General features: G+C 49.1%; 4 protein-coding genes across 9 annotated transcripts in view; 3 read left to right on the forward strand and 1 right to left on the reverse strand.

Moving 5' to 3' along the window:
* Positions 1-4,695: 4,695 nt before the first annotated feature.
* Positions 4,696-47,738, forward strand: EIF4ENIF1 (eukaryotic translation initiation factor 4E nuclear import factor 1). Of its 2 annotated transcripts, XM_041003479.1 has the most exons (19): positions 4,696-4,833; positions 5,845-5,967; positions 19,838-19,911; positions 21,162-21,289; positions 22,678-22,964; positions 23,259-23,460; positions 27,636-27,811; positions 35,872-36,007; positions 36,168-36,347; positions 36,956-37,188; positions 41,036-41,107; positions 41,543-41,726; positions 42,438-42,517; positions 42,823-42,962; positions 43,437-43,521; positions 44,880-45,012; positions 45,981-46,325; positions 46,548-46,712; positions 47,003-47,738. In XM_041003479.1, the coding sequence occupies exons 2-19, from the start codon at positions 5,872-5,874 to the stop codon at positions 47,242-47,244; spliced, it is 2,958 nt and encodes a 985-aa protein (XP_040859413.1). In that variant the 5' UTR covers positions 4,696-4,833; positions 5,845-5,871; the 3' UTR covers positions 47,245-47,738. The 2 variants fall into 2 exon arrangements, with proteins under 2 accessions (XP_040859413.1, XP_040859414.1); XM_041003480.1 differs by lacking the exon at positions 41,036-41,107.
* A 3,809-nt stretch (positions 47,739-51,547) lies between these two features.
* Positions 51,548-70,521, reverse strand: DRG1 (developmentally regulated GTP binding protein 1). The gene is made up of 9 exons (XM_041003754.1): positions 70,403-70,521; positions 68,707-68,830; positions 67,941-68,116; positions 65,188-65,257; positions 59,568-59,737; positions 57,809-57,939; positions 56,346-56,513; positions 55,975-56,097; positions 51,548-51,863 (listed from the first exon to the last, which is right to left on the reverse strand). Exons 1-9 carry the CDS (start codon positions 70,442-70,444, stop codon positions 51,764-51,766), a joined length of 1,104 nt encoding a protein of 367 aa, XP_040859688.1. The 5' UTR covers positions 70,445-70,521; the 3' UTR covers positions 51,548-51,763.
* Positions 70,522-90,293: 19,772 nt separating this feature from the next.
* Positions 90,294-109,588, forward strand: PATZ1 (POZ/BTB and AT hook containing zinc finger 1). Of its 5 annotated transcripts, none has more exons than XM_041003656.1 (5): positions 90,294-92,306; positions 93,831-93,894; positions 99,771-99,942; positions 106,353-106,490; positions 108,018-109,588. In XM_041003656.1, the coding sequence occupies exons 1-5, from the start codon at positions 91,036-91,038 to the stop codon at positions 108,434-108,436; spliced, it is 2,064 nt and encodes a 687-aa protein (XP_040859590.1). In that variant the 5' UTR covers positions 90,294-91,035; the 3' UTR covers positions 108,437-109,588. The 5 variants fall into 5 exon arrangements, with proteins under 5 accessions (XP_040859590.1, XP_040859594.1, XP_040859591.1 ...); XM_041003660.1 differs by having other exon boundaries at positions 90,593-92,306; positions 106,418-106,490; positions 108,018-108,144; XM_041003657.1 differs by lacking the exon at positions 106,353-106,490 and having other exon boundaries at positions 90,593-92,306.
* Positions 109,589-136,732: 27,144 nt separating this feature from the next.
* The window catches only part of PIK3IP1 (phosphoinositide-3-kinase interacting protein 1), an 11,393-nt gene continuing 7,213 nt past the window's right edge, over positions 136,733-140,912 (forward strand). Inside the window, exons 1-5 of the mRNA XM_041003860.1 lie at positions 136,733-136,941; positions 137,947-138,066; positions 138,175-138,297; positions 139,162-139,356; positions 139,465-139,543. Coding sequence (XP_040859794.1) covers positions 136,854-136,941; positions 137,947-138,066; positions 138,175-138,297; positions 139,162-139,356; positions 139,465-139,543 — 605 coding nt within the window. The 5' untranslated portion in view covers positions 136,733-136,853. The remainder of the gene's footprint in view (positions 136,942-137,946; positions 138,067-138,174; positions 138,298-139,161; positions 139,357-139,464; positions 139,544-140,912) is intronic.

Here is a 140,912-nt window from a genome sequence, read left to right on the forward strand (position 1 = left end):
CAGCCTTGGCAATCCCACGGCCCGTCCTGCAGCTACTCAGCTTCCTCCTGTTCCCCTTTCACAAAGGCAGCTTGGTGGGGAGCGTTACTTCCGAGTTAAGTCTCCTGTGGACAAGCATGAGGGATGAGGTTCCTGTCGCGAGGCGGACGCAGACGGAAGTCCTCCCCTGAGCCTCTCTTGGTGCCCAATGGTTCCGAGTGCGCGCAGGGGCGCACTCACGCGTGGACCTGGGAGGCATCCTTGCAGCCCTACCTAGAATTAGAATCCTGTTTTTTTTTTTTTTTCATTGACTTGGGTCCATGTGAAAATCCTTTAGGGAAAACATTTTTTAAAAAACAGCGTGTTAAGTGACTCAGGAAACACAGGTCATCTGTATTTTTATTCCATTTCATAGTTTGTTTTTTTAAGCATTAAGCACATTAGCCAAGTTTAATAAGAAATGCACCTGGTAGACTAGGCAAGCATCCCAGAAATGAGAGCTACTCATGAATTTATATTTTTAAAAGATTTGTTTTTATTGCAAAGTCAGATATATAGAGAGGAAAGATAGAAAAGATCTTCCATCCACTGGTTCACTCCTCAAGTGACAGCACCGGCAGGTGCTGTGCCAATCCAAAGCCAGGAGCCAGGAACTCTTTCAGGTCTTCCCCGTGGGTGCAGCGTTCCAAAGCTTTGGGCCATCCTCAACTGCTTTCCCAAGCCACAAGCAGGGAGCTGGAAGGGAAGTGGAGCTGCTGGGAACTGGTGCCGATAAGGGATCCTGGTATGGTCAAGGCAAGGATTTTAACCACAAGGCCACCGCACTGGGCTCTTGTTTTTTTTTTGTTGTTGTTTTGTTTTTTTCAAAGTTCTACTTTAGTAGACACAGGAACTAACTTCAGAGACCACTCTTAAAAAAAAATTTTGAGGGCCCGGCGCAGTGGCGCAAGTGGTTAAGGTCCTCGCCTTGCACGCCCGGGATCCCATATGGGCGCTGGTTCTAGTCCCAGCAGCCCCACTTCCCTTCCAGCTCCCTGCCTGTGGCCTGGGAAAGCAGTCGAGGACAGCCCAAAGCTTTGGGACCCTGCACCCGCGTGGGAGACCCGGAAGAGGCTCCTGGCTTAGGACCGGCATAGTATCGGCCTGTTGCGCTCACTTGGGGAGTGGAACATCGGACGGAAGATCTTCCTCTCTGTCTCTCCTCTCTGTATATCTGCCTTTCCAATAAAAAAAATAATAAAAATAAAAAAAAAATTGAGCCCGGGCCCGACGCAGTGGCCTAGTGGCTAAAATCCTCCCCTTGAACACGCAGGGGTCCCATATGGGCGCAGGTTCTAATCCCAGCAGCTCCACTTCCCATCCAGCTCCCTGTTTGTGGCCTGGGAAAGCAATCAGGGACCACCCAAAGCCTTGGGATCCTGCACCCACACGGCAGACCTGGAAGAAACTTCTGACTCCTGGCTTCAGGTCAGCTCAGTTCTGACTATTGCGACTGCTTGGGCAATGAATCAGCAAATGGAAGATGTTTCCCTCTCTCCTCCTCTCTGTATATCTGACTTTGTAATAAAAATTTATTTGAGCCCTGGCTCCTGGAGATCTTCCTCTTGTAAGGCAGTGTCAGATTTTTCATCCACTTGTTTACTCCTCAAATGGCAGCAGTGGCTGCACCTCAGCCCTTCCAAAGCCAGGCACCAGGAGTTTCTTCTGAGTCTTCCAGATGGGTGCCAAGAGCCCAACGAGCTGGGTCATCCTCTGTTGCTTTCCCAGTCTACAGGCAAGGAGCTGGATTGGAAATGGACAAACTGGGACTTGAACTGGTGCCCCTGACATGTTGACATTGCAATCCAAGGCTTAGCCTACTATAACCTAGCTCGGAGGCATCACTTTTATCTGAAGCCGTGGGACTAAACTATTTTAAAATAATGTGTCAAGTCCTAACAACAATGACATATTTACTTGATGCAAATTTTGCTGTATTTTAAATATTTTTTGAAGGTTTTTTTTTTAATTTTTGAGAGATTTACAGAGAGAAGAGGAAGAGAGAGATCTTCCATCCGCTGGTTCACCCCCCAGATGGCCACAACCGCTGGAGCTGAGCTGATCCGGAGCCAGGAGCCTGTTCTGGGTGTCCCATGCAGGTGCAGGGTCCCAAGGACCTAGGTCATCCTCTGCTTCTTTCCCAGGCCATAAGCAGGGAGCCGCATCAGGAGTGGAGCAGTTGGGAAATGCACCAGCATGCATTTAAGATCTGAAGCTTGCAGGTGGAGAATGAGACACTTCTACGCTAAATCAGCTCTTACAAATAATTTCATGAAGAATTAGGGAAAAAAATGTTCTCTTTTATTCTCACCAACACCCAAGGCCATTTCCTATACTGATAACTGAAAGGTTATTAGTTGCCAAAGAGGGCATTTGTAATTACAAATGATCATTCCTGCCAGAAATACCAAAAACCCTCAATGAAATGAGGATTTATAAGCTTCCCGCCTTTGCCTGGCACAGGTGAACCATTTATGGCTGCCCTTCCTTAGTAAATCACTACCTTTATTGCTAAGTGATTATCCCCTGGTCTTTTTAAAGAAGGCTAAACCGAGACTTGGAGAAGGTAAGAAGTGGGCTGGGGCCAGGTTCTTCACCCGACAAAGAAGAGCTTAGAACAAGAGCAGATCCTAATTAGGATATATTGGAAAATTCAGGAAATCTATTCCAGGCCACCATCACCAGGAGCTGAGCACTGATTTCATGGATGGCTGAAGCAGGTATTAAAAAAAAAAAAAGCTCACCAATTCTTCATATAGAATAAAACGTTGTCTGAAAGTCTCCTTTTCCCTTAAGGACTCTAAGAAAAATAGCTTGTGACACGGTCAGATTTCAAGGCTAGATTAGAAAATGCCAAGGCAGCAACTCTCCAGCACTCTCCATTTTTCTTCTCTGGACGCTCGTCCTGGGTCCTGGTCCCTCTAGCCGCCAGTTTATAAAGAAGCTCATGTGACAGAGACCTCATTTGCCACTCGCAGCGCCCCCCCCCCATTAACCACCAAACCATCGCCTCCACACCCCTAGGGGGCTTCAGAGCTGCCCCAGTGGATGCCCACTGCACCAGAAACCAACTGCGTGTGCAGGAACCCTTTTACAAGTGTGGGAGTAAAATGAAAGGTTACAGCCACTGAGTGTGGGGAAGGGAGGAGTGGTTAACTGCACAGCCAGAAAGACAGCCAGTGCTTGGAGTGGCAAGTATGCTACAGTTGCCTCTGTGAGCCTCACAAAAAGTCTCTTCCTGTTCCCCTTCAATTTTAGTGTCCTTACTGCCCCATCAAACACCTTATCCTACTTAAACCTGGCAACCTCCCTGCGAGTGGCTCATGCTTTTTCTCCAAACCCAGGCTTAGGATATAATTCGATTGTTTAATTTTCCGCAGTTGGTAAGAGATAGGGCAAAGCTGCGGGTGCGAGACTCTGCAGGGTCTCTCCCACCTGCCTCTGGCCTTGCAATTTAGTTGCTGAGAAACACCAGGGGTGGGAAGGGGGATGCTGAGTGTCTGGTGAAAAGTGTTCAAAAGTCAGCCCCTTAAAAAAAAAAAAAACATAGGCTCCGCTGCTGCCCTTTCACAAGACAGCTGTCACTCCGTGCTTCCCTCCTCCCGCGATGTTGCATCAAGCAGTCCCATGGGACTCAAGACTCGGGCCTGCAGTTCAAGGGAGCAAGGACGGCTGACCCCGCATCTGTGCTAGTGTCCAGCCCCAGGCTGCACACACGTGTAAACGCTGCGCAACACACACACACACACACATACACACACACACTTTCTTTCCACATTTCCGCCAACTATACTTGTACTTCCTGCTTCTCATGGCAGGAAGTTAGAAAAAAAATTGAGATATATAAGAGGGAAAGACCAATTCGCTCAAGTCCCCAGTCACTTTCATCAAAGGGGTGACAACTGAGTCACGCAGCACCCTGCCTTTCTTGCTTTCATCACCTTTGCGCCAAAGTGCAACCAAGTCACAGCTTTAGCCCTCGATCACGAATGAGTGTCATGAGCCCGGCTTGAAAACCGCCAAGGTCTCTCCTGAAGCAGATTTCCCACGGCCGAAGCGTGCTCCCCGACAAAGGCAGCTCCCCACCATCCCCACCACCACCAACCCGGACGCGACCCTCACAAGCTTAAGCGGTGGCCAAGCTCGCAGGTCGCCTCGGGGCCTGCGCACCCTCGGGGCCAGCGGGCCCACGGAAAGCGGTGCGGCGCGCGTCTCCCCGCGTGCGCCCGCTCCGCACCCGCGCGTGGGAACACGGCCATCCTTCTCCCCCGCCCCCGGGGGCTGCCCACAGCGGGCGCCTGAGCACCCCGGGCAGGGGGCAAGGCCTTCGGCCGTGTCGGTTCGCAGCCTCCTACCAGCAGCCTCCCGCCTCCCCGCAGCCGAGGGAGCGCGTGGGGGCCGAGAGGGGGCAGCGCGTGGCGCCGCGTCTCTTTTCCGCCCGGCACCGCGGCAGCCACCTCACATCCGGGCGCGCGGCGGCGAAGGCGGCGCCGCCGAAGGCCGAAGTGCGTGGAGGGAGTTATTAAGGGGGAGAGAGTGGAGAGAGGGGTGGAGGGTGGCGGCGGGAGGGCCGGAGAGGAGGGGCGGAGGGCCGGGCCGCGGTTACGGCGGCTGACGAGAGACAGCCCGAGCTGGTAGTGGCGGGGCGGGGGTGGGGAGGGAAGGTAAAGGAAAGGAGGCTGGCGAGAGCGAAGGCCGCGGAGGAGCAGCAGCCGCCGCAGCAGCGCTTTGGGCCGGTGCGGCCAGCGGGGCGGGGAGCGACGGCGGCGGCGGCGGCCAAAGCGTTAAGGGCCGCCGAACGGCGGGAGGCACAGAGTAAGGAGAGGGGTTTGTTGGGTGAGGAGGGCCGGGGTCAGGGAGTGGGCGCTGGGCCCCACCGACACGGAGGGAGAGAAGGGATGCGGGTGCGCTGCTCCCGGGGTCGCGTGTGAAGCGCGGGCGCCGGGGAGCGCGCGGTGGGGCGGGCAGGGGCGCGCGAGGCCCCGCGGGGCGGCCGGCTGGAGGGCTGGCCCTGAATCGGCAAGCTGGGCCGGGGCGGACGGCGGCGGGCCTGCGCCCTCTCCAGCTCCGATACGCCCAGGGCCGGGGGGATGGATTTGGCCTCCCCGTTGACTCTGGCCCGCCACCCCTCTGTGAGTCCCGTTTCCACCCTTCCTCCGAGAGAGGCCGCTGGGAGGTGAGGGAGGAAAGAAGGGGTGTATGGGGTGGGGGGAGAGTCGAGGCCCCCCCTGGGGAAAGCCGAGTTTGGAAACTGAAGCTGGTGCGCCCCCTTTTTCTTGCCACTGACGCCCCTTGACATGGCCACAGGTGCGGGCGGCCCTGGGCGGGCAAAGAGGCGCTCGGGGGGGCCCCTTCTTCAGTTCCTGATTAACAACGGGCAGCTGGCCCCGTCCATCGGCCAGTGACAGGCCTTTTAACACAACCCGACTTCCCAGTTCCCCAAGTCTCCCTACCTGCCCCCACTTCGGGAAACTTCCCCCAGCGCTCTCTGAACCGTCCCGATGGGTGGCAGCGGCTAAATAACTGGTTTCTCTTTGTATGAAAGCTGCTTCAAGATTGTACCCCAAGTTGGGTACTTACCTTCTTTCTCCTATGGAAGCTTAGAGTAATTTGCTCCTAAGCAACCAAGCACCGGCCGTTCCGTTTCTGAATTGGTTCTGGTTTATAGCATAATGTATATACATTTGGGGGGGCAGTGAGTTTGTTTCTTACAACTGTTTTCAATGGGGCTTTTTTTTTTTTTCTAACATTTGAGTTTCTGAGCAAGCCAGAGCTTCTGAAACGTTACTGTTGTTGATGATAATGTTATCTTGATGTATCTTTCAGGTGCGAAGAATTCTAGACATAAGAGCCATGGATAGGAGAAACGTGGCTGAAACAGAGAATGGCGATGCTTTCCTTGACCTGAAGAAGCTGCGGGCCTCCAAATCCCCCCATCGCTATACAAAAGTAAGCTTTGTTACTAACCAGATAGTGTTTCTTTGTAGGTTCGGAATTGGTAACATTGTGTGGAATTGGTAACATTGTATAGTTGCGATGGGCTGTGTAGAACCACCCTAAGTAAAGCTTGCGCTGAATTTCTTTTTTTTCTGGAACCTGGAATTGGCCACTGGAGTAGCTTTGGGGTGAAGGGAATATTGGGTCAGATTCCATATGAATTTTTGGATCGGGGTGAGGACAGGTTCCACCCATAGTTGTGAAATTGACCTGTCATTGACTTGCATTCATTCGGATTCTTGGTTACTTCTTATTAAAATGGGATATGTACTGTCTTAACTTTCTGCAGGTTTTATGCTTATAAAAAATTAGGCTTCAGAATCTTGTCTGGAAGGTTCTTGACGGGACTTAGCTGTAAATTCATGTCTTGGTTTCTGGAATGTTGTAGGCTGGAGTACCTTAGCGAGAAGATGATGTAATGGGTTCTTATTGGGCTCTCCTTCATATGGGCTCAATATTCATACGGCCCTACTGTCCCTGGCTTCTCAGAATACTGACTGTAAAACCATACCTAGTTTGCTTTCTGGTACCACAGCGCTTACCTACCTGATAAAATACCAGTATTCATACACATTTTTCAAATTAATATGTATTTAAAATAGAAACAACCTCTGAGAAGGAGAATGGGTCTCCAAGTGCACCAAAGGCCACCAGGTAACTGCTGTCTTAGCGGTGGCTGTGTCGGCTTGTGGCAAGTGTTGGCAGGTGACTTCTGCATGGAGAAAAGGTTTATCCAGTAGAGGGAAACTGGTTTGAACTGCTTAGGAGCAGACGTGGGTTCCATCTCCCAGCAATTTTTGATAGGAAGTTCTGACTTAGTCCGCTTGGAGCGTGCAGCAGAAAGAGCCTTGGAATGTGTCACGCTCATGTGCAGTGGCAGTGTTGTTTGTATTTGTATCATGTTGCTTCATTCACATTCAGGATGGTGTTACTGGTCTCTCTCAGGACCTGACTTAGCTTTGCGGTAAGGATTCGGTAGCTCAGTGTCGTGCATTTTCAGCAGTCCAACCTCAAAATTCTGTGGCACCTAGGTTGAAGAATTGGATATGAAAAACATGTTTTTTAGGTTGACAGTAGTTGGTGCATTTTTACTCTTTTTTTCCCCCCAACATCACATTTAGCTGGAAATAGGTTTACTTTCTAATCTGCTTGAAAGGACTTAGTAACTAGAAATTCTAAGATAGCACGTTGTAGGCAGGTGCATCCTAGCACATGTATAACTGGGGGTGGAGGGGTGCACAAAGAACTCAGCCTGTCTCCCATTGGAAGAGTATCAGACCATCCTGGGTTCTGGGCACGACCAGACAAGTTTGACAACTGAGATGATGTTTGAGCCATATCCTGTACCCCTGGGTACAGTTTTGAGATCAAGTGATGGAAATGGAGTTTAGTTCTGTTTCTGCCACTTTAGATTCACTGTCTAGAAGGCTGCAGGAGTTGAGGGAACCTGTCTTCCTGAGCAATACTTCCTAGGTGTTGTGTTCCAAAGAAACTTGTAAATATAAGACATCTGCGATGTCAAAACAAAACAGCACACATGGGTTGGCTGCATGAGCAGGCCTCTAAACCTTGGGTCCTTCTTGGCGTGCACTTGCCATGCGGTGGAAGGCCAATGCTCCAGATGCAGAAGGTTCTTCTCCAGTGAAGATGAGCGCAGGGATTTGGTCAGGTGCCTGTCCAGGTGTGCGCCAGGATTCCCCTGTGTATTAGAACACCCTTTCGTTTAACTGTTTCAAACATCAGTCTGTTGCAGAGGGCTTGGTGAAGTGTGACTTCCAAGTAGTAGTGGGTCAGGGTGGGCCTGAAGCATTGGCTTCTTACGCAGCTCCCAGGTGGGGTCGTTGACCCTGGTCCGCTGACCATACTTGAATAGCAGGGATGAACAGTGCTGGCACTGCACAGTAACACAGATGCCTGGTTATTCTCGGGTGCATGGTGTGTGGTGTGGTGCTTCCAGGAATCTGAGGGACTTGAGTTGGTTATGTTGGGGGCTTTCAGGGTTACTCTGAAACCTCAGGAATGATTAACTTGGATGATTATAAATGGGCTTACCATATACACCTGTTGTGCTGGTCTCCTTATGCCCTTAAGTCAGATCCGTTTGGCAAGCTCGGTGCCTGAGACTGAAAACTGTATGTTTCTGTCGGTTTTCAGTGTGTGTGTTTAAAGTGGTGGAGTTGTGTTGGAGGTTGTGAAGTGAGATCCTATCTAGAAGTCATAGCTGAAAAAGAGATTTAGATAGCGGCTCTCCAAATGTCCCTGAGCTGGCATTCATATTATCTAATAACTAACTCCTTTTCCCAGTGATACTGAATCAAAAACACAGGGCAAGGCCTAGACTGTGTTCTGATCCCATGGTACTTTAAGTGATCAAGTTAACCTTAGATTGTGAAATATGCTCATGTGTGCTCTCGCTTTTCTACACATGTATTTTTCCACCAACTCTTATGAAACACCATCACCTACCAGTTGGATTTGTAACGGAGGCAGACAACACTGACAGCATCCAGCTTAGTACTGACCCACGAGTGCTGAGCGTGTGTGTCAAGTACGCCCACTGGAAAGTGGGTGTTAGATTATCTGGGTTGGACTTCACCTGGGTGTTCTATTGCCTCGACTCGTAAATTGAGACCGTTTTTGTCAGTGTTAGTAGAGCAATAATGATTTTGAGGGACCCCACCCTGGTTCGTTCCTGACAGGCCTGTAGGCCGTGGCAGTGGGTACAGCTCTGTATGTGTCTTTGCTTGAAAACCATTTTAAAAATGCGAAAGTAGTGTGAAGTGTAAAGGTCTGAGCAATCGTTGCCTTCGTAAAGAGAATCCATAAGGAGACAACAGAGTCCAGCCGCCAAGAAGGAAGTCACTCGTCAGCATCCTAAGTTGAACTCCGGAAACAGATGTCCATTTTTCCTACACAAAGATCTTGTTTGTTAACATTGTATGTATGTTTCATAAAAAGAGTTGAGGACTAACCACTGACAGGTGGCATTCCAGGGACACATTTAGCTGCAAACTTCTGAAGCTACTATAAAAAAGAAAGACGCCGGTTTATTTTGGGGGAAGGCAGTTATGACATGGAAAATTATTACACAGTCCTAGTGTGTGAGTTGTCCAGAAAAACCTAGCTAACTGGAAGTTCTTGGAGCTGGTGTGCAAGACCTTAGAGGCAATCTTCTGACTACTTGTTCGTGCCTGTTCCGGTTGTCAGTCCTCTTGGGAAGTTAAAATGTGGGTCTCTGTTGGGCCTGGTGCAGTAGCTTAGTAGGCTACTCCTCCACCTTCAAGCACCGGGATCCCATGTGGGTATCAGTTGTCCTGGCTGCTCTGCTTCCCATCCATCTCCCTGCTGGGAGAGCAGTGGAGGATGGTCCAAAGTCATGGGACCCTGCACCCACGTGGGAGACCCACGAGAAGCTGCTGGCTTCGGATCTACTCAATTCTGGCCATTGCAGCCACTTAGGGAGTGAACCAGTGGATGGAAGATCTATTTCTCATTCTCTCTTTAAATTTTCTTTTCCAATAAAAGTAATTAAAAAAAAAAAAAAAACAGGTCCTTTAAATGCCCTCCCTTTGCTCATGATGGGAGCTCTTCACTAGTAAGGATCCAGTTGCTACACAATTGGACTTTTAACATAGAAAGAAGCTTGTACAGTGGCCCTTTAATTCAGATGTAAGGAGCTACCCACCCAGGAAGGTGGCAGTTTGTCTCAGGGGTCTCAGGGATCCCAGGGAACAGGGCAGACTCAGCACTAGGTGGCCAAGTGACAGAGGGGTGATGCCCTCCTGTCCTTTAGAGTACAAGCTCTACAAAGGACAGGATGCAGGCTGCAGAATGCCACTCTGCCACTTACCTGTGTGACCATGGACCCTGCATCTCCCAGTGTCATCCTTCCCTCCTGGAAGGTGAGGGTGGCATCGCAGCTGCCTCACAGCGTTTTTGTAGGGAATACATGAGATAATAGGTGTCAAGTGCTTAGAACAGTGCCTGGCACATCCTGACAGCTAAGAACTGCTTCTGGCTGGATAAAGATGGAGTTACTAAAAGATAAACCTGCTTTACATGCCTACCTCAGGTCAGGCTCATCATTCTGCATGTGTCAGAGTGAAAGCAGAAAGCTTGCTGAGGACTTAGTGCCACCGTCCTAAAAACGGTTGACCTGTTTGAGGTTTCTCGCTAGTACTCCGTCGCTTGCTTACTTGCTGGTTTACACTGCTTTTATCACTTATATAAACACATATAAAAGCTTAAGTTATTTTTAAATTTTATTTTGTTAGTTTAATATTTATTTAATTTGAAAACGCAGATTTACAGAAAGAGACAGATCTTCCAACTATTGGTTCACTGTGCAAACAATTGCAATGCCCAGAGCTCAGCCAGTCTGGAGCCAGGAGCTGCTTCCAGGTCTCCCATGTAGGTGCCGGGGCTCAAGGACTTGAGCCATCCTTCGCTGCTTTCTCAAGTCATCAGCAACAAGCTGGGTCAAAGGTGGAGCAGGTGGGACACAAGCTGGCACCAATATTAAAGGGTAGTGCACTGCTGGAAGCTTAGTCTACTATGCCATGGCACTGGCTCCTTAAAGATTGATTTCTATTTTTTAGCATTTACCTATTTTCCTTGAAAGAGTTACAGAGATGACCAGAGACAAAGAGATCTTCCTTCAAGGGGTTCACTCTACAAATAGTTGTAAACGGTCAGAGCTGGGCCATTCCAAAGATGGGACCCAGGAGCTGCTTCTGGGTCTCCCACATAGCTTTAAGGGCCCAAGGCCCTGGGCTGTCCACTATTGCTTTCTCAGGTTAACAGGGTGCTGGATTGGAAGGGGAGCAGCCAGGACTCTAGCCAGTGCCTGGATGAGATGGCTGGAGGTAGACTGGTCTTAAACCAGGAGCCTGTAGCATCTTCCAGGTCTCCCAAGTCAGTGTAGGGGCCCAAGGGTGTGGGTCATCTTTCACTGTTTTCCCAGGTACATTAGCAGGGAGATGTATTGAAGTGGAATGGCCATGACTAGAATCGGTGCCCATTTGGGATGCTGGTATCACAGGAGTGGATTTACCCTGCACCACAGTACCCAGCTCCTTTCTTCCTTTTTTTTTTTTTTCTTTGAAAGGTAGAGTTACAGGGAGAGAAGGAAAGACAGAGAAAGATGTTTTATCTGCCTGCTGCTTTGGGCTTACATTCACACTCTGGCTTTCTGCTTTAGTGCTGTGTCCACCAGTTGGGTATGTCAGTAATTCCCGGATGGGAGGCTTGACACATTTCCTTTAATGAAGACTGCTACAATTAAGAAAGTGTGTTTGTACTTCATGGGTGTGTGCAGCCCTTGGGCAGTTAGCAGCTGCTTCTTGCCTGGTCAGGTTTTAGTAACCTGTGCTCAAAGCGAGGACTTACATTAACTTTCCTGTTGTCCGGATAGATGGTCACTTCAGTCAATTCCTCTTTGCTCTTATGAGACCAATGAGTAATCTCACACTCTGTCCAGAGACACTCAAGAGGAAGACCCGTCCAGTTAGTGTAGACATTGTCCAATTGTTTTAGCCAAAGTTGAAAGTTGTGTTTGAAAATAATCCCAGCAGGTTTTCCATTCCAGGAATAATGGCTCTTAAGGGCTCTTGACGAGACGACAGGTTCAAGAACACTTCTCTTGAGAGACTGAAAGGGCCGTGGGGGCAGGCACAAGTCCTGTATTGCTGGTTCCTGAGCCTGGCACACAGGAAGTACTCTGGATAGTCTTAAAGAAGTTCCTGGCTTCTCTCCTCCCCATGTAAGTGGGAAGTCCTCTTGGGGTGAGATACCATCTGTGCATCTTAGGACGTTGCTGAAATGTGACAGTTTTAGCTCTCCAAACCTGGTGTAGACAATCTTTATTTTTCTCTGAATATCTAGGTGGGCTTTAGGCAGCATTTTGAACAACAGGCTCAGTTTAAAGCATTAATTCTTAGTCTCTGTGCCGGCCCACTGAAGAGCTTTTGAAGGTATGAAATTGGACCAGTATATACTTTTGAACATAGATTATTTGGATGGATGGGAGAGGGAATTACCTTACGTTCCTGGAGCTTGTTTACGAAACCTTGCTCTCACATACCCTAAATATAATTCTGCATAGATGTTTATAGTACCAGGACCTTTTATAACCCAAGATATTTTTTTTAATACTTATTTTTATTTGAAAGGCAGAATTTATAGAGGGAAGAGAAAACAGGAATTGTCCACTTTTGCTTTACTCCCCAAGTGGCCACAGTGGCCAGAGCTGGGCCAATCCAAAGCTGGGTGGCAGGAGCTTCTTTGGGTCTCCCATGTGGGTGCAGGGGCCCGATGAACTAGATCACCTTCCATTGATTACCCAGGCCATAAGCAGGGAGCTGAAACAGGAGTGGAGCAGCTGGAACATGAGCTGACTCCCATATAGGATGGCAGTGCGGCAGGTGGAAATTTAGCCTACTATGCCAAGGTACCAGCTACCAAGAATTTATTTTTTTTCATTAAGTTGCTTGGATGGTAGTGGTTTTGTTTAACCGGTTTCAGCCTATTAGTGGAGAAAAAAAAAAATGGGCTCTTGCTGCTGTGTAGACAGGTGAGCTGTAGGTAAACCATTGCACCTGGGAGAGGTACGCCTTGGTACCGGTGCTGCTGCTGGCATGCTTAATGCCAGCGTGCATCCAGCTTGCTACTCCACCTTTGCTCTCACGGGCCTGCTGTATTTTTACAGTTGTTCCCTTGAGCATTTATTCATGTTGAGAATGTGGCACAGACATAAAGTCAGCAGAGAAAACTGCAGTACTGTGGCAGGAATAGTTACAGGGTTTGTATCCAACCCAGCTATTTTGTGGTGTATTGAGAATAAAGTAGTCAGTGTTTGTCAGTCTGTAATGAGAACAACAAATCAGTAAAAAGATCAATAGAGCTTTAACATCAATTTCTGGTGGCTGAGAATCTGTTTGCTTTTTTAGATTTTTTTAAGGTTTCTTTCTTTCTTTTTTTGAAAGGCAGATTTACAGACAGAAGGAAAGATAAAGATCTTCCATCTGCTGGTTCCCTCCTCAAGTGGGCTGCCATGGCTGGAGCTGAGCTTAGCCAGTCTGAAGCCAGGAAGGGTCTCCCATGCAAGTACACAGTCCCAAGGCTTTGGGCTGTCCTCCACTGACTTCCCAGGCTACAAGTAGGGAGCTGGATGGGAAGTGGAGCTGCCAGGATACAAACCAGCACCCATATAGGATCCCGGAGCATGCAAGGCAAGGATTTAACTACTAAGTCATCATGCTAGAATCTTTGGGGTTTGTTTGTTTGTTTTAAAGATTGATTTATTCTCATTTGAGAGGCAGATTTTTACATAGGAAGAAGGAGAGAAAGAGAAGGTCTTCCGTCCTCTGGTTCACTCCCCAGTGGTCCCAGTGGCCAGAACTGAGCTTATACAAAGCTAGGAGCCAGAAACTTCCTCCAGGCCTCCCACATGGCCTCCCATGATCCCTCCTCCACTGCCTTCTCAGGGCACAAGCAGAGAGCTGGATCAGAAGTGGAGCCCACATGAGATGCTGGCAGGCAGAAGGTTACTGCCTGTGCTGGCCCCCAGATAAAAGTTTTTGAGGTGTAATTTATATAAAGAGAGTTTACATAAAAGTGTATCATTCAGTTGTTTCCCATAAACATTCCCGTCACCCAGAACAAGCACCCTACTCCTGTAACAGTTGCTCCTCCAGCACAGTGTGCCGTCTGTCTTGGGATTTAGCTCTTCTGAACTTCAGTGAGTCCTAGGATGTGTTGTCTTTTGTGTCTGGATTCTTTCATGTGGCAGTGTTTTCAAGGTTCACACTTGTAAGTTGGACATCTCTGTACTTCACTCCTTTTTAATTGCCGAATGTTACGTTTTATGGCTGTGCCCCATCGTGTTTATCCATTCCTTACTTGCTGGACATCCAGATCGCTTTCATCAAAAGTGGAATAGCCAGAAGGCTTCTGTGAATAATAATAAAGGGATTTCTGTACATGTTTGTAGGGAGCATGTTTTCAGGGTATTTTGGTCTTTACTGAAGAATAAAATGGTGGGGTTGTGTGGAAACTAAGTAGCTTTGCAAAGATTTGTTTGAAAGGAAGTTAGGGGCCCGGTGTGATAGCATAGTGGTTTAAGTCCTCACCATGCAAGCACTGTGATCCCATATGGGCGCCAGTTCTAATCCCAGCAGCTCCGCTTCACATCTAACTCCCTGCTTGTGGCCTGGGAAAACAGTCAAAGATGGCCCAAAGTATTGGAACCCTGCACCTGCGTGGGAGACCCAGAAGAGCTCCTAGCTTTGGATTGGCTCAGCTCCAGCTGTTGCAGCCGCTTGGGAAGTGAATCATCGGATGGAAGATCTTCCTCTCTATCCTCCTCTCTGTATATCTGCCTTTCCAATAAAAAATAAAATATATATATAAAAGGGAAGTTAGACCAGAACTCCGTTTTCTAGGTTATCACAAGTGGGTGCAGTGGCCGGGGCTGGCCCACTCCGAAGCCAGAACTCCATCAGGTCTTTGGGCTGCTTTCCCAGGTGCGCAGTAGGGGCTGAATTGGGAGTGCAGCATTCAGGACTTGAACCGGTGCCCGTAGAGGACGCTGGCATCCTTCAGCTGCTGCAGCACAGTGCTGGCCCAGTGGATGAACTGAGACATTTCCACTCTCCCAGAGCAGCAGTGTCTGAGAACTCGCGTTTCTCCATACTCTTATCAGCATCTGTTATTTTACTTTTTTAAGAAACATGGCTACAATTCCAGTGGATGTGAAATGGCATCTCACTGTCATATGCTTGTTGGCCATTGTGAATCTTTTTTAGAAAATGTATTGGACTCTTGCCTTTCTGTTTAGTAGTCTCTATATCATCTGCATACTAGATCCTCATCAGATACACGATTTGTGAAGGTCTGTATTGTGGCATAGCTCATAAAGCTGCTGCCTGCAGTAGCAACATCCCAGATGGGTATTACGGTTATTACGGCCTGGCTGCTCCACTTTATATCCAGTTCGCTGCTGATGATCTGAGCAAAACAATGGAAGATGGCCTAGGTACTTGGGCCTCTGCCACCCACATAAGAGACCTGGATGAAGTTCCTGATGCCCGACTTGAGCCTGGCCCATCCCTGGCCGTCGTGGCTGTCTTGGGGGTGAGCCAGCAGAGGAATGGTCTCTGTATCCCCTCCCCTGTCTTTTTCCTTTTCCATGTGTTTCCTGCTCTCCTTTAAGTAAAACTAAATATTGGGGAGGGGGTGTGCAAATACTAAATTTCAAAAAAAAGTGAAAAGAGATCAAATACCTAAATATGAGAGCCACAACTGTGAATCTCTTAGAAGGCAACATAGGTGATGTAAGACTGGATTAAACAGTGACACTTCAGCTGCGATGAGCAAAGCACAGGCAACTCAGGAGAAAAAGGAAACAGCTTCATCAAATGTTGCTGCTTCAGAGGATACTATTACAGAAGAAAATAGCTTTTCATCCTCTGTAATTTTAGTTCTGCCTGCTGCACATGGTGAGAGACCCATTCTAGCACAAATCACATTAAAATATTTGTGTCTCTATCAAAATGGGTAAAATTGGGCCTTTCTTGGTGTTTCATGGCTTGGTCCAAGTGTTCACGTTTTTCTTCGTTGACTCCTAAGTTAATAGATGGAAATCATCAAAGTTTCAGCAAGTAGGTCTTGTGATCCTTTGCAGTTCAAAGTCTCAAAATCCTATTTTTTAAGAACCTTCTATGTAAAACTATATGTAGTTGTGAAAGATGCTGCTTTTGAATTAACAGTATACAGTACTAGGATTCTTGATTAGTGTTTGGATTTAGAGATGAGGAGTAAAATGCATCTGTAATAATCCTCAAGTTGCCCTCCAACGCAGAAAATTGCTTTGCACTTGGTTTTCCTGTAGCGTTACGTGTGTTTCCTATATTACAAGATTGTTCCTGTTTGTACAGGAAAATCTTTAAGCAGTCCTAAAGCATGTCTTTATTGTAATAATCTCAACATCAGCATAACTACTGGTAGGCCCTGCATCCACACGCTTCTCACCCATCCAGCTCTGATACTACGCTTCTCTGAACTCTGGTCTTCCCCCCCCCCCCTCCCGAAAGATTTATTTTTATTGGAAAGTCAGAGAGGAAGATCTTCCATCCAATGGTTCAGTCCCCAAGTGACCACAATGGCTGGAGCTTAGCTAATCTAAAGCCAGGAGCCAGGCACTTCTTCCAGGTCCCCCATACAGGTGAAGGGTTCCAAAGCTTTGGGCTGCACTCACATGGGAGACCAGGCGGAAGCTCCTGAGTCCCAGATTCAGATCAGCTCAGTTCCAGCCATTGTGTCCACTTGCGGAGTGAACCAGCGAAAGATCTTTGCCTCTGTCTCTCCTCTCTGTAAATGACTTTCCAATAAAAGTAAACAAAATCTTAAATAAACAAGATGTCTCTGGCCCTAGAGCATCTTGATATTTTAAGGAAAACATTCAGAGGGCCCAGTGCGGTGGCCTAGCGGCTAGAGTCCTTGCCTTGAACATGCCGGTATCCCATTAGGTCATCGGTTGTAAACCCAGCGGCACCACTTCCCATCCAGCTCCCTGCTTGTGGCTTGGGAAAGCAGTCGAGGAGGACAGCCCAAAGCCTTGGGACCCTGCACCCGCATGGGAGACCCGGAAGAGCTCCTGGCTCCTGGCTTCAGATCAGCTCAGCTCTGGCCATTGTGGTCACTTGGGTAGTGAATCATCAAATGAAAGATCTTCCTGTCCATCTCTCCTCCTCTCTGCATATCTGACTTTGCAATAAAAAGAAATCTTAAAAGAAAAACAAAACATTCAGAGGCAGCACTATAGTGTAGTAAGCTAAGCCTGTGCCTGTGGCATTTGCATTCTAAATGGGAGGGAGCCAGTTCAAATCCAGCTCCCTGCTAGGCTAGGAAGGCAGCAGGTGGTTCAAGGCTGTGGGAGACCTGCAGGAAGCTGCAGGCTCCTGATTCAGCTTCAGACCGACTCGGCTCTGGCTGTGGTGAGCATTTAGGCAGTGAGCCAGCAGATAGGAGATTGTCCCCCTACCTTAACCCTCTATCTCCTTCTGTCTCTCTCCTTCTGCTTCTGTAACCCTGCACTTCACAATAAAAAAAGGATATTAAAATTTGGAATTTTCAAGTATATGAGCACAATGAATTTGATATGCTTATGCACAGGAACTCATAGAGCCTGGAGAACAGATCAGTCCTTGCCCCAAGTTAGTGAAGCTGTGCACATCCTCCTGTTGTGAGGCGTGGCAGTGAGCGTGGCAGAAGTCTCCCCACCATTGCATGTGCTTTGCTTTGTTGTAAGTCACTTGCAGCCTTTTACTGCTATTGAAAATTGGGGACTGTTAGGATGGCAGTAGCAATGGTGTGTGTGAGCCATGTGGGTCTACCTTGTGTGCCTGCTGAGATGCTTAGGCTTCTGGATTTAGCTGAAAGGGCTCACAAGCAAACCCACTGCTCTGGCTTTGGTTTCTCTTACCATTCCCCACTTAGAAGAACCAGAATTTTTTGGAAAATAGCCAAGGTTCCCACTGGCAAAACCTGTGAGTCCATACCAACATAAATAGGTAAATGAGTGGAGCAGAAAGGACTGGGTGTTACAGTATGGTGCCACGTGCTGGCTGATAAATACAGAGTTGGGTTAGAAAGGGAAGAATGGCTTGGGAAGAATCATTGATAACGGTTAGTATTGTGCCTCTGTTTGGGCCACCATTAGAGTCTCTAGTTTGAGTCGTAATTACTGCATGCTTCAGATCCAGCTTTCTGCTTCTGTACGTGGGAATCCAGGGATGATGGCCCAAGAACTTGGGTTTCTGTCCCCATGTGGGAGATCCAGCTGGAATTCCTGGCTTTGGCCTAACTCAGCTCTGGCAAAGCAGCAGATGAAAGATACATACCTTTGTGTCTGCTTTTTCTTGTCGCTCTGCCTTTCAGATCTTTAAAGTTTCAGGGAAAAATTTTGGTGAGGGCCAGGGTATTTAAATGATTCAGAATGTCCTCAAGAGTGGGCATTTTGCCTAGATGTTTAATATGGGAGTACCAAGTTCACATTCTGGTTCTGGCTCCTGATGGTGGCTTCCTGCTAATGCAGACCCTGCGAGGCAGTGGTGGTGGCTCAAGTGATGGGCTCCTGACACACAAGAGTTTGAGTTCCATCTCCCAGCTGGCCTAGTACCAGCTATCATAGGCATTTAGGGAGTAAACCAGGAATGGAAGTGCTCGCTTACACTTGTAAGCTCATCCCCACCTCCAAATAAATAAAGGCTTAAGTAAATGATATCACCCTTCAGATTGCATAGTAAGTGCAAGTGGGAAAGCAGAAGCTGGCAGATAGGAAACAGACATTGAAAGAGCTTGACCAAGTGGTAAACATTGCTGATGGGGACAGATGGGCATCTTGGGCCTCTAGAGTGATGGTCTGGGAACGAGGTATTGTCTCCTGGGTTTGTGTTCCGCTCCCGCCAGGGTTAGCCTGAGTCTAATCATGGGGACACATCAGACATGCCGAAAATGGATAGCTGTCCCTTTTAAAAAGACTGTATTCTTTAACAGTGCCAATTTTCTAAATTGAAGTTGTAGAAATTATTGCAAAGGATAATAAAAGAGCTAGAACAGCTAAATATCTGATTCTAGCCTGAGTTGGAAGGTGGAAAAAATAAAGGACATTTCTGGGTCAGTAATCAGAGGTGAGAAGGGTGGGGTAAAGTATTAGTGATAGTTGTAGTGAAACTCGCAGTCCTCCTCAGCAGTTGTCTGCAGAAGGAAATCTGTTTGCCAAGGCATCCGTTGTGTGTTATGCTGGCAAGCACAGGGTTCCAGCCCAGGACAGGAAAATGGTCACTGGAGTAATTTTCTGTAGGGCCAGCGTTTCATGAAAGCAGACAAGAGATTGCAAAACAATATCCTCATTCTTGGGAAATATGTACTGATATATTTAGGTTGAAAAAGCATGGCATATGCAATTCTCAAGTGATTTAAAGGAAATTATATACATACAGAAAATGGGGGGAGGTGTTACACAAATCCAGGCATTAATATAGAATTGAGAACTTCACATTAAGAAAACCCATGGAGCTGGTCTTGTGACATAGCAGGTAAAGCCACTGCCAGCCACGTGTTTTGCAGTCCCTGTGTGAGCTGCTCCCCTTCTAGTCCAGCTCTGTGCTAATGGCCTGGGAAGCTCAACATAGGATGGCCAAGTGTTTGGATCCTACCCAAGTGGGAGACCTGGATGAAGCTCCTGGCTTTGGCCTGGCTTACTTATGGCCATTGTGGCCTTCTGAGGAATGAACCAGTAGATGGAAGATCTCTCTCTTTTTCCCTCTGTGTATCTCTGAATTTCAAATCTTTTATTATCATTTTATGATACATTTCCATAGACCCTGGAATTTTCCTTCCCCCCTTCCCAAGTTCTCCCTCCCATTGAGTTCCTTATATTATTACTATAGTATAATTCTTCATAAACAGTCATATATCCATCATTGTGGGACAGTGGCGAAGAGCTTAGCAAATCTTTAAAACAAAAATGAAAAGAAAAACTAACCCCCTTGCAAACTGGTGTTTGATTCATGTGAAAGGTTAGCTGGAGATTAGAACTAAGGCTGAAGTGTCATGCTTTGGTGAGCATTTGATTTTGTGGAATATGACCATGTTACTAGAGTTAGCAATGTTTTAGCAATAAACTAATCACTATTAAGTTGCTTAATCTCCTGATAGTCAAGAAATAAAGATTGCAAGACATGCTTAAGCTGGGAATTCAGAACAGCAGGCTTGTGACCTGGGAAATGGGATTCAAATATCACGTTTGGTTTCTCTTTAGGAGGAGCTCTTGGATATCAAAGAAAGGCCCCATTCCAAGCAGCGGCCTTCGTGCCTCTCGGAAAAATACGACAGGTATGAGCATCATTCTGGTCGTTGACTTCTTACGCCAACCGTAGCAAATTGCGGATTGCACTATTTTGAGGGTTTGGGTAGAATTGTGAGTCGGGAGGGTTTTCAGGAAGTCATAACACGGGTTTCACTTTACTTGTAAACTAAAACTAGAAGAAAAGTCTCAATCAGGGTCCTTTCGTCAGAAAGCAGAATAAAGACTTGACCCCAGGAATCCTTTCCAGGTCTTTTCTGTGCCTTTACTGAATTGTAGGTCTCTTCAAGAGACAGAAAACTTTGGTTTGGAAAATCCGCAGCAAAAAATGATCTGAAAACCTTCTGCAATAATAACCCTGTATTGTGTTTCCTGTGGTTACCTTAGTAGTTTCCTAAATATCAAGGTAGATATTTTATATTGGCCTGTATTTTTCACAATTAAAGCATCCTGCTGTGTTTAATGTGTTTGGAGAAGAAGGTGGACTTTTGTTAAATCCGGATGCCTTTACTCTCAAGTCTCGAGTCATCCTCATAACCATCCTAGCAGATGGGTGACACCCCCTTGGCCGGGGAATTCGGAGTCTGAAAAAGGTGACTTATTCTAGAAAGGTCCAGGTACTGCAGTACCTGCTCTGTGCTTAGTCCTGCACCGGGGTGCTGGCAGAGACTCTGCCTTCATGGAGGGACCCATTCAGTTACTGCATTACAGGCTGAGAAGGGCACAGCCCAGTATGCGATCTGAGGTTTGGGAAGTCCTTTCCGCAGGAGGTGCAGCTCAGCACCTCATTCAGAATGCCCACAGTGACAGTGAGGGGCAGGGCTGCAGTCTGGCCCCAGGTTATTAGGGCCTCAGAGCTCCTGCCCCACACCCCGTGCTGCTTGCCACCCCTTCTGAGAGGAAATGAGGTAGACTGCACACACTGTAGGTTCTTGAGCTGTCTACCCTGCATTCGTCTTCTGCAGGCTGGGGTCATTGGTCTTTGTGGAAGACAGGCAGTTACTGCAGTTCGTATGTCCTCTGAAGGCCTCAGTTATGTATGACAGTTGGTTTTCAAGTGCTTACCAGTGTTACGTGATTATCAGAAAAATAGTATTGAATTAATAAGTCTTTATTAAGTTTAATAAGTTCTCATCTTGAGATAACCTTCATGAAAGCAACCACAAACTTACATGGAAAAGAGCTTTCTATAATTGACTATTTCAAGAGGGTTAGAAGTTAGATTACCTGTGTGGTTTATGGGGGCAGGCGCTAACTCTTGGTACCTTTTGACCTGCAGTGATGGTGTCTGGGACCCAGAGAAGTGGCATGCCTCTCTCTACCCAGCTTCAGGGCGAAGCTCACCTGTGGAAAATCCGAAGAAAGAGCTGGATGCAGAGCGGCCATCCCTGGTGCGCAGGATAGTAGGTGAGCACAGCGCACGGCGGGTGCTGGCTTGGGAGGCGTACTTTCGGCTGTGGGCATCCTTCTAAGGTGTGGGAGCTTTAACCCTTGGGGAGAAATGCTGTTATCAGGAAGCTGATTTGCCATTTGGGTTTTTCATAAGTTAGCAGACAAAGCCATGGTGTCCCTATTAGCAGTAGCATATAGACTGTAGCACAGGTTCATATCCTGGCTGCTCTACTTCACTTCCAGGTCCCTGCTTATGGCCTGAGAAAGCAATAGAGGATGGCCCAAAGCCTTGGGACTCTGCACCCGCTCTGTACTCTATACTCTCTGTACATCTGACTTTCCAACAAAAATAAAACTTTTAAAAAGTTTTATAATTTTAGTTTTTACTTTTGTATCTGTGAGATATTTTGAATTTTTGTGTATTGTATCATTTGGTGGAGGCAGAGAACATTTTTTTTTTAAGATTGATTTATTTCAGAAGACACCAAAAGGGAGCAGGAGAGATAGAACTTCCATCTGCTGGTTCACTCCCCAAATGGCCATAAGGGTTGTGCAGGCCAAAGCCAGTAGTTGTGTAAGTGTATTGTAGTGGCCCAGGCACTGGAGTCACCCTAGGTGCATTAGTGGAGCTGAATTGGAAGCAGAGCAGCCACCCTGGTGTGGGCTGCCTGCCGACTTCTCAAGCAGTCTCTCAACCCACTGTGACCCAACACTAGGGCCCTGATGTCTTTTGACTTTCTTTTCTTTTTCTTCTTTTCTATTTTTTATTGAAAGTCAGATTTACAGAGAGAAGAAGAAATAGAAAGATCTTCCATCTGCTGATTCATTCTCTAAGTAACTGCAGCAGCTGGGACTGAGCTGATCCAAAGCTACGAGCTGGGAGCATCTTCTGGATCTCCCACGCTGGTGCAGAGTCCCATTTAGGTCATCCTCTGCTGCTTTCCCAGGCCACAAGCAGGGAGCTGGAAGGGAAGTGGAGCAGCCGGAATACAACCAGTGCCCATATGGAATCCTGGCACATGCAAGGGGAGGACTCTAGCCACGAGGCTATCATTGCCAGGCTTGCCTTTTGACTTTCTGAGGTTTTTTTTTTTTTTTCCTAATACTGACAGTTATCTCTGTTCATTAGTTGACCAAACACTTGCTAGTAGTCACGTAAGTAAAGATTTAGACAAAATACATTAGGAACTCATCATGGCGAGTAGTCTGTCACACTGACAGTGTATATTACTGCAAAGAGAGAAAGCAGGAGTAAGTCTTGTGAACCTGAGTCTGTTGAGAAGCCTAGCTTCCATGATGGCTCTTCCGACCCTTCCCCTCCTCCCGCCACCTGTGGACTGAGAACCCACAGGAACAAACACCCTTGTTTCCTTTGTGCTTAACTTTGCCCCACTGCTTTCCAGATCCACGGGAGCGCGTAAAGGAAGATGACCTAGACGTTGTCCTCAGCCCGCAGAGACGAAGCTTTGGCGGCGGCTGCCACGTGACGGCTGCTGTCAGCTCCCGGCGTTCAGGGAGTCCCCTGGAGAAAGACAGCGATGGACTTCGCCTGCTCGGGGGCCGCAGGATCGGCAGCGGCAGGATCATCTCGGCTCGGACCTTTGAGAAAGATCACCGCCTCAGTGATAAGGACCTCCGGGACCTGAGAGACCGCGACCGCGAGAGGGACTACAAGGACAAGCGCTTCCGGGTTTGTCCGCTAGACCCAGTGGGTGCCTCGCATGTTGGGGGACTTGATACTCGCTGCCTTTGTACTGTGGGACTGTGGGACCTGGATAGACACAGCCCGCTCCTAAACCAGACGGGAGTGGAGAGAGCTGGGGGGCGGGGAGTGACCCATGGTGACAGGCCTCACGTCTCCAGCCTAGTACTTTCATTTCCCTATTGAGCGTCCACTTAATAGTTTGTTAAGACTGACTGAAGTGGAAATGCTTTGACCATAACTCTACTTTTTTTTTTTTTTAATCTTTGTATACTTTTCCAGAGAGAGTTTGGGGATAGTAAGCGTGTGTTTGGCGAGCGTAGAAGAAATGACTCTTACACTGAAGAAGAACCGGAGTGGTTTTCAGCCGGACCCACCAGTCAGTCGGAAACCATTGAACTTACTGGATTTGATGATAAGATCCTAGAAGAAGATCACAAGGGGAGAAAAAGGACCAGGCGAAGGACGGCCTCCGTGAAGGAAGGTCAGCGCCAGCGCGGGGAGGGAAGTTGAGTGTTGTGCTGAAACGGCCTGTGACCAGCACGTAAGGATGGACACAGCTTGTTAGGAAGTGGCAGGTTTGTGAGTGTCACAGCCTGATTTTGAAACTGGTTTCTATATGAGAATTCACTGAGTGCAGGCTGTACTTGGTCGGGCTGACTAGTTACTAACCAGAAATGCCTCACAGTACCCTGTGAGCACCACGCACCAGAAAAGAATGAAAGGTCTCCCAAAGTCAGAAACACGGCATGAAATAATGGGGAGAGGGGAGTTGGACTGCGCATGTGCTAGGCACAGCGTGCTTTACCTGTATATTTAGTTTGTCTAGTACCGCTGTGCCAGTGTGTATAGTGCTAGGCCCATTCCGGACAAGGACAAGCGGAAGCCCACGTTTGAGGCTTGTATATCTTGTCTGCGATCCATGAGGGAAGTTGAGTAGTGAACTTGGAAATTCAGCATGATGCTTCTGGAGCTTCAAAGCCCACCTCCTTCCCCATAGGGATAGACCTTCCTAGCTCTCTGTGATATGCCTTCTCCCAAATTTAGCTTCCTCAGGGCTGAACATCTCACTTGCTAAGCTGAAGGAGCCAGAACTACATGTATGCGTGCCTGCTGCAGGTGCGGGGTGTGACCTGGGTGGCGAGTGCAGGGCCTCGATAGAGAATCAGGTTTGAGTACTGGGGCTGCTGCTGAGATAAAGGATGCGCTGGTAGAATTGGAATGAATTGGTGGGCTTCTTGCTGTGTAAGGTAAAAACAGTCTGCCTGGGAGGACTTGCAGGGTTATTACCTGAGCGGCACAGAGACACAGAGCTCCTGCCTGCTAGCTTACTTTCTCAAATGCCTGTGACGGCTAGGCTGAGAGACAGAGCTGGAACGCAGAAACTCCCTGTGGTTAGGGCAGCATCACTGCCGCCCGCTGCCCAGGATCTGCAGCAGCAGGACGCTGGAGGAGAAGCCAGGTGTCCCCATGGGACCTTTATCTCTAGTGGACACTTACCCCAAGTTCTCATTCATTTCAGCCTTTGTGTGAACTGTAAAATCCCTCAGGCAGAGACCAGGCACTAGAAGGGAAAAACTGTGTTAATACCGAAGTGAATAGTCAGTCCTATGACATTAGGAATGACACTGAAGCTGAATTAGGCTAGTGAGACAGACTGGAAGGGGCTCCTCCTCCCAGACAGGGCTGAGGACCTGAGGAGAGGGGCTGGCATGAGACCCTCCCACATAGAGGCCACGTCAAAGCCTCTAGTCCAGGGACCTGGCTCACCCTGCTGGTTAATGGCAGAAGGTCTCTAGGCTGTCTGAGCTAGTGTATAAAATAAACCAGCACTCTGTAGATTGCTCTTGGCTAAAAAGAGTGCAAGGAGGTGAATAAGCCCAAGTGTTGCTCCCAGGGAAGGGTGATGCATGCCCTTTGTGTCTGTGTCCAGCCTTCCATCGGGCTGCTGGGGCAGACCCTGGGGTCCCTGTTGTCACTGGGAGCAGTGACGAACAAGGCAGGCCTGGTTCCTGTTGCAGGGCTGGTGCTGCACCTTCCCAGAGCCCAGGGCTAGGTTGTAGGGAAGAGTTGGAACAGTCAGAATGTGCAGAAATGGTTAAAACCCCCAGGGATGGGGAAAGATAGGCTGGGTTTCATCCGCTTGAAAGAAAGTGTGTGCTCATTCTAAAGTGCTGTCAGCCATCCGTCCCTGGGTCCCTGACTTTTGGGTTTGTCGCAATAAGTGGGCTCTGCCTGTGTACATTGTCACTCAATAGTGCCACACTCAGAGGTCAGGCCCAGTCTGCTTTCCAGAGAACTTGATGCTGGCATGACAGTACGTGTGGAACACCCTTCTTGCTGTTTTCGAAAAGCACTCATCTGTGGAGATATCCAGTCTGAACACAAAAATAACTAAGAAGCTCCTGGTGTGGATGTCTAAGCAAAGTCATCCTAAAATTGGACATCAGAACTACAGCACGGTGTCTACTACTTGTCCCAAAGTGGACAGGCAGGTCCCAGTAAATCAACATGAGTCAGGGAGAAGCACTCCTATCCTGGAAAATTGCTTGACGTTGATTAGGCGTTACAGTGGTTACTTTCCTGGGGCTGTTGCTTTGTCCACAAAGCCCTGAAGCAGGCATTTCCATTTAAGTCTTAGTCTTGAAGAAGCAGCGTTTGCCACTGGTGGCTGGCAAAACAAATGTGTACTGATGGACCCACTGGAGAGACCTCCTGCCTCATCTGTGTGCCCCTGGTTGCTGTGAACACTCCACAGGCTCAGGGTCCTGAGGCAGCAGGTGGCCCCACGGGGGAGCATGGGCCATCCTGGAGTTTACTTTCCTCCACTTGCTAGTGTGGAGCATCTGGGGAAGCCAGCTGCCCTACCAGTCAGCTGTTTCATTGCTGTCGAGATTTCTGGGTTATTGGAGTAAAAGCAGAGTTTACATTTAGTCTCTCTTGATCTAGAATGTCAGGCCTGCGTAATTGTTGGAGACTTTTCGGAAGGGCTGGGTCCAGCCTTCAGCACTTCGTTTTTTTCTTCTAGGAAGACTTGAGTGTCAACCACGAACTTGGCAACTACCAGCAGGTCTCTGATGGGTGCTTTTGCCAGAGGGGCTTTGGGAGTTCTGTTTGTCAGACAAAACATTAAATGACTAGTGTTTCTTTTTCTTTTTATTAAAAGCTCTTCAACTGAAAATTTTTGGTTTTTACCTTAAGGATTTTGCCTTTTTGCTTACTCTCTGGCTAAACTAAAATATTAGATGATTTAAATGTCAGTATCTGATGGATTGACTTAACCCTTACTTTTGTTATTGTTTTTGGTTTTTTTTAAAAGATTTATTTTTTATTGCAAAGTCAGATACATAGAGAGGAGGAGAGACAGAAATATCTTACATCCACTGGTTCACTCCCCAAGTGGCCACAACGGCCAGAACTGTGCTGATCCAAAACCAGGAGATTGTTCCAGCTCTCCCATGCAGATGCAGGGTCCTAAGGCCATTCTCCACTGCTTTTCCAGGCCATAAGGAGGGAGTTGAATGGGAAGTGGAGTAGCCAGGATACAAACTGGTGACCATATGGGATCCCAGCAGATGCAAAGTGAAGATTTAGCCAGTAGGCTATCACACCAGGCTCATCCCTTACTTTGAGAACAGAAAAAATCTGAACATGATTGATTCTAAGTGCAGCCAGTACTGTACTGTAGCAAGTTACCATCCCTTGGACAGCCTAGTCTCACCAGAGTTGCTGTTGTAGAATGTGCTGGGTACTCGGGGATAATGCATGGGTTAGGCAGAAACGCTGCTTGGTAGCACAAGGATGGGTAGACAGGAAGCAGCCTTCTCAGTAGGTGACATGAACTTGACCCTCAGGCATGAGCTACAGCCAACCCATAGTCAGATGACAATGGCTCTCCTGCCAGTTTTCACATTTGTAGAAACTTCAGGCTGTTGACCTGTACATTAAAGTGATGGGACGGGTTTGTCGGCAGAGGCGTGTTCCTTCAGTTCTGTCTGCACAGGCTATTTGTGGGGAGAATGTTTGGGGCTCGTGTCTAACCTAGCAAGGAAGACGCCCATTTCCCATGTTGGAGTGCCTGCGTTCAGTTCTCTGATTGCTCTTAATTCTGATTTCTTGCTGATGGCAGACCCTTAGAAGCAGTAGGCGATGGCTCAAGTGATTGCAGTTCCTGCCACCCACATGGGAGACGTAGGTTGAGTTCTGGCTGCTGGATCTGGTGTAGCCCAGCCCAGGCCTGGCTGTTGTGGGCACTGGGAAAATAAAACAGCAGCTGGGAACCACTCACACTCTCCCAGTTCGTAAACTGATTAATGAAATCACTCAGTTGATGTGATTTTAGAAATAAAGTATTCCCATTAGAAGAAGACCCCACTACATTCTAGAAAACTTGGAAGTACTTTAGGAAGGGGACCCTAAGCCTTCCCCATTGTGTTTGCAAACTGGCTTGTTGGCTTGTTACTAAGGCTTTTTGTCCTGCCCTGCCTCCCATAGAAGGGAGGCAGAGAGATGGTGTTGCGCTGGCCAGTGCACTACCTGCACAAGAAGTCAGCTTGTAATGGTCTCAGTGACTCTTCTGCATGTGTGTTGAAGGCCAAAGCCACAGAGAGACCAGACTGGTTCCCCTGATGAAACTGTTTGTGCTGGTTTTGCTTTCAGGCCTAGTCGAGTGCAATGGAGGCGTGGCCGAAGAGGATGAGGTGGAGGTCATCCTTGCACAGGAGCCTGCTGCTGATCAGGAAGTGCCAAGGGAAGCTGTCTTGCCTGAGCAGTCTCCAGGAGAATTTGACTTTAATGAGTTCTTTAACCTTGATAAGGTGCCATGCTTGGCTTCGGTGAGTGTAGCAGCACACTTATTACATGCGGATAGAGCAACTGTAGGGTTCAATCTGATCTGAGTGTTTAAGATCTTTTGCTAGATGCTTTGGGGGTTTTGGCTTTAAATATGTGAATTTTGATTAGCTTTATTTCCATATCGTCAATGGAAATGACCAAAAGAGAATTCTATATCAGTTAGCCCTTTCTAAGCTGGCACCATTGAACCAAGAAATGTCTTGGAGAAGTAGAAAAGGAGCTCTTACTCCTGACCACAGCCGGGAGTTGGACACTTACTCTGGGTCTCACATGTGAATTCAGTGACTCGGTTACTTTAGCCATTATCTGCTGCCCCCCACGGTGCGCATCAACAGGAGGCTGGGATCAGGAGCAGAGCTGGGAGTTGAGCCCAGGGATTCTGATATGGATACGGGCGTCATAAGCACTAGGCACACAGTCCCCATTTTTTTGTTTTTTTGTTTTTAAAGGTTTGTTTTCATTGGAAAGGTAGACTTACCTAGAAGAGGAGAGATAAAGATCTTCCATCTACTGATTTGCTCCCCAAGTTGCCACAGTGGCTGGTGCTGAGCCAGTCAGGAGCCAGGAGCTTCTTTCTGTTCTCCCACGTGGGTGCAGGGTCCCAAGGCTTTGGACCATCCTCGCCTGCTTTCCCAGGCCACAAGCAGGGAGCTGGAAGGGAAGCGGAGCAGCCAGGACACGAACCACCCCCTATATGGGATGCTAGAGCATGCAAGGCGAGGATTTAGCCACTAAGCCATGGTGCCAGGCCTACCCCATTTTCTTTTTTAAACTCTGCTGAATTCATAAGTAGGGTGGGGGGTGTGTGTGTGTATTTATTTTCATTTTACCTAAAATGTAGAAACAGATCTTGCATCTGCCGATTTAGTCGCCACATCCCCATAACAAGGAGGGGTGGGCTGGGTAATAACTCAGTCCGTCTTACACTAGGCTAGGCTGTCCAGGAACCACAGCACATGAGCCATCAACGACACCTCCCAGGCAGCAAGCACACTAGCAGAAAGCTGAAGCACAGTGGAGGAGCTGGGACTCAAACCAAGCGCTCTGGTAGGGGATGGTAGGGTCTTAACTGCTGTGCTATATGCATCACCCCTTGGTTTGTAGTGAAGCATTTGTTGTAAGAAGGTGCTGTGATATGCTGGCTTACATTTCCTGGAACAGGCTCTCTGGTTAGGTGGTACCTTTTGGGATATGATGGTTCCAGAAACCCTTAGTGAAAAGGATCTTGGAGACTGAAGAGTGTTGGCATTGAACTCTTGAGGTCTAATCTTTCTGGAGTTTTAGAAACAATAGGTTGGGTCAGGCATCGTATAACAGGTGTAGTTACCACTTGCAACAGCTACATCATATCTGAGCACTGGTTCTAGTCCTGGCTGCTGTGCTTCAGTCCAGCTCCTTTGTAATGGTCTGGAAAGATCAGTAGAAGAATGGTCCAAATTGTTGGGGCTTGCCTCCCGAGTAAGAAGCTCAGCAGAAGCTTCTGGTTTTGGCTTGTTAATTGTGGCCACCTGGGAGTGAACAGTTGCTTCATTATTTATGAATTATAACATTGAGTTTTGTGGAGTTTTTAAGATTTTTTTATTGGAAAGTCAGAATTACAGAGAGAAGGAGAGACAAAGGTTTTTTTTTTGTTTGTTTGTTTGTTTTAAAGACTACTTTTATTATTAAAGTCGGAAATACAGAGAGGAGAGACAGAGAGGAAGATCTTCTGTCCAATGATTCACTCCCCAAACGGCCACAACGGCAGGAGCTGAGCCAATCCAGAGCCAGAAGCCAGGAGCTCTTCCAGGTCTCCCACATGGGTGCAGGATCCCAAGGCTTTGGGCCGTCCTTGACTGCCTTCTCAGGCCACAAGCAGAGAGCTGGATGGGAAACAGAGGCTGCCGGGACTAGAACCTGCACCCATATGGGATCCCGGGCGTGCAAGGTGAGGACTTCAACCACTGTGCTATTGTGCTGGGCCCGAGACAGAAAGGTTTTGCATTTGCTTGTTCACTCCCCAAGTGCCAGCAATGGATGAGTATGAATCCAGGAGCCAGGAGCTCCCTCCATGTCTCCCACATGGGTGCAGGGTCCTCGAATGTTTTCCCAGGCCACAAACAGGGAGTTGGAAAGGAAGTGGAGCAGCTGGGATACAAACCAGGACCCATATAGGATCTCAGCGAATGCAAAGCAAGGACTTTAGCCACTAGGCTACCATGCCGGGCCCTACATTACTGAGCTTTTGAAGAAAAGATGTAACTGTGGTTTATGCATAGAGTATGTTTTTTCTGTGGTTGCTGAAAGTGCATAGAAAAAGATACATGTACTGATAAAGATTTATTTGAAGGTCAGGAGTTAGAGATGGAACAGAGGTCTTGCATCCACTGGTTCACTTTCCGGCTGGCTGCAATGACCAGGGCTGACCCAGGCAAAGCCAGGAGGTATTCCAGGTCTCCCATGTGGGAAGCAGTACCCCAAGCACTTGGGACACAAACCGGTGCCAGTATAGGATGCTGGCATAGGCAGCAGCTTTACCTGCTGTGTCACAGTACTAGGTCCTAAGATAAGATATTAAGAGCCATTTGGCCAAAAAACAGAACAAACAGATGGCTCTGTTTACAGCAGCAAATATTTGTTTGACCTTTTAGAATCAATGGCTCGTGGAATTTAACTTAAATTCTGTCCCTAATTGTAACTGCTCGCTGTTTCATTCAGTAGCACTCAGACAGGACTAGGCTCCCGAGCATAGGCAGCATGAGCTCGTCCCCTTGCCATCTGCCGACTCCTCGTCGACCCAGAACAGGCACAGAAGGTGAGCGAGAAGTTCTGGAGTTAAGACTTTTATTTCAGTGTAAAGTATAAATGGCCCAAGAATACCAGCTTGTTACAAATGTTTCTGAGCATTCACTCCCGCCTGGTGTACTCTCAGTCGGCACTTGTCCCTACAGCGCTGGCTGCATGGGAATGTGTGCAGTGTAGCTTCCAGCCAGCCACAGCAGCTGTTGGCTTATACTTATGGCTGAAATTCTAGCAGTTAGTTAAGTAGAAGTCTGCTGTCTGCCAGCCAGTAGTCTGTGGTTCACTGTGACCATACGGTCATATTCAGATGTGATTTTAATTTAGATAATGAAAACTGACTGGTCTGAAGCCTATATGATAGCTCAGTTGGCTAATTCTCCTCCTCCAAGCACCAGCATCCCATATAGGTGCCAGTTGAGGTGCTGGCTGCTCTACTTTCCATTCAGCTCCCTGCTTGTGGCCTGGAAAAGCAATGCACGATAGCCCAAAGCTTGGGCACCTGAACCAACATGGGAGACTCCTGTGGCTCCTGGCTTTGGATTACCCCAGCTCCAGCCATTGTGGCCATTTGGGGGGTGAAGCAGCAGACAGAAGATCTTTCTGTCTCTTTGTAAATCTGCCTCCCAAATAAAAATAAATCATTAAAAAAAAGAAAAGAGGGCCTGTGTGGTAGCCTAGCAGCTAAAGAGCTTACCTTACATGTGCCAGGATCCCATATGGACACAGGTTCTGATCCTGGCAGCCCCTTTCAATCCAATATCCTACTTGTGGCCTGGAAAAGCAATTGAGGATGGCTGAAAGCCTTGGGACCCTGTACTTGAGTGGGAGACCTAGAGAAGAGGCTCCTGGCTCCTGGTTTCAGATCAGTGCAGCTCTGGTTGTTGCAGCCGCTTGGGGTGTGAATCATTGGACAGAAGATCTTCCTGGCTGTCTCATCCTATCTGTGTATCTGACTTTCCAATAAAAAAATATCTTTAAAAACTGGGGCCTGGCGCTTGAACACGGCAGGATCCCATATGGGCGCCAGTTCTAATCCCAGCAGCCCTGCTTCTTGTCCAGCTCCCTGCTTGTGGCCTGGGAAAGCAGTCGAGGACAGCCCAAAGCCTTGGGATCTTGCACCCTCTTGGGAGACCCGGAAGAGGCTCCTGGCTCCCGGCTTCAGATCGGCACAGCTCCAGCCGTTGCGGTCACTTGGGGAGTGAATCATCAGACAGAAGATCTTCCTCTCTGTCTCTCCTCCTCTCTGTATATCCGCCTTTCCAATAAAAATAAATCTTTAAAACGAAAAAATGGATACTCTCAAATTCTTGATTTCTTGAGGCACAATGATTTACTTTTATTTGAAGTATTTTTTTTCTTTTAAGATTTTTATTTTTATTGGAAAGGCAGATTTACAGAGAGGAAAGACGAATTCTTCCATCCACTGGTTCACTCCCCAAGTGACCACAACGACCAGAGCTGAGCCAATCTGAAGCCAGGAACTTCTTCCAGGTCTTCCAGGAGGGTGTAGGGTGTAGGGTGTAAGGTTTTGGGCCATCCTCTACTATTCTGCCAGCCCACTGGCAGGAGCTGGATGGGAAGTGGACAGACAGGACACAAACTAGCACCCATATAGGATCCTGGCACTTGGCAAGGTGATGACTAGCTACTAGGCTACCACACTGGGCCCTGAGAATATTTCCTTTCAACATGAGAGAAGCTAAGCATCTTTTCACACATTATTCTCTTGAATTTCTGTTTTTAAGATTTATTTAGCGAAATGGCAAAGTTACGAGAGACAGAGAACATCTTTCACCCCCGAGATGACTTTGGGCCTTTTGGGTGGAGGGGCCGCACTTGGGCCATCTCTGCTTTCCCAAGTCCTTAGCAAGGAGCTGGGTCGGAAGTGGAGCAGCCACGGCTGCCCTTGAGCCAGCACCCATGTGGGGTGCCAGTGCTGCCGGCAGCAGCTTTACCTGTTTCACCAAAACACTGATTGCCACACTGATTTATTTTGACAAGTATGTAATGATTGGTTGGTTAGTTTTGGCGTTCTTTTAGAAGACATGGAAATCTTGGACGAAGTTTTTACAAGTAACTCAAAATTTGGAAACCAGGAAGACATGCTGATAACAACAAAAATGTAGACAAGCTGAAAACTTCAAAATGATTATCTTCTGTCTGCTAGCAGCAGCCAAGGTGGGGTGGGCCGTGTGGAAGCCTGGAACTCTGGGCTCTCCCTGTGGGTGGCAGGTCCCGGAGTGCGCTGGCAGGAAGCTGAATCAGCAAAGTCGCTAGGGCAACCCGGAGGCACACGGGAGCAGCCAGGACACAGCCTAGCACTCCAGTGTGGGTTTCTCGCACAGTGGCTGAACTCGCTGTACCACAGGAGCCCACCCTCCCTGCTCCGCCCGATCCCGACTTGCCTGCTAGTGTGAATGCTGGGGCAGCAGGGGATGGCTCAGGCAGTGAGGTCACTGACATCCGTGTAGCACGACCCCGATGGAGTTCTCATTTCCTGGCTCTGGCCTGGCTGAGCTCTTGCAGTTGTGGGCAGTTGAGAGAGCGAGCCAGCAAGAGGAAGATTCTCTGTCAGGGTTTAAAACAAAAAGATTTTTTTTTTATATTGCAAGCAAAGCCACCATATCTGATGTTTGTACAATTTCTTTTCAACATTTGAATATGTTGAATATAGCATTTCCATTTGTAGTGCCTGCTTATCAGTAAGATTTTTTTAAGATTTATTTTTATTGCAAAGTTAGATATTCAGAGAGGAGGAGACAGAGAGGAAGATCTTTTATCTGATGGTTCACTCCCCAAGTGTCCCCAACGGCCAGAGCTGTGCTGATCTGAAGCCAGGTTTTTCTGGGTACCCCACATAGTTCAGGGTCCCAAGGCTTTGGGCTGTCCTCGACTGCTTTCCCAGGCCACAGGCAGGGGCTGGATGGGAAGCGGGGCCACTGAGATTAGAACTGGCGCCCATATGGGATCCTGGCACGTGCAAGGTAAGGATTTAGCCGCTGGGCCACCACGCCGGGCCCTGTATATTTTTTTGTAAGGTTTCCATTTACACTGAAAGTATCACTTTTAATGCTTTCACTTTAATTAATGCAAAATTGGTATACTTGGAATTCAGCATTACTTAACATGTAAGAATCTATAGGTGGAGTTTATTGAAATTAGTTCCTCTGAAGATGGAAATTCCAGAAATAATAATCAGATTAGGTTCTTTGCTTAAAATTCCTGAAAGATGAGTATTTTGTGACTTAATCTGAGTATGGCTTACAAATTTTCTTCCAGATAATAATAAAAATGTAAATCTAATTTTCTTCTGTTAAACTTAGAAAACTGTGTGTTTCAGACTTCCAGGTAAATTCACCAGTTCTGTCTGTACAATGGTACTAGTTTTTAGAAAGCATTCTGGGGCCTGGCACACTAGCCTAGTGGTTGGAAGTCCTCACATTACATGCACCAGGATCCCATATGGGCACTGGTTCATTTCCCAGGTGCTCTATTTCCTGCCCACCTCCCTGCTTATGGCCTGGGAGGGCAGGGAACGGCACAAAACCTTGGGACCCTGCACCTGTGTAGGAGACCCGGAAGAAGCTCCTGGCTCCTGGCTTTGGATAGGCTCAACTCCGGCCATTGCAGTCACTTGGGGAGTGAACCAGTGGACAGAGGATCTTCTCTCTGTATCTCCTTTCTCTGCATATCTGCCTCTCCAATAAAAATAAATTTAAAAATCTTAAACAAAAATTCTATGTTCATCAGGGATATAGGAAGGCAACTATGTGCCTTGATTTTAAGGCTGCACCTCATCTTTTAGAATGGATGTTAGCTGTCATCTTTCAACTAGACTGCATAAGTATCCATTTAGGTTTTAAATGGATTTATGATAGAGTAGAATTGAAAATTGATATTTTCAAAATGGATTAGCTCTAGTTTTCAAGAATGAGTGTTGCCCAGCAGATTGGTGCAGCTGGCAGGCTGCCGTACTCTGGCTTCCTGTATGAGCTCCAGCCCCAGCTTCTCCACTTCTGGTTCAGCTTCCTGCTGATGGGCTTGAGAAGGTAGGGAGAGGTACCGGGGGCTTGGGCCCTAGCATGAGGAGGGCCCGGTCGGAGTTCCTGGCTCCTGGCTGTGGCCTGACCCACCCCTAGCTAGGGCAGCCAGTGCAGGGAGTGAACCAGCCTGACCATCTCTCCTCCTCTGTTGTTCTGCCTTCCAGCATAATGAATTTTCTTTTTAGAGGACTGTTAATAGAATGAATTTTTAAAAATGTTTTAAAAATAATGTTGAAATTATTTCTGGTCATAGTATATCATTTAATTGTTATTTTTACTAAACAAACTAATGAGGTTGACTGTAAAAGAAGGAAAAAAATACTTGAAAAGTACATATTAAGCTTAGATAAACTAGAAATCAGTTAAAATATCCTTTTACATGTTAACTTTTTTTCCCCATGGGGATTTTATTGGCAGGTGAGAAAGCAGAGTGACATTTTCCTTTAACTTGGAGTTAGGATCTTTATGAAATCTCTATTTTCTTTTGGCTTCTGAAATGGTCAGTACTGAACTTCATGATGTTCAGTACAAACCTTGAGACTGCCAGATTTGCAGAAGGCTTTTTGTTCATCAATTCCCTGTTCTTAATGTTTTTTGAAGGCCTCACCTCTGCTTGACTATGGAAAACTTTGCTCTGGTGTGAGTTTACAGTTTGAGATTGGTTTATTTTACTTACTTTTATTGGAAAGGTAGATTTACAAAGAGGAAAAGAGAGAAGGTTAGGTTCTTCCGTCTGCTGGTCCAACTCCACGAGCGACCACAACAGCTGAGTTGACCCAAAGCCAGGAGCCTCCTATGGGTCTCCCACGCAGATGCAGGATCCCAAGGCTCTGGGCTGTCCTGTGCTGCCCTCCCAGGAAACAAGCAGGGAGCTGGATGATAAGTGGAGCAGCCAGGACATGAAGCAGCCCCCATATGAGATCCCAGCACATTCAAGGCAAGTCCTTGCCACTGGGAAAACAGTCCCCTTAAAACCTGTGTTGAGACATTGTTAATGTGGCAAAGGATAGAAAACAAAGTCCCCCGGAGGAGCATCGGCTGTCTAGTGTGTGCCCAGAAGGTATCAAGTTGGGTATGCCACAGTTTGTATTAATTGCAAATAGAAGAAAAGAAAACTTACAGGTGTGTTCGTGTCCGCCTTGAAGATGTTCAGAGCGAGTGACTGCTCCTTAAAATGTGAACCACCTTGTCCTTTTCCACCTTGGTTTTCTCTGTAGATGATAGAAGATGTTTTGGGAGAAGGCTCCGTCTCTGCCAGTCGGTTCAGCAGGTGGTTCTCTAACCCTAGCCAATCTGGGAGCCGCTCCAGCAGTCTCGGATCAACACCCCACGAAGAGCTGGAGAGACTTGCAGGTAAGTCAGGTGGTGGCTCAGGTGTGCACTTGGCCGTTCTGACTTCCTGTCCTCGTTGGGCTGGGGGACATCGAGCTTAAGCTACGGAGAAGCCTTGCCTGGGTATGTCTGTGCCTGGTTGAGACCAACTGATTTTGAGTATGTTTATTTGCCACATCAGGTCTGGAGCAAGCCATCCTCTCTCCTGGACAGAACTCGGGGAATTATTTTGCTCCTATCCCATTGGAAGACCATGCAGAAAACAAAGTAGATATTTTAGAAATGCTACAGAAAGCCAAAGTGGATTTAAAACCTCTTCTTTCCAGTCTTTCTGCAAATAAAGAAAAACTCAAGGAGAGCTGTAAGTGTTAGTGAACGTCAGTCTCAGAAGGAGAACTTGGGGTGCCAACTTCTGGTTGACCAGAAGTAACTATAGAGTGCACTTTCTCATGTTGTGTCCACTGTCAGGCAGTCCCTCCTCTTTGAGAACCTGGTAAGGCCCATAGTAAGAGCGTGTCCTTCCGGCCTAGGACTGGCTTGCAGTCGTAACACTCCAGGGGATGTTTTCCTTCTCCCACGTTTGAGTTGCTGGTTCCCACAGCGCAAGGCCGCCAGCCTGCTGCTGTTGGGCCACTTGCACTTCTGAGGTCCCAGAAGACTCCCCGCATCCCTCTAAGGGACACAGTGTACAAAGCTGGACCTTGCCTCACTCTGGAGCTCAGCACCTCAAGGTGGGAGCGCCCCAGTTTTGACATTTAGAGATTATTGCTGTACTTGATGCCTTCTCTTACCCTAGTGCACTGTCAGGTGCTGACTGCTACTGCAAAGTGCCTGGGATTTTGGTGTCAGCCTTAAAAACCTCCCTTCAGTTATGAAATAAATTATTTACTTTAACCCTCCCAGTAACCCAGGAGAATCTTTAGCCAGTGTCCCTTTGCTTGTTTAACCTGAACCTTCTCAACTTTGCAGCACATTCAGGGGTTGTGCTGTCAGTGGAGGAGGTGGAAGCAGGGCTCAAGGGCTTGAAGATGGACCAGCAGGTGAAGAATTCAACCCCCTTCATGGCAGAGCACCTGGAGGAGACCCTGAGCGCCGTAACCAGCAATCGGCAGCTCAAGAAAGACGGAGATATGACTGCTTTCAACAAGCTGGTGAACACCATGAAAGCCAGTGGGACTCTGCCTTCACAACCCAAAGTCAATGTGAGTATTTAGCACAGGCCCAGGCTTTTTCTCCTTTTTCTCCTCCATTTCACCCCCTCCTCTCACCCCCAAATAAATGTTTTTCTATACAGGTATTCGAATAAATGGGGACTTATTTAGTAATCATCTGGTCCCTGCTTTCATGTGTCCCTTAGTTATCAAGGTACCATAGGACTAGGGAAAACACAGCCCGTAGTTAATTATCTGTCTGTGAGCGACAGTGGAAAGACTGTAAAATCAAATGTTTTTCAGTGCCTGCATGCCTTTATTAAGTTGCTGCTTTTAAAAAAAATTCTTTTTGGATGTACTCCAGAGAAGTTTTCAGCTACTTAAGTTATATAGCTACTTAAACTTTGTAGCTTACTATGTTGTAGTAAAATCTTTACACACCCTCTAATACCTCGCACCTATCCAGGATTACCTGCTTCCTTGCTTAGGCATCTTGATTACAAATCTTGATTTGTAATGTAGATTTTTCTGAAGCTACTTGAATCCCGTTAATTTATTCACAGAAAAGCTGAGGGGTTTGTTTGTTTTTGAAGTCTTTTTTATTTTTTTAACATTTGTTTAAGAGTTATGTGATTTGAGAGGCAGAGTGACAGAATTGGAGAGACAAAGAAATCTTCCATCTGCTTGTTCACTCACTTAAATGGTGTCTAGGACAGCCAGAGCTGGGCCATGCTGTAGCCAGAAGCCAGGAACTCCATCGATGTCTCCCACACAGTGGCAGGTGCCCCACCAACTTCAGGCACGTTGGTACAGGATGCTGATGTTGCAAGCTGTGATGTAACTCATTGTGCTGTGTTGCTGGCCCTTCCAAGTTTGTTTTTAAATGGGGACTTGAAGCTCAGGGCACAGGGTGTTGCTTTTCAATAAACGCAGATATACGGCATGCATTGATCGTTGTCATAACAGTTTTTAGAGTCTAGTTCAGCCATGGCCTTATCAGTATTGCTATGCTTGGTCCAGATTAATGTGAAGCAGGGTCAAGCTCAATAACATAAATATAGATGTCATCTGGTTACTAAATTATAGCGAATATACCAAACTGGATTTTCTGGTTTTTTTAATCCTCACCCCCTTGTCAGAGGACTTCAGGGTAGCTCTGATGTGAACGCCAGTAGCCTTTTTGTTTGTTTGTTTGTTTGTTTCTAAATTTATTTGAAAGACAGAGAATGAGAGGCTGAGATGTTCTGTTCACTGGTTCATTGACCACATAGCCAGAACAGCCACGGCTGGGTCATGCTGAAGTCAAGTGTTTCATCCAGACTGGGTGCAGGGACACAAATACTTGGCCGTCTTCTGCTGCAGGGAGCTGGATCAGAAGTGGAACAGCTCCTGTGGTGTTGCAAGCCGACACATTATGCTTGTTCCAAGAGAAAACAGATGGCGTTTAGCGTTCCTTGTCTGTGTATCTGTAAGGCACAGAGACGTCAGCCTGCTGCATAGACAGCAGTGCTGTCACTTCCGGCCTTGGACTATGTTGGAAAGGTATCCGGGGAGATGTAGGTCTCTGCAGCTGGCCACCACTCAGATGGCAGTGCTTGTCTACTCCTTTAGTTATTTCCATGCAAAGAATCGCATCATTAATTGCAAGAGACTTCTGCTCTGTCAGCACTTCTGTGTCTTGGTGAGCAGTGCTGACCACACTCAAGTCAGCTCTTCTAGTTAGATGCTGCCCAGCCATGAGTGACGGAGAAACGGGCCGGGGGATCCAGCCACTTGAATATCTCATTCCAGGTTTGATCCCGGAGCGGTTAACACAGCTCATCCTGTTGTGAGGGTCCCTGTTTGTTAGGAGTTCAGTGCTCTAAAGTAGAACAGATCTGAGCTGAGGGAATAAGCCTCAGATAGTTGCATTAAGGAATGGAAGATAAAATGCAGGTGACTAAGGAAAGACAAAATCCCAGCCTGAGCTAGGAAAGCAATAAGGAAAGTAACAAAATAAATACAGCAGATGTCTGCCCCAGATATTCTGCATGTTAAATCATAGATCTAAGATCGGTGCCTTTAATTGCTACTGTGTAGTTTCTGTGTGTTTCATTGGCCTTACCTGTTGGGTTCCATCACACTGTACCATTCCTGTAAAAATGTGTTGGTTCAGCGTAAACTCCATTTCAAACTGAATTGTAAGACCATCTTCCACAAGTATAGTGTACAGTGTGGCATAGAGTTGCCTGTTTGTATTAACTGAAATTAAATTACTTTTGGGGAGATGGCCTGTTAAAATCATCTGCATTTAGCCTCAGTTCCAAAGCCAGCAATAAAATGCTTGCCTGTCTTCGGACTGTCACCCCAGGCCTTGGCTCTGGGCTATGACAGCTCCATCTAGTGGAAGGGGGTGTGTACTGGAGAAAGTGTGTCAGAATCCTGACAGGCACTGGGTTACACAGAAGCTCAGCAGGGATTGCAAGTAAAACATAAGGACTGCCTCACTGAGGGAACAAAGAGCCAAGGGTTTGAGTTTTGATCCAACTTAGAGCAACTTTGTTTAAAAGTAAAGTTTAGGGCCCTGTGCTGTGACCTAGTGGCTAAAGTCCTTGCCTTGAAGGCACCTGGATCCCATATGGGTGCCGGTTCTAATCCCGGCAGTTCCACTTCCCATCCAGCTCCCTGCTTATGGCCTGGGAAAGCAGTAGAGAATGGCTTTGGGACCCTGCACCCACGTGGGAGACTTGGAAGAGGATTTGGGCTCCTGGCTTCAGATTGGCACAGCACCGGCCGTTGCAGTCACTTGGGGAGTGAATCATCGGACAGAAGATCTTCCTCTCTGTCTCTCCTCTTCTCTCTATATATCTTACTTTGCAATAAAAATAAATAAATCTTTGGGGGAAAAAAAAGTAATGCTTAAAGTTTTCTTCTGGAATGCAGCATACTAACCAAGCTTGTATCTTAGCTGGGTTTTCTGTTTCTTTTATGTGTGTGTAATTTTTATGTTTTAAGATTATTTGAAAAGTAGAAAGCTCTGTCTTTTGATTCACTCTCCAAATGACCTCCAGGAGCGAGGGACTCCATCCTGGCCTCCCATGTGGCTAGCAGGGACATTTGAGCCATTAGGTGCTGCTTTCACAGGTGCATTGGAATGGTAGCAGAGCACTCAGGACTTAAACTAGCACTCACATGGGATGCCAGCATTGCAGGCAGCAGCTTAACCTGTGGCACCACAACAGCAACTCATAAGTTTTTCTTAAAACAATGTTGGGGTTGGTGCCTTGGCTTAGCAGGGTAAGCCCTTTACCTGTGGCACAGGCATCCCATGTGAGTACTGGTTCAAGTCCAGGCTCCCATCCAGCTCCCTCCTTGTGGCCTGAGAAAGCAGTCAAGGACGGCCTAAAGTCTTGGGACCCTGCAGCTATGTGGGAGACCTGGGAGAAACTTATGGCTCCTGGCTTCTGATCAGCCCAGCTGCAGCCTCTGTGGCCACTTGGGGAATGAACTAGCAGATGGAATATCATCCTCTCTGTCACTCTTTCTCCCTGTAAATCTACCTTTCCAATAAATAAATCTTGTTTTAAAAAAAAGTTTAATCTGCACGCAGTGAGTACACCTCCACTGCACCATTTCTCCTCCTTTAGGATTCAGTGTTGGAAATAGTGCAATGGCGGGGACAGTGCAGGGATGGTCTCTGAGTAGGCCTCATGTGTCCCTAGCAAGGATCCTTCCGACCCTAGAGCTCCATGACCTGTGTGGTAGCAGAGTGGAACGGTTGGTCTTAGCTTTCCATGACTTGAACATGACTGCTCTCCCGGCCAACCCCCTTAGTCAGTGTCTAATGCTTTCTTGGGGTCCCCAATTAATCTGTAACATGTGTTAAGGTTAAAACCAGTTTTCCTTTGACTTTTTTTAGCGAAACCTTGAGAGCCATTTGATGTCCCCTGCTGAGATCCCAGGCCAGCCTGTCCCTAAGAACATCCTGCAGGTACTTTGCCCTCTCCCACGGAGGCCTGGGAGTCCTCCACAGCAGCTCTCAGCCCTGGCTTTGTGTAGTGGTCCAACCTTGGGCCATGGAGCATGAGCTGTGTGGCCTGGCAGGCACGGGGACACCGCTGCTGTCCGACCCAGCTCTGTAGTGCTGTCACTCATAGGGAGGAAGCGGGGTGGTTAAAGAAAGATGACCAAGTAAGCCCTTGATTTCCGGTTTGCAAGTTCTGTAAAAACTTGGCAGTATCTAACCTGTGTTTGTAGCACTTACGTGAAGGAAATGTTGCCAGCTGAGTATTCAAGAGAATAGATCAATCGCATGTATGCTTGCCCAGTCCTTCCATGGCGCATGAGGGAGAGGCATCACGTGACTTCCCAAAGTGACTCCACAATCCGCAGGTTATTCATGAGCATATGACTCTTGTACCTGCAGGAACTTCTGGGTCAGCCAGTGCAGAGACCTGCTTCTTCCAATCTTCTGAGTGGCCTCATGGGAAGCCTGGAGCCTGCGCCTTCGATGCTGGGTCAGAGAGCGCCCTCACCCCCCTTGTCCCAAGTGTTTCAGACTCGAGCAGCCTCCGCCGACTACCTGCGCCCAAGAATACCCTCACCCATCGGTAAGGGTTCCTTCCCAGGCGCCCCAGTACTGGCAGTCTCTGATGCACATCCTTGACATCCTGGAAAGCCATGAATTTATTTATTATGCTGTTTGAGCAAGGGAGAAGGGGGCAGGTAAAATCAGTCTCAGTTGATTCCAGCCCTTTCGGCCTCCTTCCTTATTTAGGGAATTCAGTCCAGAACAGTTAGTTGGACTTCGTGGACTTTCCTTGCCACGGGATCCCACGCTGATGTTGGACCATCAGGTGTGAGGTGTGGGACTTGCTCAGAGTACAACTGACAGCTGTTTGAGAGAGCTCTCCTGGTAGTGTGTGCCAGCATCCCTAGGGTTACTGCGGTCCTCGCTGCTGGCCATTCTGGCCCTGCCAGCCACACCTTCAGAGGCATCACTAGATGCCATGAGGGTGGGCAGGCCTTGGGAGTCCTGGGCTCTGCCATGGCACTGGCTGGCTTAGTGGTAATGGCCACATTCCTGCAGAGCTTGTCCAGAGTTCCAAAGTTCTTGTCCAGAGCTCCAAAACTGACCAAACTGACAGCAGAGCAGGTGGCTACACCAGAAGTTCACACCGAGAACCGCTGGTCAGCACCCACACAGCCCATAGGGGTATGGGGGAGTGGGTGCTTCCTGGAAGAGGGGCAGTGTGCCAGCAGCTGCACCCTCCAGTGCTGTGCCTTCGGAGCCGTCAGTCCCACTCTCACTTGCCCGACAGGTTTCACGCCAGGACCACAGCAGCTGCTTGGAGACCCCTTCCAAGGCATTCGCAAGCCCATGAGCCCAGTCACGGCCCAGGTCAGCCCATGCTCCTCCCTGCCCCCGTTGTCACTGATGGGATGGGGAAGCGAGCTGCAGCAGTGCTTGGAAGTGGGTGAGGCTCAACAAGAAGAAAGTAGGAAACTGCTGAATAGAAGTAATACTTAGAATCCTGTTCAGTGGGTGACAGGAACGTGTAATCAGGTTTGCCCTGTTTTGCTCAGTCGTTGCTTGAAAGCACAAAGCTGGCGGGGGGTGGGGCAAGAAACCTTCCCCGAAAGTGTGCTGACCATAGTCGCTCCCGAGCTGACCCCCTCTCCCCCACTCGCCCCTTGGTTCTGCAGATGAGCCAGCTAGAGTTGCAGCAGTCAGCTTTGGAGGGGCTGGCCTTGCCACACGAACTTGCTGTACAGGCAGCAAGCTTCTACCAGCCTGGTTTTGGCAAGCTGCAGGCGGACAGAACCAGGGATGGATTCAGAAACAGGTAAGTTGTCCACCCTACCCGGCGTGCCACGCCCCCTGCTGGCTTTCCTCTCTTCAGTGTTTCGTAGTTAAAAGCACTGTTACCATGCAAGACCTTATGTGCTGTTGCAGAGCCCTGTAAGGTAGATGGCAGTAAATAATTTCGCTTTACTAATTTAGGAACTTAGTTTTTAAAGTTCAGGGCTTGGCATGGTAGCCTAGTGGCTAAAGGCCTCGTCTCGCACGTGCCAGGATCCTATATGAGCACTGGTTCTAATCCCGGCAGCCCCACTTCCCATCCAGCTCCCTGCTTGTGGCCTGGGAAAGCAGGCAAGAATGGCCCAGAGCCTTGGGACTCTGCACCTGTGTGGGAGACCCGAAGAGGCTCCTGGCTCCTGGTTTTGGATCAGCTCAGCTCTAGCTATCATGGTCACTTGGGGAGTCAATCAGCCCTGACTACTGTGCGGTCTCACCTGGGTCCTTGGTTTGTTCACAGGCAACAACGAGTGGCCAAGTCACCAGCACCTGTGCACCGGGGAAACGCCTCATCCCCCGCACCCGCTGCCTCCATCACGAGCATGGTCAGTGACCTTGGGGACCAGGAATGACTCGGAGGCTTCTCCGGGTTGGGCTCTGCGTCATACTAGTGCACTTCCCTCAGCAGCCTTCTGTGCCGGCCACAGAAACCCTCATCTCATCTGAGAGTGCTTCAGAAAGTTCATGAGAAACAGAATCCCAGTACAGGGGCAGGCGTCTGGCTGACTGGGTGAGGACCCCGGTTAAGACGCTCACATCTGGCACTGGAGTGCCTGGATTGGGTTCCTGGCACGGGCTCTTGGCTGCAGCTTCTGCTGGCACAGGCCCCAGGGGAGTCCCGGGCTGAGTCCCTGCCTCCTAGCCCAGCTCTGGCTGGCCCCAGGAGGTGGAGAAGAAGCCAGGTCTCCTCTCAGATGAAACAACAAAAAATGTGTTGGGTTTAATTTTTTTGGAGACACTTTTACTTTGGTGCAAAAGAATGCTCAACCTGCATTAGCCATTTTTTGATCCACACTTACTTGGAATTTTCTGAAAATCTCACACACACCTTCCTAGCTGCCTATCTCAGCTTTTCTATATTGAGGAAAGCATTTCCCATGGATAGAGAAAACTGGGCCAGAGCACACACGGCCAGGACAGCTGCGTGGGGAGGCGGGAGGAGCTCACGGTGAGACTGGGGTGGGGTGGGTCCTGAGGCAGGCACCGTAAAGCACTCCGACTTAATGTCCAGCTGTCCCGAGAGGGAACTGCTGCCTGGACAAAGGAATTTGCTCATGTGTGGTGGCACACCTAGTGTCTCACAACTAACATTTCAGAAGGCCCCATTCCCTGCATGTCTCCTGTCACAGAGTTGACAAAGGAAGAGCTACTTGACCCCACTTGGGTCTTTGTGCCTTACTTCAACAGCGTGTGGTAAAAGCTGACCTGATCATAGGACTTAAGGTTTAGGAAGAACCAATGCAGGCTTAATAAAATCAGCAAAGGAGAAACGAACAGAGGACCTCGGGTAAACCCGAGACTAAAAAAGGAACTGTGAATTTTCGGATAGCAGAGAAAAAAAGTGGACAGGTTAGGGGTCTGGGGCAGGTTGGCTGCAAAGGGCTGCTGTTCCTCTTGAGGGGCTGAGCGTGCCCTGCAGGTGTCACCACACACCTGGGGCGGCTGAAGCTCCAGGCTTTAATGAAAGCAAGTTGGGAGCAAGGAGTAACGTGCTCATGGCACTGTGTGTTCACCTTTTCTGCAGCATCTACAGAGCAGCACCCAGAACTGCCAGGGACCCAGCGGACCAGCACAGGGCCGCATGGGGCCGTCTCACCTCGCTGCGTGGTGTGGCTGGTGATCTGGCTCGACAACAGGGGATGTACCGAGAGGCGGAGCTCATACCAGGTGTTTGTCTTTGCAGCTTTCTCCTTCCTTCACCCCTACCTCAGTGATCCGAAAGATGTATGAGAGCAAAGAGAAAACCAAGGAGGAGCCTGCCTCTGGGAAAGCAGCTCCAAGCGATAGGACGGAAGACGCTCCCAAGGCCAGTGAAGGTACCGTGAAGCTAAGCTGTGTGGGGGCACTGCTGCCAGGGTGTCGGCAGAGGGCCAGCACATGAGCGCTCACCAGCCTGCCCGGAGCTGCTGCAAATCCCTGGGCAAGACCCAGGTCACTCCAACCACAATTCTGTGTCAGTGAGAGGACTGGATCAGACAAGGAGCTTTATTTTAGGCTCCAGCTGCAAAAAAATCATACATTTGATTTGCAAATATGATTTGCCCAGTCTTTTAAAGATTTCTTTGAGAGGCAAATTTCAGAAGTCAGATTATCTTCCATGTGCTGGTTCACTCCTCAGATGGCTGGAGCTGAGCTGAACCAAAGCCAGGAGCCTCTTCTGGGTCTCCCACACGGATGCAAGGTCCCAAGGCTTTGGGCCATCCTCTGCTGCTTTCCCAGACCACAATCGGGGAGCTGAATGGGAAATTGAGCAGCCTGGACACAAACTGGTGCCCATATGGGATACCAATGCTGCAGGCAGAACAACAGCTCACTTAACCACCCTGCCAGCCCACTGGTCTAGTCTTTAGGCTTATTAGAAGGAAAGGAAATCCTGTTGAAGCAGTTCAGTATGTGCTTCAGTTTTCTGTGGTAATGGGTAATTTGACACTTTTCCCCTTAGGCTAAGAAGATTAAAGCCAAAAAGCTGACTAGAGTGGCCAGCATAGACGGGAGGCTGCAGCCATTGGCAGCCTGACAGGCCAGGCACTTAGTGCTGGACTGTCTTTTGTAGCATTACCAACCTTGGTTTTATAAGAGCTGCACTTTGCCCAAGCTGTATCCCTAACTGCCTTTGTGACCCTGATGTCCTGTTTGTAAGGCAAATGATGGCCACTAGCCTGCAATTCTCTAAACATACTGAGCAGCAGCTGGAGCCTTGTCAGAACTCTGGCTGGATCCTTGGGAGGCCACAGCATCTTGGCAGGTTTGCCAACCCTAAAATGTCCCATCTACATCCTTACAGAGAACCTCCTGTCGTCCAGTTCACTACCCAGTGCCGACAGAGACGCCTCTCCCACTAGAAACCCCAAACTGTCAACGCTACAGCGGCCCTCATGCTCCACCCCTCTGTCCCAGGCCAGCCGTTACACCAAAGAACAGGATTACCGACCTAAAGCCACAGGCAGAAAAACCCCCACCCTGGCATCACCAGTTCCAGGCGCTCCTTTCCTCCGCCCTGTCCATCAAGTCCCCCTTGTCCCCCACGTCCCTATTGTCCGACCTGCTCATCAGCTTCACCCAGGGCTGGTCCAAAGGATGCTGGCCCAAGGAGTACCTCCACAACACCTCCCAAGTCTGCTGCAAGCTGGTGAGTTGCTGGGTCGGTCAGGAGACCTGGGGCAAGGGCTGTGCTGGGGAGGGACTCGCCCTTCGGAGGGATCCTGACATTTGACAGGTGGGCAGAGGGTTCCAGCTAAGAGATTAGGAGTGAGCATTCTGCATTTACTTTCCACATCAAGGGAGCATGAGACAAGCTCCAAACTTCCTAGAAACTTGAAAGACTGCTGCTGAGTCCATTTCTGTCCCATAGGTGTGCTTCCTCCTGGGATGGACCTGACTCATCTGCAGGGCATCTCGGGCCCCATCCTGGGCCAGCCCTTCTACCCTTTACCTGCTGCTAGTCACCCGCTGCTAAACCCGCGGCCCGGGACACCTCTGCATCTGGCCATGATGCAGCAGCAGCTGCAGCGCTCAGGTAGGTGGGCCTGAGGCATTTAGGATGCTTTCAGTGGAGATAAACTACTAACCCTAACTACCCGAGAGAAGTCCTTGGGAGAGGAGGCAGAGCAGCCAGCAGGCCTGCCCAGGACAGCTGACCTCTCACCAGCCAGCACTACTGCCCCTCGGTACGCAGCCTCCCAAGGTCTCATCATGTTTTAAAGTAGTTTTCTCATAGTCCTCGGGAGAAGAGGACTGCTTTTTGGAGCCCAGTGGGGAGCCCCTTCCATCCTCCTGCTCAGGTGATGCCCTGTTGTGTCTCCACAGTTCTGCATCCTCCAGGCTCTGGTTCCCAGGCAGCAGCTGTCACCGCCCAGACGACCCCTCAGAGTGTGCCCAGCCGCTCCAGCCTGCCCCACACCCACCCCCCACTGGAGACCCGCCCCACCCAAAGGAGCAACTCCCCCGTGGGCCTCGCCAAATGGTTTGGTTCCGATGTGCTCCAGCAGCCCCTGCCCTCCATGCCCACCAAGGTCATCAGCGTGGACGAGCTGGAGTACCGGCAGTGAGCAGCATTCCCCATGCCTGCACTCAGGCACACCCTGTTGGGACATGGCTGCCTCGACTCGGGTTGGTTCAGGGGTTTTTTTTTTTTACTTTGGAGCACTTTGTGCAAAGCTGCAGGGGGGCACGCACCGTGTGGTCTGCACTGACAGATGGATCTCACCCCATCGAGTGGGGCCTGCGTGACTGAGCACAGGGTGCACTGTTGTTGATCCTGGAAAGTCTTTCTTTTGTAAAATATGTGAATGAAGTGTTGGTGTCTTCACCAAGAGGTGGCACCTAAGGGTTTGAGGAAATTAATGTATAGACCCTTATGTACAGACCTGTGTATAAACTTGTATATACATATAGGATAGCTTTTTTGAACTTATACAGCTGTACATAAAAGTAGCTGATATTAGTTAAGCCTGTGTCAACAGTTTGGATTTTTTTCACTTGTACATTTGGGACTTTTTTCTTTTGGTTGATTAAAGTTGCATATGCAAGTGTGTGGATGAAATGAGTGGCACTGCTCTGTTTATCTCCCCTGGACTGAGCCCTGACGGCTGAGCAGCAGCAGCTGCACCCCTGCACACCACCACCCCCACCCCCCTCCCCGCGGCCAACTCCCCACTCAGGCCATGCCTGCCTTACCTGCCTTCTTGTGCTCTGATTCTGTCATTCCTGCTTTTCTCTGAGGTTAGAAACTGGTGGTACAAAAATGAACAAATGTAGGTTCCAAGCAAAAGGAAGACAGCCAAAAGGAAATAAGGCTGTGCTGCCAGATGTTAAGTTTCTGGTTTTTATTTGGAAAGCTCTTTGATCCGCTGGTTCACTCCCCAAATGGCTGTGATGCCAGAGGTGAGCTGAGCTGAGGCCTGCAGCCTCTTCAGGACCCCATGTGGGTGCAGGGGCCCAAGGACTTCAGCCATCCTCCACTGCCCTCCCAGGCATAAGCAGGGCGTATAGAGCTGTCAGGACTCAAACCAGCACCATATAGAATCCTGGCACCACAGGTGGCGCTTTATTGTGCTATACCACAGCACCCCAGATACACAGGTTTTGATGAAATTTGTTCTACACCACAGATTGAAGGAAGGGAAAGAAAGGCAAAATGCGTAGTTACAATCGAGAGCTAACAGCCAAATGCAAGGTGAGTGCAGAGAAGAAATGTTTTCACCATTTTAGGGTTTCTGGAAGGCAACAGCTGAACTCAAACAGGACTGAAGGGTATATGAAGCAAGAATCAAGGGTCCAGCACAGTAACCTAGCAACTAAAGTCCTCGCCTTGCATGCGCTGGAATCCCATATGGGCACCGGTTCTAATCCTGACAGCCCCACTTCCCATCCAGCTCCCTGCTTGTGGCCTGGGAAAGCAGTTGAGGACAGCCCAAAGCCTTGGCGACCATGCACTCGCATGGGAGACCCAGAAGAGGCTCCTGGTTCCTGGCTTCAGATCAGCTTACCTCTGGTCATTGCAGCCACTTAGAGTGAATCAGCAGACAGAAGATCCTGCTATCTCTCCTCCTCTTTATGTCTGACATTCCAATAAAAAAAAAAGTAAATCTTAAAAAAGTTAATAAGGACCCATCTCAGCATCCTTGAGTGCCAGTTGGAATGCTGGCTGCTGTTCCACTTCTGATCCAAATCCCTAATGTACAGAGCATGGCTTCAAGTATTTAAGTCCTTGCACCCATGGGAGACCTTGATGGAACCCTGGCTTATACCTGGCCCAGCCCCTGCCATCACAACCATCTCAGGAGGGAACCATAGGATGAAAGATAGACAGACAGCTAAGAACCTCATGGAAAACTGGTAAGGAAGCAGCTGAACTTCCAGAGGAAGTGCTTAAGAGATAAGTAGTAATCCGGAAGAAGCAGGTGTAATACAGAGTGAAGCCTGGCCCTACTCTAGGGAATACCCATGTTACAGGGGCTGGCACTGCGACATAGCAGGTCACACCTCCACCTCTGGCACCAGTATCCCTTATGGGTGCCAGTTCAAGTCCCAGCAGCAAAAGTAGTCAATGTGCTTAGGCCCTGCACCCACATGGAAGACCCAGAAGAAGCTCATGGCTTGGGAACGGCTCAGCTCCAGCCTTTGCAGCCATTTGGGCAATGAACTAACAGATGGAAGATCTCTGTGTCTCTTCTCTGTAAAGCTGCCTTAGACGTTATGCTGCTAAGAGGGAAGTCAAAACCCCTGAAGAATTTCAGGGATAAACTCCTAAAGAGTCATGACACGACAAGTCAATCTGCCCTGTGTGGTGCCTGCTTCTCATACCTGAGTGCTGACTGATGTCCTGGGCTCCTTCTGACCCAATCTCATCAGTTCACCCGGGAAGGCAGCCAATGATGGCCCCAAACATTTGGGCCTCGGCCTCCTACATGGCATTCTGGACTCCTGGCTTTATGCTGTCCAATCTGGCTGCAGAAAGAATATCTGTCTCTAGACATCTGTGTGTCTCCCACCCTGATCCCTCTGCTGTCCAAATGAATCCATTGTTTTAAAGATGAGGACATGCAGGATGGGCAGTTGGTGCCACTTGGGATGTCTGTGTCATAGACTGGGTTCTGGGAAGTGCTCCAGCTTGCTGCTGATACACACCCTAGCAGGCAGTGTGGCAGCTCAGGGAGTGGGGGCCCTGCCACTCACCAAGACCCGAGCTGAGTTCCCAGCTTCCAGCTTCAGCCTGACCAAGCCCAACCACTGGAGGCATAAGCAGAGGGAATCAGATGTGCTCGCTCACTACTAGGTTAAATAGAATTTTTCAAGGCACATCCCAAAGTCTTCGATGAACTAGATGTCGCAGCCTCCTTGCTCCCACATCCTGGCAGGGCTGTTTGTTTACCCAGCAAGCTCTGACTGGACAAACCTACCTGAAAGTCCTGTGGCTTAGAGCCAACGGCCTCCCTATTCCTGTGAAGGGTGGCAGTAGGTTCAAGGTCATGGTCTCTGTCAGGAATACACCCATCACATCAAGTTCTACATTCTGAAAAGTAACTGGGACACCAGGCTTGAAGGGCTCATCTCCTGGGCCTGGGGTCTGTCCACAAAAGGAACAAGGACTGAGGGAGGATGTTTGAGTCATGTTACACCCTGACCTTCACACTCTGCTGGAGACCCTAGCTCCCCTCATCTGCAGACAGAACCAAATGCACAACTGTTCGCTTCCTGATTTTTCTCAGGGACTGTTCTGTCAGCCCTATATACACTCCATGCTCAAAGTGTTCAGAAGAAGTTCAGATTTCTCGCATGCCCATATCCTTGACCCAAGACTTTTGCCAACGAGTGTCACACAATCAGAACAATCCCCTTAAAAGTTCCCTAAAGCACCCTCACAGATAGTACCAACGCCCACACATACAGCCTGCTCAGATCACACCTCCTGCCTCGCCTGCCTTTCCCTTGGTGACGTGGTTGAGGCCAGAACTGTCCAAAGGGGGTTCAGGGTGAAAGGCTGAGCTATGGAAGGGGCTGTTTAGTGGCCCACCTCCTAACATGGTCAGCTCTGTCTTGCTGAGAGACAGCTGCTCTGCGAGAGCCCATGTTCACTGAGTACTTACATGCCACATACTGTGCTAAGCAATTCACAAGTACCATCTCCCTCGGTACTAACAATCACTACACTAGGACAGCATGCTACTATTATCCCCCATGTGACTTAGGAAACTAAGGCTCAGACAGGCTGAGTAACTTCATGGTTCCACTGCTTACTAGAGGCAGATCAGCAATCTAGCCTCCACTGGCCTAAGGAGAGCAATATGCCCTGCCACAACATCCCCCAAGCTTCATAGGGAACAATCAGTTACTTACATCAAGTCCTTTTTCTCCAGTACTCTGTGAGAAAGGACTGAAATCCACTTCCAGTTGAGAGGGTCTCCCACCGGTAACATCAGCTAAAGGGGTGCAGTTGTAGGCTGCTGCCTAGACGCTGGCATCCTGGATGGCACCAGCTGCTCCACTGACAATCCATCTCCCTGCTACTGGCCTGGGAAAAGCAGTGGAAAATATGTCAAGTGTTTAGGCCCCTGTTAACCACATGGAAGACTCAGAAGAATCTCCTGGCTTCTGGCCAGCCCAACCCAGTAATGGCCATCACAGCCACTTGGGGAGTGAACCAGCTGATGGAAGCTCTCTTAATTCTTAATTTTCAAGTAAATAAATCTTCAGAAAATAAACATCCACTAAGATACTGCAAGTCATACTTTCAGTCACTTTACATTCGAGACCAAATTACCAAGTATCCCTCTAGCATGTGCCTCACTGTCCATACTCTTCCTCATTCAGCTCATGCCACAACAAATTCTGCTTATGACACATCAATTGCAAGAGGCCAACAGGCCTGCTAGATCTTTTATGCCGTTCAACATACGAAGTGACACCAGGAGAAGACCAGTGAAGGTAGTTTGGGAGCCTTCACCTCCCTCCCAAGTCCTAATCAATCCAGTGGCAACTCCCAGTGCCACCAGGGGCTGGAACAAGGCGGTGTGCTCGTGGCGAGGGCTGTCGTGGCCATCTCAGTAGATAGGGGAAGGAAAGGTTTCACTTCTTCACAATCTGAATGACATCCTCATCCTCCAACGTATGGTCTTTGCCCACTTTCTGAGGATTGTGCTTCACAGAGAGTCCCCAGACCAGCGCGCTGTACGGGAGGGAAAGAAGAGTAGTCAGTGCCTGGGCCCTGCTCATTGGGCAGCCCAGCTCCAGGAGACATGGAACTGTAAAAGCTGAATGCCCTCTCCCCAGCCCAGGCTGCACTCCAGGCTGCTCTTGGCCAGCACACAAGGTCACAGTGACTTTATAGAACTTCCATGGTTTTCGTCAGTTCATTTAGCAAAGTCAGAGGTAATGGGAAGAGACTAGTTTGAAATTTAAAGGATTTATGAAATCCAAAGCATGGAACTATTACTGAGAAGTATCTTGAAAAATCCAGACTGAGATTGCTTGGTGGCGTTACTGAGCGTCCGTCATACAGCTGGGAAGACCTGTAATTGGTGGGTCTACTGAAGCATCAGTGGGTGCTGACAATATCTCCCATGTGAGGAAAAACCTCCCTCCCATCAGCAAACAGAACTGATAAACCTTCCTGAATTCTTAAAAGATATGATGGTAATTTACATCCACAGGACTCCAAAATGAACAATATGTTCTGTGATGGAAAGCTGTCAGTGAAACACTGACCTGCCACCCACAGCTGAAGATCTATATAACAAGGTGCAAAAAGACAACGTGATGGGGCTGGAAGGCCCCGGGACAAGTAGCGTCCCATGCCTGGATTGCATGCGGCCACTACCATGCGCATCTGGAGCCGGTATCGGGTGGCCAGTACGCCATTTGGCGGTAGGCTCTGCCTACCACCCACAGGCCAAGGAGCTCTGGGATTTGGTTTCTATGATTGCTGCTTAGAAAGCTCCATGATGAACCCTCAGGGCTTTGGGTACATGAATCAACCCTAAAGATTCCCAATGATGTAAATCTCCCCCAATGGACCTCTGCCTAATTTGGCCTCAACCCATGTGTTTTTAAAATTGTATAACCAAATATATTTTCAAAACCTTTTACTACTCAGAAATGGGGCAGGAGAGCAAAGAAACCTTCCATCTCCTGTGAATGTGTGAGGAAGCTGTGTAGTGTAACCTCTCAGGCACATAACAGGTAACTTGTAGACAATAGATTCAAGACAACATTAGACAACAGTAAAACTACAAAGATATATAGGGGGAATCAAGAGTGACCCTGACAACCTATTAACAGGACGTCATGTGCACAGAGCATTGGGGGACCACAGAGTGGAGCAGGTAGACAGGAGGAGGCTTGTATCCCAAACCTGGATTCTCCCGGATCCCCACCAAGGGCTGTCAATACCGGCGCCAAGGACCACATCCCAACTGCCAAAGAGACCACGGGGGACTGAAATGCCTTCGGAGGCCGAGAACTCAGAGGACATCCCCTCCCCTGCCTTTGGACCTACCACACGGGATGGAAGAAGCTGAATCCTTCATCATAGGATCCAAGGCCATCGGAACAACAATCAGGAAACCTAAGCGGTCTTCAGAAACAGAAGAACAGTAAACTCCCTTCAGGACTAGGGAGAGGAGCTATCTCTGGTTCTTACTTAGCTCCAACTTCGGGTCCCCACCCTCTTTGCAATGACCATGAGGGACGCTCCAGAGCACCCCCGCAATACACACACGCACGCGCACACACACACACACACACACACACACTCACAAACTGGAAAGGATAGGCAAAGAACAAGGAAGGCTTGGTCAGCATGGACTCACACACACCTTACTAGGTAGGACACGGGGATTAAGTACTCCTCACCAAGGTATGGAAGATTTCTCTGCACACCCTTCCTAAAACTGTTTTGCACCTCAATTGTTGAAATGTCATTGAAATAGTCACAGGAAGTTGTTAAGACCATGCATCCAATTTTGACAAATCGGTTGCTCAATACTTTGTCAATTTATCCGTTAACGTTATATATTGTTGCTGATGTTATGTTGGGGCTTTTAATTGACCAGGATTCTACTCTGTTGGCTCTGCCTTCGGACCGGGGAGGGTCTCCCCAGGAAGCCGCTGAACTTGACCGGACAATGAGATGCTGGACTCTATGCTTGGTGTATGCTTGCAATGAAGGAATCTCAACTAAACCTGAACTGTGGTTGTGCAACAGGAGGGAGGAACCCACCATGGGGGGGAGGGTTGGGAGAGGGGTGGGGGGAATCCCAGTGCCTATATTGAACTGTGTCACATAATACAATAAAAAAAAAAAAAAAAGACAACGTGGCCAGATTGTCATCACATTACCACTGCACTACTTTGCAATCGCATAGTCCAATTGGAAATCAAGATATCAAGAACAAATACAAATTAAAACACATATCAGGAACAAATATAAATTAATACATTATTAAAGATTTATTTATTTATTTGAAAGGCAGAGATACAAACAGGGGAGAAACAGAAATCTTCCATCCACTGGTTTAATGCCTAAATGGCCGCCAACTGAGCCAGACTTGAGCCCATGGGAGACGGGTCTAAGGACATGGGCCACTACCTGCTGCCCACAGTAGCAGGAAGCTGGGTCAGAAGGAGAGAAGCCTCCACTGAAAACAGTTCCAATGAACATTTTCAAATACTGTAACAAATGAATATATTTAAGTGCAAGGTGATAATTTCACAAATGTAAATAATCAGCCTTTTTGCAAAATAACGCAGTTTTTTTTTTGTTTGTTTGGACAGAAGTAGACCAAATATCACAAGTATTAATTAAAGAAATAAAAGGAAGAAATTCTTTCAAAACTATCAAAAAGAACACCAAAAGGGCCCGGTATGGCAGCCTAGCAACTAAAGGCCTTGCCTTGCATGCACCAGGATCCCATATAAGCACTGTTTCATATCGCAGCAGCTCCACTTCCCATCCAGCTCCCTGCTTGTGGCCTGGGAAAGCAATAGAGGACGGCCCAAAGCCTTGGGACCCTGCACCCACGGGGGAGACCCAGAAGAAGCTCCTGGCTTCCTATTGGCTCAGCTCCAGCCATTGCAACCACTTGGGAAGTAAACCAGAAAACAGAAGAAATTTTGCCTTAGCAAAAAAAAAAAGTTCTGGAAAAAAAAAACCCTTTAAAAATAATAAAATGAAAGCATCAGGGTCATCACAAAAAGTGACAGTCTAATGAACTATCTGTTGGAGACAAGAACTGGAAGGCTAACAACTACAGGCCATGTATGTTCCTGGAACACAGACAAGGAACTGGCAGAAACAGTATAGCATTCAAGTAAGAACTGATAGTAACAGAATATAACGCCACAGAACATTTCCTGTTCTGGATCACTGTAACATTCTAATGAGAGCTATTACTGTTACACAAACTGGAATGATGGGGATAACAGTGAATTCTTGTTTTACTTATTTACTTATTGCCACTTTTCTGTAAACTGAAATGGTTTTTTTAAAAAATCTTAAAAATGTTCAGCCTCTCAAGGAGTTTGTCCAAAGCTTACATTTTGGAGGCTGTGCCCCGTGGAGGTCAGTAGAACCCTGGCAGGGGTTCCTATTTGTGTTTGCTGCACAGATGAACTAGTGGTGGAAATTCGGGGGGCTCTCTAACCCCCAAGAGCCCTGCCTGCTCTGATGACAAGGTGCCACAAGAACCAGCTGGGTCTCAGCCACGCAAGCCCCCCCGCACACAGCTGCCTCCTCCTGGTCTCTGACATAAACCCCAAGACGAACTCACAGTGGACAGCATATCCAGGCACACATGGAAGATATGGCAGCACATCAGAGCCCACAAAGGGCACTAGGTACCATGACAAAGGACAGAACAAATTGATCAGCTACCCTAGCCAAGTGTTAGCAGTGAAAATTTGAGCACACAAAGACTCTAAGTTGGACTGTCAGCCAGTGGATTCTGGAGAAATTTCACCATGTTTGGAGTGGTGAGACTGGCAGCAATTCAGAACTGCTAAACTATGAAACCAAATGGGCAGAGCCCTCAGAGCATGCCCCACACCAGGGACCCAGGGATAAATGGGAGGCTGGATGTGGCTTCTCCTTTTACCTCCCCCCTTCCCCCAAATACAGGAAGGAAAAAAAGAGAATGTGGATACAATGGTCCTACCCACTTTCATATAGCCCTTGACCCTTTGTGCCCAAATCAACTATGTAAAGATCATAAAAAAAAAAAAAAAAAAACACCTCAGTTACTCACAAGGCACAGAAGGCACAAAAGAGCCCCGACACTTACTATTTAAACTCTTTGATGAGATTCTTGTGAATCTTCATGCAGAAATCCTCCACCGTGGTCCTGGAGTACGGCAGCACCACCGGGGACGTGTAATCCGGTAACTGGCCTTTGGGTTTGGTGTAGCTGCAAGAGAGGGAGATGAGGGTTGCACCCACTCAAAATGTGGCACAGGTTGGGCATGAACCAACCCTCCAGCACCTCTGCCATCACCCAGGGTAACTTCCAAACTGAGGAAGCGTGACCTCATATGACTTTGTAGAATGAAACAACTTACTTAAATCGCAAAAGATCTTGTTAACAATTGCCCGAGGATATCATTTTAACAATCAGATTTTCTTCTCCCGGTAACTTGACCCCACACAAGGACTTACATCCTCACTAGTTTCAGATAGTCCCAGATCTTTTCCAACAGGTCATCAAAGTTCCAGCGGTGATGGGCAGAGATGGGGACACAGTGAGGCACCTTGTAGATGATATCCAGTTCCTCAATGGAGATCTGATCAATCTTATTCAAAACGTAGATACAAGGGATGTAAACTCTAAGAAGAAACAGAGGGCACTGGCTTGCAGCTGCTAACAAAACTGTCAGTCTCAGGAGCACCCCCTTCTCCCAGGACCCCCAATCAGGCTCTCAACAGGGAGGGAACGCAGGCCACAAATCAGCAACACCGCTAGAAAAAAACAGCTTTCCTAACTTGGGCCCTTCCAGCACCGTGGCACAGGGGGTTAAGTTACCACTTGCAACAGCAGCTTCCCACATAGATCTCAGGGTCAGTGTGAGTCCTGGTTGCCATGCTCTGCTCAGACACAGCTTCCTGCAAATGCACTTGGGAAGGCAGCGCAAGATGGCCCAACTCGGAAGCCCTGACACCCATGCAAGACTAGGAAGGACTAAAGACTGCCTGGCTCTCAACTTCCGCCTGGTCAAGATCTGGCTTTTGTGGACATTTGGAAAGTAAACTGAGGCCTGTGTTATTGTGCAACCGGTCAAGCCGATGATTTACTTGAAAGGCAAGGTTACAAAGAGAGAGGGAAAGATAAAGATCTTCTATCTGCTGGTTCACTCCCCAAATGGTTGCAATGGCAGAAGCCAGGAGCCAAAACTCCATCCAGGTCTACCATGTGGGTAACAGGATCCAAGACTTCGGTCACCTTCTGCTGCTTTCCCAGGGGCAACAGAACAGAGACTGATGATTAGAGGGTCAGCTAGGATAGGAATCAGCATACATATAGGAGGTGGCTTTACTAGCTATGTCACAAATGCATCCAGCTACCTGCTAGACGATATTTCAAATATCTGGGATGCACCCGGTGCAATCCAGCATCCCATAAGGGCGCCGGTTTGTATCCCAGCTGCTCCACTTGCCTTCCACCTCCCTGCTTGAGGCCTGGGAAGGCAGTTGAGGATTGCCAAGGCCTTGGGACCCTGTACTGGTATGGGAGATCCAGAGGAGGCTCCTGGCTTCAGATCAGCTCAGCTCTGTCCATTGTGGCCACTTGGAGAGTGAACCAGCGGATGGAAGATCTTTCTGTCCTCTCTGTAAATCTCACTTTCCACCAAAAAATTAAGTATATCTTAAAAAAAAAATCCCAACTCTCATTTTCTACACCTATACCCTGGGGCAAGAGAATTTACCTCTCAGAAATTTCTGCAAAGAAATTGTACAGGACAGGGCTTGGTGAGGTAGCCTGGCGGCTGAAGTCCTCACCTTGCACACACCGGGATCCCATATGGGTGCCAGTTCTAATGCTAGCAGCCCGCTTCCCATCCAACTCTCTGCTTATGGCCCAGGGTAGCAGTCAAGGACGGCCCAAGATCAGTGAGCTCACACACCTGTTTCCTTCCACCACGTCGATGAGGTCATCCGCCGTGGCATCACTGCGCAGGGTCACATCGGCGTTGTGGATCTTGTACTCAGCTAGAATGCTCTTCACGGTTTCAGCATCCAGTTCACTCTGTGGACACTGTGTGGGCACAGCAGACAAGCACTGAGCACAGCACAGCAGGACACCCACAGGAAGTTTCCTCCACCCAACACCTAGTCCAGTAGCAAGCTCATTACTCTGGGTGAAGAGTAACAGATTTTTAGCAGGAAATAAACAAAATGTCAAATCTGGGCCCCGTGCAATGGCCTAGCAGCTAAAGTCCTTGTCTTAAACAGGCCGGGATCCCATATGGGCACCAGTTCTAATCCCAGCAGCTCCACTTCCCATCCAGCTCCCTGCTTGTGGCCTGGGAAAGCAGTCAAGGACCAAAGCCTTGGGACCCTAGACCTGTGTGTGAGACCTAAAACAAACTCCTGGCTCCTGGCTTCGGACTGGCTCAGCTCCGTCCATTGCAGTCACTTGGGGAGTGAATCACAGGACAGATCTTCCTCTCTGTCTCTCCTTCTCATATCGGCCTTCCCAAATAAATAAACAAACAGTTTGGCTGTCCTTGACAGTGAACCAGCAAGCAGATGGGAGATCTTTCTCTTCTTTGTTTAGGCTTTAGGCCTCTCAAATACAAATTTAAAAACCTTCATTAAAAAAAAAAGCATCAACATTTCGAAAATATAATCACTCCTATTTAAGACATTTTCTTCATTTGTTTCCAAGATTCCAAACTCTCCCAAAATGTCTTAGTTTTCTGAACCTCTTTTCTATTTATTTATACTTCTTTAGAAACCTCATAAAATTCTAAATGAAAAAACAAACTCACTGTCATCTCTGACTGTTTCCCACATCACATAACCAATCCAGCTATCATCCCTACTAACTAGTCCACTGCTACAACCCTGGGCTAACAATCACCAAGAAGATGATGGCGATAATCTCTTACAAGACTTCCTCTGCATCTGCTCCTCAACTACTGCAGTCTATTTCCAATGCAACAGACAGAATGCTTCCACTTAAAGCCAAATCAAACCATGTTTACACTGTAGGTCACAACCAAGAGCTCCCAAGTTCCTGCAAGTGAAAGCATTTGTGACCCTCTTCTTCACTGTTCCCTGACCTGCTCCACCTCAGGGGCCACTGCCCCTGGACGTTCTTTCTACAAAGATGTACTTGGGTCACACCTTCATGTCAGCTCAGGGAAGGCCTCCCTGCAAGCCCCTGTCCACTCTCCAGCCCCCTTTTCTCCTACTTCACTTTTGTTTATGGAATTATCATTATCTGGTACACTGTATATTTTTCAATTAATTTGGTTTGCTACATTACAAAATTAGAACTTAAAGGCATGAGTTTTTGTCTATTTTGTTTCCTTTTCCATGTCCATTCCTGCCACCACCAAGAACCTAAAACAATGTGTTTGGTCTAAAGCAGATATTCTACCATTCTTAAATGAATGCAAATACAACATATTGGCAAACATCTACTTCATGCAAAACTAAGACTGGTCCATACTCCTGTACACCCACAAAGAGATAAGTCCAAAGAAGGAATGAAGTTGCAAAGGTAAATGTGAAAATAATTCCTATCCGAATCTTAAAATGTTTGTCAGTCAGCACAAAGGCACTGTGTTATCTCAATTACTTCAGGGCAAAGCCAGAGACCTCTCCATGCCGATGCCGATTGGCAGTGGCCTGCCCAGTGTCACCTGTCCAACTCACAGTAGCTGTGAGATTAATGCCTCCTTTGTCCTTCTTCTTGAAGCCAATGTTGGGAGGTTTGCTGTTCAAACGAATGCCAAAGCCTTCCAGCTCGTTTTCAATTATCTTCTTATGCCCCAAGGGTTTCAGGACATCCAGAACGATGAGGATCAAGTTACAGGTTCTGGCCACTGAAGAATAAAAACACACATGTGCATACATACACACAACCGAACATCTTCAAACTAAGTGGAAGGAAGCTATAATTAACCTAAATATTCACATAAGAGTATTCTCCTACACACTTTTAAATTTTGTGTTTATTTAATTTGAAAGGCAGACAGAGACAGTTACAGATGCCCCGATCTGCTGGTTCATTTCTACAACAGCCAGGGGTTTCTTAATTTCTTTTAGGACTGATTTCTTTTTATTGAAATGCACATTTATAGAGAGGAGAAACCGAGATCTTCCATCCACTGGCTCACTCCCCAAATGGCAACAACAGGGAACTGCACCAATCCGAAGCCAGAAGACAGGAGCTTCTTCTAGGTCTCCCAAGCAAGTGCAGGCTCCCAAGGCTTTGAGACATCATCCACTGCTTTCCCAGGCCACGAGCAGGGAACTGGATAGGAAGTGCAACACCTGGGACTCAAATCAGCACTTATACAGGATGTCAGCACCAAAGGTAGAGTTTTAACATACTACACTATGGTGCCAGCCCCATCAGTCAGGGACTCAACGGAGACAGCTATCACAAAAGTAAATGAGCTCCATCCACGTGGAAAAGCTAAATAGCACTTTCCAATTCTAGTTTCAAACCCAGCTCAATCCCTCTGGTTGTAGAATTTGGAATAAACTACAAGATGGAAGCTGTGTCTTTCTGTCTCACAAACCAACTTTAAAAATAAACCAAAAAATGCAGTCCTGTGCCTGAACCTTTTATTCTGAAGTAATGTGACATTTAAGCATGTTGTACGTGTATCTGTAATTAATTTATCTACATAGTTCAGTGGCATTCCACTTCATACATGATTTGTATATCCATTCACTTGATAGATGTTTGAGTTGTTTTCAGTTTTGAAGTATTTTGTATAAACCTTCTATGAACATTTATGAACAAGTCTTTCTACAGATATATATTTTTTCATTTCCCCTGGACAAATACCAATGAAGCTGCTAGGTCACTTGGTAAATTCAGGTCATTACAAACTGCTGAACAATTTCATTACAAACTGCTGAACAATTGTTCAAATGTCTATACTATCTTCTACCTCAATCAGCAGCTGCCACATTGCTCCACAACACTGGCAGCTGTCACTTTTTCCTAATGTTAGCCATCCTAGTATGACAACATCTCCTTGTGGTCACATTTCCCTGATGACATAGAACGCCGAGCCACCTTTTCAGGTGCTTACTGGCCACTCATTTACCTTCTGAGTTCACTCTTAACACCATTTTTAACTAGGCTGCCTTATTAGTGAACTGTAACAATTCTTTATGTATTCCAAAGGTGCCCACAAGTGACATAATGCATGAAGCCATTGCCCATGAGGCAAGCGTCTCATGTTGGTGTCACTTTCAGCTCCAGCTGTTCCATTCCCAGTCCACCTCCCTGCTGATGCACCTGGGAAAGCAGCAGAAAACCACCCAAGTACTTAGGTCCTTGCCAACCATGTGGGAGACCCAGATGGGAACAAACTATCAGGCAAAAGATTTCTCCCTTTTTTCTCTCTCCTTCCTTCCCTAATTCTGCCTTTCAAACAGGCAAATATTTTTAAATTACACATATATTCCATAAACAAATCTGTTGTCAAATCTATATATATATATAGAATATATATATATATAGATATATATAGATTTGTATATATCCCCCACGTTTGTGGCTTGCTTCTTATTTTGTCTTTCAAAGAGCAAGCTTTTAATTTTGAAAGCATGAGAACTATGCGTTCTTTTACAGTTCAGAATTTCAGTATGCCATCTAAGAAACCCTTGTCTATCCTAAAATTTTCAGATGTTCTATCTTGGGGTCCAGTGTGGTGGCCCAGCAACTAAAGTCCTTGCCTTGAAAGCGCCAGGATCCCATATGGGTGCCGGTTCTAATCCTGGCAGCTCCACTTCCCATCCAGCTCCCTGCTTGTGGCCTGGGAAAGCAGTCGAGAACAGCCCAAAGCCTTGGGACCCCGAACCCATGTGGGAAACCTGGAGGTGGTTTCTGGCTCCTGGCTTCAGATCAGCACAACACCGGCCGTTGCAGTCACTTGGGGAGTGAATCATCAGATGGAAGATCTTCCTCTGTGACTCCTCGTCCTCTCTCTATATATATCTGACTTTGCAATAAAAAAATAAATCTTTTTTTTTTAAATTCTATCTGGGGCCCGGCGCGGTGGCACAGTGGTTAAAGTCCTCACCTTGCACGCCCGGGATCCCAGATGGGCGCCGGTTCTATCCCGGCAGCCCCACTTCCCTTCCAGCTCCCTGCCTGTGGCCTGGGAAAGCAGCAGAGGACGGCCCAAAGCCTTGGGACCCTGCACCCGCGTGGGATACATGGAAGAATTTCCAGGATCCCGGCTCTGGATTGGCATAGCATGGGTCGTTGTGCTCACTTGGGGAGTGAATCATTGGACGGAAGATCTTCCTCTCTGTCTATCTGACTTTCCAATAAATAAATAAATCTTTTAAAAAATAACTAAAAAAAAATTGACTGTAAAAATTCAAAGTAAAAAATTTAAAATAATTTGGGTTCAAATAAGGAGTCTCCAGGGAATGAAACAAGGGTATTGTTAGTATTACCAAGTAAGAAAGGCAGAATATAAATTTTCAAGTCACAGGGTGGAAAGATCTCTTCAAACAGCGCAAAGCAAAGCTCATGATGTATATCTTACTCTTCTCTGTTCTGTGTTATTCACATTCATGCTTACAGAAAACTAATGCACACAAAAATGTCAGTAGCAATGTCAGGAGTGTATTTTAGATCTACAAGTTTAAGATATTTTTTTTTTTTAATTAAGGAAAACCAATCACCCAAACATACCTACTGAATATTTATCCCATTCTGACCCAATGTCTTAATAGTAACATAAAAACTAAATACCCAGGGGCCTGGAGCAGTAGCCTAGAGGCTAAAGTCCTCGCCTCACAAGCACAGGGATCCCATATGCATGCAGGTTCTAATTCCAGCAGCCCCACTTCCCACCCAGTTCCCTGCTTGTGCCCTGGGGAGATAATGGATGCCGACCCAAAGCCTTGGGACCCTGCACCCTCGTGGCAGATCCAGAAGAGGCTCCTAGGCCCTGATCAGCTAAGCTCCAGTGGTTGCAGCTACTTTGTGAGTGAACCAGTGAACAGCAGATATTTCTGTCTCTCCTCCTCTCTATAAATGTGACTTTCCAATAAAAATCAATAAATTTTAGGCCCAGCACAGTAGCCTTGTGACTGAAGTCCTCCCTTGCAGCACTGATCTTTGCAGTCACTTGGGGAGTGAACCACTGGACAGAAGATCTTCCTCTCTGTCACTCCTCCTCTCTATTTGCCTTTCCAATAAAAATAAGTAAATCTTTTAAAAATAAATAAATAAATCTTTAAGAAGAGAGAGAGAAAAGGAACCAAGGAGAAAAAGGCCAGGAACCGAGGCAGGCAAGGGCATATCACACCCAAGAGAGGAGCTTAACAATAGCATGACAGACTGCAGAGCAAGCCACCTCGAAGTCTCCACACCTTCCTTTCCTGTCCCCTGCATACCTCTAAGCAGAATACTTGACAAAGCCAGGAAGGCCTTGGCGCCAGAATAGCCACACATAAAAACCTGTTATAGACACAGAATTCTCCTTTCAAGAAAGCCAAAGTACTGCATGCATGTCAATCTACAGCAACAGCCTGAAACATTACTCCAAATTCCTGCACAAAACAGCCCAGCACTGCCCTAGTTAATTTTTTTTAAAATATATTTTATTTGGAAGGCAAGAGATATCTTCCAACCACTGATTCACTGTCTACACAGTCAAAAGAAGGCTGGGTCAGCCTGACAGGAGGGCTCTGGGACTCCCACAGGGGTGCGGGGGCCAAAGCACCTGGCCATCTTCAGCTACTTTTCTAGGCACATTAGCAAAGAGCTAGATTGGAAATGGAGCAGTCGGGATTGAATCGGTGTTCCTATTGGATGCAGAGTCACAGGTGACGGCTTAACCTGCATTCATACAATACTGTCTCATGTTCCTCATTCTTAAATAAGGCAGAATATCAAGGACCACCAGATATCCAAGAACTTTCAGCATGAAGAGGGACTCACACTCAAAACAGATAAGGTAGGAGCAGCAATGTGCCAGCAATGTGGCACAGTGAGTTAATACAAGCACACCACATGACCACTGATTGGAGTCCTGCTGTTCTTCTTCCAAGCCACCTCCCCGCTTAGTGTGTCTAGGAAAGCAGCGGAAGATGGTCCAGGTGCTCGGGGCCCTTCATCCCTGTGAGACTCAGATGTCACTATGGGCTCCTGGCCTCAGCCTGCCACAGCCCAGCAGTTCTGGTCATCTGGGGAGCGACCAATGGATGGAAAGATCTGACTCCCTCTCTCTATGGCTCTTCTGTTCAAATACATAAAAACAAATCTTTCAAAAAATTGTCCTGAGGAGATAAAGGAACTAAAAATGTAATACAGCAAACCAGGTCTGACACACAAGAAAAGACAAGCAGAAAAGACAAGGAAATCTTACATGAAACTTCAAAAGCAAATATACAGGCCTTGCGTGGTGGCCCAGTGACTAAATCCTTGCCTTGCAAATGCTGACATCCCATACGGACATTGGTTCATCCCCAGCAGCTCCACTTCCCATACAGTTCCCTGTTTATGCCTGGGAAAGCAGTTGAAGATGGCCTAAAGCCTTGGATCCTGCACCCAAAGGAGGTTCCTGGTTCCTGATTTCAGACTGGCTCAGCTCTGGCCATTGCGGCCATTTGACCAGCAAACCAGCAAGCAGATGGAAGATCTTTCTCTGTCTCTCCTTACCTCCGTAAATCTGATCCACCTTTCCAATTTAAAAAAAAAAAGAAACCTTAAAATTTTAAGAGAAAAATTGAGTCATTCTACTATGTCAGCATTTAAATAATGTAAACCGTGATAGTTAACTCAAAATCATGAAATAACTTCTTTGAAAGAAGAATTCTTTTTCATAACAAGAAATGAAAAAAATAGCAAAAATTAAGTAATTAAGTAATCACAAGTTGGCAATACATGCAGAGCATTTCAAAGCTCTGAAGGCGGCAGGAGGGATAGCTGAAGGCGCAGTTGACAACAGAGAGCAACACTGGAGGCAATGGGGAGGCGACACAGCAGACCACTAGAATTTATGACTAACCTTTTATAATATTTTGCTCTAAAAAAGAAACAAAGGAAAGGAATAGGCTGACCGTCAGGACACCACAGTTCTAGTTCTGAACCTGGCACCGACAATGCAGCACAACACCACACACAGCATTCCACCTCTCCCATTCTAGGGTCTCCTAGGAGGTCTGGTCCACCGCTGCCTGGGCTATCTCCAAGGGCAACACTGCTACAGAGAAGTCAGGTGAAGCGCTCCCTATCACTGTGACACAATCTCCAGAACCTTCTCCAAAGGGGAAAGCCAGACCACTCCCTCACCTGCAATGACTTGCCGGCCTCTCCCTTTCCCGTCCTTGGCACCTTCAATGATTCCAGGGAGATCCAGCAGCTGAAGATTATGGATGCGGAAGGAGAGGAAAGAGAAAGGCATGGATGAATGTGAACATACCAAACGAAATGTTTTATTTTTCTTCTGCGATCCAAAATGTGAGAGACTCCAATCCAATCTTATTTGTAAGCCAATGGTGAGTATCCCTCTGGTCAGCTGCAGACAAGCCTTTCACACGCAATACCTAAACACCCAAGATCTATGGGACCAGAACCTCAGCATAACTGCAGAGATCCAGACCCAGCCTGCTCCCAGCATCATTATTCCGACATTACACATGTTTGATTCTCCCATTTTGTATTATATTTTGCACTAACTTGAGATTTCCAGAAGAGTCACAAAAACATTACAGTTTCTCATATCACTTTCGTTACATAAACATAATTACCAGGGATAGAGTAACACTGGTACAATAATATTCACTAAACTGCTGATCTATTTGAGCTTTTACCCATTTTTCCAATGATCTCTGTTCTAAAATCCTGTATCTGGAGTAGATATACACACAGTGTATATATTCAAATTTGCACACAATGTATACAAATGTAAACACACACAACATGGGATCACCCTCCTCTTCTGCCACCTCTTACACTTGTTCACACTCCTCAGGGCACTAGGGGCTGTTTTACAAAATGCCTCTCAGCTTAGGTTGGTCTGAAGTTCTTCCACGACTAGACTCAGGTATGAAGTATTTCTGCAAGATGTGATGTTGTGTACATTTCAGTCAGTGCCCTGGGGTTCAGTTACAAATCTGACTGGTGACAGCAACCTCTGCTCATTTGTTAAGATGATGTCTGTGCATTTCTCCACATAAAGCTTGTCTTCTTGTAGTTCACACTTCGGAGGTGGGTATTTGGCAGAGCAGTTAAGACACTGGTTAGGAAACCTGTGCCCCATCTCAGAGCACCTAGATTTAACTCCCGCAACACATTCACTTCCTAAGTTTTCTTGCATGGTACTTACTTTTTACCATAGCAACAGCTGAAAAACTCCGCTTCCATAAGATTTGGATCTGATGTAACTGATCCAGGCTTGTCTCCCCCTGACTTTGGTAGCCCTGGCTACTCTGTTTCCAATTTCTCCAGGTACACCCTGGGATCCAGCAGCTGCTATGAGAAAAAATAAGTACCATGCAAAAGTCAATGCTTGGAAGAAAGGAACAAATGTAGTAATATCCTTTCTGGTTCCAAAGTTGAGGAATGCTGTGGTCCTCAATAGATGACAACGTCCTACTGGCAAGTAACCGTTTCTGCGAAAAACACACTTTATTGTCTGTACCTAACTAACCCATAAAACCACCAGGGGTGGACTTTGGGGTAGAGACACCATAAAAAATTACAGCAATGTTATCATAAAACAATGGCTGAGACACTAAGAGTGCCGTGAAATCAGAAGAAAATGGAAATGGCCAATAAAGATTCAAATGTGCACTCTTATGTACCTTCTCCCACATGCACAGTGAGCTCTCACACAGAAACCTATCTTCTATGTAAGAACATTCTAGCACACTGGCTTCATTAGGTCTCAGAGAGGCCTGGCCTTTTGAAAAATATTTGATTAGGCCTAGTGCAATAACCTAGTAGCTAGAACTTCACCTTACATGTGCCAAGATTCCTGTATGGGTACCATTTAGTGTCCCAACTGCTCCACTTCCCTTCCAGCTCCCTGCGTGTGGCCTGGTAGAGCAGTCAAAGATGGTCCAAGCCCTGGGACCCTGCACCCGCGTGGGAGACCTGGAAGTGGCTCTCGACTCCTGGCTTCGGATCAGCTCAGTTCCAGCCACTGCAGCCACCTGGGAAGTGAACCAGTGTGCAGATCTTTCTGTTTCTCTTTCTCTCTGTAAATCTAACTTTCCAATAAAATAAATCTTAAAAAAAAAATCTGGGCCCAGCACAACAGCCTAATGGTTAAAGTCCTCGCCTTGCATGTGTTGGGATCTCAATATGAGTGCCAGTTCATGTCCCTGCTGCTCCACTTGCCATTCATCTCCCTGCTCTGCTTGTGGCCTGGGAAAGCAGTTGATGTTGGCCTTAAGCCTCGGAACCCTGCAACCATATGGGAGACCCAGAAGAAGTTCCTGGCGCCTGCCTTCAGATCGGCCCAGCTCCAGCCATTATGGCCTCTTGGGGTTTGAACCAGCAGATGAGAGATATTTCTGTCTGTCCTTCTCTTTGTAAATTTGCATTACTAATTTAAAAAAAAAAAAATCTTAAAAAAAATCTGATCATAGTATTTACTTATTAAAATGTTTCTGATCGTTTCTGGTTTTCTATTAGATAAAATCTAATTCCCCCAGCAAGTATACAAGGCCCTGTAAAATCCAGCTCTAACCTATTTTCCACCACTCCAGGCTCTTCTATCTAAATATAATATATTTTTCCTTTTCTTTTTTATGCCTGGTAAAATTCTACTTGAAGACCCACCTCCAATGTCACTTTCTACACAAACCCTTCTGTGTCTTACCACACCTTCTTCCCTCATCTCCCTCTCTTCCTTCCACTTTCACAGGCAGTTACTGCACCCCACTGTATTATTTTTACTTACATGCTGCCAGGCAGTCAGAGTCTGTAGATTAAAGATCACACCTAGGATGAAGTGAGTTCCCAAAGGGCTCTGAAATGAACATGAGAACACACTGTTCCCATTCTTGGCCTGCAGTTCTCACTGCACTCGGACTCACCTGGATCTTGGCACCCTTGTATCTGATGACACCAGGCACAGTGGTGAGAGTAGTGAACTCATAGGCTGCCACCTCAGAATACACCCCTGCCAGGTTACTGAGCAACGTTGACTTGCCCACAGACGGAAAACCCACAAACCCGATCCGAGCATCGCCTGTCTTGGCCACATCAAAACCTAAAACAACAAACATTAAAAAGAGAAGAGTTACAAAAAATTAAAAAAAAAAAAAAAAGAAAAATATAATAATAATAAAAAAAGAGAACAGTTTATTCACAGCCATGTTAAAACTCACTCCAATGTCTCACTTTTCCATTGCCTACCCTCTAGGCCCTACTTCACACACTTTTAATGGCTTAGCTGTAAAGCAGAACTAAAATATACAATGTTCCCTCACAAGAACTCATAACATTCAGGGCAGTAATTAACATAAAAACTGCACTCCTGGGCCCAGCATGGTAGCCTAGCTACTAAAGCCCTCACCTTGCACATGCAGGGATCCCATATGGGCACTTGTTCTAATCCTGGCAGCAAATTTTCCTATTTGTGTTAGATAATATAAATCTGTTTGGATCAGCGCACAACACACTCATACTTCATGTAGACCCTACTCATTTCCTAAGGAACCAGCAGAATCAATTCAAGATTCAGGCTTAGGAAATACAAGACTACTTGGATACAAAAGCAGTAACAAGTTTTAAACCACATGTACGTATTATTTTCACAGAAATTATCACCAAAAATTACAACCAAAGAAAAACACAAACCTTCTCCCGGTCCACCACCTCCTCCACCTTTTGGAGTAATGAGCTCTCGGCGAAGCTTGGCAAGGCGAGCCTTCAGCAACCCAAGATGGTGTGCTGTGGCCTTGTTCTTCTGAGTCCGAGCCATCTGTGAGGGAAGAATCACAGCCCTGCATCACAAGCAGTTCCCACAGGGTACAATTTTCAGAACAGGGCTGGCACGGTGGCTTAACTGACTAATCCTCCATCTCCAAGCTCCAGCCTCCCATATGGGCATTGATTTGTGTCCCGGCTGCTCCACTTCCCATCCAGCTCCCAGCTCTGCCTGTGGCCTGGGAAAGCAGTAGAGGATGGCTCAAGTCCTCAGGACCCTGCACCCACCTAGGAGTCCTGGAAGAAGTTCTTGGCTTCTGGCTTGGAATGGGCTCAGTTCCCAGCCAATGCAGCCACTGCAACCATTTGGGCGTGAACCAACAGATGAAAGATCTCAGTCTCTCCTCTCTCTGTAGATCTCTCTTTCCAATAAAAATGCATAAACTTTTTTTTAAAAGATTTATTTTTATTATTTTTTTATTGGAAAGGTGGATATACAGAGAGGAGTGACAGAGAGGAAGATCCTCCATCCGATGATTCACTCCCCAAGTGAGCGCAACGGCCGATGCTATGCCGATCTGAAGCCAGGAGCCTCTTCCAGGTCTCCCACACGGGTGCAGGGTCCCAAAGCTTTGGGCCGTCCTCGACTGCTTTCCCAGGCCACAGGCAGGGAGCTGGAAGGGAAGAGGGGCTGCCAGGGATAGAACCGGCGCCCATCTGGGATCCCGGGCATGCAAGGCAAGGACCTTAACCACTGCGCCACCGCGCCGGGCCCAAAATGCATAAACTTTAAAAAATTTTTTCTTTCCCTTTTGCCAGCTCTGAAGGTAATTTCCATACCCCATCTAAGGGTAAAAAGGCAAGAATACTTTCTCCACCATTGGCTCATTTCCCTATTACAACAGCCAAAACAACTGAGGCCCAAAGAGCAGCAAGGAGATGCGGATGACCCCAATGAAGCCGCCAGGTCAGCCCAAAGCCCACCTGTTGGTGTCCCTGCTCGTATCTATCATGTCCCCACCTGACTGTCCTTGAATAAGAGCCGGTCATCTCATGCCCCAGAAATCACACGCGACGCAGCTGTCAAGCAACTCCTACCACACAGACCAACTGACTGCAGAAAGCATACCGTGAAAAACAAGGGACAACGAGGAAAAAAATCCTTAACCAGAACATGAACTAGGACAAGATTTAGGTATCGTTCAGAGAAAAGACGACCAAGAAGGGAGGGGGTAAAAATAATAAAAACAAGGGAAAGAAGCCATCTCAAGCTGGTGGGTAGGAACCAAACACAGGGTGAGGCCTGGGGGGCGCGGACCCCCTGGAAGCCCCGTGTGCGAGCGGAGCAGAGGCCAAGGGGCTGTCCGTGGTGTACGAGGGGCGCGGGAGGCGAGCCGCAGCTGAGGGAAATTGAGGAACGCGGGTGTGGACGCCGGCCCGAAACACAAGCGAGGAGGAGGAGGAAGGGAGGAAACGCGCGCGCGAAAACGACGACGAGTCCCGGAGCTCAGGCGAGCCTGCCGAGGACTGTGGAACAGGGAAAGAAGGGACGCTCCCGGGAACCCTGACGGGGGAAGAAAAAAACACAAGGACGCGCTCCGACTCGCCAGCTGCCGCCCGTTATCACCTCAGCTTCGATCTCGGCGATCTTGGCTAGGGTGCTGCTCATGGTGGCGGGTTCGGGCCTCCACACGGCCTCGGTCGACTCTCCTCACACAACCGCCGGCACCGCAGCCGCCACCGCTCGCCTCTCCGGCCAGGGCGCAGGCGCGCGGCGTTCGTATTATAGAATCTCGCGAGAGAATCTCCGCCTTTTTCCGCCCGCCCCCCCACGCACCGCCCCCCGGCCGCCGTGACGTACAGTACGTACGTGGTGTATGTGTGTGTAGGGGGTGGAACCCAGCACGGCCCCGCCCCTCGCTCGGCCCCACCCCTCGCCGTCCCGCGAGCCCGTGCGGGTGTCATAGAGCCCGCGCGGGAGCCGGGGGCCAGAGAGGCCACCCCCGGCCGGACCAGACCCGAGCGCGCCGGAGGGTCGCGCGCGCACAGCCCGGCCCCGCCCCCGCCGGCCCTGCAACCCCCACACCCCGGCCCAGCGCTTGCACGCCCTCCACCCGCCGGACCTGCACCCCTCCACCCGCAGCCCAGCGCTTGCATGCCCTCCACCCTGTAGTCCTCCCGGGGGCCCTGCTACCCCACCCCTGCACCACCAGCCCAGAGAGACGCCCTAACGGCCTCTTCAGCCTCCTGGGTTGGCCTAAGAGACCCTTTTGCAGCCTGTCCCACTCAGCCTCTTGAAGGGAAAAAGAATTAAAAATGGCAAGGACACCCTCTTAGGTGCCTAAAAACTATTCCTACTCAACATTGGTTTACTCCCAGCGCCAGGTGGCAGATGTAAAGCTCATAGGAACTTCCCCCCCCCCCATAAACGACATGATTCAGGGGCTAATTCTCTAACTGGAAACTGTGAAAGCCCATGGGTAATGATAGGAACCCAATACTATGAGGGAACCATCACAGCCATTAAAAAAAGGACATCTGTGAACTGGCTGGATTTGCCCAGCATGCTAAACGGGGGTTAAAAACAAAACCCTGGCAGAGGATTATGCAACTGCATTGCTTGAAGCTTCAAATAAAAAGAGTTTTCATCAGTTCTTACCAGAGAGATGAGACCTAAGGAAAGGATAGTCTGCGTTTATCAAAGAGGCAAGCCGAGCAGTAGCGCTCTTCCCTCCGCCTGTTCCTATAGGCAGGGCTGAAGCCTGGAGCCAGGAATCTCCAGCCAGGTCTCCCTGGAGGAACAGAACTCAATCCCGGGCACATTAGCAAGAAGTTGGATGGGAAACAAAGTAGCTTGGGACTCAAATTAGCAATCCCTTCAAGGATACAGACATTGCAAATAGTCACTTAACTCTCTACTACTCAGTGCCCACACAAATCCATATATATTTTTTTTAATATTCACTTACTTTGAAAGAGTTACACACAGAGGGCAGGAGGGACAGACCTTCCATCTCCTGGTTCTCTCTCAAGATGGTTGCAACAGCCAGGGCTGGGCCAGGCCAAAGCCAGGAGCTTCAGCCATGTCTCTGATGTGGGGAGCAGCGACCCTGGGGTGTTTGGGCCATCTTCCTCCTACTTTGCCCAGGCACATTAGCAGGCTCACGAACTGGTGCCCATGTGGGATGCCTGCCTCACAGCCGTCTGTATCCGTTGTACCACCACAGGCCACTGTTCCACATATTTCTACATCGGGTATTTAATAAGACAAATGAATCCACACAGAACTCCTCATGCTAGAGATCCCTGTCTTCCGGATTCCCAGGAGCTATGTGCTGCTTTTCAAAGTTGCTCCCTTTGCTTCCGGAGAGATTCATTAACCCATGGGAGCTCTCAGGCCTGGCGAATTCTCACAGCTGGTCTCCACCAATAGGCACAATCCCCCAACTCTCCAGAGGCCAAAAAAAAAAAAAAAAAAAGTTTTGTTTTGCATTCTTTTGTTTCTAAAATAGGCAGAAAGGAAGGAGGGGGTTCTGGAGTGATGGCTCAATCGCTAAGTCCTCTCCTTGCAAGTACCAGCATATCCTATATGGATACCAGTTCGTGTCCCGGCTGCTCCACTTCCTATTCAACACCCTGCTTGTGGCCTGGGAAAGTGTAGAGGATGGTCCAAAGCCTTCAGACCCTGCACCTGCCAGAAAGACCTGGAAGAGGCTCCTGGCTTTGGATTGCAGCTACTTGGGGGATTCACTAATCATCAGACAGAAGACCCGTCTCTACTTGTCTCTGTAAATCAGCCTTTCCAATAGAGCCCGGTGAGTTCTTGCCTTGCACGTGCTGGGATCCCATATGGGCATCAGTTCTTTTTTTTTTTTTTTTTTTTAATTGGGAAGTCAAATATACAGAGAAAAGAGAGACAGAGGAAAAGTTCTTACATCCACCTGTATGGGATCCCAGCACATTCAAAGCAAGGACTTGAGCCGCTAGGCTACCACCCTGGGCCCATGGGCACCAGTTCTAATCCTGGCAGCCCCACTTCCCATCCAGCTCCCTGCTTGTGGCCTGGGAAAGCAGCTGAGGACAGCCCAAAGCCTTGGAACCCTGCACCTGAGTGGCAGACCCGGAAGAAGCTTCTGACTCCTGGCTTCAGGTCAGCTCAGCTCTGACCATTGTGACTGCTTAGGAAATGAATCAGCAAATGAAAGATCTTCCTTTCCTTCTCTCTTCTGACTTTCCAATAAAAATAAATAAATCTTTAGAAAAAAATTTAAAATGATAAATAATAAATCAGGCATAAAAAGGAAGATTAGGGAAAGAAAAGCTTGATTACAAAAGGTCCCTAAAAGGGGCCAGGAGTTGTCTCCTTTTCTCTAACCTCAGCTTTATCATAAATAAATTAGAGGTTGATGAGGTAATGAGATCCCCGTCGTTAGTAACGGGAGAGGGAGGCAAGGCCAACTGGAATAGGATGTGATTGTGCATCTGACTTGAGAGACAGATCAGATCCAAATCAACAGGCCTCTTCCTGACTGCAGGAGTTGGCCGGGCTGACACTGTCAGGAGCATCCCTATGCTAGAAGCCACTTCTCCTCTGCACATCGGAGGCCCTGTACTTGACTTTATCCCTGAAGACACCCACAGAACTTGCCTAAAAGCCCCCAGAGTATTTACAGGATGCCAAAGGGTGAAATATTCACCACCCCTTAGGTCCCTTGATTCCTGTCTGATTCACGTGATGGCTGTTTATTGAGCTTGCCTGGCACTGAGATAAAGGAAGCGGGGCAGAGCAGAGAGAGAACCAGTGTGTAGGTATGCAATGGCATCAGTTGAAGCAAACTTCTTCTGTTGGGATTTAGACTCCCCAAGGTGATGAGGAAACTGGGAGCTTGGGGCCTGCGTTGTGGCATAACACATTAAGTGAGTGCTTGTGACATAGGAATACTGTTTGTGTCCTGACTGTTGAAATTCTGACCCAGCTCCCTGCTAATGGCCTGAAAGAAGCTGCAGAGGATGGCCCAAGTCCTTAGGGAACCCACGGGAAGCTGCTGGCTGCTTGTTTTGGCATGACCCAAACCGGGATGTTATGGGCCATCTGGGGAGTGAATCAGCAGATGGAAGATCTATTTCTCTCTTACTCTGTCTCTCTCTGACTTTCAAATAAACAAATAAATCTCTAAAAATATAAAAACAAAACTTGCTTTGAATGCAGGGAAAAAAAACGCAATGAGTTTAAGAAAGAACAAACAACCAAGGAACTCTGATCAACTTCTTCCTCACTCATACGTCTTTCTTGAATTGGTCAGCTACTCATGCTGGAAATAAAGATAGAGGGAAAGGAATCAGAGCCAGCAAAGGCTGTGGCCCAAGTGCTTGGGTACCTGCACCCACCTGGGAGATCCAGCTGGAGTTCCAGGCTTCTGGCTCTGACCTGGTCAAGATCTGGCTGTTACAGCCATTAGGAAAGCGAATCATTAAATGGAAGAATTTGATCTTTCTCTGTGTCTGCATTCTTTATTTATTTATTTTTATTGCAAAGTCAGAGATAAACAGAGAGGAGAAACAGAGAGAAAGGTCTTCCGTCCGATGAGTCACTCCCCAAGTGAGGTCAACGGCTGTTGCTATGCCGATCCAGAGCCAGGAGCCAGGAACTCCCTCCAGGTCTCCCACACGGGTGCAGGGTCCCAAGGCTCTGGGTTGTCCTCAACTGCTTTTCCAGGCCTCAGGCAGGGAGCTGAATGGGAAAGCGAGGCCGCCAGGATTAGAACCAGCACCCATATGGGATCCCAGCATGTGCAAGGCTAGGACTTTAGCCATAAGGCAATCATGCCGGGCCCAGTATAAATTCTTTTATAATGCCTTAACACAGTTAGGCAGACAGTCTGATTATTCATGAACAACATAAAAAGGGAAATGGAAAGATGGCCATTTAGCCTAATGGTCAGCATGCTACATCCCGTATTGGAGTACTTGGGTATAATGCTGAGTCCAGACCCCTGCCAAAGTAGTCCCTGGGAGTTGGCAGTGATGACTCAGTTAATTGCGTTCCAGCCACACATGTGAGAATCCTGGATTGAGTTCTTGGCTCCTGACTTTGGCCTTGGCCAAATACCCTGATGGTCATTTAGGGAGTGATTCAGTAGATGAGAGCTCGCTCTCTCTCCCTGTCTTAAATAAACCTTTATTTTTAAGGAAGTAGCAAAAAAAAATCCATCTATACTTTTGTCCCCCACTAAGTACTGCTGACAGTAGTCTAGTGGCTAAAGTCCTCGCCTTGCAAGGGCCAGGATCCCATATCGGCACCGGTTCATACCCCGGCTGCTCTACTTTCCTTCCAGTTCCCTGCTTGTGACCTGGGAAAGCAGTCGAGGATGGCACAAAGCCTTGGGACCCTGCGACCGCATGGGAGACCCAGAAGAAGCTCCTGGCTCCTGGCTTCAGATCAGCCTAGCTCCCACCATTGCAGCCACTTGGAGAGTGAATCAGCAGATGGAAGATCTTATTCTGTGTCTCTCTTTCTCTGAAAATCTGACTTTCCAATCAAAATTTTAAAATAAATCTTAAAAAAAAAAGTGCTGTCTGGGACAGCGACATTTTACATCCAAGTTCCTGGGTTTGAGTCCCAGCTCTGCCTGCTGCCTCCAGCGTCCTAGCAAGGAGACCCTGGGAGGCACCAGATGGACAGTTAGGTCTTTACTGCTTATTTGGGAAACTCCGTTTGGATGCCCAGCTTCTGCCTTTCTCATTTTGGCTCAGCCCCAACTGCTGGAAGCCATTGGGGGGATGCATCAGAATCTCTCTGCTTTTCAAATGAACCTGGCAAGGTTCAGCTGCAAGTCTTCAAGGATTTGATCTTCAGCTTTTTTTTTTTCTTTGTACAATATAATTAAGATCCTGCTACTTTCATGAAGCCAGAACCATCTCTTAACAACAAACTGTGACTCCTCCTTCTGTAAGCGTTTACCCTTCAGTCGTAAACCCTGGTACTGGACACTTTGGTGACAGATTAAATAGCGGGAGAGGTCAAAGCTAACTCACTGGTAAAGACTGGGGGAGGCTTCATGCCATTTGAATGTCGAATGTCTTTGTGAATGTTATCATCAATGCGCCTGGCTGGCTGGATGAAAATCTTGGGAGGGGAGTTGAAATCTGAGCCAACTTGAAACTAAGCCCAGTCCCCCATGCCTTTGATGTAGACTTTTATCGGGCCCTGGTTTCTCTCCCTTAGCTCTTAGTCCCTCTTTCTCTACTCTGATAATTATAAGCCAACTCCTCACCAAAGATTAACTACATGAAGGCAAGTGAGGTAAGAGTCCAGTGGAGCCCAGATCGCGCGCCCCAGAAGGCAAGGATCACTTCTGCAGGTCCTAAAGCTGGTCTCCGTGATGAGATGTTTCCTGGGAACCCCAGGGTCTGTTCAAACCATACTTCCCCCACCCCAAGGCAGAATGGAGCCCACTCACTGTACCATGATGGTATTCTCACATAAGCATGCCACCTATCCTACCACTGACTAATCAAAGGAAGGTAGCAGGGAGGGGTGGCTGTGGACACCAGAAAGCCACTGCCAGCATGCCAGCTGATCACAGGACACTCAACCCCACCTTCAATCTGTGAGCTCCCCTGTGATTAATTCCTGAGGACTCCACAGGAATTGAGCAATAGCTACCCACCTCCTTACAGAACAAGCTCATAGTTTCTCTCACCATCCTGGTGTCAGGACAGGTACACGGACACAGTGGGGGCTGCAGGGCTGGGGACTCTATAACCAACAGTTGAAAATAAGAAAAAAAATGGCAGGCAGGTGGGTAACAGGGACCTGCGCCATGATCACCTGCTGCCTCCCAGCATGCACAGCAGCGGGAAGGTGTACAGAAAGCAGAGGAGCTGGGACTCAACCCAGGCACACTGAAAAACAGGATGCAGGTGTCTGAAATGGACTCGTTTTTTTTTTTTTTAAAGATTTATGTATTTTTATTATTGGAAAGTCAGATTAACAGAGAGAAGGAGAGACAGAGAGGAAGATCTTCCATCTACTCACTCACTCAGTGGCTGCAAAGACTGGAGCTGTGCTGATCCAAAGCCAGGAGCTTCTTTCAGGTCTCCCACATGGGTGCAGCATCCCAAGGCGTTGGGCCATCCTCTGCTGCTTTCCCAGGTTACAAGCAGAGAGCTGGATCGGAAGCAGAGCAGCTGGGATACAAGTTGGTGCCAATGTGGGATCCTGGCACTTGCAAGGTGAGGATTTAGCCACTACAGCATCGCATTGAGCACTTCTAGGAATTTCAGAGAAAGCTCTGAGTTCCCGGAGTTCCCCAGATCCGTCCCAAAGCACCCCCAGAACAGGTCTAGCTCCGTGAGACCTGGAGACTTGTAGTGCTTGACCATGCTGCCTAAGGTCAGACGCTGGATCTCAGCACAGGAGGGCTGTCCAGGCCATCTGGGAACGATCTGCAGCCACGTAACCCGGCAAACAGCCATGCCAGGGATGCTGAACTGGAAGCTGCAAGTTCACTCCAGGTCACTGGGCCTGTTTCATTTGGCCCACTCCTATGTTGACTGAAAATTCTGGATGAGTTGCCAAATGTGAAAGTGGGAGCCAGATCTCTATAGACTTTCAGGAGAAATCGGAAAGCCTGAGAATGCTGGGCCCATATTCCTGTGCCTGGCTGGACTCCGGCTTCCCCTCAGAGAGCTACTTCAGCCCACACGTCTCATCTGTGTAATCCTGACCCCATCAGTCTAGGTCAACTCCCTTTGATGTATGGATAAGGAAACAATGGAATGCCAAAGAGGAGAAAGGGATTTAATGAGAGAGACTGCACCTGCGTCCAACTTCCTGGTCTGCCAGCATTTGTTTCAGAGCAAGATCTGTAGGCCGGAAAAGCAGGAATGCTTGGGGCTGGTGCACGGGCCGGAAGCCTGCTATGTGCCAGCTGCCACAGATGGAAGAAAAGAGTAGTTCATAGCCTGGTGGGAGCCTCCAAGATCCCACGGACCCTGCCATATCCCACTCTGGGAAATCTCATCAACCACCCACCCCAGAAAGGTTCAGCTATATATATATATACTAGGATCTTCCTTCTCACCACTTAGAATCTGCCAGAATCTCACAAAATCCTGTAGGATGACCGTGATGGTCAGAGCAGGCTTCCTTTCAGGCAGTGGGTCTTGGGCACATCGGTGAAGATACCACGTGGGTCCTGGCTTTAGCCTGACTGAGCCCCAGTCATTGAAGACACATAGAGGCCAGTGCATGGGGAGCACTCTAATAAATAAATAAGTAAATAATCAAATATATTTTTTGTTAATGATTTATTTTTTGGTCCAGGCGCAATGGCCTAATAGCTAAAGTTCTCACCTTGAATGTGCCGGGATCCTATATAGGCGGCAGTTCTAATCCCAGTAGCTCCACTTCCCATCCAGCTCCCTGCCTGTGTCCTGGGAAAGCAGTTGAGGCCCAAAACCTAGGGATCCTGCACCCGCATATGAGACCTGGAAGAAGTTCCTGGCACCTGGCTTTAGATCGGTGCAGCACCTGCCGATGCAGTCACTTGGGGAGTGAATCATCAGACAGAAGATTTTCTTCCTCTCTGTCTTTCCTTCCCTCTGTATATGACTTTCCAATAAAAATAAATCTTAAAAAAAAAAAGATTTATTTATTTTGAGGATGATTCACTCCCCCAAGTGACAGCAAAGTCTGGAGCTGCACTGATCCGAAGCCTGGAGCCTCTACTGGGTCTCCCATGAGTGGGTGCAGGGGTCCAAGGCTTTGGACCATCCTTTACCACTTTCCCAGGGCACAAGCAGGGAGCTGGATGGGAAGCAGGGGTGCTAGAATTAGAAGCAGTGTCCATAGGGGATCCCAGCAGGTTCAACACAAGGACTTTAGCCACTAAGCCACTGTGCCAGGTCCAATAAATACAAATTTTAAGAAATAAAACAAGAATTGGATATTTGACCTAGCAAGTAAGAGGCCAGTTAAAACACTTGAATATGGGCCCGGCCCGATGCGCTAGTCACAGCAGCCCCACCTCCCATCCAGCTCTCTGCTTGTGGCCTGGGAAAGTAGTTAAACACGGCCCAAGGTCTTGAACCCTGCACACGTGTGGGAGACCCAGAAGAGGCACATGGGTTCTGGCTTCGGATTGGCACAGCTCCAGCTGTTGTGGCCACCTGGGGAATGAATCATCAGACAAAAGATATTCCTCTCTATCTCTCTTCCTCTACATATACATCTGACTTTGCAATAAAAAATAAATAAATCCTTTTAAAAAAATCCTAAAAAAAAAAAAAAAAAAAAAAAAAACCACCTTGAATCCTGGGCCACAGGCAGGGAGCCGGAATTCACTTGGGGAGTGAATCATCAAACAGAAGATTTTCCTCCTCTCTGTCTTTCCTTCTCTCTGTATATCTGACTTTCCAATAAATAAATAAATCTTAAAAAAAAAAATCACCTGAATCTCACATTAGATTGCCTAGTTATTCCTGGTTCCGACCCCAATCCTAGTTTGCTTCCTGCTAATGTGTACCCTGGGAGGCCGGCAGCAGGTAAGGGCTCAAATAGCATTGCCCACTTGGGAGTCCTGGGTGGAGTTCCTGGCTCCTGCCATTAGTCTGGTCATGTCATGTCAGAATTCTCCTCCTCTGACTCTCTCCTTCTCTCTCAAGACGAGAAAAAAAAAGTATTTTAAAAAATATTTATTTATATTTGAAATCCAGAGTTACAGACAGAGAAGGAGAGACAGGAGAGACAGAATCTTCCATCCCAAATGCTAGTAACAGCTTGGATTTCGGCAGGCTAAAGCCAGGAGCCAGGAGTTTCTTCTGAGTCTCCCACATGGGCGCAGGGGTCTCAAGCACCTGGGCCATCTTTTCCTGCTTTCCCAGGCAGGAGCATTAGCAGGGAGCAGGATGAAAAGTGGAGCAGCCAGGACTTGAACTGGTGCTTTTCTGGGCTGTTGTCATAGCAGGCAGGTGCTTACTTAGTCTGTTATACTCCTATGCTACCCCTGGAAATAATTAATGATAATATTAACAACAATAACAATAACCAGTAATAGAAACATCTCTTTTCTGCTTGACTTAACCTAAGGACTGGTGTCAGTTCAAGCAAGCACTACACATTTTGATCCATCTTTTTAGTGAGAAAAATGAGGTTAGTGTTCTGGGGGGTGCAGGGGATGTCTGAACTCAAGGCCATGCATAGATATCACTGGGAGGTCACCCTGCTCCCGTGTTACAGCCTGTCCACTGTGGTCAGTCTGCTGCAACAAACACAGGATGTGTTTACGTACTGTGTACCGGGTTCCATGTTCCGGTGGCTAAGAGCCAGGCAACATGAGTGACCTGGGGGCCACACGGTCTTCTACAAAGTGCTCCCTAGGAACAAGGGACTGAACCAAACATCATCCAGGAAGTCTTAGTCAGGAAACTTTCCCTTGCCCTAAGCATTATCATCCTTGTTGCACACCCAGCCAGACTTTGTAGACGGCTTCCGGTTTTCATTCTTAGAAAAACGTCCCGGCAGACATTCTGGAAGCTACCTCTCTCAGGATCCAGCTACCTGAATATCATTAGTCTCCTAGAAATTAAAGCGCTAGGTCACAGGCTAAGTATGTTTCCAAGGCTTATTATTACCTTTTTAAAATAAATGACAGGACTTGCCAAACCGCTTTCCAGGAAGTTGCACCAATGTGCCCTGCTAGCCAGCAGCCTTGTCTCTGAACATCTGGTCTAGCAGTTGGACTATAGCAGTCATCAGAGCAGTTAACCAAATATTTGACAGGTGGCTGGACAAAAGTGATTTATTTATTCACTCAACAAATAGTTTTATGGGTGCCAGCCACTGTGCTAGACAACGGAGATCTGTGGCTACAAGGGTTGCTGCCATGGCGGGGGTGGGGGAAGGCAAAGCGGTAACAATGAACTTGAGGATTTGGTGAGTTGAAGGTGTTGTGATAATGCTTTGCAGGACACTGGGCAGAGGGGCTATGCTACTTAAACATCTGGGGCCAGACCCTTGGAGAAGTCCTTTTCAACAAGGACTAACAGGGCTGGCACAGTGGCATAATAGGGTAAGCCTTCATCTACAGTGCCACCCTCCAGTATGGGCACCAGTTACAGTCCCGGCTGCTCCACTTCTGATTCAGCTCCCTGGTATTGTAAATTGGAAGGTAGGAAAGGATGGTCCAAGTCCTTGGGCTCCTGCACCCACATGAGAAACTCACAAGAACTTCCAGGATCCTGGTTTCAGATGGGAGCAGCTCCATCCACTGCAGCCAGTTGGGGAATAAGCCAATGGATAGAGGAACTCTCTCTCCTTCTCTTTCTATAAATCTGCGTTTCAAATATATATATTCTTAAAGAACCATTTATGGGCTTGGAGCAATAGCCTAGTGTCTAGATGTCTCCCTTTGCATGCGTAGGGGTGGTTCATGCCCTGGCAGCCCCACTTCCCATCCAGCTCCCTGCTTGTGGCCTGGGAAAGCAGTCAAGGACAGCCCAAGACCTTGGGACCCTGCACCCACGTGGGAGACCCAGAAGACGCTCCTGGCTCTTGATTCGGATTGGCTCAGCTCCAGCCATTGCAGCTACTTACTGAGGGAATCAGCAGACAGAAGATTTTCCTATCAGCCTCTCCTCTATGTATACCTGTCTTTCCAATAAAAATAAATAAATATTAAAAAAAAAAAAAAGATTTTCAGGTCCCAGCAGTGTAGTCCAGTAGCTAAAGTCCTTGCCTTGCATGTGCCACGATTCCACATGGGTGCCCGTTCATGTCCTAGTGGCCCTGCTTCCCATCCAGTACTCAATTTGTGGCCTGGCAAAGTAGTAGAGGAAGGCCCAAAACCTTGAGACCCTGCGCCCGCGTGGGAGACCTGGAGGAAGTTCCTGGCTCTTGGCTTCGGATCAGCTCAGCTCCAGCCATGGCAGTCACTTTGGGGAGTGAATCATTGGACAGAGAGTCTTCCTCTCTGTCTCTCCTCCTCTCTGTGTATCTGACTTTGCAATAAAAGTAAATGAATCTTAAACAACAACAACAACAACAAACTACAAAAAAAAAAAAAGATTCCCAAGTACCTCTGAGAACTCTTCAAGATTTTATTTGTTTATTTATTTGAGAAACAGAGAGAGAAAGTGCTCCCAATGGATGGCTGACTTTCAGAAATGCCCCTTTGATGTCTAAGTCTGTGTCAGTCCAAACCCAGGAACCAGGGAACCCCATCCAGGTCTACCATGTGAGTGGCAGCAGAGCCAAGCCCCTGAGCCATCCCCTTCTGTCTCCCTGAGTTTGCATTGGCAGGAAGTTGGAGCGGCTAGTTGGAGGCAGGGATTGAACCCAGGCAGTAACAAGGTGGGACACTGCTATTTTAACCAAGGTCTTTTTTTTTTTTTTTAAATGATGCATTTATTTTCATTTGAAAGGCAGATTCACAGAAAGAGAGCAAGAGAGAAATTTTCCGTTGACTGGTTCACACACCAAATGGCTGAAAGGGCCAGAGCTAAGGTGATCTGATGTCAGGAGCCAGGAACTTCTTCCAGGTCCCCCATATGGATTCAGAAACCTGAGACTTTGAAGCCATTTTCTGCTGCTTTCCCAGGCCACAAGCAGGGAGCTGGATGGGAAGTGGGGTCGCTGGGATTAGAACCAGCACCCATATGGCATCCTGGCATGTGCAAGGGGAGGACTTTAGCAGCTATGCTACTGTACTGGGCCCTCACAGGAATATTCTCTAACTGCATTCCTTGAAAGCCCTTTGTCTGAAGTGTTAGGCTTGGTGGGTGTTGTAACCCTGCGGACCAGTGCCCATTCATAGTCACTGCCCGCTCCCTCTTCCCTGGGGCCTAGGACCACTGATCTGTCTGCTCTCTGTCTCCATTTGCCTGCTTTTAAATATCCTGGAGCAGGTGTTGGGCCCGGTGGTGGAGATTCCGGCTTCCCACTCACACAGTCCCTGGTAAGCAGTGGTGATGGGTCAAGTGATAAGAGCCCCTGCCGCTCTGCTTCTATGGAATTCTTGGCGCTTTGGCATAAGCCAAGGCGGTTACAGCTGCCACAGGCTTTGGGGGATTGAACCAGCAGGTGTGAGGCCTCCTCCCTGTCTATACAAAACATTTTAAATCTCCTATGGGGTGAGCTGGGGGGAGGGCAGAGGGCAGGCAGTTGCCCTTGCAGTTCTGGTTCTTTCCTTCTCACGTCACGCCTGATTTTAGTCACCTCGGCTCTAGCGTCCTGCTAATTCATGCAGATCCTGGGAAGCAGAAGTGAGGAATATGTGATTGGGGTTTTGGTTGCTTTTTTTGGTTTTGTTTTGTTTTTAAATTTATTGATTTTGGAAATAAGACAGGAAGAGAGAGAGAGAATCTTCCATCCACTGTTTTCGCTGCCCAGATGGGCCAAAGGAGCTAGCATTGAGCCCACTGAAGCCAGGAGCCTGGAGGTTCTTCTGGGTCTCCCACACAGGGAGGGTGCAGAGACCCAAGGACTCATGTCATCCTCTGGTGCTTTCCCACCCAGGTGCATTAGTAGGGAGCGGGATGGAAAGTGGAGTAGCTCAGACGTGAACTGACACCCATATGGGAGGCTGGGCAGCAGGCAGCAGCTTTAAAAACTCTCACTTCATCATGGATTTTTTTGTTTGTTTGTTTATTTGTCTTTTGGTTTTGCTTTGTTTTTAGGGGGAAAAAAGATCTTCAAGGACTCTTTTTCTGCTAAGCATATTATCTCTTTCTCTGTGGCAGGTGTCTGTCTGGCTGGCCCTTTGTATGTATATGTGCGCGTGTGCGTGTGTGTGCGTGTGTGTGTGTGTGTGTGTGTGTGTGTGTGTGTGTGTGTGTGTGTTTCCCACTTCCCTCATTCCCTGCCCCCATAGCATCTGGACCAGCACTCACTCAGGGGAATCAGAAACAACAACAACAAAATTTTCACTAACTGTTGAAAACACGAAAGAACTACCCACGAGTACTTTCCTCCTAAGTAACTGAAGGAGAGTTGAGGAACCCACTGGTGACACTGTGACAGGAAACATGACTGTTGATAAAACCATAGCTCACAGGGTCCCTGGGCTCAGATAACCCCCGGTGGGTGGGTGTGGGAGGTGGTGGGTAATGTGTATAATCGGCACGTCACACAGAAAGGGGACTGAGCGGTCAAGGACACAGCCTGGCCCTTTGGGTTGTGATCAAGAAGGTGGAAGCTCAGCTTGGGGCCACACCCCACCTCCAGGTCCACTCCTCTCTGATTTGCGCAGCCACCACTTGGAAGCCCCGGGTTGAGGGACAGAAAGGGGGGGGGATGGGTACTGTTTCTCCTCTCAGAGGACAGCTATGGGGGCGGGGGTGGCTCCTAAATGAACCTTCCTCCTCTGGTCACTCCTCAAGTGCTCCTGGCATCGTTGGTGGCACAGTTTGTGTTGGACAAACATTGTCATTAGGCATTACTCATACCCCCCACTACTGCCATGTCCCCCCAGCTATGCAACATGTAGGTGAGAAAAGCAACATGGTAAGACAACAGAAAAAAAAAAAAGTAGGGGTGGGAATGGCAGGGGGTCACAAAAGTGGCAGAAAGGAGCCCAAGAAATAGGCCAAGGAGACAGACGCAGTAAGATACTCCAGCTAGGCTCCTCCTCCCGCCATAAAGCTGTTCCTTGCACCCCAAGGAATACCAGTTGGGTATTCCTTGCCTCCGCTGTGATGTAAGCGTCCAGGTTCCCTGCCTAACAGCCACCTGTAGACAGACTGAAGTTTCCCCGCATTCTGCGGCAGGTGGGGAAGGGAGGGCAAGCCTTGTGGCACATGGGGCTGAGCTGCTGCTTCAGATGCTTGCATCCCACGTGGGAGTTGCCAGGGTTTGGGTCTCACTTCTGATTCCAATCCCGCTTCCTGCTAATGTGCCTGGGGAAGCAGTGGGTGATAGTCCAGAGACATGGATTCCTACTGCCTGCGTGGGAGACCCAGTTGGAGTTGTTAATTCCTGCTCTCAGCCCCACCCAGTCCTGGCTGGTTGCAGGCATTTGGGGGAGTGACCCAGCAGAGGGGATGATTTTCATGCTATATGGTTTATCTGTATTTCCGCATTACAACAAGGGAGCCTGGGCGTCCCTGTTCGTGTGTGCCCTAAAGGACAGCAGAGATGGTTCAAGTACTTGGAGTTCTGCTACCCTTGGCTTTGGCCAGCTCTAGCTGTGGCAAGCTCTTAGGGGAGCAAATATCTCCTTTTGTGTCTTGTCTCTTGCCACTCTGCCTTTCAAATAAACAAAAATAAAATTTTTAAAACTTAAAAAAATTTTTTTAAGATTTATTTTAATTGAAAAGTCAGATATACAGAGAGGAGGAGAGGAAGATCTTCCATCCGGGGCCTGGCGCAATAGTGTAGTGGTTAAAGTCCTCGCCTTGCATGCCCAGATTCCTATATGGGCACTAGTTCTAGCCCCGGCAACCCTGCTTCCCATCCAGCTCCCTGCTTGTGGCCTGAGAAACCAGTTGGGACCCTGCACCTGTGTGGGAGACCCGGAAGAGACTCCTGGCTCCTGGCTTCGGATTGGCTCAGCTCTAGCCATTGCGGCCGCTTGGGGAGTGAACCATTGGACAGAAGATCTTCCTCTCTGTCTCTCTTCCTCTGTATATCTGCCTTTCCAATAAAAATAAATCTTTAAAAAAAAAAATCTTATGTCTGATGATTCATTCCCTAAGCGGTCACAATAGCTGGAGCTATGCTGATTCGAATCCAGGAGCCAAGAGCTTCTTCCAGATCTCCCACTCCGGCACAGGGTCCCAAGGCTTTGGACCATTCTTGACTGCTCTCCCAGGCCACAGGCAGTGAGCTAGGTGGGAAGCAGAGCTGTTGAAACTAGAACTAGTACCCACATGGGATCCTGGCACATTCAAGAGGAAGACTTTGGCTGCTAGGCTACTGCACCGAGGCCCTGTTTTTTTTTTTTAATGGGGCCAGCATGGTGATGTGGTGCAGACACCAATATCTCATATGGGTGCCAGCGGGAGTTCTTCCCAGCTGCTCTACTTCACATGCAGCTCTCTGCTCATGCTTCCAGGAAAATAGCGAAAGATAAAGGTTACAAGTGTTTGGGGCCCCCGCTACCCACATGGGAGAACTAGGAGAAGCTCCTGGTTCCAGTCTGGCTCAACCCCAGCCACCAGAGGAGTGAAGCAGTGTATGGAAGATCTCTCACATAAGGAGAAAAGCAACAGCATACATCTGTAGACATGGAAAGAGACTAGAGAGGCACGTTGTTGGGACTTAGCCCCTTAGAGGTGACATCGCACATCACTGCTTTCTCTGCTTTGGACTTGGCCTGTGTTTTCTACCTTTTCTGCCTTAGCAGTTGGAAGACAGAAAACCCCATGAGGGTTGGAGAGGAATTCTCTCTTGGATTGTGGACTTTTGGAGAAGATGGTGGTGCTGGGGGGGGGGGGTGCATGGATTTGGGGGAGGCCTGGAGGAAGGATCGGTGAGGAGAGGGGACAGAAGCTTTATTTGTTGTTCTGATTTCTAACTGGCTCCTCTTGCAGGCTTTGGCCTCATTACAGGCGGGTGGGTCAGTGATCTGGCTGGTTCATGGCTGTGTCCCTAAGCACAGGAGCTCTTTGTGAACAAACAGGTGCTTGGAGAACCTAAAAATTCAGGGGAGCCAGGTGCTTGAGTTGGACGTGCTTAGCAGATCCTGTTGTGGTGTTTGAGTGGATGACCTTGACCATGACAGTTGAGCTCCGAGAGACCAAGGGAGATCCTTCCTTCTCAGCTCACTGCCCAGTTGGCGTGCAGCCAAAAAACAGGGGAGGTGTGTGGTTTCCATGGCAACAGAAAGACAAGGCCTAACAGGCCAGCAGCGGGAGGCAGATTTAGGATTGTGAGCTTAGCATCTTTTCAAGGTGTGGTTAGAAATTGCGGGTGGTGGTGGTGGTGGTGGGGGGCAGGGTGAGGGGTTGATGTGGCCCTGGGACTTTTTGTAAACAGGTGCCTGGGGAACAAGAGCTCCGTCCAAATGGAGCTCAGGTGTGTTTGGCGGACCCGGTGTGTCAAAAGATGCAACAAATGTTCAGGCAAGGATGTCTTAGGTCTTTCAAAGGGGTCAGGGGAAGTCCCATGTGGCTGAAAGACCAGGGACTCCAGGACTCTGCTATGCCTGCCCTCGGGCAAGTTACATGTCCTTTCTGTGTGGGTCTAAGCTCAGCCGTTCATCCCACAACAAAGAGAGACTGGGTCAGACGCTAAAATCAGTCATTAAGAAAATGTATGTGTATGCGGGTTGGAGGGGACGAGCACGGCGGTATAGCATGCTAAATCTTCCACCTGCAGTGCCAGCATCTCCACGGGTACCAGTTTTGAGTCCTGGCTGCTCCACTTGTGATCCAGCTCCCCGCTTATGACCTGGGAAAACAGCAGAGGATGGCTGGAGCTCTTGGGTCCTTGCACCCACATGGATGTCCCAAAAGAAACTCCTGGCTCTGCTCTAGCTGTTACAGCCAAATGGGGAATGAAAGATCGGTGGATGAAAGATCTCTGTCTCTCCTTCTCTCTGTAAATCTGCCTTTCAAATAAAAGTAGAAATTTAAAAATAAATAAAAGAACCTACGTGTGTTGGGAATCTAATGTGGTGCAGCTGCTAAGGCACAAAGTTTGGTGGGTCCTCAGAAAGTTAAGAAGCACAGACGGTATCATAGGGACCAGCAGCCCCACTCTGGGGGGAGGGGAGGGATATGTCTTATTGTTAGTGGATGAGGGGGTGAAGGTGGATCTGCCTGTACGATGCCATGCTGTTCAGCCATAAAAGGAACACAGGACTAAAACATGTCACAACACCACGCTAAGAGCAGCCAGATCCCAAAGGCCCACGGCTTCTTTAATTCTGTCTACGGCAAACAAGCAGGTTGGCTAAGTGTGTAGTGATGGGATGCCCGCTGGTGGTTGCCAGGGTCTAGGGAGACCCGGGGAAAGAGGGGTGGGTGTTGGGCTTTCTTTGGAATTGATGAAAACCTTATGGAACCTGTTAAGAGGGAGAAGGTACTTATCCATTGTGAATGTGGTAGGTGCTAATGAACTATACATCTTAAAACATTTTTGGAAAAAAAAATGACATCTCAGTGTTAAGATGCTTACATATCCGGATCGGAGGTCAGCTCCCGGCCCCCCACCTCGCCCCGAGTCCCAAGCTACCCAATGCCGGCTTCCTGCTAAGAACATCCACCCTGGAAAATGGCAGATGAAAGGCTCAAGTCCTGGAGTTCCTGCTAGAGGCGTAGGAGATGCAGGCCGAGTTCTTGGTTCGGCCTGAAACTTTGCAGTCTTTCCCAGGCATTTGGGGGGAAAAAGAACCACCAGAGCGGGATGGTTGCCGTCTGTTGCTGTCCCTCAGCCTTTTGTATAAATAATAAAAGCTAAACCTGCCTCCAGTCATAGAGGGGATTCTTACCAAGCCCAAGAGACTCAAGGTCTGGAGTTGTGGATGAAATTAAGCCACGGAAGAGCTCTGCCCTACACAAGGACACATGCCGAGGGTGACACGTGGCACAAGGGGGCAGGGAAGGGGAAGTGAGAACCTGCTTCTGGTCTATTCCTAAACGTGGGATTCTGGGCCACTCCAGGCTTCCCGCGGTGCCACACGAGGATGGCTTCTTGGGATAAAGGCCCTGAGAGGTCCCCCTATTAAGGCGTGCACTTCTGTTGGAGGGAAGCCAGTCTTTCCCGCCACGCCCTCCCCCACCCCCCATCAGGTGTTGCAGGGAGTTGTCTCAAGCCCCGTTCGCCTTTACTGCGCCTTTTAGGGATGGAGCACAGAGGCACCACACGCCCAGAAGCAGCCACACAATCCTCCGATCCCTTGCTACCACCAGGGACGGGCAAGCCCTGAGGTTGCAGCCGCCGAGAGCCAGAGTCTCGGATTCGAACTCGGGTCTGGAGCCGCGACGCCCACATCCGGGAGGCGGAGGGCGCGCGTGGCTGGGCGCGAGCGGGGCGCGCGGTGTGGGAATCCCGGGCGGAGCTGGAAGCCGGGCCCGTTCATTTGCATGCTAATACCCAGAATGCTTTTCCCCCCAGTACACACACTCACACACACAGCTTCTCTTAATGGAAGCGCTCAGTTTGGAACCGTGGAAAGTTTGAACACACACACTTTGCTCCCTCTTTGCGACTGTGGGAACTTGCCGTCCGCACACGCACCGCCTTGCAGCTCCAGGTTGCGCGGAGCCACTCGGCTCGGCAGCCGCCAACCGCTGCTGGGGGGCACTGCCCGGGCAGGCGAATGTTCGAACCCTGATCCACCGACCCCTTGCGCCCTAGCATCCCCTGGGCGGCCCGGGGACAAAGCGCCGGGCCTTGCCTGGTCAGAGCGCCTGGCACCTCGCGGAAGGAGGATGCTCCGGGGCTGGGGGAGCTCGGGGAAGCGGTTCTCCCCCCATTGCCCCGGGGGACTGCTGGGAGGGCACGCCGCAGGGATCCCCCGTTTCTGCCCGTCGCCCTTGTGAGCCGGAGACTTCCCCGCTCCCCGGGGCACCAAGCTCGGCCGTGCGGTGGGTTAATGGGGAGAGGCCGGACGCTGTTCAACCCGGCGCGCAGCTCACTCAATTCGGCCAGTGCGCGCCGGGAGGGTGGTGGGGTGGGGAGGTAGCCGCAGCCCTGGGGATTTCGGCTTGTCCCCGGGGTCCCCCCCACCCGCCGCCTCCGGTCAGGACCTCGCTGGGGTTGGAAGCAAGGGAGGCGTTGGTTGCAGGCGATTTATGGGGTTCCCGCGCACCAAAACGGTGATCCGAAGGGTGGCTGACGCCCGCTCGACCTGCGGGGTGCGCGTCGCCGGCTTGGATGGGGGGGCGCCCGGATCTGCACCCTTCGCCTTCCCCGCCCCCCCACCCCAACCCGCCCGTCCGCCGCCACTCTTCGGCCAGGAGGGGAGGGGCAGCGGGAGCTGGTTTGCTGGCTCGGCGCTACGTTTGCATTGGTCCGGGGGGGGGGGGGCGGCTGAGACTGCAGCCCCCGGCCCCGCGGGCGGGGTGGGGAGGCGGGGGCCGGCCGGGGGCTCAGGCTGCGCTAGCATTGGCGGAGCTGGGGACTGGGGAGGGGGGGCAGGAAGCAGGGGGGAGCGGAGCCGCGGGGGGGGTGTATAAATAGGGAAGGGGGGACGTGCATCCTCGGCTGGGTGAGGGGGGGGCGCTCGGCACAAAGAAAGTGGAAAGTTTGCAGCGCGGGGCGGCCCGAGATAGGGATCCGGGCGCGCACGTGCAGGGCAGGGGGCACCCGGGCCCCCCCCCAACGCCGAGCTCGCCGTTCCTTTTTTTTTTTCCTGCAAGCGAGTGAGAGAGAGAGGAGGGGGGGGTGTTGTTGGTATCGCCCCCTCCTTCTCCTCCCCCCAGGGGTGAAAGTGCAAGAGGAAGTGCAGCCGCTGCCATCTTTCCTCCGCTCCGAACACACGGAGCCCGGGGCCGCCTCGCCACCGCTCCGCCCGGCCCGGGGAAGGGGCCCAGCCTGCTGCCGCCGCCGCCGCCGCCACCGCCCGCTTGCTCTCCAGCTGCCGCCGCCGCCGCCGGCCCGCCCGCCCGCCAGGCTCCGGGCCCGGGCCCGCGCCTCCGCCCCTGTGCGCGCCCAGCCGCCGCCGCCTTCGCCTTCGCCTTTTGTTTCCTCCGCTCCGGCGCCCCCGCCCCGGCTCGCGCTTTGCAGGGGACGCAGCGCGCGCCCCCAGCGGGCCCGGGAAAAGCCGCGGAGCGCGCGTGCCCGCGCGCGCCTGCGCAGCCGAGCCCTCCTCGCGTGCGTGCGCGCGCTCCCCCCCACACACACCAGCCCTCTGTTGGCTGCGCGCCGGCGCCGCCTGGCGGGCGGGAGGGGAGCTGACAGGCGCGTCTGCAGGAGGGGCGCACCTCTTCTTCGCCCGCGTCCCCTCCACCCTCCCCAACCCCTCCCCACCCGGAAGGTAGACGGAGCAGGGAAGGCCCCGCGCGCTGAGACCGGAGAGGAGCGCCGGGTCCTGCGGGGTTGGGGGGGCGGCTTGTGGGGGGCGGCGGCTATGTGGGGAATGGTGCATCTCGCAGCCGCCGCCGTCTAGACGGGTCCCATCCCGGCGAGGGGGGCGTGTGCGCTGGACGCACCTACCGGGGGGACCGACGCCCCGAACCGGCACGTGGAGGGAGTGTAGACACTTGTGCTGCACTGTGCCCCGCTTCTCGCTGCTTTAGTGGGGGGGAAGGGAGGAGGGGAGGGGAGGGGCGGACAGGCGGCCCGGCTTTAGTGGGGAAGGGGGCGAGACGGCCATGGAGCGGGTGAACGACGCTTCCTGCGGCACGTCGGGCTGCTACACTTACCAGGTGAGCCGGCACAGCACGGAGATGCTGCACAACTTGAACCAGCAGCGCAAGAACGGCGGGCGCTTCTGCGACGTGCTCTTGCGGGTGGGCGACGAGAGCTTCCCCGCGCACCGCGCCGTGCTGGCCGCCTGCAGCGAGTACTTCGAGTCCGTGTTCAGCGCCCAGCTGGGCGACGGTGGAGCCGGCGATGGGGGTCCTGCTGACGTGGGTGGCGCGGCGGCAGCCCCTGGCGGCGGGGCTGGGGGCAGCCGGGAGTTGGAGATGCACACCATCAGCTCCAAGGTGTTCGGGGATATCCTGGACTTCGCCTACACTTCCCGCATCGTGGTGCGCCTGGAGAGCTTTCCCGAGCTGATGACGGCCGCCAAGTTCCTGCTGATGAGGTCGGTCATTGAGATCTGCCAGGAGGTCATCAAGCAGTCGAACGTGCAGATCCTGGTGCCCCCTGCCCGGGCCGACATCATGCTCTTCCGCCCCCCTGGGACCTCGGACTTGGGCTTCCCTTTGGACATGACCAACGGGGCGGCCTTAGCTGCCAACAGCAATGGCATTGCGGGCAGCATGCAACCTGAGGAGGAGGCGGCCAGGGCTGCTGGCGCAGCCATCGCCAGCCAAGCCTCCCTGCCTGTACTACCTGGGGTGGACCGCTTGCCCATGGTGGCCGGACCCCTGTCACCCCAACTGTTGGCCTCCCCGTTCCCCAATGTGGCATCCAGTACTCCTCCACTGACTGGCAAGCGAGGCCGGGGCCGCCCGAGGAAGGCCAACCTGCTGGACTCTATGTTTGGGTCCCCAGGGGGCCTGAGGGAGGCGGGCATCCTCCCCTGCGGCCTGTGCGGGAAGGTGTTCACAGATGCCAACCGGCTCCGGCAGCACGAGGCCCAGCACGGGGTCACCAGCCTCCAGCTGGGCTATATCGACCTCCCTCCTCCGAGGCTGGGTGAGAACGGGCTGCCTATCTCTGAGGACCCTGACGGCCCCCGCAAGAGGAGCCGGACGAGAAAGCAGGTGGCTTGCGATATCTGTGGCAAGATCTTCCGCGACGTGTACCATCTCAACCGGCACAAGCTCTCCCACTCTGGGGAGAAGCCCTACTCCTGCCCCGTGTGCGGGCTTCGCTTCAAGAGGAAAGACCGCATGTCCTACCACGTGCGGTCCCACGATGGCTCCGTGGGCAAGCCCTACATCTGCCAGAGCTGTGGCAAAGGCTTCTCCAGGTGAGACAGCCGTCATGCAGTCCCATCCTCGCCACCCCCCAACCCCACCCCTGGTCTCGACCTGTTTCCCTCCTGGTTAATCATGTTCTTGCTAAGAGCTAGCCATGTGGGACTTATGCATGTATGTGTGTGTGTGCATGCCTGGGAGGGGGAAAAGGCAGAGGGGGCCTCATCTGACCTCATGAAGCCCTTCCAGGTGTGGGGATCCTGTTCTAAAGGACTCTGATGTGGAGGAGGCACTGTGTGGCCAGGGCAGTTCCCCGGGCCTGTGGGGAGGGGGCCGAATTCCTGAGACCTGGGGCCACCAGGCCTCGGCCATTCTTCTCCCTGGGCTCCCTTTGTGTTTTCCGGAGGCACCAGGCGAGGGGCCCTCTCTGGGGGCGGGAGGCAGGAGGCTGGGATCCTCTTGCCACTCTTCCCACCCCTGTCCCCGCCTGAATGGCTGCTGAGGGAGGAACTGGAACAAGTGCTTCTGGGACTCCCTACGCTCCCTGACTTGGAGCCCTGGAGTGACCCCAGGATCAGTTGCCTCCTAGCTGTGCCCCTTAGGTGACCCTGGGCTCTGGGGACACAGAGTTGCCTCTCTAAGCTAAAGCCTTTGATCTGCCCCTACCTGGGGGCTCCCCAGAGCTCCTGACCGTTCTCTGGACATAGAGGGAAGCAGGAGTAGGGAGGGTTGAGGGTGCAGGGAGGGGAGGACCTTTTGGGAATTGCCCTTCTAGTCTTTTAGAAGCCTTGTCCGGGAGCTGGGCTTTTTTTTTTTTTCCCCCCCCTCTGGTTACCTTCAAAGGGCTGGGTTTTAAACTTGAAACACCAACAAGGCACTTTTGTGTGTATTGAACGTAGGGATGGAAAACTCCCTCACAGGGGCCCCAGGCCAGAACCAGTCCTACCGGTCAGGCAGCCCCTGCCCACCTGCTCCTGGCGGGCATCTGGCTTACCAGCCCAGCTGGGGACTTAAAGGCTCCCTCGCCTGGCCTCTGGGGACTGAATTCCATCCGGGTGGCATTCATTGGCTGGAGGCGGCGGGAGAGGCGGGGGGAGGGGAATGCTGAGTTTCTAAGGGGCTTTAGTGTGGACAATGAGACACACACCACACTCCCCCCTCCCGCCCCCTACCCCCTCCAGAAAGGCTGTGGCAAGGCAGCTCTGGCTCTTTCTAAAGCCACTGCCTCCCAGTCTTGGGAATCTAGGAATCTTGAGTTTCTGAAGTAGGGCAAGAGGGTGTGTGTGTGGGGGGGGGGGGTACACCAAAGGGGGTGGGTCAGGCAAGATCAGAAACAATCTCTTCCTCCTTCTGCCTCTGGAGAAAAACCAGGGGCCTGGGCCTGGCCGAGCCTGGGGCTGGTGGTGACTTTGTCATGCTGGGGCGGGGGTAGGGAGGTGGGGGGGGTTGGAGAGAGGAAGTCCTTTCTCACAAAGAGATAAAGAGCCAGAGAAAGGGAGGGAGGTGGGACTCTGGCCAAGTCCCCCATCTTCTGATGGCTTGTTTTAAAGTCCCACTTGATTCTGTCTTTTTTCCAGGCCAGATCACTTGAATGGACATATCAAGCAGGTGCACACCTCTGAGCGGCCTCACAAGTGTCAGGTAGGGGCTGGGCCAGGGCAGAGAGGCTGATGGGCTGGTGAGAATGTTGCTCTGCTTGTCACAGCTGCGGCCATGAGAGCAAGCCAGAGTGTGTGCCGGAGCGGGGGTCCGGCCCAGCTGATCACTGCTTCGCGCATCTCCCCAGTCTGTCCAGTCCACCCTCACTTGGCCTTGTCTTTGTTCTTCACCCCAGCCCCGCTCCCCCAAGCTCACATCCCTTCCTTCCTCTCCTCCCTGGTTGCTTGGTCGGGGCTCCTGCCCCCCCCCCCCCCCCCCCCCACCCCCCGTCTTCGTCCACACTCTGATGCTTGGCTTTCTTCTCTCCCAGTGGTTGCCAGCCCCCTTGGCTGGTGGGCCACGTCCTGGGGACCCGGCACTCTGTCTGGGCCTACCTCCTGGTTTCCAGCTGTGTGGAGGACTGACTGCAGGGTTTTTGTTGTTGTTTTCCTGACAGTGGAGCCCTCCGCTTTCCCCTCGCCTGACCCATGGTGGAGCATATCAGCAGAGGCAGCAGGCAGCAGACAGCAGGGGTGGCAGGAGGTGGGGAGTGGGTGGTGCCATCTCTGAGTGCAAGCGTGCGTGTCGGACCCATCCCCGAGCCCTGTGGGCAACTGTGTGTGACACTAGGCAGGGAAGGCTGCACAGCTCCTCGCCCTTGGTTTGTCTGCTTCTTTGGTATCCAGGTACCTTGCTGGGCATTCAGAAAACTTAAGTTTTCTCTCCTGGCTACTGATGAGCAGTCCTTTGTCCATGGGAAATGGGCTTCCGTCTTCTTGTTAGCTCCCTTCTCCCATGCTAGGTTCTTGCTAGCTGAGGTTGAGATTAGGCTCTCCCTGGTAGGACAATGCCTGCATTTTTTCCCTAGGCAGGGGAGGGTTTGGGCAGACCTGGAAGGAGGGATAAAGGTGCTGGAGACCCTGGGGTGGGGGGCGTCAGGCATAGGGTGCAGGACCTGGCCACCTCCCTGAGAAGGAGGAGGAGGCAGGACTAGCCTGCTGGGATCTAGCTTTGCCTAGCTGCCTCTCTCTGAATCTCTCATCCCAGAGCACAGAGCTGCCTCCTCCCCCCACCCTCCCCACCCCGGGCAGTGTAGGAGGAGCCCAGAGGGCAATTGGGGCTGTGCCCGGTGGCCTGGGGGGGTAACCTGCACTCTCTGCCCTTTTTCCAGGTGTGGGTTGGGAGCAGCAGCGGCCTGCCACCCCTGGAACCTCTTCCTAGCGACCTGCCATCATGGGACTTTGCCCAGCCAGCTTTGTGGAGGTCGTCCCATTCTGTTCCTGACACCGCCTTAACCCTTTCTCTAAAAAAATCGTTCCCTGCCCTTGAGAACCTGGGCCCAGCACACTCTGGCGGCAACTCTCTCTTCTGCCCGGCCCCACCGGGATACCTGAGGCAGGGCTGGGCCACTCCAGAGGCCAGCCGGGCCTTCCCTCAGTGGCCTGTAGGCTAGTCAGTTCCCCTCCACTACCTGTCTCCTAGGAGAGGGTTTCTGGTAAAGCGAATGGGATGCTGCTGGGCTTGTGACCCCTGCTTGTGGGCAACTGGCATGGTGGCTCCCGCCTGCCTGTGCCCAGCTTGCTTCTCCGTGGGTGACTTGGAGTCTTCCTCAGCTCAGGGTAGCAAGGTGTACCTTCTAGGGTGCCCCTCACACACACTCCCCCAAAGCCTCTGAGTGTCTTTCTAGGCTCTCCTGCCTCCTCCCGTGCCCGTCCCAACAGATGGTATCTCTGGGCATCTGTCTCTGCAGGGTGATCTTAGAGGTTGATGCTTTCTTTGGAACTAAGCCACCAGTTTATCTGCTTTCCCTGGCATTTGCTTTCCCTAAAAGAATGGGGTTTTCATCAACGGGGCCTGGCCACCCTTGCCCAGTCACTCGGCCAGTGACTTTACCTCCAGGGCAAATACCCCCACCCCCTCATTTGGGCCCAACCCACACCACCTTCTTCCTTTTCCACTCACGACAGGCCCTGTTCTCATGTCTGGCTAGAGAGTTATACTTGAGCGACTTGGAAGGATTTTTTTTTTTTAAGCACATGTGCTCAGAAACTTACCTAACCAGTAGTTTTATATCAGGCCACCCCAAGATATGGTTTTAGGGGCTGATAAAGCACATGTAGACCCCACCCCCTGACTCCATTGGTGTGCCCTTTAGTCCCCACAGGCTCTCTTGGGGCCCCGGGGTTGGCGGTGGGGAGCTGGGAGTACAGGAGTGATGATAAAAGATTTCATTCTAACATTCGAGGCTTTGTGTGTTTTGTCCTTGGTCTGTGTCATAACCCTGACATCATTGTCCCTTGGTGTACAAACCTGCTCCTGTCCTGCCCTTCAATACATTCTCACAGATCCACTGGCCTGGGGCTGGAACTCTCCTAACCCTGCAGAGGCCTGGCAGGTGGGAGGCATGCTGGCTCTCAGGTTCTGGGCGGGCCAGCCAGGTGTGCTGGGCTGTGTTCCACAGCAGGGGTAGGTGTCTAGCATGCAGAGGGGCATCTGCAGCTGAAGAGGTGGCCAAGAGATCCGGAAGTTGGTTCCTGGGGCGCCTGGATGGATGGATGTGAGCCTTCCCTTACAGCCTTGCCTGATGCCACAGAGAACCAAAGGGGCTGGTTCCAGAGGCAGGTGCCATGGCTGTGGGGGGAGGCTTGACAGAGCCAGTCTGCTTGGAGCCTGGCTTGAGTGTCCTTCAACGGCCCAGCTACTGTGGACACGTGTAGATTTAGGAGCTCCAGCCAGGACTTTTTTTGCACATGGGGCTCAGTCTGAAGTCAAGAGACTGGAACAGCTCAGACCTCTCCTGTAGCCCTGAGTATCTCCCCAACACCTGCCTGAGGACTCAGTAGACAGAGAACTGAGGTGTGTGTGTAGGCTTCAGAAGTAGGGGGCCCAACTGGGCCTTGACCAGATTCCTTTCCAGGACTCTAGGAGGAGGCAGGAGGCTGCCCAGATTTTAGAGGCCATCAGGGTTGCGGGAAACGTGTGTTCTAGTATCCTTGGTAATGCTTGGGCCACATTTCCCAGCTGCTTGGCTTTTGAAAGGAGAGCTGGGGGCAGTTTGGGAAGGGGAACATGGCTGGGTTGCAGGGCTGAGGCATGTGACCCAAGCTAAGGGCAAGGCTGTGGCAGGGCAGCTGTTCTGAGCGGCCTGGACAATTGGTGTGCTCTGCTGCTGGCTCCCCGTCTTCTGGGCAGGGTCCCTGTTTTCTCCCCTCTGTGGTGAAGACTGCTTTTCTCCTGCGTGGCATGGCTCCAGGGCAGAAGTGTCCTAGCTGGTCCTCTTTGAGATCAATGTGTTCCCTGGGTCGTGTGACCAAGCTCCTGGGCTGTTCTCTGTCCTCTCAGCCTCTCTGGTCGGTCTGGACTCCCATACCTTTGCAGTTGCCTCAGAACCTCTTAGGGGTACCAGCTACCAAGTGTCATTCCCAGCACAGGAAGTGTCTGGATACTGTAGCTGGTCGCTGTAGTAGTGGGAAGGTTTTGGTCATTTTTGTTGTTGTTGGTTTTCCCCTTTCCTCTCACAGCAAATTTCCACTCCTAATTACCTCTGGTCGTTCTAATTATCTTAGCGTTCACTCGTTCCTGAGATAATAATCAGTGGAGGCCTGGTATGGGATTTTTAATTTTGTTTAGCTAATCCCAAAATGGATAATCCACTTGGGGGATACTTGAGGGTTGGCTAGCTGTCATCTTTAGGTATCAGAGCATGACTGGCAAAGCCCTTTTAGAACTGGTCCTTGAGAAGGCTGGCGAGAGGAACAAGCCCTTCTTTCATAGACCTCCTGAGTCTCTCTTGGGCCACGGGAGACCAAATCCTGAAGGTGTGCGTTCTACCCGTTTTGTCCCACCCTGGGCTATGTTGGTTTCTTTGTGTTCTGTGGCTTACGATACGCTCATCTCTCACCATTGGATGGTTTCGCTCTTGAGGGCCACTCACTGCCTAGTCAAGCCAGCTCTTGTTCCTGGATACAACCACATGTACAAATCCCACTCGAGGGACTGTGTGTGGCAATCCTGCTTCTGGTTCACAGGCTAGTGGACTAAGGGATAGATTCGGGGTGTTTCCTTTTCCTGTGGTCTATCTTGGATCAGCGGGGGCATCTGAACCAAGAGTCCCTTCACTGTGGCCATGAGACCACATGCTCATGATACTTTATGAATTGCCTAAATGATAGAATTTCCCGGTATGAAATGTGTGGCCTTTCCCTGTCAGGGGAGTCTTGGCTGACAGATCCACTGTATCCGTCCTAACATCTCAGGACATTTCACTCACCAAGAAGCTCTGTCTGCTCAATCTGGAAGGAGCTCTGTGGGCTGGTTCACATTCCAGGTCTTTTGAACCCCAACAGGGCTTCCATTTGCCCTGGCTGCAAAACCTGGAAAGCGAAGAATCCCCTCTGGGAAGTGGGGAGGACAGGAAGAACCACTGGCTGGGTTGTGGCAAGAGTATGCATGTCTGGAGACTTGGCTGCTTTCCTTAGTAGCTGAGTGTTTTTGGGTTTTGGGCAAGTTCACCTTCAAGAGTGAGTTTCCTCAAATGAATCGATGGGAATATTGTGTAAGCCAGAAAAAGCAGTGTGTCAGCAGTGCTCCGTTGTTCTGTCCCTGAAGATGCCCAGATATAGCCAGGAGGGAGGGGAGTGACCAGCGGAGGCCTTGCCTACCTCCAGACCACTTTGAGAGCCTTTGACTCTGTCAGGGGAAGGGACTGTGTGTGGTGACAGGATTCTGACATTTACCTTGAGGTCTCAGGTGGTTGGGATCTGCGTCTCTGAAGGAAAGGGGTGCATCTCAACGGGGGATTGGGTCTCCAGTGGGTTAAACCCTCCATCTGAACACACTTCATGAGGAAGGCTGCCTTCTCTGATGCTCTGAAAGAGTAAAAAGAGAGAGATGAGTCAAATTTGACCAGAACCAGAGGGAACCAAGACAGCTTGTAAGTCACTAACTTTTTACCAGCCTTCCCGGGGCTTTCCCAACATTCCATGGCCTTGGCTAGCCCTACGGAAAAGTTGAGAGACACCAAGCCTGGTCCTCACATGACGGGAACCACTTGGTGATCTGGGGGCCTCCCCCTACCCCAGCCCCAGGGGCTGAGCTTTCAGGTCCTGGGTCCATGTGAACCCCCAGGACCCAACTGTGGAGTTGGAGTTTGCCTGTGGCCTTGCTGTCTCAAAGGGATACTGAAGGGATTAGAGATGTGTGAGATGAAGAACCTCTAACGAACGGGTCAAGCTTGGTGCTGCTGCCTGCTTGGGCCCACTGGGTGGTGTTAACATCCTGTCAGTTACCAGCACTTCCTGACTTGCATGTGTCACTCATACTGTCTCTTGAAGGTGCTGGCCCTTGCTATGTGAATTCTCATGTTAGCAGATTTGACATCCAGCTTGTTGTCTTGGGATGTTTTTAAAGTTCAGACCCACGAAAATTGTTCTCTGTTTCGTTCTGCCTTTCCTTTCTGTTTCCCTGTGACTGAGGCCAATGTTACTTTTGAATGGAATTAATACATTTGAGTTATTCCTATAAAGCAACTAGAGCAAGCCTAGGGATGGGCAACAGGAAGATTCTTCTAGAGGCCAGTAACCTATCTGTAACCACTTTGTAGCCAGAACTGACCTACAGTCAGTTCTTCATTTCATACAGGGACACAGAACTTAACCTGCTGTGTCCTGCAGGTGTCCTTAAGTAGGTAGCCCTTGAGAACCAGTCATTCCAACTCGGATGTAGGAGCAGCCGTCCACTTGGCATTCTGGGTAGTAGATGCCAGAGCATCTGAAAGGAGCCTGCATGGTGGCTAGAAACTGTGTGTCTGCCTCGTGGTGTCCTTGGTGGGGAATCAGGTGTGTGTTTTTGCCTCATCCCATGTTCCTTTCTGCCCTCAGACCTGCAATGCTTCTTTTGCCACCCGAGACCGTCTGCGCTCCCACCTGGCCTGTCACGAAGACAAGGTGCCTTGCCAGGTGTGTGGGAAGTACCTGCGGGCAGCCTACATGGCCGACCACCTGAAGAAGCACAGTGAGGGGCCCAGCAACTTCTGCAGTATCTGTAACCGAGGTAATCCGCCCGCCATTCCCTCACTGGGCCTGAGCTTGGCAGGGAGGCCTGGACTGCCCTGATCGCCCTGCCTCTTTAGCCTCCACTTCTTCGCACGGCCTTGCTTTCCCACTGAATGCTGAATACCATCACTACCTAGCTAGCTGTCACCCTTGCCTTCCTCAAGACCTTGAGGTGCTTGGAACGGGAGGCCCCAGGAAACCAGCAGGAGCAATTACTCCCAAACTTGGGCCTATGATGCACTGGTTGTTTAGGTAGCAGGATGGGAGCGTCTTGCGGAGACCACTGAATGACTTAGGTTTACCAAGGGCGTTGGTCAGTGGTTCCCAGAATGGGACAGAAATGAGTCCTGCTTGACAGTGCTTGCCGGTTGATTGTCTGGCGAGTGGAAAATTCAGCTAAGGAAGGAGGGAAGTCAAATCTGGAGATGAACAAGGGACAGAAACTGTTCAGCGTGGACAGCTGGGAGAGAATCCAGACCCTTGGTGGACTGCGGCCTTGCTGAGAGAGGAAGTGGAAGGCGCTCTGAGCAACGCGGTCTGCTCTAGGGCCAGGTTGGCCTGGCCTGGTGCCTTAGCTATGGCAGTGGTGATGTGTTTGTTGGATGGGCAGAGGCCTGTTGCCGGCTTTGGGCCGGGTCTAATCCGCTCTTGGAAGTGTTGGAGGTTTGTTGTTGTTTGGCAAACACAGTGTCAGGGAAGGAGGCACATGTTGTGTCTGTGCTGAAGGAGGTCGGAGCAGTGGTCTGTATGGGTGTGAGGACACATTTACACCATGTGCTTGCTTTTGCCAGGTGGGGACTTTGCTGGGGCACTACTGTTCCAAAACTTTTGGAAATCTTGGGGTATGGCTTGGTGGGTCAAGATACCCAGGGTTTAATTTCAGACCCTTACCATGTGGCTTTTTTTTTCCTTTCTTTCTTTCTTTCTTGTTCCCTCAGATGGGTTTAAGAACACCACTTTCCCATCTCACAGGGTTGTTGTAAGGATCCAGAAGGCAGCGGGGAGTTTCATTGCACACTTGGTGGCGAGGTGGGGTGTTGGGAGGGCATCCTATCCTTGTGATCTATAATGATGTTAGGAAAGATCCCCATCTCTGACACTGTGGCTTGGACCAGGCATAAACCCCTTGCAGAGCTTGGGAGGAATTCTTGGATTCCCCTTGTGTTCTTGAGGTCCCCTTTGGAGGGACACTGCTGAGTAGCTTCGTGTTCTTGGTGTCCTGGCGCTGGGTCCATACACCCTGGGTTTTGGCTTCGAGGCTACTGGATGTCAAGGTTTGTTCCACCAGGAGATTGGTTGTTAACACGGGCTTCAGCTGTGTGTCCCTTGTGCTGACAGGTTAGGGCGCGTTTCCCGCAGGAGATTTTCCAGCAAAATGGGTTTTGGTGTGCGGGGAGAGTCAGCAGGAACCAGGGCTCTCTCACAGCCCTGGGCAAAGCTGAATTCTTGCTTTGTTTCACCCCGATCTGGCTTCCTAGCAACACCCCGAGATGACTGTCAATCTGCTGTGTTGAGTTTTTCAGTGTTGAAGTTCAGGGAACAGTGGGAAAGTTGACCCAAGTTAGGAGACCACTTGATGGGGTCACCCCAGCCACTTACTACGCAGCAGGATTTCTTCCCCATGGCTGATAAAAGAGGACCTGAGCCACTGCCACAGGCTATAGGACCAGGGTAGGAGGGAAAGCCAGAGTCATATAAAAACAAGAGAAGTCAAGATGATCTGAATTATAGACTAAAGGCTTTTGAGCCCCAGAGTCCCAACAGGAAGTCCCATTCCTCCAAGAAGGCAGAAGCAGGCTGTGGTCCACTCCACGCCAGGTACTCAGAAGGAAGGAGGAAAAAGTCAAAATAGAAAACTGCTGTCGCCATCAGAGGAACAGAGCTGGTTCTCTCTCTCAAGACCAAGAGGGATGGACAGGCTAGGGGGTGGGGAAGAGGCAGAAGAAGGATGCTGAAGACATTGGGATCTCAGAGTCAGAATGCAGAGAATGTTATATCATCCCTTGTCCTGCTGCCGCTGAGACTATGGATATGAGGGAAGCTGTGTGAATAAGTTGTATGAATTATTCCCTTCTCTATACAAGGCTCCAGGCGTGTGCTGATTGTCAGCCAACTGGACAGAATGGTTAGGATTAGATGGAGCCCGGCATGATAGCCTAGTAGCTAAAGTCCTTTCCTTGCATGCACTGGGGTCTTGTATGGGCGCCAGTTTGTATCCTGGATGCTCCATTTCCCTTCCAGCTCCCTGCTTGTAGTCTGGGAAAGCAATGGAGGATGGCCCAGGACCTTGGGAATCCTGCATCTGCGTGGGAGACCCAGAAGAGGTTCCTGGCTTCTGGTTTTGGATTGACTCAGCTCCAGCTGTAGTGGCACTTGGGGAATGAACCAGTGGATGGAAGATCTTTCTGTCTCCTTCTCTTTGTAAATTTGCTTTTCAATAAACATAAATAAATCTTCAAAACTAAAAAATTTGGATTAGGTGAGTTTGTACATGTTCTCTGAAATGGTTCAATGCTGATGATTCCTTTTTAAAACTTTATATATATATATGTTTTATATATATATAAACTTTATATATATAATATTTGTATATATTATATATATATTTACTTATTTATTGAACAGTCAAAGTTAAAGAGGGAGAAAAGAGCTGAAAAGGTCCTTCATCTACTGGTTCCGATCCCAGATGGCTGCCACAGCCTGGGCTGGAGCCAGGCCAAAGCTAAGGCCTCTGGATTGTGGCCTCCCATGTGGGTAGCAGGGGCCCCAAGTACTCGGGCCACCTTCTGTGGCTTTTCCCAGGCCATTAGCAGAGAGTTGGATTGGGAAGTGGGATGGGACACCAATAGTATAGGAGCCCTATGGGGTGTTGGCATCACAGATGGTGACTTTCCCCATTACACTACAATGCTGACCCCATCCTTAGTGATTCTTAAAATACAGTTGGCTGAACTCCCTATAGATCCGTTCTTTTTGTTCTTTGCCACACATATACACAAAAACAGTTTGCTCAGAAGAAAGCGAAGAGCCCGATTACAAGTTCAGGAGAAAGATGACCCCCTGGTTTTATCCCCGGGACCTACCAGTGTGTATTACACCGTTTGTAGAGGAAGATTGCTTGCAGGGGAATTATTATGGCTAGAAAAAAAAAAACTTGTTTCCTTACTTCAAGTTAAGGAAGTTGACGAAGTTCCACAGGGGGGAGGGGAGAAGGACCTGCTGGTGGGCACCGTAAGCAGTTCCTTTCCTTTGGGTTCTGGTTTCTATGTAGCAGGACCTTGTCTAGGTTCACATGCTCTGAGATGGGAAAGAGGGATGGCTTATTAGAGGCAGTGGGACTCCAACATCCCTACAGGAAAAGTAGAGGAAGGATTCTGCTAGTTGGAGTTGAGTGCACATGTTGGGGGAAGAGTGGAGCACACGGACAGCCGAGACACTCGCACTTAAGCTCCTCTCTAGAACACAGCGCAGTTGGACATGGCCCTTCCAGATGTGGGCAGGGAGGCGGCGATTCCTGACCCCCTGCACAGATGGCAAACCTGCCAGAGGAGGATTTGCACATCAGGAAACAAAATACAACTGAGGGGAGGGGTAATGGCTTTTTGCTCTTCAGTTCCTTGTCCATCCGCCTGGGGAGCGAGGACAAGGGAGCTTGTTTGCTTGTAGTGGCAAGTCACCTGTGTGCTCAGCATCCGTGTGTGTGTGTGTGTGTGTGTGTGTGTGTGTGTGTGTGTGTGTGTGCATGTGTGTGTGCGCACGCGCCTGGATCACGCTGACTGTTTGGCTCATGGTTAATCAGTGCTGAATGGGGTGGGTGAATTTAGAATTGCGGCTCAATGTGTCTGGTTTCCAAGACGTGTTCTGCTTGGAGGCGCAGCTTCTGTTTTCGTTCTGACACTTGGCGGCCGAGCTGCTCTGTGTTGAAGCGCACGGAGCTTGAAGTGGCAGCTGCGGCTCCATGCCTGCTGTCCTGCCAAGTCCTTCTGCTATAGATAGTACATTCTACTGCAGCTGGGCTACAGTCGGGAGGGCCTGGCCACATGTTGCTCAGGCTGTTTTTCAGGAAAACACAGTGCATCCTCTTTTAGCACGTTCTATATTTTTCTTTGGCATAACTCTCCTCACAGAGTAAATACAGTAATCCCTAGCACCCCCGCTCCCTCACACCTTTCTTGTCCCCCTTTGGTTGCAGTAGTGGACCTGCTTCGGCACGCCATGGGAAAAAGGCTTCACACCACTTTTATTAAAGGCTCCACAAGGTTAGAGATGAACGGGGGGAAAAAAAAATCCCACCTCTGGTGGCCTCACTGTATTCTCAGAAAGTTCTGGTGTCTTGTGCTGGTGGCCAGGGGCCAGCATCACTGGTTGTGCTTGGTACTGGGTGGTGGGGCTGGAGTGCTTTTTCTCAGCCTCCACCCAAGGAGCAATACTTGAATGCCTTTTTTTCCCTAGACACTCTGACTAGCAACTTCCTGACTACAACTTCCCTCTCAGGAAAGTTTGCGTGGGGCCCTCTTGAACCAGCCTGTCCACGAGTAAACTGCCAGGCACACTCCTTGGGTCACAGCGCAGGACAACTCACTGTACCAAGCAGGACGGGACACACCGGCATTTAGTCCAAAAAGATCTTGGAAGTAGCTGTGTTGGGAAGGAAATGTGGGCACTTCCCATAGTTCCCACCAGAACCCCAGCTGGCTGCCATTAGGGGAGGATCTGTTACAGAAACTTCCTCACGGGCCAGCCCTCTGTCCAACAGCAGCTACCATTGTAGCCCACCCACAGCACGACAGAGAAACACATGAGCATTGGTGACAGTGAAATCTGTTGTAAAGTCCAGGAGATGTTTGTAGGGGCCCTGGACTAAAACACGGGAACAAATGAAAGGGTGTGCCCGGTGATTAAGGGCCAAGTTCTGCTGGGGTTGGAGTTCAGGCCCCACCATCCAGTAACTAGCTGCCCATGTTATTGACTAAGCCTCATGATTCTCCATCTGTAGAATGGGCACAGTAATTGCCAGCACATAGGGTTGTTGGGGAGCACTCCATGGGCTAGGAAATATAGTGGACTGGGCCCTGGCTGCTACCATGGCCTCTCCATCCCCTGCCCCGCTTGCTGGAAAGCAGACCTTGATTACAGTTCCAGTGGCGTTCCAGATGCCAGGGCTAACTCAGGACTTCCTACAGCAAGTCTTGTATGGACAAGAATGTGAGCCAGTCAGTGCGTCTCCCTGTCATGCTATGTCATTCCAAGGTAGTTCAGAGGATGTACATGAGAAGGTTTACCAGCTAGATCTGGAGTGGATTCAGGATGCACCATGAGGGTGTTGGCACCCCCACACATGGGCCTTTAGGTACTCAGAACCTTCAGTTCTTGCCTGAGGTGCCCTCACCTCCTTGACAGTGAAGGAGTTTGATGGCAACACTTCTGCTGTGATGCCCCAGTCATCAAAATCCTTGTCCTGGCCACCTCCTCCCGTATCCTTGCACTCCATGGCTGTCCTGGAGGTCGGCCTGAGATCTGCACTCCTCAGCCTGAGCTAGTCTGTGGCTTCAGACAGACAGATGGGACCAGGGTCATGGGGCTGTAGCAGCTGCAAAAGATGGCCGGCCTGCTGCTACCCCAAAAGAAACAGAGATTGCCTGTCTCTTTTTCTCTAAGGGAACTTGATGCATGTCCCAAGAATGAACCCCAAAAAGACCACCAGAAATAGGAAATGACCATATCCCATAGATAGAATGTCCTACTTTTGCTGTTGTTCTTCAAAAAGATTTAGAGAGCTCCTAAATCCACTTATTCTGAAGGTGAGAAAGGTGGCAACGTGGAGCCTGTCCTTATGGTTAGAAGTGTGTGTGAGGGGGTCCTGGAGGTGTTCCTTGGGGAGAGTTGCTTTTCCTCCATCTGATTTAGCCTTCTGTTTCCCTTTGCGTTCTGCTGGCTGCGCTGGAGCCTCGTGGACTTGTCTGACCACATTTCTAAGTGTTCTCTGCTGCTGACCCCTGGGAGAAGGGGAGAGCTGTGAGACACTCCCTCAGATTCACCTGTTACTGAGGCACCAAGCAAGCCCAGAGGACTTTTGGCCTCTGGTCCTAGAAGGAGTAGGATCTCTGGCCACCCTCCCAACACATACACACACACACACACCAAGCGGCTGGCCTGGGCCTCTCACCACAGCTTTGGCAGAAGCCGATTTGTGGACAGCTCCCTCCCCCACCTTCCCCCGCCTCCCACTTCCAGTCCTGGGCCATGTGGCTCATGTGGTTGCAGCTGTTTTTGAGCCAAGCAGCAGGGGTCCCTTCTAGGTGCAGCTGACCCTGGGAGTGCTAGCCAGAGCGGCCAGAGGAGAGCCGTTGGGGGACAGAGCTCTCTCTTGCTGGCCGCGGGAATCTCATCTCCTTTTGTCTTGTTTAGGTTTCTCCTCTGCCTCCTACTTAAAGGTCCATGTTAAAACCCACCACGGTGTTCCCCTTCCCCAGGTCTCCAGGCACCAGGAGCCCATCCCGAATGGGGGAGCAGCGTTCCACTGCGCCAGGACCTATGGCAACAAAGGCAAGCGACCCCTTGCTCTGCACTTTGCTTCTCTGCGCAGACTGTGTTGTGGGGGCGCTGGGCCGGGCGTGGGGAGGGGAAGGCTGTCAGCTTTCTGGCCGCCTTGATGAGACTCAGAGATCTGAGTGCCCGTGGCCTCTGGGACAGAAGTCACCAGTGGGTGTGGCTCCCTCGGAATAGGGCAGTGAGGGAGGCCTTAGGGCACTGCTGAGGACCTAGCCCTTCTGCCTCTTCTTCCCAGCTCCTTTTCCTTTCTCCAGGCCAGTCTCCCCACTTCCCTCTGCCACACCCACACTCACACACACACACAAACACACACACACACACACACAGTCAGGAGCCCCATGCAGGGAATGCTCTAGGTCCAGGGCGAGGAGTCCTGCATGATGGGTCACTCTGGGACTGTCCCCTGCCTGTCACCCCTGTAGGATGGTGGGGAGCTGCTGCTGGGTGCTTTCGTCTCCTTTGACCCCGTGAATGGGTAGAAGCCAGAGGCTGGCTTCTCCTGCCGCGGCAGGGGGTGGTTGACTGCTGTGAGCTGCCTGGTTGTGGAGGGCCTCTGGCTGCGTTTGTGAGATGCATGGCAATAAGTGAGCTCCCCTGACTTGCCTCTGATTTGGTTTGCAGAGAGCTCCCCAGGTCCCACTTTCACTTGTTGGTCCAGGTTGTTCTATGGTTTGTTATCCACGTTGTTGTTGGTGTCGTTGTTGTTGTTGCCGCCGCTGCTGCCACGAGGATGAGGCCAGGGGGTTTGGCAGATGGTAGAGATGATAGAGATGGCATGCTCCATGCTCCCATCGCAGGCCTCCCTTCTGGCATGGCTAGCAGGACCTAGGTAGGAGGCTGCAGACTGGTGGTAGAGGACTTCAGGGCAGGGCTGGGCAAGGCAGAGCTGTGAAGGGGTTGTCTCAGCCCAGCTGAATTGAGTTGTTCATGGCTGTGCTTTTAATCTCTGTTCTTTGGCTGCAAGCGTTTTTGGCAGGAGGCAGTAACGACAGGGCTTGTCTTTGGAAAAGGAACAGGAATGAGACGTCTCTCTGAGCCACCGATGGGGTCTTCCTGAGGGTCGAGGACTTCGCGGCTCTGATTGCACATGCGTTGGTACGGTGCAGCTAGTCTGGTGCCAGGAAATGAGGTGACTGGTGGACCCACTTGAAGTCATCAGAGTAGCTCTTTTACAGCCAGGGGGACACAGGAGAGCACCTAGAAGCCGTTCTGGGCAGAAGCAGCTGAGGTCTCCTCCCCAAGCCCCTTCCTTGAAGTAGGCCGAGATGATGGTGAGCCGTAAACATGCATCTGCATGAAATGTCCAGTGCAAGGGAGGCTGGTGGCCCCCGGGCCCCCTGCTGTCTCATCCCCTCCCACGCCCACTCCCCCATAGGCACTCCAGGCTCCCAGGCTGACCGGCTGAACTCCACAGACCTGTGAGCTGGCCACTCGTGACCCCTCCAGGAGGGGGGGATGTCTCCAGAATTGGGCCTCACTCTCTTCTGTTTTTTTTTTTTTTTTTTTTTACTCTCTTTGTAGAAGGCCAGAAATGCTCCCATCAGGATCCGATTGAGAGCTCCGACTCCTATGGTGACCTCTCCGATGCCAGTGACCTGAAGACGCCGGAGAAGCAGAGCGCCAATGGCTCCTTCTCCTGTGAGATGGCGGTCCCCAAAAACAAAATGGAGTCTGACGGGGAGAAGAAGTACCCGTGCCCGGAATGTGGGAGCTTCTTCCGTTCTAAATCCTACTTGAACAAACACATCCAGAAGGTGCATGTCCGAGCTCTCGGGGGCCCGCTGGGGGACCTGGGCCCCACCCTCGGCTCACCTTTCTCCCCTCAGCAGAACATGTCTCTCCTCGAGTCCTTTGGGTTTCAGATTGTGCAGTCGGCATTTGCGTCATCTTTAGTGGATCCAGAGGTTGACCAGCAGCCCATGGGGCCTGAGGGGAAGTGAGGCAGATGTTGGGTCCCCATGAGAACGGCCCTAGGGCCTGCTGAGAAATGCTGTGAATGCGGAGGGAGAAGTGTTTTGGGGTTCTGTAGCTGAGAGATTTTTATTCGTTTTTTAACCTACCCACCCAACCCTAGTTCCATTTCCCCTCTCTACCACTCATTCCTCCAATGGCCTTTAGAGCTAGATTTTCATCTGATACTCGGCAGAAATGTCTGTGAGACCCGGTGGCTGGGGGTGAGGGGAGGACAAGGGCAGACAACACTACATGATGCGCCTTCCGTGGCAACATCGGTCCCACTTTCTCTGAGGTGGAAGTTGGAATTCCTGGTGCTCAATTTTTAGTGATTTCCAAGCCCATTCCTCCACCCCAACCCCAGCTCCAGAAGGCGCATTCTGGGACCTCAGTGACTTTTTTGGTCCCTTCCCACTCTCTTGATTCCTCATTCCCCTTCCCATATCCTTCACAAGAAACCACCACAGGAGGGTCTCTGCCCACTCATACCTTGATGCCCAGCTGTTTTTAAAGAAGCCAGAAGCCTACAGCATCCCACGGACCATGGGGTGAATGTCCTCCAAGAGCCCTTCTGAGCTTAGCCCTTGGCCTTGAGGGCCCAGCCCCTCCTGAGCCCGGCTTGGTGGCCACTATTTTGCTGCTAGGACAAGCTCAGTTTTGAGGACACAGACACCCCCTGTCACCCCAAAATTCCAGTTCTTACATGATATCTTAACCATTTCAACTTGCTGTTGGGTTTTAATTTCTAATTATTATTATTATTATTATTGTTATTATTTTTTAGAACCAGTTGTAGTGAATTGCTACTGAAAGCTATCCCAGGTGATACAGAGCTCTTTGTAAACCGCAGACACACGTTAGGGTTAGTATTAAACCTTGTTTAGATGTACCATAATTAACTCGGCTAGTCGATTGTTTGAAGTCTATGGAAGAAATAGTTTTATGCAAAGTTTAAAAGAATGCCAGTCTGGTCAGGGAGGTAGGTAGAGAATTCCAGTGCTGTTGGAAGCCAAGAAGGCATGAGAGCCAGTCGGTAAGGATGTTGTATAACTGGGCTGTGTCAACATAGGAGTGAGCCTGGGTTGATCCTGTCATGTGAATTGGTCTGATCAGACTGTATTAAAAGCGTTAGTACGTTACTCTGCTTGTTCCTCAGAGTCCTGTTTGTCAGCTGTTGGGTGGGGAAGGAGGCAGGTAAGGGGGTGGGTCTTGGATAGCCTGGGGTGGGGGGTGGGGATTCCAGGACACTTTTCTCTCTCCCTTCCCTGCACTGGTTCCACGGGGTTGGCAAGTTCCCACTGAAGACCTCTAGCTGCTAAGATTTATCCATACATGAAGAACATTCACTCCTGTCCCTACTGCCTGGCATGTGCCTGGCTTCAAGTGAAGAAAGGACCCCTGTGGAGCTCACCAGGAGACCACCTGCTGGGCAAGGAGCAGGAGTAGTGACCACAGGAAGGTGTGAAGATGGCGGTAGGGAGAGGAGACCTGGATTGAGAGGGAACCCAACATAGCAGCTGGCTAGGACTTGAGGGATGTGGGTAGGGGCTCTAAAAAGTCCCCTTGTTATCCACCTGACACAGAAGATTTACCTATTAGTGGTGAATGTATTGAGGAAAGTGGGGATGGGGTGGAGGGAAGGAACAGCAGGCCAGAGGCCAGAAGTAAGCACAATTTGGAGGAGCAAGAACAGGCAGCCCCAAGTACTCGGGGCATTTTGCAAAATTTCTGGGAGGAAGGAAACCTCTGAATGAATAGAAATGGCACTTAACTAGCTAATGAAAAAACAACCAAGAAAAAAGAGAGAGAAGTAAGCAGACCAGCAGGAACAAAGCACAAGATTATTTAGATCCACATTAATATCAATGATTACATTGTTCTCATGTAAAGGCAGACTCTCCTAGATTAAAAAAAGGGGGGCGCCCTCTTAAGCTATTTACATTAAATCTTGGGTACTGGTGCTGGATTATATGTGTAGCATACAGAATGGAGGTTAAGGCCATTTAGTGTCCTACATGCAAGGGCAGCCCTAGAATGCAAAGACTTATGAACGCAAAGTTTTGTGACCACCACAGACTCTGTTAGCTTGTCACACTTGTTAAGAGAACATGCCTTGCGCCTGGCACAGTAGCCTAGTAGCTGAAGTCCTCACCTTGCACGCCTGGGATCACATATGGACAGTCAGTTTGTATGTTGGCTGCTCCACTTCCTTTCCAGCTCCCTGCTCATGGCCTGAGAAAGCAGTCGAGGATGGCCCAAAGCCTTGGGGCCCTGCACAATGTAGAAGAAATGGAAGAGGCTCCTGGCTTCGGATCAACAGAACTCCAGCCATTGCAGCCACTTTGGGAGTGAACCAGCAGATGGAACATCTTTCTGTCTCTCCTCTCTGTAAATGTAAACCTAACTTTCCAATTAGAGAGAGAGAACCTATCTACATTAAAGATTTTTAAATATTTCTATTTCTTTGCAAGGCAGAGGGACGAGAGATAGGAATATCTTTGCTTTACTCTAAATGGCCACAACAGCCAGAACCAGATCAGGCTGAAGCCAAGGATTTGGAATTCAGTCTGGGTCTCCCATATGGAGATGACTCTCAACAGCTCATCTGCTACCTGCCAGAGCATGTGTTAGCAGGAAGCTGAAATCAGGAGCCAAGCTGGGATTTGAGCCTAACAAACTCTCATGTGAGATGCAGGCAGCCCCAGTGATTGCTGATGCTTTTTTTTTTTAAGTTTGTTTTTATTGGAAAGGCAGATCAGATTGATGGAGAGACAGAGAGAAAGATCTTCCATCTACTGGTTCACTCCCCAAATGGCCGTTAATGGCTGGAGCTGATCTGATCTGAAGTACCAAATGCCCACCCTGAACTAAGGATTTGACTGGGCTGGCCCAAGCACCTTCTGAAGATGTTCTTGTCCTGCCTGGTGGGCACCCCTGGCCTTGCCTCTGGACACGTGGGGACCTTAGTCAGAAAGGAACAAATGCAAACAGGCTGTTGCTTGCAAGGCAGTGCTCAGCCCGCAGGCTTGAGCACAATGCAGATACCTCTGGCCCTCACCTCCCTTGTCTCCTTCGTACTATTATGCATTTTTAAAAAAAGATTTTATTCGTTTGATAAGCAGGGGGAGAGATAGAGATCTTCCATCTGTTGGTTCATTCCCCAAGTGGCCAAACTGCCAGAGCTGGACTGTCTGAAGTTAGGTGTCTGGAGCTTCCTCCAGGTCTCCTGTAGGGGTACAGGAGCCCCAACTCTTGGCCCATCCTCCTCTGCTTCCCCAGATGCATTAGCCGGATGCTGGACTGGAAGTAGAGCAGCCATGACTTGATCTGATGCCTGTATGAGATGCCGGTGCTGCAGATGGCTTTTCCCAGGAACAGGGGCCTTGCCTAACCGGCCCACACCCATTCCGGGTGCCTCAGACCAGTGTCACATTGATGCCTGTCAGGCCACAGGGATAAAGGCTGTGTGGAATATGGTGCATAAAGGGTCAGTCTCGACGTGGTCCAGACTAGAGCCTGTACTTTGACTCTTTTTTTTATTTTTAACAACAAAGTCAGAAATACAGAGGAGGAGAGACGGAGAGGAAAGTCTTCTCCACTGATTTACTTCCCAAGTAGCTGCAATAGCTGAAGCTGAGCTGATCTAAAGCCAGGAACCAGAAGCTTCTTCTGGGTCTCCCATGAGGGTGCAGGGTCCCAAGTTTGGGACTGCTTTCCCAGGCCACAGCAGGGAGCTGGATGGGAGCTGAGACATGAACCTGTGCCCATATGGGATCCCAGCACGTGCAAGGTGAGGACTTTAGCCGCTAGGCCACTATGCCAGGTCCCCTGAGCTTTGACTCTTAAGCTTGGTTTGTTCACTGCCTATCCTGGGTGTAGCTTTGGCACTCAGTTTCCCTACCAGTAAAGCAGATTGAGAAGACAGAAGAAGAGATGACCTGTGGGGTTGGATTTCATTGCTGTCCCTGTCCCAGAGGTGAAGAAACTACTGAAGTGGCAGACACACAAACTCAAGTTTGGCTTGACTCCACAAGCTTCTGTGCCAGGCTACCAGCGATGGTTCCTCTGTGCGCATGTCAATGCCCAGGTCTCATGATGCTCGGGGGAGGTTCTGCTGCCCTGGCAGGTGTCCAGGATGAAGGCCAGCTTAAAGCAGCAGCATAAACCTGCCAAGGGCTCACAGAGTAGCCCAGAGGCCACACTCGGGCCTCCAAACCTGCACAGCAGATTGCCTCATCTGATCTCTCTCAGGCTCCACACCCTGGCTTCTGCCACTCCCCAGCAGTGTTTTTGTTTTTCTTGTACCAGGCCTTTTTTTCTGTTTGTTTGAGAGGCAGAGTTTCTGTTTGTTGGCTCACTCCCTAAATGCCTGCAATGACTGGGAACTTGAAACTTGAGCCAAATCTCCTACATGGGTGGCAGAGTTCCAAGGCCTTGAGACACCACTTTTGCCTCCAAGGCTACACATTAGCAAGAAGCTGGAATTGGGAGCAGAGGCAGGACTTGAACCCAGGCGTTGTGGTATCTTTAACTGGCATGTTTGCATCTAGGCCCAAAACTTGTCATTGATCTGTGTAGCTGATATCTATTTAAACTTGAGAGGTGAAATAAGATTGAGAAAAAGACCCCTGTACCCCATTTCCCCATCACTGGGAAACTGGGTCTTTCTCATGAGGTGAAGGGTGGGGACAGGAACTCTACCCCTTGAGCCATCTCTGTAGGCCTCCCTGGGGCTGCAGTGGCTGGAAGTGGAGTCGGGACCCACAGGCAGATCCTGAACCCTGGGCACCTTGATGTGGGACGGGAGGGAGGGTGTCCACTGGCATCTTACAGTCCCACTACCAGGCTTTTACACCAACTTTTAGATGCATCCCTGTTCCTGACAACAACCAGATAAAAATGACAAGGTGGTGTTTAGCCTGTTTCTAAATGCTTTGTGCTTATTCATTGTTTGCCATCATGTTTTCTTCCCAGAGGGGTGGTGGCTCTATTTTCTTTACTTTGTTTTCTTTTTTCTTTTCTTTTTTAAGACTTATTTATTTTTATTGGAAAGTCAGATATACAGAGAGGAAGAGAGATGGAGAGGAAGATCTTCCATCCGCTGGCTCACTCCCCAAGTGGTCACAATGACCGGAGCTGAGCTAATCCAAAGCCAGGAGCCTAGAGCTTTTTCCGACTCTCCCACGTGAGTGCAGGGTCCCAAAGCTTTGGGCCGTCCTTGACTGTTCTCCCAGGCCACAAGCAGAGAGCTGGATGAGAAGTGGGACCTCTGGGACATGAACTGGTGCCCATATGGGATCCCGGTGTGCTCAAGACAAGGACTTCAGCCACTAGGCTATCGTGCCAGGCCCAGCTCTATTTTCATAATGAGGCACATTGACCCCAAACACAATTGTGAGTAGGGCAGTGGGGGATGTGAGCCTCCAGCCTCCCACTGCCACCCTGCCACCTGCACTGGGGATGCGGCCTGCTGTGGTGTGGAGCTGTAAGGTGCAACTCCTTTCAATATTGGGCCAGAGCCTTCAGGTCTCCAGGCTCAACATCTTTACCCACTGAGCTGCTTCCCTCTTAGGAGGCACTTCCTTCACATCTCTGTGGATGCCCCTTCTTTGGAGGAACCATCACTGTCTCTCTCTTTTTTTTTAAGATTCATTTTATTTTTATTGCAAGGTCAGACATACATAGAGGAGGAGAGACAGAGAGGAAGATCTTCTGTCTGATGGTTCACTCCCCAAGTGACTGCAAAGGCCTGTACTGTGCCGATCCGAAGCCAGGAGCCAGGAACTTCTGCCAGGTCTCCCACATGGATGCAGCGTCCCAAGGCTTTGGTCTGTCCTCGACTGCTTTCCCAGGCCACAAGCAGGGAGCTGGATGGGAAGCAGGGCTGCCGGGATCAGAACCGCTGCCCATATGGAATTCTGGAGCGTTCTAGGTGAGGTCTTTAGCCACTAGGCCACCACACTGGGCCCCATCCCATCACTGTCTTAATTCATGGTGTTTTCTAAAGACAGCCAGTCTGGGCACCACCACTTTCTAACTGGGTGACCTTTGGCACCCGTATCTGTTTCCTCGTGTGGAAAATGGAGATAACAGTTGTTACAACAGGTGGGGAATAAACAGCTGGTGCCTGTTAAGCACTTTGGGGGAACACCCAGAAGCTCCCGTGTAGTGTACTGGCATTGTTCTGTGACCAGACCACACTCTTATTCCTAAGCAGAGACTGAACATTTTGTTTCTGTGATAGACACTGAATTTGGTTGTACAGGAGCAGCCGGTGCAGACAGTTAATAAGCAAATGGGCATGGCGGGCATTCTGGTGCAATCCGTTAAGCTACTACTTGGGATTCCTACATCTCGTGTCTGAGTGCTGGTTCCAGTCCTGGCACCTTTGCTTGCCATCCAGCTTCTTGCTAAGATTTCCTGTGAAAGCACCAGGTGAGCATTCTGGGATGCTCATGTGGAAGTCCTGGATCTAGCCCTAGCTTTTGTAGCCATGCTCCGAGTGAACCAACAGATGCAAGAACTCTGTTTCTCCCTGTGTCACTCTTTCAATTCGATGAAAATAAAATGGATAAACACTTACCTCCCCCACCATACACACACAAATGGGCATGACTATGTTCTGATAACCATTTCTTGGATGCATACAGAAATTTGAGTTTCATGTAATTTGTACTTGTTATGAAATATTAATCTTTTTCAGTTTCCTCACCTGCTTAGAAATGTAAAATCCATTCTGGGCTTGCAGGTTGTAGCAATGCCCTCTGGCCTCTGGGCCCCATTTGCTAACCACAAGACTAGCGTCTGCCTGCTTCTCTGGCCCTGCCCCTGCAGTTGATGTGAGCTACACTGATCCCACACCCGGAGCTTGTCATTTCTTCTCTGCTCAAGCCCATCAACCCATCGATCCATACAGAGTGCAATGCTTGGGTCGTTTAAGGAGCTCCCAGGTCCACACAGAAGAAGGGTATAACATGCTCTGAAAAAGAACTGCCCGAATCATTCTGTTTTTCCGGTCGTTTTGCTTCCATTCAAGGGTGTAGGGTAGAGCAGAGAGGGAGGAAGGCTGGCAGGAAGAAGGAAGGCAAGGAAGATATTGTCAGAAATGGAGGAGGGATTGATAGGTGCAGCCAGCGACTGTATCCTCGTACTGTCCACTCAGGTTCTCTCTGGGTGCTCATCTACCTCCTTCCTAAAGAGCCTGTTGTCTAGGGCACCAGAGACAAGCGGGAGCTCCCTACCTGTCAGGCAGTCCATCGCAGAGCTTCCTTGAGTGCCTCTGACAAGGGGATGTTCCACAGCTAGTCCCTCTCTAAAAATGAATGACAGTGGTTGGCACTCACCTGAAAGTTATCACCAGAGTTCTGCAAATCCCTCCTGGCAGGTGGCAGGATTCCACGCAGGGTATGTGTGACGGCCTGGAGGCAAGTCCCAAGCTTTCTAGTCCTCATACCTCCTCTCCGCCTCCTCTGTCTCCCGCAGCACCACTCCAAGAGCAGAGGGCTCTGGCTGGCTGGTGTGGAACTGTATTTTTTTTTTTTAAACCAGGGATACAGGGGTGAGAGGGCAGAATCGCTGATGTCTAAAATTGAAGTGAGAGGAAATGCTGCATGTTATATAAGAGACTGTCCATCCTTGGAGGATGTGAAGGCAGTGTGGATGTAAGAACCTCCAGATAAAGCTGTTTTGTGCTGCTATGAATGAGCTACACCAAGAAGAATTTTTTTTTTTTAATTTCAGGAAAGAGTTTGCTGCTCTTCTGAATCAGGTGCCACTTGTGGTTGGTCATAGCTGGTGGCATCCTTAAACAGGGGGATGTCTGGGCCAGCACAATGGCTCAGTGGCTAACTCCTCGCCTTGAATCCACTGGGATCCCAAATGAGTGTCTGTATTCCGGTTGTTCCACTCCCCATCCAGTTCCCTGCCTGTGGTCTGGGAAAGTAGTAGAGGTTGGCCCAAAGTCTTGGGATCCTGCACCTGTGTCGGAGACCTAGAAAAATTCCTAGTTTCTGCCTTCCAGTTGGCTCAACTCCAACTATTGGGCCACTTGGAGAGTGAACAAGAGAACAGAATATCTGTCTCTCCTTATCTCTGTATATCTGCCTTTCCAAAAAAAAAAAAAATCTTTAAAAAATTTATTTGGGGGCTGGTGTTGTGGCATAGCACATAAAGCTGCCATCTGCTTTTTTAGTGCCACTACAAGTCATTGGTGCTCCACTTCTGATCTAGCTCCCTGGTAATGTGCCTGGGGGAACAGCGGAAAATAGCCAAAGTGTTTAACCCCTGTACTCATGTGGGAGACCTGGAAGAAGCTCCTGGATCCCGGTTTCCGACTGGTCCAGCTCAGGGGAATGAATTAGAAGATGTAAGATCTCTCTTTTGATCTCTCCCACTCCCTGTACCTGCATTTCTAATAATAAGTAATCTCTTAAAAATTAAGTAGTCACACTACTACTACAGCCTGAGCCTTGAAAAAATAATTATAAAAATTTAAAAATATACTTTTTAACTTATTTATTTGAAAGACACACAAACACACAATCTTCTACCCACCTCCTCACTCCCCAAATGTCACCAATAGCCAGAGCTGAGCTGGGCTGATGGAAGAAACTACGAATTCTGAGTCTCCCACATGCGTCGCAGAAACCCAAGTTCTAGAGCCATCAAGAACTGCCTTCCAGGGTGCACATAAGCAGGAAGCTGAATCCGAAGCTGACACAAACCTCTACTATGGAATACAGGCATCCCAAGCGGTGCCTCAACCTACTGCACTGCGGTACTTGGCCCCCCGCCACTCCCGGATTGTGGAGGGAAACAAGACGCACCTGAGAATCCTGCATAGTCTCAGCCTCTGGGTGCCAGGAGCCAGGAGCTTCGTCCAGGTCTCCCACATGGGCGCAGGGTCCCAATCATTTACAACTTCCAGTTCTTCTGTCAATTCTTTCAAATCTTCGGCAGAGACTGCCATGTCTTCTGTGAAAAAGAGACAGTTTGATTTCTAGTGTTTCACCATTAAGCATAGTATCAGCTGTAGGTTTCTGTAGATCTTTTGTATAAGAATTGAGAAAATGTCGCTCTATTCCTAGTTTATGGAGGATTTTAAAATCATAAATGGGTATTACAAAGGCTTCTTTGTAACGGCGTGTGTAACTGCACAGATCTAATGGCAATATTCATGTTGTGGGGTTCCTGTGAATTCAGATGCCTTCCTTGTGCACTAGGAAATGTAACATGTTTACCCCTAGTGTCTTAAAGGGAAACAAAAATCTGTAGGGGAGAAGTGGACGGGGAAAAGAAAGTGTATTTGCCATGTTCAATATGAAGTGTCACTGTCTTGGCACTTAGGGTTTGAGATTGGAGAGAAGGAGGGGATTTGCCCTTACTGTCTGAACATTTTAAACCAGTTGTTGATGCTTGCATCTCACTGGAGTCTGGAGAGATTTAAGTCTACCCTTCTGTGCTGTGGAAGAAGGACAGGTAAATGTAGAACAACTGAGAAATATGATCTAGGGTGTGGGCGGGTATAGGGAATTTATTGGTTTATTAATTTATTTATTTTAACAGAGGGCTGAGGAAGAAGGTCCCAGTAAAAGCTCCACCCAGAGCTGTGCAGCTGTTAACAGTCCTACGAACTGGGGATGGGGTCATAAAGCCAGTGTGAACTCTGGGGATGCTGCCGTGTATGCTGACCACATTTCTTACCTCAGTTTTCACAGATGCCCAAAATAAAACTTGGCATCCACTCTGCCTGCAAGGTGGACTGTGTCTGAGCTCAGACTGTTTTGTCACCAAAGGAAAAAAGAGCCCCCACCCACCATCCTCCGTGGAAGTGATGCCCACATAGTGGCCAGGTCATTTAGGGCGTCCTGTGGTCACCATTTGCATGGTCTTGCAGGGCTGCAGGCCTTCTCTGCTCCTTACATAGAAAGCTGCACTTCTCAGAACTGTTTGTGGCAAACTGCTCTCTTCTGCCCCAAACCTGCTTGGACTAGCTAGGGCACTCCACTGGCATTCTACCTTCCTTTCCCAGAACTTGATGCTGGCCCAGATCCAATCAAGGACACCTGCATGCAACTGGCCGCGAGACACCAGCAGGGGGAGCCCGAAAAAAAGTCACTCCAGCTAGACAAAACACGGGTCAATTAAAGACTTTTTTCAGAGGCCAAGGAAATGTTTTTCTTCTTGTTTAAGATACACAGACCCTGGTGCCGGGAGGGGGGTGGGGGGGAGGCAACCCAGGGGGGCTTGGGTCACCTGACCCAGGTCCTGGGACTCACCTAGTAGGTGGATGTTGGGTTTGTGAGCCTCAGGGATGGGGGATATGGCAGGGCTCAGGTTGCATGGCCCGGGTCTCTTGGACTGCCTGCAAGGTGAGTGCTGGGTTTGTGAGCCCTGGGGGTTGGGAATCCAGTGGGGTTCAGGTCTTCTGGCCTGGGTCCTGGGGCCCAGCTGTGAGGTAGGTGCCAGGTTCATGAGCCCCAGGGGTGGGGGATCCAGCAAGGCTTGGGATGACTGGCCCAGGTCTTTGGGCTCATCTGCAAGAACATTTCCTAATTAGTTAAAAAAGGCGGAGCAGTGGACACAGGCCCAACTGTAAAAAGAGAATGTGGCAGCTCCTTTGGTGCCATTGTAGAAGAAGGAGAACAGAACAAATTGGACAACTACTCAGTAAAACAATGACAGCAAAAAATCTCCATGAATGGAGACCTGAGGCTTACTACGTCAGCTAACGGACATTGGGAGGGTGGCTCCATCCTTGAATTGGTGAAATCAACAACATTTTGCAACTATCCAAACCACTTGGGAAAGCTTTTGGAATATGTACACATAGAGACCCTGGGTTAATATGAGGTGGCAGTTCCTCATCCCTGGGTACTGGGACGTTTGGAAAGTCAAGTGTGGCTTCTCCCTTTGTCTCTCCTTTTCCTCCCTAAAACAACAAGAAATAGCAAATTTGGAAACAGTAAGTTCACACAATTTTCACACTAAACCTTGATCCTTCCCACCCTGATCAACACAGGTGCAGGAACCCAAGACTTTGGGCCATCCTCAATTGCTTTCCCAGGTCACAAGTAGGGAGTTGGATGGAAAGTGGGGCTGCCAGGATTAGAACTGGTGCCCATATGAGATTGGGAGTGTTCAAGGAGAGGACTTTAGCCGCTAGGCTACAGTGCCAGGCCCTATAAATAAATTCTAAAAAAAAAAAAAAAAAAAAAAAGTAGAAACCAAGTAAAAACTTGATCACTGTACTGATTCTGCATCAAAATAATCCAGTAGGGGGAGAGGTAGTGATTGGATTACAACTGGCTATCCAGGCTGGGTGATGGTGTTGGAAGGGCATGACATTATTCTACTTTTGCATTTGTCCTAAATTCCCACAGGAAAACCTAATACTTGTAACAACAGCTTGGTAAATAAACACTGCAGGCAAGTTTCACAGAGGATATATTTACTTGCCATGGGAGAGAACTAAACCATCTTCACTCATCCAAAATTCCCAAAGAGTTCAGAACACATTCCAGATGTGACAGTTTTCTCTCCTGTCCTCTTCTCGCTCACAGCTCTTGCTAAGCTTGTGGTCCCATGACGTCAGCAGCAGTGAGGAAACCTTGCTTTCTGCCACAGCCATCTGGATACTTCTAACATCATTAGGCAGTCCATCCACAGTTATTAACGATTAGACTGTTACGGATTTATTGAATTTTGAGTCCTGTTCTGTAGTTACTTTGGCAGAGCCAGACCAAATGATTTCATGGGCCTTTTACGACCCATGGGTTAGATATTCCCTGCCCTGCTAAAGAGTGGCACCACGCACAGTAAGTGATTTCACCGGGGGCTCCTTTGCTGTGTCGTTCTTGAGGGCATGGAGTATGCCTCTTTCACCTTTGTGTAGGGACTGGGACACAGCCAGGATTCAATATGAGCTTGCTGAATGTGTAACAGATATGTTGAAATGTTTAAAAAGATGTGCATGTACAAAGTAAGATGTGTGGTGGGTTGTGATGTGTAATTGTTTAAAGACATTCGTTGCAGTAGTACATGCCCACTGGAGTGACTACCTCTGAGAGAAAGAAAATAGTAAATACTGGTGGGAACCCTGGCACTCTGCTGCTGGCAATTTAAGTTGGGGAGGCCGCTGTGGAAAATGATATAGCAGTGCCTCAAAAAAATATTAAACATAATTACTGGGCCCGGCATGATTGCCTTATGGCTAAAGCCCTAGCCTTGCACACACTGGGATCCCATATGGGGCCCCGCTTCCCATCCAGCTCCCTGTTTGTGGCCTGGGAAAGCAGTTGAGGATGGCCCAAAGCCTTGGGACCCTGCACCTGTGTGGGAGGCCTGGAAGACGTTCCTGGTTCCTGGCTTCAGAACAGCTGAACTCCGGCCATTGTGGCCGCTTGGGGAGTGAACCATCAGATGGAAGATCTCCCTCTCTGTCTTTCCTCCTCTCTGTATATCTGACTTTCCAATAAAATTAAATAAATCTTTAAAAAAAAACATAATTACTATTTGGTCTAGTCATTCCACCTTTGCTATGCTCTCCAAAATAAAAGCAGGGTCTGAAAGAGATTCACCCACGAACACAGGATTGTTATTCACAAGGGTGAAAAGCTGGAAGCATGGGCCCGGCGGCGTGGCCCAAATCTTTGGGACCCTGCACCTGCGTGGGAGACCTGGAAGAAGTTCCTGGTTCCCGGCTTTGGATTGGCTCAGCACTGGGACCACGGGGAGGTCCTCCTTGCTGAAGAGACAGGACCACAGCTGGAAACAGCACTGATATGTGCATGTGCTGATGGCATGAGAGACGTTCAAAAGTCAGGTCCTTTCTTGTGTGTCCCCTAATCAGCAGGACATCCAGGGGCCAGGGACTGACCAAAGAGTAGGCTAAGATCTTTAGACTGCAGCCACGCCTGCCTGACCTCTGCAGAGCTCTGTTGCAAGGAAGAGATTTTCTTGGTAGGCCATCTGTTCCAGCAGTTTAATCCACAACTGGCAGAAAACACGGGCTGGGAGCTGAGGCAGACAGGAGTAGTCTGAGCTTCTCTGAGGATGAACTAAAAATGGCAGCCAGCACTTCCTGACACCCAGGGCTTGGCACCTGATCAGTAACAGGTCCGAGTCCAGAGGAAATAGCACAAACAAGGCTTTTTACACCAGTCGGGGGAAGAAAAACCAGCTCAGAAAAGAAGATGAAATAGAAGCCTGGCAAAACCAATCACAGCACAGCAAAGCAGATAAAACAAACACTTCTTAATGATTTTAAATGACAAGTATACTGATTAGGCAAATGATCCATAAAATAAAATTTCAAAAAAAAAAACCATAAAATGCTGTTCATAACACACACATAAATACTCAAAATCAGAAGCACATTTGGAATAATAAAATGAAGACATTTACAAAGCTAATAAATCAGAATGTTCATAAAGCTAATGTAATAAAAACAGGACAATACTGGCATGGGATACACATAAACACACATACAAGTACTTATGTAAAATTTAAATGGAATAGAATAGAGAGTTCAGAAGTGAATTCACACATTTATTCTCAATTGATTTTCCAAAGGGGTATTATGATCACTCACTGGAGAAAGAACAGATGTGGGGACAACTAGATATTCAAATACCAAACATGGCACTAAAAGCACAATCAAATTCAAAAGAAAAAAAAATAAACAAGACTGTAGGGTCCAGCATGGTGGCATCATTGACTAATCCTCCATCTGCAGCACCAGCATCCTGTGTGGATCTGGTTCAAGTCCTGGCTGTTCCACTTTCTAACCAGCTCCATGCTAGTGGCTCCAGAAGGCAGCAGAGGATGTCCCAAGGCTTTAGGCCCCTGAACCCACATGGGAGACCAGGAGGAAGCCCTTGGCTCCTAGCTGAGGGTCTGCCCGGCTTTAGTCATTGTGATGATTTGGGAAACGAACCAGAAGGTATCTATGTCTGTCTCTCCCTCTCTGTCAATTCTTTCAAACAAAATAATCTTTAAAAACTGGGGACCCGACTTGATGGCTCAGTTGGCAAATGCTCCCTTGCAAATGCCGGGATCCCATATGGGCATTGTTCATGTCCCTGCTGTCCCACTTCGCATCCAGCTCTCTGCTCGTGGCCTAGGAAAGCAATCAATGATGGCCCAAGTCCTTGGGACCCCATACCCAAGTGAGTCCAGAAGAAGCTCCTGACTTCTGGTTTCAGATCAGCTCAGCTCTGGCCATTGCAACCATTCAGGGAGTGGATCAACAGATGAAAGATCTTTTTCTCTCTCCTCTGTAAATTTGTCTTCCCAATAAAAAATAAGCATTATTAAAAACCATAAACTGAAATTGAACCAGATTTACAACTTTTGTACAAGAAAGTGAGGGTTGGTGTTGTGGTAGAGTGGGTTTAGCTGCCCCTACATCCCATATGAACACTGGTTTGAGTTCTGGCTACTTCACTTCTAATACAGTTTATTTATTTATTTATTTATTTTTAAGATTTATTTTTATTAGTTTTTTATTGGAAAGGCAGATATACAGAGAGGAGAGACAGAGAGGAAGATCTTCCGTCCCATGATTCACTCCCCAAGTGAGCGCAAGGGCCGATGCAATGCCGATCCGAAGCCAGGAGACTCTTCCGGATCTCCCACACGGGTGCAGGGTCCCAAAGCTTTTTTGGGCTGTCCTCAACTGCTTTCCCGGGCCACAGGCAGGGAGCTGGAAGGGAAGTGGGGCTGCTGGGATAGAACCGGCGCCCATATGGGATCCTGGGCGTGCAAGGCGAGGACTTAACCACTGCGCCACCGCGCCGGGCCCTCTAATACAATTTGTTAATGTGTCTCAGCAAAAGATGGCCCAAGTACTTGGACCCCTGCCATCCACCTGAGAGACCTGGATGGAGTTCTAGCATCCTGGCTTTGGCTTGGCCCAGCCCCAACCATTGTAGCCCATTGGGGAATGAATCAACAGATGAAAGAATGCTTTGCTTCTTCCTCTATTTTTTTTTTTTTTTACTTAAAAAGTTATAGAGGTATTTATTTTTTTTAAGATTTATTTATTCTTATCACAAAGTCAGATATACAGAGAGGAGGAGAGACAGAGAGGAAGATCTTCCATCTGATGATTCACTCCCCAATGACTGCAATGGCCAGTGCTGCGTTGATCCAAAGCCAGGGGCCCAGAGCCTCTTCTGAGTCTCCCACACAGGTGCAGGGCCCCAAGGCTTTGGTCTGTCCTTGACTGCGTTCCCAGGCCACAAGCAGAGAGCTGGATAGGAAGTGGGGCCACTGGGATTAGAACCAGTGCTGATATGGGATACCGGTATGTGCAAGGCTAGGACTTTAGCTGTTAGGTCACCATGCCAGGCTGAGGTATTTAACTTTTAAAAAATGATTTATTATTATTTTTTTTAATATGATAGAGAAGAAATAGAGTGGTCTTCTGTTTGCTTGTTCACTCCCCAAATGGATGTAATGGCTGAAACTGAGCTGATCTGAAGCTGGGAGTCAGTAGCTTTTTCTCAGTCTCCCATGTGGGTGCAGGGTCCCAATGCTTTGGGCCATTCTCTGCTTTCCCAGGCCACACCCAGGGAGCTGCATGGGAAATGGAGCAGCAAGGACACGATCCGGCGCCCATATGAGATGCCAATGCTGCAGGCAAAGCTTGGCTTGCGTGCCAGTCCTCCCCGCCTTGTGTAAATATGCCTTTCAAATAAATGAATATAGGGAAAAAGAAAGCGAAATGAGAACAGTTTAGGAGAAAATGTTTGCCGATCAACTAGATGATAAAGGCCTAGTATCCAGAATATATTAAGAATTCTTCTAAGTTAACGACAAAAAGATAAACAACCTGATTAAACAAACATTTCTCACTGAAAAGCACGGGAAAAAAAGGCAGCATTTTTTCATTAGCCATTATAAGGCGCAAATCAAAGTCATAATGAGATACCACTTCAAAGTGGTATCAAGATGGCATTAAGAAAAGTGAAAAGGGAAAATAACAACTTTTGGCAAGGGCGTGGAAACCTTGACATTCTCACACACTGCCAGTTGGAATGTAAAAACCGCCACATGGCGATACAGTTTCGGGGATCCGCAAAAAGCTAAACACACCTTTAAGACTTCATCAAGGAATCTCCTGTGGACAGCCAGCTGACTTCATTTCTCTTCAGAAAACCTCAGGATGAGGTACCATTCTTCCCAGGATTTTCTGGGATCAAGCCTTGAATTTCTCCCACAAGTGATGTATGTATTGGCCTATAAGAGATGTCTACTCTCCTGAACATTTTATTTTAAAGAATTCTGATAGTGCTTTTCCATGAGAGAGATTGACCAACCTCATCAGGAAGGAGGGGACAATTCATCTGTCAACTAGCACCAAACCATGGCCGATCCATCTGCGTTCAGACACCGACGCCTTTGACCCGAGGCGGGTTCCAGCTTACAAGAACCCGTGTTGCGTACGGGGACTGACCATGTCCATCCGTGAGCAACCAGGTCAATCCCTGGTAGGCCAGTTCAGACAGAAGAGGTGAGGGCTACAGCTGGCCTGGAGATGGAAATGACTACTTCAAGATGTAGGACACATTTCCACCTTCAACTCCCTACTTCCCATTCACCAAATCAATCAGGGAATAAAGAACATGTGAGAATTTAGGAAATAACTGTGCACTGACATGTTTCACAATGGGCATTCCAGAGTCGTGAGACATTTGAACAATTTAAATGGTTGCTCTGGCTCAATCTTGCCTTCATGTGACACTGTACATTCTCACAATTGTACAGTTTGCCTTCTGTGTTTCAGTGACTAAAAATGCTATTGCAAATTTGTGAGCATTCCATATTGGAGTGCTGGTGTAAGTCCCCAACTTCTCTTCCCCTGATCCAGCCCCCTGCTAGTGTACCTGAATAGTAGTAGATGTAGCAGTGGCTCAGTCATTGGAGTCTCTGCCATCCACATGGGAGACTTGAAAAGAGTTCCAGGTTCCTGGCTTTATTTAGCCTGGACCAGCTCTGGCTGTTGTACCTGTTTGGGTAGGGAACCAGTGGGTAGCAGAGCTCTGACTCTCATTTTGTCATTCTGCCTTTCAAATAAGTATATCTTAAAAAAAAAAAAAAAAAAAAAGCTACTTAGGGGCTGGTCTTGTGGTTCAATAGGCTAATATTCCACTTTTAAACACCAGCATCCCATATGCACCCCAGTTCATGTCCTGGTTGCTCCAGTTCCCATCCAGCTCCCTGCTTGTGGCCTGGGAAAGCAGTAGAGGATAGCCCAAAGCCTTGGGACCTAGAAGAGGCTACTACTGGCTCTTGGCTTCTAATTAGCTCAGCTCCAGCTGATGCGGCAATTTGGGGAGTGAAGCAGCAGATGGCAGATCTTTCTCTTGGTCTTTCCTTCTCTCTATAAATCTGCCTTTCTAATATAAAATAAATACGTACATTTTTAAAAGTTACCTATAATTCCTTGTCGAAATCTGTACCCGAAAGAACTGAGAACAGATGTTGAACAAAAACCTGCAATGAATGTTTATACCACCATTATTTGTAATAGCCCAAAGATGAAAATAACACATGTCTACCAAATTATGGATGGATAAACAAAATGTGGCACACATCCATACGGATTCTTCGTCATAAAAAGGAATGTATAATGACACAGAATTAAAAAAAATAGCTGAATCCTTTTTTTTTTTTTAAAGATTTATTTTTTTATTGGAAAGACAGATTTAGAAAGAGAAGGAAATACAGAAAGATCTTCTGTCTGCTGGTTCACTCCCCAAGTGGCTGCAACAGTTCCAACTGAACTGGTCCGAAGCCAGGAGCCTGGAGCCTCCCCCAGGTCTCCCATTTGGTGAACAATCCCAAGGCTTTGGGCCGTCCTTGACTGCTTTCCCAGGCCACAGGCAGAAGGCTGGATGGGAAGTGTAGCAGCAGGGACATGAACCAGCGCCCATATGGGATCCCAGGCGTGCAAGGCGAGGACTTTAGTCACTAGGCTACCATGCTGGGCCTGAGGCTGAATCGTGAAAATATGTCTAGCAAAAGAAGCCAAACATGAAAGGTTCTATACAGCATGAGACCACTTTTATGACATGTAGAATGGGCAAATTCAGAGAGTTGGATTGTATGTCAGTGGCTGCCAGAGGATGGGGAAAGGAATCGGGAGTAACTGCTAAGATACTAAGAAACTAGATGACGATATTCTGGAATTAGTGATGATGGCTATGCCACTTGTGAATAAACTAAAAACTGCTTAATTATGCATTTTAAAATTATGGATTTTGGGCCCAGCAAATAGCCTAGCAGCTAAAGTCCTCGCCTTGCACGCATTGGGATCCCATGTGGGTGCTGGTTCATGTCCCGGCTTCTCCACTTCCCTTCCATCTCTCTGCTTGTGGCCTGGGAAAGCAGCTGAGGATGGCCCAAGGCCGCCTTGGGACCCTGTGCCCACATGACCCGGAAGAAGCTCCTGGCTTTGGATCAGCTCAGCTCCCGCTGTGCAGTCACTTTGGGGGTGGTCTAGTGGATAGAGGATCTTTCTGTCTCTTCTCTGTAAATCTGAGTTCCAATTAAAAAAAATAAATCTTTTTAAAAATCATGAGTTTTACGGTATGTGAATTTTACCTTAAGGGAAAAAATACTTTTGTAGGCTCTAAAAATTTTACTGAAATTTGCTGAATTTTGGGCCCGGCAGCGTGACCTAGCAGCTAAAGTCCTCGCCTTGAACACACCGGGATCCCGTATGAGCACCGGTTCTAATCCCGGCTGCTCCACTTCCCATCCAGCTCCCTGCTTGTGGCCTAGGAAAGCAGTTGAGGACAGACCAAAGCTTTGGGACCCTGCACCCACGTGGGAGACCTGGAAGAAGTTCTTGGTTCCTGGCTTTGGATCAGCGCAGCACCGGCAGTTGCAGTCACTTGGGGAGTGAATCATCGGACAGATCTTCTTCTCTGTTTTTCCTCCTCTCTGTATATCTCACTTTGTAATAAAAACATATAAATCGGGCCTGGCGCGGTGGCGCAGTGGTTAAGGTCCTTGCCTTGCACACCCGGGACCCCATATGGGTGCCGGTTCTAATCCCAGCAGCCCCGCTTCCCATCCAGCTCCCTGCTTGTGGCCTGGGAAAGCAGTTGAGGATGGGACCAAAGCTTTGGGACCCTGCACCCATGTGGGAGACCCCGAAGGGGATCCTGGGTTTGGATTGGCTCAGCTCCAGCCGTTGCGGCCGCCTGGGGAGTGAATCATGGGACGGAAGATCTTCTTCTCTGTCTCTCCTCTCTGTATATTCGCCTTTCCAATAAAAATAAAAAATAAATCTTTATTAAAAATATGTATATACATAAATCTTTTTTAAAATTGCTGAATTTTAAGAAAGTCTGTGTCTTATTGATACACAGTCATACTGTCATTTACAAGTTTCCATGGTTCTTGCTTCACAGACCCATTTGTGACTGCCTGGTTACCATCTCATGCTCGGCCTCCGGATCGGTACCAAACCTCAAATCACTCAAATCATCATCACCACACATCCTGCTGAGCTGGAAGCTGTGCCTTTGTCAAGGGAATTCTCTATGGCCTCCACCTTACGTAATTGTATACCTAATGTCTTTCAGCGCTTAACACAAACCTCACTGGTATGTTGAAGCTTCTTCAAACCCATATCAGTAGCTAAGGTAATTAACTAGCACTGGCCCAGAGATCAGACTGCCTGGGCACACCTCCTGGTTTATCCGCTTATCTTTGTAGCTTTAGGCAAATTACCTTATGAGAGCTTATTCATTTGTAGAAGGATGAAACTGACAGTTCCTACACATGATGTTTTTAAGAAAAATAGATGAGATCATATATAGGAGTATATTTCAAAATATCATGAAAAGTGGAATTAAAACATAACATTTATTTGAGTACAAAAAATATTAAAAATGCTTGCCTCAGAGGGCTTTCAAGAAGCTCATGAAAATGTGTAGGATCAAAAAACTATAACTTCAAAAGCTTTTACACTAAAACTTCCTTATATTTTAACGTCATTTTTTCCACTTCTTAAACGGTTCACTTATTTTTATTTGAAAGCCACTTTTACAGAGAGAGAAGGAGAGAGAAACAGATTAAGAGAGAGATGGAGATCTTTCCCAGCAGGTTCACTCCCCAAATGGCCACAATGGCTGGAGCTGGGCCAGTTGGAAACCGGGAGCTTAGAGCTTTTTCTGGGTCTCCCATGTGGGTGTGGGGAACTCAGGACCTTGACCATCCTCTATTGCCTTCCCAGACACATCAACAGAGAGCTGATCAGAAGAGAAGCAGCTCTTCTCAGCACCTCAACCCAGCACCCAAATGGGATGTTGGCATTGCAGGCGGAGGCATAACCTACTACGTTATGATACCACCCCCCCCACTTTCATGCTATTTAAAGTAACCTCATATGGTATTTTAAAGACATACTAAGCACTCAATAAACGTTAGCCTGGACATTTATTATTGTCCTACACTGGACTACTATTTGACTTGGTAAACACTGGATGGCTGATAACATGTGCATTATTCTACAAAGAGATTGTTGGACCATGCATCGCATTGTTAGAACTGAGATGTTTAGGAATTCAGGGAGGTGTTACTATCATAACTGGTTAAAAAATTAAAAACAAACAAAAAACATTGAGATAATCACCTTAATCTGACAACTGTCACCAAATTGAGTGGGAACTAAATTTTTACAACATTATTTCCTGATTCTTAAGGCATTCAGTATAAACAAGGGCAAAATTGGAGGCGCTGCTAAGTACTGGGTTTTGTTTCTAGCTATGGCAACAGCAGCAACAACGGTAATATTAATCAGGACAGCAGAAGCGCTCAGTAAATGTGAGGCTCTCTTGCAAAGGTTTTACTTGAATCAACAACGGATCCCTCCCTCTGCATCCAAGAAAACAGAACCTCACAGTAAACACCAATCAGTACAGGCTGATGGCACAGCTCTTCCAGGATTGGGGACTGGGGAAAGGCAGGGTTGGTGGGGGTGGGCGAAGCTTTCTCCCAAATACTGTGACTGCTGAAGTTGAGGAGAGGTTAGGCTGCTCAGCGTGGGATAGGATGAGATCCTAGAGAGTGGAAGTGCTCAACTGCTGTTGGCTTCATGGCAGCAGCCTGGCTACAATGGGGGGCACGGTTTCGATTTCTGATGTCAGGATAATAGGGAAGCCGCTGCCAGTGCTGCAGAAAACTCAAGCACACTTAGCAGTGATGGCTGACTTCCAACTGAGCCATTAATGTAAGTGTAGAAGAAAGCTCCAGGTGGAAATATCCTTGGGAACGGAAGAGAACACCCTGAGTGTTGGAAGCTGGTACTTACACTCCTATCATTGAACTCTGCCATTCGGGGGCCAGTCTGAGTCCACTTAGGCTCTGAGCCCCGCCCCACAAGACACTCATTTCCTTTATTTGGGCCTTCACAGCGGGTTAAGCGGGCAACAGTTTGACCTCCGGATGGACTTTAGGAAGATGTTGAGTTTCCTCATCCTCTCATTTCTTTCCAGCCACAATCACTCTATAATTCCACTGGAGATTTTGTCTCCCTCTCTCTCCATTTTCCTCCTAGCACTGAAATAATGGCAGAAACTCTTAATATGTGTAAGGCATACCTATGGAAAAGATGTATTGTTTATTTGTATTTCCTGACATACAAATTGTTTACAGGATTTCTCTTGAGAAGAACCAACTGCTAAGGAAACAAAAATGAGTAATGGAACTTCAAAGAAGACAGTCCACAGGACTGTACAGAATGTTGAATTGGCCAGGAAGGACCTAACATGACACAAGGAAAAGCAGTTCCTGACACAGGAGATGCTCAGCAGTGATTTGCTGAATGAAAGAATAAACATGGGGCCTGGCACAGTAACCTAGTGGCTAAGTTCCTCGCCTTCCATGCGCCGGGATTCCGTATGGGAGCTGGTTCATGTACTGACCGCTCCACTTCCCATCCAGCTCGCTGCTTGTGCCCTGGGAAAGCAGTCGAGGACAGCCCAAAACCTTGGGACTCTTCACCCATGTGGGAGATCCGGAGGAGGCCCCTGGCTCCTGGCTTTGGATTGGCCTCTCTGTCTCTCTTCTCTGTAAACTTGCCTTTTCAATGAAAGTGAATAAATCTTTAAAAAAAAGAAGAAGAAATGGGAAGGAGGAGAAACAGATATTTTTCCAGCTACTTTTTGTACCCCACCAGCATTGCACAAGGTGAGGACTTTAGCCACTAGGGTACCTCGTGGGGCTCTAATCCTTCATTTCCAAGCACCAGGATCCCATATGGGTGCCACTTTGTGTCCTGGCTGCTCCCGCTTCCCATCCAGCTCCCTGCCTGTGACCTGGGAAAGCAGTCAAGGATGGCCCAAAGCCTTGTGACCCTGCACCTACGTGGGAGACCTGGAAGCAGCTCTGGGCTTCTGGCTCCAGATTGCCTCAGTTCCGGCTGTTACAGTCACTTGGGGGTAAATCATAGGATGGAAGAGCTTCCTCTCTGTCTCTCCTCCTCTCTATGTATATATCTGACTTTGCAATAAAATTAAATAAATCTTTAGGGGAAAAAAATAAAATAAGCAATATTTCCAAGTTGGAAATCACTCAGATTCACAGTAAAAACAGCTAATACTTATTTAGGACTCAATGAGCCTCAAATTCAACAAATTGATATTTTTATCTCTCTACCTCCAAATGAGCAAATTGAGTCAGGGAGTTTAGTAGGTTGCCTAAAATTACATGGTAAATAAGTGACAGAGCTGAGTTTTGAATCCTGATATTGGTGCCCACTTTTTTTTTTAATATTTATTAAAATCTTTTTGTTTCACTTTCTTTGCAGACAAACAGAAACACACACACACACACTCCTTCCATCTGCTGGCTCTCTCCCCAAATGCTCACAATAGCCAGGAGCATGGAACGTCACCTGGGTTTTTCAACCATCAACTGCTGCCTCCAGGAGGTATATTAGCAGGCAGCTGGATGGGAAATGAAGGACCCGGAACTTGAATCAAGAAGTCTGATATGGGATGAAAGTGTCCCAGGTGGCAAGTTAACTGCTATGCCAAACAAGGGCCGTGGTACCTGAAATCTTAACAAACTATCATAAAAGCCCAAGGAAACAAGATTCATAGACTGCAAGTAACCTCCTTAAGATCATAGTGCAGCATTGAGACAAGAACTCAGATCTTTCCAAAGTCTGCAAGCATAAATTATTTAAAATATCACTTCTACTTTAAAAGCCAATGCTAAGCTTATTTTGGGTGTTGGTACTTCATTTAAACAGATTTATTTGAAAGGCAGAGCAATGGGGGCAGTAAGAGAGAAGTGGGAAGGGAAGAGAGAGGGAGAGAGCTATCTTCCAGCTATTGTTTCATTTCCGGTGGTCACCCACAGCCAGGTCTGGGCCTGAAGCCAAGAGCTCCAATCTGGTTGCCTACATGGTGGTAGGCACTCAAATACTTGGAACATCATCTGGTGCTTTCCCAGGTAACTTAACAGGGAATGGAACATCTGGGACTCCAACCAGCACTCTGACATGGGATGACAGTATGGCAAGAGATGATTTACCCACTGTGTCACAGTGCCACCACCTAGTGAATTTTATTTTTTTTTTTTTAAGATTTATTTTTATTATTTTTTCATTGGAAAGGCGGATTTACAGAGAGGAGAGACAGAGAGGAAGATCTTCCGTCCGATGATTCACTCCCCAAGTGAGCCGCAACGGGTCGATACTATGCCAATCCGAAGCCAGGAGCCTCTTCCGGGTCTCCCACGCGGGTGCAGGTTCCCAAAGCTTTGGGCCGTCCTCCACTGCCTTCCCGGGCCACAGGCAGGGAGCTGGAAGGGAAGCGGGGCTGCCGGGATTAGAACCGGCGCCCATATGGGATCCCGGGCGTGCAAGGCGAGGACCCTTAACCACTTGTGCCACCGCGCCGGGCCCCACCTAGTGAATTTTAAAATCACTTCACTGAAATAGGAAAAGGCCAGCTCCCCTTCCAAAGGAGTCAGAACTACAACTCTTTACTGAGCTAATTTGTTCTCACTATGGACATACTAGAAAACCAATTAAATATGCACCCGTGATACTCAAGAGTCTAGTTCATTAATGTGAACACCAGGTTTACTAAGGTCGTCTTTAAGCAAAAACATACTATTTCAGGGATTTTACCCTTCCCTTTACGCCTCAACACCAGTGATGTGAGGTTTCCAAACTTTTGTGGTTCCTCAATGCCTAGTGCGTAGTGTTTTTTGTTTTTATATATGTATGTATATTTTTATTGGAAAGGCAAATCAGATTTACAGAGAAAAGGAGAGACAGAGAGAAAGATCTTTAAACCACTGATTCACTTCCCAAACAGCCAAAAATGATCAGAGCTGAGCTGACTGATCTGAGGCCAGGAGCCAGTAGCTTCTTCTGGGTTTTCCCTGTGGGTACAGTGTAGTTTCTAAAAATAATGTTATAACAAGCCTACTTGATTGCTCATTATTTACCTTGTTGAAAAAGGGGCAGGAGGAGGAAGGGCAGTGGGCACACTGGTTAAGGATTAAGCTGCTTCTTGGAATATCTGCATCCTTCAGTGGAACTGGGTTCAAGTTTTGGCTTTACTCCTGATTCCATCTTCCTTTCCATCTTCCTTTCAATTCACACTGTAGGAGGTCACAGCTGATGGATCAATTAAAAAGGTTCTTTTAACCCACACGGGGAGACCTGGATTGAGCTCCAGATTCTTTCCTTGGGTCTGGCCCAGAACTGGGTCTTGCAGTCATATAGGGGTAAATAGCAGATAGAAGATTTGTGTGTATGCCTTCCCCCCAGCCCACCCTCACAAAAAGTACATAATTCTAATCTTTGCAGGTTTACTAGGTTCTTTTTCCTTAAATGATACTCCTCCCCTTTATTTCAAACATTCATTTTTTAAAGATTTATTTTATTTTTATTGGAAAGTCAGACAGAGAAGAAGATCTTGTGTCAGTTGATTTACTCCCCAAGCCGCAACTGAGCTGATCTGAAGCCAGGAGCCCAGGTCTCCCACGCAGGTGCAGGGTCCCAAGGCTTTGGGCCATTCTCAACTGCTTTCCCAGGCCACAAGCAGGGAGCTGGATGGGAAGTGGGGCTTCCAGGATTAGAACTGGCACCCATATGGGATCCCAGCATTTTCATAGTGAGGATTTAGCCACTTGGCCACTGCGCTGGTCCAAAGGTTTTTTGTTGTTGTTGTTGTTGTTGTTGTTGTTTATAACAATGCTTTGACCCCCTTTCGCTGACAAAAAAAGATCATTTTAACAGTTTAATGACTTAGTAGAATTCTTCCACTAACATTTTCTAATATCAAAACGATCTGCCTACCTTTCTTGGAGAACTCTGGGCTATTTACTGATTTAACAGCAAGGTTTTGTCTCTAGATTCACACTCATTTCATAGGAAACCAAGAGTCAAAACACCGCTGCAATATTCAATAAAATATGCATATTACATTTCACAATGTTATCTTTAGGGATTTACACAATCTAAAACAAGCACTTGAGCAGTACTGTACTATATTGCTATTGTAGTAATATTTGGGGGAGAAAATCTAAAGTTTGGAATTCCGGCATACAAAGCGTGACCATACTGTGCAAATATCTAAAGCAAAGTTCAAATCTGAATCACCAGAGAAAAGATCAAAACATCATCAGTAAGGATGACAGGCACATCTCTGATCTAAATCTGATTTCTCTGATGAAGGAAGGTACTGAATCTATTATAATAGAATATGTCTTTGAAGGATCGAAAACCAAGTCCTTTATTCTTGATCAAAAAAAAAATCACGTTGATAAATGTCTTCGGTATACAGGAGAAAACAACAAAGATGACTAAGCTCAAAGAAATCTCATTCTGGCTTGTCACATCTTTTGTAGATAGTGCCATTCCTGATAAAATAAGGTCATGAAATAACGTTTTTCTACATATCAAGGTGTAAAAGTTAGAAAAAAGTTGTTTTTTTAAAATAGAAATACTATATAACAGCAACACGTAAGGAGTCTTTGGGTTTCTTTGGTAAAAAATACTGGCATGGTCCAGGCCTGATAGCTTAACTAGCTAATCCTCCATTTCCAAGCACTGGCATCCCATATGGGTGCCAGTTCATGTCCCAGCTGCTCCACCTCCCTTCCAGCTCCCTGCCTGTGGCCTGGGAAAGCCTTGGGACCCTGCACCTGTGTGAGAGACCTGGGAGAAGCTCCTGGCTTCGTTCGGGATCAGTACAACTAGTTGGGGAGTGAATCAGCAGACGGAAGATCTGTTTCTCCTTTTCTCTGTGTATCTGTCTTCCCAATAAATCTTAAAAAAAAAAAAAAAACACCAAAAAACAAACACACATACAAAAAAACTGTCATTTCTATGCGGGCAGAGGTGATAACTTCAACATGTCATAACTGCTGGCCTGGTCTATGGTTACCACAATGGAGAGAGCAGGGTACTATAATCCTTTAAGGCAGGAAGATGACTCTACCGGATGCCATGCATGAACACACTGAACACAGGAAGGGGGAGACTAGGTGAAGCGGGATGAACCCCCAACGACCCCCTCCCTGCTGCTCTGAAAATTCAAACTGGTGGGCTCATTTTCCTTAAGCCTATTTATTGCACGTGATGAGCCACAATCACATGACATACCCTTTTCCCATGGGGTAAGAACAAGCATAGGCCTCCCAAGGTGAAGGGTGCAAAGCCCTTCCCCCTCAAAGGCCTTTCACCAAGATGCCTTAATGTTCCCTGGACAAAAAAAGTAGTAACTTTCTTTCTTTAGCAAGTGAAATACCATCCTGTTGCTTTTGCCCTTATCCTGTTTCACCTTTTTTTTTCCTTTCTGAACACTTAAGGCTACTTGACATTTTTACCTATTTGTCATCTGTCCCTTCACGATGAGAGTTTTCAAATAACTGCTTCCCAGACGTATCCTCAGCATCTCAAACTGCACCTAGCAAGGTGGTAGGTTATCCAAAAAATGTTTATAAAATTAATGCAAATGCTGACAGACACTAGAGTTGTCACTGTCTTAACATTTTTGTCAACTCTGTATCTATGTGTGTATATGTGGAATAAATTTGTATGCTGCTGCAGGGATGGAGGTCAGAGGCTGTGTGAGAAGATAGCAAAGGGGCTGTAACAAAGCAATACACTTTTGTATGTGGACTGAAGGCATCAGTGTGCACAAACTGCTTTCGAGGCTACACCGAGGGGTAGGCGCCTCCCTACCCCTTCTTGTCCTGGACTCTGCTGTGAAGTACAACTCACTTTGGGTCGGCTGGATTTGCATAAGCTTTCTTTCATGCTGACACTTTTAAAGCTTATTTAGTTATTTTCTTTCCCCCTCCCTAAATTTCTCCCTGCACGATTAAAAAAGACAGTTACCCATTACTATTTTGAGATTTGCCCCGAGTCACAAGGTAGTCTTGGCGAACCACTCTGCTCTATCTCTCAGTTTACTGAGTGAAGCTGCCTTTGAACTTGAACTGTCAGCCAAACAGAAACAGGGCTCTTCAGCTATCTCCAAAGGGTCAAAGTCATATGGTTGTGGATTTTATAAATCACTGCAAATGGATTTCCCATGGGGCAGGGGGTGGAGGAAAGCAAATATTTTACTTGACTTCCTCTCTAAAAACTCGGGGCCAGATGCACGTTACAACACAGCTGAGCAAATTTCCCAACATTTGTATAACATGTAATTTCAACTAAAATCCCGCACTTCTATATTCCTACTATGTGTGGACACCCCAAACCTCAAATGTAAGCAGAAGAATGTGTCTGATCTGACACATTCGGGCAAAGATTTTTTAAAACTGTCATATAAACATGTGACCCACAAAAGCCCTTTTATCCAGGATGGCTATGAAGGCTTCCTTCCACCCAGATATTCTTTGTGCTTTTCAATTCCTCCTGCTGTGGTGTCTGCAGCTAGCATGTTGTCCCTAAACTGCTTTGGGTACTTTGGTGCTTATTAACTTCCCCCCGCCAAGGGTGCCTCTGGATGGAGTGTTCCTTCCTTTATACTCACACAAATGCAAACAGAAGAGATGAAAAGCCCCAGGGATGCCGCCTGCGCGTGCAGGTCTCCAGACCGACTGATCCACGGCTCAGCACAGCCGGAGTCTCTCTGCTTTCTCTCTACCCTTGGCTGAGTTTCCCTCTCTTGGCTCAGGGTTAGTGATCTTGCATGGCATAGGAGGCTTAGGACCCAGGGGGCGCCTTCCAGCTCAAAAAACACCTCGCGCTGCAGCAAGCTAGCTGGGGAAGCTCCCAGTTCTAAAGAGAGGCTGTTTACCAGAAGAGCATAACAAGGGCAGGTCTGACTGCAAGGGCTGAGTCCCGGAAGGCAGAGCCGCTGCCAAGGGGGGGACCCTGGTTGGACACTTGGGTGTTCAGGCACCTGCAGGATGGAGGAGGGGAGGAGGATGCAGTTGGCCTGGGTACAAACCTTGGTCCTCAGCAACATGCTCCTTGCAGAAGCTTACGGATCTGGAGGTGAGATTACAATCTTTCCTTTTTCTCCAACAACTCCATGAAGCTCTCAGCTTCCTAAACGTGGCTGGGATGACCAGAAGCGAAGCTTTTAGTTTATCTTTTGTTGTGCTAGGATAGCTTTTTTTCCCCCTCTTTTCTCTTTCCTTTCCTGGGCTTGTAGCTCCATCTTTGCCATTAAGAACAAAGGCAAGTAGCCACTTTCTCTTTTCCTTGCACAAGAGCCTATGGAGCTTGGTGTGTGTGTATCTGTGGGGTGGGGGCACATCTCCCCTACTCCCCAACTCCTGTTCTGTTCAAGTTCAAGCTCTTTGCACGGCTGTGGCTCCCTAGGGGGCACAGGCCCACCGCCCCAGCCTCCTCCTGTGGCTCTCTCCTTGCAGCCCCAAGGGGAGTGGGGGTTTGGAGTCACATCCAGATGAGACAGATTTCTTGGGAAGACGTCTACAAAAACCTTTTTGAACTGGCAGGAGGTGGCCGTAGCCGCCGAGCAGGGAACACCAGAGTTTATGTAACAGGGACGTTACAACACAGGTTTTCAGATCTGGCAGTCCACCAAAGTGCTCCACTATCTCCACTAAGGGACCCAGAATCGAATCTTCCTCCTTTTCTCCTCACCAAAGTGATCCCAAGTTCAAGAGTAGCAACAGCCCCCCTGTACACTCCAGTGCTTCCTGACTTAGAAGGGAGGAAAAAAAATCGTTCTCATTTTTGGAGCGCTGCTGTCAAGAGTTCCCGGCTTGGGAGCTTTCACAGACTGTTTCTCTGCCATCACTTGGGGCCTCACAGTCACCCCTGGAGGCAGGTGAAGTTTCTCCCCCCACCCCCCCCCGCAGGGCTGGCTCAGTGTGACCACTCCCAACCAGCAGCAGCAGCCCCAGCAGAGGGCCATGGCCGGCCGCCGTGAGGGTCCCCTGCCCGCCAAGCTCGGCGTCTTCCACGGGAAGCTCGTTGTCACTCAGGGAATGGCGGTGTGAGTGTGTGTGTGGGCGTCGCTCTTCTTGACAGGCTGCTTCTGGGACCACGGTCACCTGTACCGAGAGGACCAGCCCTCCCCAGCGCCGGGTCTCCGCTGCCTCAACTGGCTGGACGTGCAGAGTAACCGCTTGGCGTCGGGCCCCGAGTCGGGTGAGTGTCCACCGGGGCAACGGGCGGAGCCGGCCGACGGGCGGGCGTCTGTCAGCGTCCCGGCCTGGGGCCCCAGTCCATGGCGCCTTCTCTTCCATTTTCCTTCAGGCGCCGCCGACAACCATAACTACTGCCGGAACCCAGACCAGGACCCTCGCGGACCCTGGTGCTACGTTAGCGGCCAGACGGGTGCCCCTGAGAAGCGGTCTTGTGAGGACTTGCGCTGCCCAGGTATCCGCTCGAGGACACCGTCCCCTCAGGACCACCGAGGGAGGCGCTCACCGACCGGGGAGCGGCCGGTTACGCCCGCCGCGCACGTGCGCCCGCGCGACGCCGGCCGGCCTCGCCCCGCCCCTGCGCCGCGCCGATTGGCCAGGGCTGTCTCCAGGCCGCGAGGCTCAAAGCCGATTGGCCGTCGCCGCGGCTCCGAGTGAGCTCATCCTGGGAGTGCGCTTGTAAACAACCGTGGGAGGCGAAGCTGGAGCGCCCGGCGCGCGGCTGTCCGTGAGGGGTGTTCCGCGTGTGCCGATTCTCCAAGAGAGCTATTCTGTAGTGTGCTAAGGCATTTTTTTTTCCCCCGGAGGAGGAATCCTAAATCTCCGAGAAATTCAGCGTCCAGATATTAATCCGCTTTTCTTTTGTATTAGATCTGTTGCTCCCGCTCCGGAGCGAGAATTCTCTCGGGGCTAAATGAGATTTAAAAAAAAGTCAAAGTCAAGCATGTAACTCTGTGATTGACCCCAAAGCGTGGGCTCAGTAACCAATGTGAGCTGCTTAGAGGATTCAAGATGTCTCTTGATGGAGAGAGGTCGGGGGTGGGGGAGATCGCAAGAGTTTGAACAGAAAGGCGTGGGAGCTAAAAGGGAGACCCTTGCTCGGGCCTTGGTTTTTGTCCCAGCGATAGTGCAGCTTTTAGGGGAAACTTGTGTGCGTGTGTGGTGTGTGTTCGTGTGCCCCCGGGTTGTGTGTGGTGGGGGTTGGGGGGACCATTCTAAGGTGGACCCTCCTCATCTCCCCCAGCACTTCTGGGTCCAGGTTCAGCTGTTTGGAAATCCTTCAGTCTTTGATGAGAATTCTGTCTCTCTTCACCACCAGAAACCACCTCCCAGGACCCTGGAGCCTCCACTACAGAGACAGAGGAGGAAGCACCGGGGACGGAGCCAGCACAGGTGTTCCCTCCTGCTAACGCCCTGCCTGCTCGGAGCGAGGCGGCCGCTGTGCAGCCCGCGGTTGGCATCAGCCAGCGGGTGCGGATGAACTCCAAGGACAAAAAGGACTTAGGGACTCTAGGTATGAGGGGCCCAGACCCCCTCCTTCTCCTGCTTGCAAGAGATGTGGTTTGCTGACTGGGCAGGGGAGGTGGTTTGTGGCTCATGGGTCTCCACGTGTCTCCTGCAGGCTATGTACTGGGCATTACCATGATGGTGATCATTATTGCCATCGGAGCTGGCATCATCTTGGGCTACACCTACAAGAGGTCAGTAACTTCTCTTCTGGGCCCCTTTTGAGAGGAAGGGAGCCAAATCTGTTTTTCTTTGTGACTTTTTTACTCAAAGGAGGTGAGGTGTTGAAAGAATGCAAAACCAGCTTTAAGATGTAGATACTTGGTTCTAGTCTTGACCCAGTGACCCTAGACAAACACTTGCTCCTGTGCTTTTGCTTCTCATTAGAAAAACCTTGTGAGGTCTGGATTCTTCTTGTCCTTCATGCTCACAAAAGTCAGGGTTGAGCTGGACCAGGACAAAGACAGGAGCTAGTCCTGGTTTCCCACAATGGGTGACAGGGCTCCAATTACTTCAACGGTCAACTGCTGCCTTGTAGGGTTGCTGTTAGTGGGAGGTTGGCATGTGGAAGCTGGGACTTGAACCCAGCAACTTGACCTTGAGAGTCACCCATCACAAGCAGGGGCTTAACCACATGTTTAGCCCCCTGATCTAGCTCTTTGGATACCAGATTTGCTGCTGTCTCATGCTGTGTCTGTGTGGCATGGGGAGAAATCCGGCTGCATCCTCACTGCATTTCTGTGCTTTATAAAATTTTGCTACTGGAAAAGTTTCCCAGACAGCTTTTTTTTTTTTCTTGAATCATTGGAATTTTACATTTCCTAGTCCATAAGCAGTGAAATCTCCTCCAAGGGTAGGAAGCAAAAAAGTGAGCTGGAGACAGTCTATTTGCCATTCCTTCACACACACATGAACCCAGAGGGGGTCCTTGGGGGCTGGTGCAGCACAGTAAGCCACTGTCTGCAATGTTGACATCCCGGAGTGCCTGATATGAGTCCTGGCTACTCTGCTTCTAATCCAGCTCCTTGCTAATGTGCTTGGGAAAGTGGAAGATAATCTGAAGTAGCTGGGCTTCTGCCATCCCTGTGGGAGACCTGGATCGAGTTCCTTGTTCCTGACTTTCAGCTTTTCCTGGCTTTTTTCCTGGCTTTTGTGGCATTTTGGGTAGTAAGCCAGCAGATGGCAAGGAGTGTGTGTGTGTGTGTGTGTGTGTGTGTGTGTGTGTGTGTGTGTTCTCCTTATTCCCTTTCTCTGTCACTCTGCCTTTCAAATAAGTAGCTCTTAAAAAACAAAAACAGAGGCAAACTTGGGGCCATGCTTTGTGGCTGGGACAGCAGGAGGAGAATGCTTATTTTGGAAGGTCCCCTGAGATGCCGTGCAGAAAAGATTCTCAAAGTCAGCGATGGGATTCACTCCTGCAGGAGCGGCTTGCCCTGGAAAGTTACTTGCTGCCTTTTGGTAACGTCTAGGGATTTGTCTTTCAGCCGAGGGTCTGTGGAATTTCTTCTCTATGGGCTGTGTTCCTGTAAGGGAAGTGACAATAATCTGTGTGTTCTGGGAGTC

Source organism: Ochotona curzoniae, unplaced genomic scaffold (genome assembly GCF_017591425.1).
Source record: "Ochotona curzoniae isolate NIBS_2020 unplaced genomic scaffold, NIBS_Ocur_1.0 scaffold_274, whole genome shotgun sequence".
Taxonomy (NCBI): domain Eukaryota; kingdom Metazoa; phylum Chordata; class Mammalia; order Lagomorpha; family Ochotonidae; genus Ochotona; species Ochotona curzoniae.

What these genes read in the sequence shown, in the direction of transcription:
- DRG1 (XM_041003754.1), bottom strand. Translation starts at nt 70,444, where the DNA reads ATGAGCAGCACCCTAGCCAAGATCGCCGAGATCGAAGCTGAG. An exon ending in AGGCCGGCAAGTCATTGCAG is followed by an intron (nt 59,738 to 65,187) that starts GTGAGGGAGTGG and finishes TTTATTCTTCAG; the next exon opens with TGGCCAGAACCTGTAACTTG. An exon ending in GCATTAATCTCACAGCTACT is followed by an intron (nt 57,940 to 59,567) that starts GTGAGTTGGACA and finishes GTGCCCACACAG; the next exon opens with TGTCCACAGAGTGAACTGGA.
- EIF4ENIF1 (XM_041003479.1), top strand. Translation starts at nt 5,872, where the DNA reads ATGGATAGGAGAAACGTGGCTGAAACAGAGAATGGCGATGCTTTCCTT. An exon ending in CTTCACAACCCAAAGTCAAT is followed by an intron (nt 37,189 to 41,035) that starts GTGAGTATTTAG and finishes GACTTTTTTTAG; the next exon opens with CGAAACCTTGAGAGCCATTT. An exon ending in CTGCCTCCATCACGAGCATG is followed by an intron (nt 43,522 to 44,879) that starts GTCAGTGACCTT and finishes TTGTCTTTGCAG; the next exon opens with CTTTCTCCTTCCTTCACCCC.
- PATZ1 (XM_041003656.1), top strand. Translation starts at nt 91,036, where the DNA reads ATGGAGCGGGTGAACGACGCTTCCTGCGGCACGTCGGGCTGCTACACT. An exon ending in TGTGGCAAAGGCTTCTCCAG is followed by an intron (nt 92,307 to 93,830) that starts GTGAGACAGCCG and finishes TCTTTTTTCCAG; the next exon opens with GCCAGATCACTTGAATGGAC. An exon ending in CTGCAGTATCTGTAACCGAG is followed by an intron (nt 99,943 to 106,352) that starts GTAATCCGCCCG and finishes TGTCTTGTTTAG; the next exon opens with GTTTCTCCTCTGCCTCCTAC.